Genomic DNA, 144,179 nt, shown 5'->3' with positions numbered 1-144,179 from the left:
ACCCAATATGGAGTCAGATTTGTTCTTCCTTATTACAATAATAAGAAATATATATCTTGATCCTTGTCCTTGACTCCTGGCCAGACCTCCTAAAACCCTTGTAATTTCCTAAATAATAAGAGCAAAAGGAGCATCTTTAGTTACATTCCTTTTTTGTCCCTAGTTCCTGAAAATGGCTTTGGAGCTATAAATGTGAAATTTGCATCTTTTCTTATTCATAACAGGTTCATTTCAACCTTTATTATGTTAATAAAGTGACTTTTGGAAAGCCTCTCAGGATGGGGGTGCTGGTTGCCAGGAGAAACAACCACATGACTAAAGAGGGTTAATCACCAATGACCAAAAAAATGGGCAGATGACCTGAATAGACATTTTTCAAGAGAAGACATATAAATGGCCAATGGGTGCATGAAAAAGTGTTCAATGTCACCAATCATCAAGGAAATGAAAATCAAAACCACAGTGAGATATCACTTCACACCTGTTAAGATGGGTATTATCAAAAAGACAAGAGATAAGTACTAGCAAGGGTATGAAAAAAATGGAAACCTTGTGCACTGTTGGTGGGAATGTAAACTGATGCAGCCACTATGGAAGACAGTATGGAGGTTCTTCAAAAAATTAAAAATAAACTACCATATTATCCAGCAATCTCACTTCTGGGAATATATCCAAAGTAAATGAAATAATTATCTTGAAGAGATAGCTGTACTCCCATGTTCATTGCTGCATTATCCATAATAGCCAAGTTGTGGATGTAAGCTAAGTGATCATCAATGGATAAATGGAAAAAGAAAATTATATAATTTAGTATATATATATGTATTATATATATCTCCAATGGAATATTATTCAGCCTTAAAAAAGAAGGAAATCTTGTCATTTGTGACAACATGGAAGAAGCTGGAGGACGTTATGCTTAGTGAAATAAGCCAGACTGAGAAAGACAGATACTACACAGCATCCCTTACATGTGGAACCTAAATCCCCCAAAAGTGAAACTCATTGCAATAGAGAGTAGAAAAGTGGTTGTCAGGGCTTGAGGGTGGGGGAAGTAGGGAGAGGTTAGTAGAAGGCTACAAACTTTCAGTTATAAGATGAATAAGGTCTGAGGGTCTAATGTATAACCTGGTGACTACAGTTGATAACACTGTATTGCGTAATTGAAATTTGCTAAAACAGTAGAATTTAAATGTTCTCACCAAAAATAATAATTATAATAATAATAAGGTAAATATGTGGGGTGATGGATAGGTTAATCAACTCATTGAGGGAAATCCTTTCATAATATATACAAATATCAAGTTGTATACCTTAAATATCTTACCATTTTATTTGTCAATTACACCTCAATAAAGCTGGGAGGAAAAAAACCACTAATGTCCAATGATGTAATCAACGATGCCCATGTAATGAAGCCTTTATAAAAACCCCAACTAATGGGATTCGGAAAGCTTCTGGGTTGGTGAACACATCAAAGTCACGGGGGCGGGGTGACACATTCAGAGAGAATATGGGAGCCCTGGGCTCCTTCCGCCCATGCCTTGCCCCATTCATCTCTTCCATTTGGCTGTTCCTAAGTTGTATCCTTTAAAATAGACAGGTAATAATAAGGGAAGGTCTTTCCTGAGTTCCGTGAGCCATTCCAAGCATTTTTTTGAACCTGAGGAGTTGTTTAACCCTTTTCTATTTATAGCTGGTTGGTCAAAAGTATTTGAGGCCTGGACTCGTGATTGGCATCTGAATTTGGAGCAATCTTGTGGGACTGAGCCCTAACCTGTGGGATTTGAAGCTAACTCCAGGTAGATACTGTCAGAATCGAATTGAATTGTAGGGCAACCAGCCGGTGTCAGAAAATTGGTCAGTGTCGGGGAAAAAATCCACATGTGTGTGTTAGAAGTATTGAGTGATGGAGAAACATTTTTTTCCCCTTTCCTTACGTATGTCTACCAAAATGAGATGTTAAAAGAGTTTTTTCAATTATTGAAAACACAGAGTACATTGTCTTTTCTCAGCAACAGAGAGGATCACCAAATAAAAGTTGTTTTATCAGCCAACTCTGAGTCATGTATTTATTTATCACTTAGTGACCAGTTATTTGATATACTTTGCAGTAAAGAGTAGAAATAGAGTTGAATACACAGGATTGAGTTTCTGTGATACGGCCTATGGTAAATTAAACTTTAAGGACTGGAATAATCAAAGAAGACACTTTGTTAAATTAAGTATTGATGATATATGACAAACTGGAGTTTAGAAAATGTTCACCAAAGTGCCTGAAAAATGGTTTAATATCCTATTCAAGAGTCAGTAATTTGTCCTTAGACCCAAAACACCGGTGCCAATCATTACACCGGTCTTAAAGACAGCAAGATGGCAATCAACACAAGTTTTATATTAAGTATTTTGTTCTTGTTTTGATAGTATCTTAACATGTGCCTAATTTGTAGACTGTCTTTAGCTTTCCACGGTGCAATAAAGTCTATCTTTTCCTCTACTATCTGTGGGACAGGGAAATAATATATTATTTTCTTTTTCTTTTTTTTTTTCTTTTTTTTTTGGTTGTGTTGGGTCTTCGTTTCTGTGGGAGGGCTTTCTCTAGTTGCGGCGAGCGGGGGCCACTCTTCATTGTGGTGCGCGGGCCTCTCACTGTCGCGGCCTCTCCCGTTGCGGAGCACAGGCTCCAGACACGCAGGCTCAGTAATTGTGGCTCACGGGCCCAGTTGCTCCGCGGCATGTGGGATCTTCCCAGACCAGGGCTCGAACCCGTGTCCCCTGCATTGGCAGGCAGATTCTCAACCACTGCGTCACCAGGGAAGCCCGAAATAATATATTATTATCCCCTGTTTACTAAGAAGAAAGGACACTAGAGACTGGAAGTGATTTGTTGAAATCACCCAGCAAGTCAGTGGTAATTCCTGGGTCAAAATATTGGTAGCTTGACTTCTCAGCTGCTGCTTACTTCCCCTCCACCCATCCCTTCCACACATACCAGCAGAATCACAGCACAAGCTCGCCCTTGTGCTCAGTTCTCTTACTGCTCCTTATGACATTGTACACTTTAAGCACATTTCTCACAGTTCAGTTTAAAGGTTATATTTGAATCTTTTGATTGGTGCTGTTTAACATTAAATACTGTATATAGGACACATTTAAGATTTTCTCCTAATGTATGATTATATCTCATAAAGTTTCTACATTTTAATACTATTCTCTTCTTAATTTGATTTTTCTTCATTTTTCCTTTTTTATGTCATGAATTATGTTCTGAACAGCAAAAGGGGAGAGGGGCCAGGCACAGGCAGAGAAAAACTTGCATTTATACCATATGTTAGGAATAAGTTGTAATAAAAGGAAGGTTTGTTTTCGTTTGTTTGTTTGCTTGTTTTTGCGTGATGTGATTTTCTAAATACATATTTGGTTTTTGATAGAAGTTTAATTTTGTTTTTGATCTTAAGCTGGTGACAGCTGACAGAGTAGTAGTTATAACATCAAAGATCAGCAAGTGAACTCTCTTCTTAGTTACCTGTATTAACCAGTAATTTACTGTGTCATTTGTTTATTATCCTTTTGCACAGGTCTATGTATTCTAGCCAAGGTCAAGGTATATACAGTTAAATGTTGTCATATCTGACATGTTGACTATAACTTGACTTTGATGAGAGACAGCCATTCACCTTGAGGCTGAGCCTCACAAAGGATTGCTTCTTTTGCAATAAAAATCAGGTTTTAAAAAGGCACAAATGCATTAATCCTTCTTAGGTCCAATGATTCATATACATTGTAAATCAACAAATACGCATTCATTATCCACACTGTGATAATCTCTGGGACATAACGTAAGCTCTTCAAGAGTGTTCAGTCTAATATACTACTACTGCTATCACTGCTATGATGGCATCTGCCAAGCGCTATGTGCCAGACACTATTCTAAGAGTTTGACATACATTAACTTGTTGAATTTTCACAATAACCTAGTGAGACAGGTAACATATTACATCTAAGAGGAAACTGAGACAAAGAGAAGTGATATCACTCTAACTAGTATGTGGTGGAGCTGAAATAAGACACATACATGGAAAGATCATTGATGTTAAAAAAGAAAAAGAATTGCACTAACTGCCAAATGAGTGTTAGAGGCCGTAAGTATCATACAATAGTTGTTCATTAAAGCAAGAAATCAGTGTGGGCTGTGTATGGTCAGGGAATGTGTCTTGGTAAGTACAGGATCTTGATAGATAAAACAATCTCTTTCAAGTATACTGTGAGCTTACTGGAGCATAGTTGATTAAGATATTGTCAAGCTCCATGATTTTTACCTAACCATATATTTGCAGTGAGAGTTCAAAGATGGGGGCAGAGATGGCACTTGGTCACTGCCTGTACTTCTTAACTATTCTTCTTTTTTATAGGCAATCCTCTGTTTTGTGGGTTTAGTGATTTCAAAGAAAACAAACCATTTAAAGCAGAAATCAAGGTGAAATAGATTAGGTTTGAACATGAGAAAATGGTTTGTAAGACTCTACTGAGTTTTGTTTCCCTTCATTCTCTTTAAGGCTCTAAATAAATCTGAAATAGCTTTAGCCATGTCTTTAATGATTACCTGAGATCTTTTCTCAAAGTGACTAAGTCGACTTTGGAATACACACAATAGGTGCCAAATAAATACTTGTTGTCTAGTAGACTAAACTGTAATATTAGCTCTTGATGTTGTAGACATTTGTTGTTGATTGGATAGTGTTAAGGCAATACTTGAATCTTCCTAAATCTTTCTCCTCAAGGTGCTAGTAAACTTTTCTTGTTAAGACAGCTTATTTTTTTTTTCTTTTATTGTAATGTAATTGACATATAGCATAATATTAGTTTCAGACACACAACAAAATGATTCAATATATGCATATATTGGGAAGTGATCATCACAATAAGTTTAGTTACCATCTATCACCACACATTGTTACAATTTTTTTTCTTGTGATGAGAAATTTTAAGATCTACTCTCGGCAATTTTCAGATATACAATACAGTATTATAGTCGCCATGCTGGGTATTATTTATTTTTTAACTGAAAGTTTATACCTTTTGATCCCCTTCACTCATTTCACCCACCCCTGATCCCAGCCTCTGGCAACCAACAATCTGTTCTCTCTACCTATGAGTTTGGCTTTTCTTAATACATGTTTACATATAAGTGAGATCATACAGTTTTTGTCTTTCTCTGTCTGACTTATTTCACTTAGCATAATGCCACAAGAGCCAACCAAGTTGTAGCAAATGTCAAGCCTTCCTTCTTTTTTTAAGGCTGAATAATATTCCAGTGTGTGTGTGTGTGTGTGTGTGTGTGTATCACATTTTCTTGATCTAGTCACCCTTGGATGGACACTTAGGCTGTTTTCATGTCTTGACTATTGTAAATAATGCTGCAATGAACATGGAGGTACAGATATCTTTTCAAGTTAGTGTTTTCTTTTCCTTTGGATAAATACCCAGAAATGGAATTGCTGGATCATATGGTAGTTCTTTTTTTTTTTTTTTTTTTTTTGAGGACCCCCCTGCCGCATACTGTTTTCCATAGTGGCTGCACCAATTTACATTCCTCCCAACAGTGCCCAAAGTTTCCTTTTGTCCACATCCTCACCAACACCTGTTTTTTTCTTGTCTTTTTGCTATGGCCATTCTAACAGCTGTGAAATGCATATCATTGATATATGATATATATCACTGTGGTTCTGATATATCATTGTGATTCTGATTTGCATTTCCCTAGTAATTAGTGATGTTGAGCACATTTTCATGCACTGGTTGGCCCTCTGTATGTCTTCCTTGGAAAGATGCCTATTCAGATCCTCTGCCCATTTTTTAATAAGATTGTTTGTTTTACTATTGAGTTGTATAAATTTTTACATGTTTTGGATATTAACCCCTTATAAACTTATGATTTGCAAATGATTTCTTCCATTCAGTAGGTTGCTTTTTCTTTTTTTTTTAAATGGGTTCCTTTGTTGTGTTGATGCTTTTTAGTTTGATGTGGTCTCACTTGTTTATTTTTGCTTTTGTTGTCTTTGCTTTGGTGTGAAATCTAAAAAAATTCATTGCCAAGACCTATGTCAGGGAGCTTCCTGCCTATGTTTTCTTCTAGGAGTTTTATGGTCTCAGGTCTTAACAAGTCTTTAACAGCTTGTTCTTTGTCTACTTTAAATCTGACATTTTAAAATTTCAATTTTCAATTTCCAGTGGATGTGTTTCTTAGACAAACTTAAAGAATAGACTTTTACTTTATTTCAAGATACATCAAAAATTAGTCACTTCCTATTATAAAACGCTTCAGCAATACTTAGGAAAGGAGTCACAATAATAAAATAGGGACATGAGAACAATTTATTCATGGAGAAGGGAATTTTTACAAAGGGAAGTAATGAGCTAAGACAACCATCCAACCTCTTTACCCAGATATTTTAACGAAGCAGATTTATGGACCAAAAGGCTGAGATTAGTGGTTCTTAAGCCTGGCTGAGCATTACAGTCATCTGGGGAGCTTTTAACAAACATCAAAGTCTGGGTCTCACTCCTGGAGTATCTGATTTAATTGGCTTTGGTGATGTCTGGGCATTGGTGCTTCTTAATAGCTCTCCAGGTGATTCTAATGTACAGCCAGTGTTGAGAACCACTGGTCTAGAAACTGTCTCTACTGCCCCTATGAAATATACAGATAATATAATCAGAAGTATGTTTCATTGGTTTTTCTACTCTACCTGTGGAACTTAATCATCTTAAAATCCTTTCAGTTTCAGGAAATATTGTAGTTAGACATTATACACACACAGGCACAACAGAACACCCGACTGGCTCAGATCTTTAGAGCAACAAAGAGGTTCAGACTTTATCATGGTCTTTAAATGCTATTGCTCAAAATCTTCAAGTGGCAATACCTGTCACAGTAATAATCACTGGTCTTTAATAAAAATAGAATTTCACAGTTTGTGCCTCTAAGATTAAACATTGAATAAAGCTCTTAACTCTAGTAGTATAGACATGAATTGACAAATTCTTTGGGAGAGGCTGTCCAGCGATCTTTCATTCATTCCCTCTTGGAGGTGAAAGTGACGACACGTGGAGAGTGAAAGTAGGGATGTGGATGGGGGCGCAGTCCTCATCAAAATTTTCTTCCACATTGAGAAACTGCTATAATTCAAAGTAGTTGGGCTGAATGTAGTCAAAGACCCCTGGGAATATGCCCATAAGCTTCACAATTGAAGAGCAAATAGATAGGTAGGAAGAGAGTGGCAGGATTCAGCATGATGAGGAAGGAGGTAGGGTCTCCCTACTAGAAACATGCAAATATTTTTTTAATAACCATTTATTATTTACTTTTATTAGATTATACTAGTAATTTAACATACTTTCAGAGATTAGTTGGAAGTCAGTGCTGGACAAGAATGAAACATTGACTAGGTAGCAGAGTTGAGGCGAAACATTTTCCACCAATATATTGGAAGCCTATATCCAAGTGTTTTTGCATAGATTTCTCTTCCTCAAAGATTAACATGAGTGGACTTCCCAGTCCCCTACTCCCCAGATTCTGTTATTGCGACCTAGGCTTGCATCCTTTCCTTCTGTACTACCTGAATCCTTCTCGGCCATTGGCAGGGTACCTATTGGAGATCCCATTAAAATTCTGGCTCATAATACTTACGTGACATTTGTCAACCTCAGTGTGTAAAATGGAAATGATATGACTTGTCCTATGATTTTTATTAGAGCAAAAATTAGATTAACGTATGGGAAAGTATACTGTAAACTTTTGCTACTCAACCTTAACCAAAGGCTCAACCTAGGAAAATTCACGTTGCTTACTTTCTTTGTTTTTTACTGCCAAAGATCAATGTGGGAAGTATTGCAAATATGCTGATCCTATTAACATATTCAGTGTCAGTCTGTACCTCACTGCCGTCCTATAATTCTTTTCTTTAACTTTTGTGGCCTCTCTGTTGCATTATCTAAAATGGTTGTTTCATACATTTTTCACTTGCCTCAAATCTCTACTTCTGCCTCATTTCAGCTCCTGTGAGTAGATGGCCTTGGCTCTATTATCAAGAATGACTGGGTCCATCCAATGTGAGGTCCCTTTAATGATTTTGCATTTTATCTGGATGTATTTTCCTGGATTGTCATCTTTCCTACCTCTCTTTGCTCCTGCCCAAAATCTCTCCTAAAGATTAGTTTGACTGAAGCCCATCTTCTCCTGCTCCTATGAAGCCTAAGTCATTATCCTCTCTCCGCTCAGCCTCTTCCCTCACTCCCTACTCATTGACTTGTTGCCTTCAGACATGTTCAGGTCTCACTACCTCCATATAAACTCTCCTTCACCCCGGTTCTATTTTATATTACCATGACATCTCCCTCTTTCCTGGATCCCAAGTCTCTTATGTGAGTAGTTTTTCCTCATCCCCCTTTCAATATTTAACCCTCGTTATTTCTCACACCCTGTTTCCTGTGACTTTTCAGTTGTCCTTCCCATCTTTGTGGCACTAGCATCTTCTTTGGTCTCTGTGACAATGGCTGTCCTCATTTTTGTCTTACATCTCACACTCTTTCACTGACTCCCTTTTCTTTCTTGTCTTCCAAATAGTTTTACACTAAATCCATTCCACAGCCATCTTTTCATTTTAGAATTTCTCCCTTAAGATTATTAACCATTCTCACAAATTCTAATATGTACATAACTCTCAAATTTGGTCAATGCCAGTCTTTTGAGTTCTATTCTTGTATTTCCAATTGCTTGATGATTACCCCCACCAAACTCATATTTAAAATTGAATTTCTTGTATTTCCCTCAAGCACATTTTCTCCAGTCTTCTTATTTCTATTAATGACATTATCAACTGTATAATATTGGCATTTCAATCTCACTCAACCACTGACTCAATCATATTAGTCTAAATGTCTAAACGTATTAGATTCATATTTAAAATCATGTAATCAGTCTAGTGCATGCAGTGAAAAAACCTCCTAAATACACACACACATTTTTCCTCTTTATCATTTATTTTTGTGAATAACATGTAAATATTATGAGTATGAAATTGGTTACTAAGGATAATCTGATTTGATGGCATTGTATTTATTGGAAGAAAGGAATGTATTTATAGTAATTGGACATGCAACTATTGTCCAGGAACTAACCAAATCAAATACATATTGTAGCATGAATGTCTTTTACAGTAACAAATGCATTCTGCCTTTAGTGTATTTTAAAATTTGTCTTATTTTATATCTTAGGTTGAAATGTTAAGTGATAGCAGAAATTGTATTCCATTCATCTCTGTTTTATCTGTGGCCCCTAGAACTTGCTCTTGTAAATAGGTAATCAGTAAACATTCACTAAATTTACAAAGGCATTCACAAAGTTCTTGAGGTATAATGCAAAAAGCCACCCCAAATGTTGAATGGCTAGTGGAACAATTGCTGACAACAGAGTAGAAAGGTTGCAAAGAGAAATCTTTACTTATTTATGTATTTCTTCCTAGGCCCAGACATTACTGTGGCATCTTCAGTAAGAAACAAGGACATTAATACAAGAAATGCATACATTTCTACCCATATTAACACTTTGTGTTTTTTAATTTTTATATTATTTATTTACTTATTTTTAAACTTCTTTATTGGAGTATAATTGGTTTACAATGGTGTGTTAGTTTCTGCTTTATAACAAAGTGAATCAGTTAGGTTTACAATGGTGTGTTAGTTTCTGCTTTATAACAAAGTGAATCAGTTATACATATACGTATGTTCCCATATCTCTTCCCTTTTGCATTTCCCTCCCTCCCTCCCACCCTCCCTATCCCACCCCTCTAGGTGATCACAAAGCACCGAGCTGATCTCCCTGTGCTATGCGGCTGCTTCCCACTAGCTATCTATTTTACATTTGGTAGTGTATATATGTCCATGCCACTCTCTCACTTTGTCCCAGCTTACCCTTCCCCCTCCCCATATCCTCAAGGCCATTCTCTAGTAGGTCTGCACTCTGTGTTTTTTATATCCCATCTTTTTCTTTGTGATTGGCAAGCCCTACATATTTAGCTTAATGTTCATTCTGGGTGTCCTTCTAGAAATATGAGATTAGCTCACTTATGAAACTTGAGCAATTGTACTACATGATTATTACTTGTAATAATGATAATGAGTTAATAAAGAGAAACATGGATTCAACAATTCTCAAGACCAACAGAGCTCTATGGAACCATTTGAAGTCCAATTGGAGGCAGTGCTTAAAGAGACAGTGAGCAAAATTTAGACATTTTATAAAAGCAGTCTGTGCCAAGAATTATGAAAACATAAACCTTAGGGAAACTAACTTCCAACTTTATAAATTTCCTCTTTAAGTTTCAAAGTTATTTGTTTAAAAAAAATTATAAAATTCCAGTACTTTCCATTTTATTTTGGAACTGGATTGTCTCAGAATCAAGCCACTGTTCTTATCTGACTTTTGGTTGGTTTCATACTGCCTTTTTATTAGTTTGGCTGGTGTTGGTTCTAAGCACCATGCCTAAAATTGTGGGCATGTCAACAAAATCCAGTTTTTTATTTTCGTTGCCAGCATGTTATATATACCCTCATAGAATACTTAGTGGGTAAGTGGAATAGTCTCCATTCTTTGTGGCAATAGGAATTATTTTCAAATGAGTCATCTGCTGTAAATGAATGTGCTGGTGTGGGCTACCGCTTATACCAGCAGTGTGTAAAGTTAGAAACATATTCTAAGAAACCTTAGAATATGAAGACATGATTTAAATCTTGGAAAGTTTTTTTTTTTTTTTTTAATTAATTTATTAATTTATTTATTTATTTTTGGCTGTGCTGGGTCTTTGGTTCGTGCGAGGGCTTTCTCCAGTTGCGGCAAGTGGGGGCCACTCTTCATCGCGGTGCGGGGACCGCTCTTCATCGCGGTGCGCGGGCCTTTCACTATCGCGGCCCCTCCCGTCGCGGGGCACAGGCTCCAGACGCGCAGGCTCAGCAGCCGTGGCTCATGGGCCCAGCCGCTCCGCGGCATGTGGGATCTTCCCAGACCAGGGCTCGAACCCGTGTCTCCTGCATTAGCAGGCAGATTCTCAACCACTGCGCCACCAGGGAAGCCCTCTTGGAAAGTTTTTAAATTGATAGTTTGATATTTGATTTCTTAGACTCACACATGAGGTATGGAATATTTACCAGGGAAGAAATAAGGGGAAAAAAAGGAAAAGAAAGGAAAAAAAAAACCCCACAAATACCTTTTCTTTGACTTTTATTTTTTCTTTTAGCCTACACAGATAAAACAAAGTTCAGAATTTACTGCCAAACACTTATTCATGAGTGTAAGTCAAATTAAATAAAGACAAGTTAATAACAGCACTTTGTAAAATGATAAATAGCTAAATAAAAGGGAGGCATTATTATATTGCAAATCATTTAAAGCAATATTGGACAATATGGAGTTTAGGAAAGATATGAATTTATGACGGATTGTAAGCTCCTCAATGTCAGGAAAGAAGTTCTGCTTCATCTTTGTATCTATTCAGAAAAGCGGTATATTTTAAGTGAAGATATAGATGTAAATGTATTAATATAAAATTTTATATTTATATATAAAATATATTAACATATAATTTGCATATATTATATATAAATGTTATATATATATGAAATTTTCAAAGAAGTAGTGCAACCTTAACAAGGTTTTTTTTTAAATTACCTTAAGAGTCACCAGTATATGTTTCTATTGTTTTATGGAAACATAAAGAGTTAAATTCAGAAAAGTAAGAGAAAGCAGGGGCCAGAATTCTCCAGTGTGACACACTAGAAATATTCCTACAAAACAGAAATATCTATGGATTGATGTGTCATATCTCAAAATATGGCCCTACAAATATAATAGGATGAAGAAAACATCTTGCTGACTCATCTATTTTCAATAGATGCTCTAATGCAGTATTGTAGATGGGAGGTATTCCTGTCCCAAAATAACACACCCAAACCTGTTAAATAAATTCAACTTCATATGTCTGTTTCTTTACAGGAAATTTTAAAGCCAGTTGTTAACACACTTTGGAGACTTAATAAAGGTTCACCAAAAACACAGAATAGACTTCCTCCCCTGTTCATTAATCCTACCAAACCCTCCAAATCCAGGTCTCACTTTCTCCTGGACACATCCACACTGCAGAAAGGAAAATTAAAAATCATCTTATCTGGCTGTTATTTCACAGGTGAGAGGATTGAGCTGTCGAGAGGTTATGTGAGTGGCCTAAAGTCACACAGTTGTTCTGAGGCCAGAACCCAGATCTTCAAGTCCAAGTCTAGTTCACTTTCACCACTTCCTCACCATCCCTAGTGAATTTCTCAGGCTTTGAAGATGACCAATAAATGCAATTTAGGGAGGTAGTGTTCTAGGAAATGGGTGAAATGTTCCGGGACCACCTCCCTAGTAGGGTCTTTCTGACAAAGAAAATAGGTGTAAGAGGCTTCTTAGAGGTGAAACCTCACTCTTTAGTTTGAGGGGGTGATGTTGGCAGTTACAACAGAGTGGGAACAACCTCCTTGCCAACATTATTATAGCTTACCTTTGATATCAGGAATGAGTGTACGTTCTAGAACACTGGTTTTGAAAACAAATCAATAAATGGACTTCTCAGGTTCAGTACTTCTCATGAAAATCTATGCAGAATTTTGTTAATTTTTTTTTTTTGCATTTATTGGCCAAGTCCAAAGATTTCCTCAAATTATCTAAGGGTTTTATGAGCCAAAGAAGACATAAAAATCACAGATCTAGACTGTCAAAGGAAGTAAATCCTGCTCTAAAACTGCAAAGTTGATGCTTTTATGTTTAGTATTTCCAGCCTCTCCTTTCTGTAATATTTTGTCTTCATTAACAATATTCTGTTCCAGTCATTCCCTCCCATATCAATACTCTGTTCTGATGGTCTTTTTCTCCCTCTTCAAAGCCTGTCTTCAAGAAAAAAAATATTCAAAACTCTTTCCTCCCCACTGAGATGGATGTGACCCATAAAGCGGTCATTCATCCACTCTCTTCTGTTTAGTTGAGCTGGAGGTCTGAAGGTGTCCAGCCACTTCCCGCTTTGGTAATGAGAGGATGTCCTCAACATTCCTTGGCTATTTGCCATCCTCTCTTTCAGACCAACTTTAATGATTCCAAATGGGATATAATTCTTTTCCTGTGTTTATCAACTTCATGTTCTAGAGAACATGCAGTTTTTTTTTGTGAAATGATTACCACAATCATACTAATTAACTTATCCATCACCTCCCATAGTTATCATTTTGTGTGTGTGTGTGTGTGTGTGTGAGAGAGAGAGAGAGAGAGAGAGAGAGAGAGAGAGAGACCTACTATCTTGGCAAATCTAAAGTATACATCATTATTAACTCTGGTCACCATGTTTAACATGAGGGCTCCAGAATGTATTCATTTTATAACTGACACTTTGTCCCCTTTGATCAGTATCTCCCCTTTTCCCTTACACCCCCATTCTCTGGTTACTATCATTCTACTCTCTGCTACTCTGCGTTTGACTTTTTTTTTTTTTTTTAAGATTCCACATATACATGAGAAAAGGACTGCTGGACTAGCCTGAAGAGAAGGGATCTGCTTTGGGAATTATAGGAAGTAAGGCTGAGCACCTACGGGAAGATAAGTTATGTAGGGCCTTCTATTCCATGGTGAATTTGAACAGTGTTATCTTTACAGATTTAGGTACAGAACATGGTCTCCTTGCGGGGACTTTTGGAAAAAAAAGGCTGCTCAAGAAAGTGACTTGCCTGCAAGGGGGACTCTAGAGGTGCAGATGGGTAAAGGGGACAGAAGACGATTTGGTAAAGAATTCAGGTGGCCAGTGAATCAGGTATTCAGAGCAAAATAGTAGGGAATTTAGGCAAAGGTTAGTTTTCAGATTTCGGCGGGAAGGTAAGGAAGTAGTTGTTATTTGTGAAAATTCTTCCTGGATGGCAAGATTCTTCGTACTGACTTAGGTCTAGGGCAGCGCTTGAGTCTTGAGGTGGGACTAAGACAGGTGTTGGGTTATCTCTCTGCACAAATACACACGTGCACGCTCGCACATACATTATCCCAAATCAAAGACACAGGACAGCAGGCTAGGCCACCATTTGGTTAGGCTGGCAGAGGAGTTATATCAGTTGTCCAACTTGTATCCAGAACTCTTTTCTGGAAATACAAAGCTCTGGGTTAGCAAGGGACTCAGAGAATAAAGTAGCAACCCAACCGGTATGACTGGACCACCCCTCCCCCCTTTTTTGGTAGAAACAATCCTTAATATCTAAAAAATTCCAGTGTATCACAGAGAGTATTAAAAAAACTAGAAAAGCTCTCTGTTTCTACTTGATGTTTTAGACTGTTGCTGAAACATCTCACTAGGGGCTAAATTTATGCTTTTAGGTGCATTGCTATCTTTCTAATTTTGCCAAAAGAGATTCTGTGCAACTGAATAAAAGCTTTTGCTCCAAGTCATCCAATGTCCTTTCTGGACCAGTAAAGATCTTCATTTCAAGAATGGGCTAGACAATGAAAAAGAATGAAATAATGCCATTTGCAGTAACATGGATGGACCTAGAGATTATCATACTAAGTGAAGTAAGTCAGACAGGGAAAGACAATTATCATATGATATCACTTATATGTGGAATGTAAAAGAATGATATAAATGAACTTATTTACAAAACAGAAACAGATTCACAGACTTAGAAAATAAACTTATGGTTACCAAAGGGGAAAGGTGTGGGGGAAGGATAAATTAGGAGGTTGGGATGAACACGCACACACTACTACATATAAAATAGAAATCAGCAAGGACCTACTGTAGAGCACAGGGACCTCTATTCAATACTCTGTAATAACCTATATGGGAAAAGAATCTGAAAAAGAATAGATATATGTGTTTGTATAACTGAATCACTTTGCTGGACACTTGAAACTAACACAACATTGTAAATCAACTATACTCCAATAAAATTTTTAAAAAGATGTGCTAGACAGAACTCAGGGGTGACACCCCAGTTTATTAGGCTGGAATGGAATAAAACTCAGGTTTCTGGGTAACTTGAGCTCAAATTACCTACCCGATACCTCCTGAGTGCCTCATTCTGATCTACAAGATCATGTTTGCTCAAAATGCCATCTGAAGTTTCCCTGAAGTAAACATTGACAGGCCAAAACGAAGCTAGAGTGACAGTAAGAGCATAGAACCATGGTTAATATGCACGTAGGGCTTTTGGAGAAGACCTGAGTGCTACACCATTTACGCCGGGATCAAGCATTAATGAGATGTGATAAAGAGAAGCAGAAAGTAATCATGACTCACTTTGTCATCTGGTACAAACCACACCCTCTGGTGTGCAAACATGTCCCTCTTTCCCATCCAGAAATGGTGGGAACAGATGGCTTTGGAAAAACTTGTTTTGTAAGATGAGCCTCTGAAGGGTCTAGTGTGTTTTTTACATGACCCTTATCTCCAAACACAAGGCCCTCAAATCCTGTATTTTTTCTCACACTGTGTGTGTAGGGGGCTGGGGGAGGGAATGCAAATTCTCTCAGTCCATGCGAATAAATCTCTTGCCCTGGCCCTGGTCCATTTCTGCCTAAATGAACTCATAAGAAATACTATAATTGGAGCCAAGGTTTGCAGCAAAAAAAAAAAAAAAAAAAAAAAAGGAAATTTTTTTTGACTGAGAGAGAGAACTGACTTTATTTCCTCCTGGGACTTTTTAAAAAGATAACTTAGCCTTGTTGACTCCAGCTTTCTTATCAGGAAAATAAGTAGGTTTGGCTAGAAGGCCCACCTAACTAGTTATTCTGTAACTCAGATCCCTGATACATTCAGCAGCATTTCTGTTGGGGTTAATAATGGTGTATTGTGCAAAGCAAGCTTGATTTTCACAGCTCAGTCTTTCCTTTGCTTGGTTCTGTCTTCTCCCTCTCCTCCAAATTATCTTCTCGCCACGCACATTATCAGTTCACTTCACGTCACATAGCATCACCGGCCTTCCTGTCCCTTCTACCTTTCATTAGTTCTAAATTCTAAATGTCCTCTCTTCATTTCCTCAATGGTTCCTCTCTCTCAGCCTTCAATCTTGTACCCAAGTCATGAGCAATCATTACAACTGTTCCCTTTATGTCTTCAGCCTGCTTCTTCCTCTCTAAGTCTTGTTTATTCTTTTTTTTTAAATTGGGGTATAGTTGCTTTACAATATTGTGTTAGTTTATACTGTACAGTAAAGTGAATCAGCTATTCATATACATTTATCCCTTCTTTTTTGGATTTCCTTCTCATTTAGGTCACCACAGAGCATTGAGTTTCCCTGTGCTATACAGTAGGTCCTCATTAGTTATCTATTTTATACATAGTATCAATAGTGTATATATGTCAATCCCAATCTCCCAATTCATCTCAACCCCCCCTTTCCCCCTTTGTATCCATACATTTGTTCTCTACATCTGTGTCTCTATTTCTGTTTGTAAATAAGATCGTCTATACCAACTTTTTCAGATTCCACATATATGTGTTAATATACGATATTTGTTTTTCTCTTTCTGACTTACTTCACCCTGTATGACAGTCTCTAGGTCCATTCATGTCTCTACAAATGACCCAATTTTGTTCCTAAGCCTAGTTTATTCTTATAAGAAGTTTTCTTGCCTGGACAGAAAGAATCAATAAAACACGACCAATGAAAATATTGCCTCTCTCCTGCCATCTTCTCCCATACGTAGTGTGTTATTTAATCATTGATTTTATGATATTCAGGTCACCGGTTCTTGATGATAAATTCTCAGAGAAGAAAAACGTTCTCTACTTGAGCAGTGGGCATGGGAGAACCCAATTCTAGTGCTTATTTTGTTACTTGTTTTGTGATCTTTGGCAAAGGACTGCTGTATGATGTATGCAAATTCATGTTAGTACCTGTCGCATGATCTCAGAGTGTCATCATGGTGTAAATGAGTTGCTTTCTTCCCTTGCTCTATTTTTTTCAAAAATGCTCAGATTAGGAGCTTATGTGAGCCTCTTGAAGGTAGTTTCTTTAGTGTCTGCTCTGTGTGTGTGTGTGTGTGTGTGTGTGTGTGTGTGTGTGTATGAGAGGGAGAGGGAGAGAGAGAGGGAATGTGAGAATATAAAGAAGGTAATGAGTAATCACTTATGGAGTGAATGAATGAAACTGGTTAAAAGATATGAAAATCAATGGGGTGTCATTTTCTATTACTAATTAGAACAGAGAAACACATTCACCTACTAATTTATTTGTACTTAAGTAAGAAAAGCCAAAGTTTTGAAAAATTCAATGAGATTTTTTTTGTAGCTCCCACTTTTCAGATTTATTTCAGAATTTTCCAAACCCCACATCTTCTTAGAAGGTGTATTTAAGGTTTTTAAATGTAAGTAAAATAAATCATGCTTTCAGGAAAATGTCACCATGCTAAGAATTAGTTGATTTCAAATTCTCAGATGACTATGCCTATTAATTCTCAGTTGATAGGGACTTTGTGAGCACACTATACTCAATAGCGTGAGATCTGCCAACAACAGGTATATTTTTGTTTCCAGTGAAAGGTGTTACCTCTTCTGGCAAGAGTAGAACTAATTTATAAATCACTAATTTACACTGTTGTTGTGTGTATACACACACACACACACTTAAACACATGTATATTTATATATGCATACACTCTCCCAGCAAACAGCCCAGCTATCCAAGACTGCATTCCAATTTGCCAGTATCAGTAAAATTGGCTACAATACCAAAAGATGTTCTAATAAAATTGCGTGTCTATCCCCAAATGGTGAGAATATTCACAGGCTTCTGCACGAGTATTTTCTGTAACGTTGTGATCATGAAACGTTGGAAGCAATCCCAGCAAAAGTGCATTAGTTAAATTGTTGTACATCCATCCAGTGGAGCACTGGGCAGCAATACAAATGCTTCAGAACTGTACCTATTAAGTTAAAAGATCTTCACAATACATTTTTTTTTTTTTAAAGGATTTTCTTATTTATTTATTTATTTATTTATTTATTTATTTTTGGCTGTGTTGGGTCTTCGGTTCGTGCGAGGGCTTTCTCCAGTTGCGGCAAGCGGGGACCGCTCTTCATCGCGGTGCGCGGGCCTTTCTCTATCACGGCCCCTCCCGTCGCGGGGCACAGGCTCCAGACGCGCAGGCTCAGCAATTGTGGCTCACGGGCCCAGCTGCTCCGTGGCATGTGGGATCTTCCCAGACCAGGGCTCGAACCCGTGTCCCCTGCATTAGCAGGCAGATTCTCAACCACTGCGCCACCAGGGAAGCCCCCACAATACATTTTTAAATGTAAAGGAAAACTATAGAACTTAATATCATGGTCTCATTTTGGAAAAAGTAACACACATATAGATGTGTTGAAAATTTTCTACATGAATATACCCTGGTGAGAACTTGTCTCTGGTGTGGAGAAGTTAGAGCCTTTAAAAGCCTTTTTCTCTTTTTTTGCTTGTTGGTACTTTCTGTTCTTCTGTACTCAACATGAGTTAATATGATAATAAGGAAAAACACTTTCAGGATGGTTATTTGGCCATATATGTTAAAGCCCAAGAATCATCATGCCCTCAGCATAAGAAAAAATTTACACTTTGGAATAAGACCCAAGAAAATGATTAGAATGTATACAACGTCTCCAAAATATTGGACTAATTTCCCCTTCCTTCAGCAGTGATATCCTTGACAATATTAAGCACTATCATTTTAAAAATCTGTGCCAATTTGATGGGTGAAGAATATGTTTATTTATATTTATATTTTATATATTAATCTTTAATTAATGTGGAATTAGTATATCAGACAGGAATTCTAAGTCGATGTTTTTCTTTTCTATATAGTTAATTAGTTGGACTCATTAATTAGTAAACCTACTAATTAATACCATTTATTGAGGACCATAAGCTGGTATGAAAATTTAACCTTATTATACACTAAATTTATAGATATATTATGGTCCATTTCTGGGCTATCTAGTCGATCTCATTTATCTGTCTGTTACTCTGCCTGGACAAGACTTTTAAATAGTGTAGCTTCATGATTTAACTCTGGTGAAAATTTGCCCCTCCTTGTCCTCACTTTAATGAAGGGGTGTTTACTAAAATGAATAGAGAATTATTAATCAAGGAACTCAAGAGCATGAATAGGACTGTTTGGGGACCCCTGACAAAGTTTTTTTTTTTTTTTTTTGATTTATTTATTTATTTTAGCTGTGTTGGGTCTTCATTTCTGTGCAAGGGCTTTCTCTGGTTGCGGCAAGCGGGGGTCACTCTTCATCGCGGTGCGCAGGCCCCTCTTGTTGCGGAGCACAGGCTCCAGACGCGCAGGCTCAGTAGTTGTGGCTCACGGGCCCAGTTGCTCCCCGGCATGTGGGATCTTCCTAGACCAGGGATCGAACCCATGTCCCCTGCATTGGCAGGCAGATTCTCAACCACTGTGCCACCAGGGAAGCCCCCTGACAAAGTTTTGACAGGTAAACCTGTGATGTATTTCTCTAGGTATCTGGGTCAGTGATATCACTACGACTTGTTTGCACGTATAGACAGTGTTCACCTGCAGATCAGTATTTCTCCTAATCAGCTTTTCTACTATAAAGGTTCTTACTCCTTGCCACCCAGCTTCTTTCCTTGGAACAAGAAATAACAATGTAGAAACTTCAGACAACTCCTTGGGTTCTGTGGGTCATGTTTCATTCTGTTCATCCTGACCCCATTCACAAGGTTGTTCCTGATAAATACCTTTCCTATATATAGTAAGACATGTGCTAAGGTTTGCACCTAACAACTCTGGTAAGTCAAGCAAACTTGGCAGTGATTCATTAGAGGACTGCATACTGGAGACATCTGAGATTGCTTCTGCAAGTCTCTGTGATCTATGAAGATAGTTCAAGACAATATTTGTACATGATGCTCTCATCTCCCATTCTGCATTCTTCTTATTCTTCCAAGTATGTTCTCCTAGAGCTGTACCTTTTTCTTTTTTTAATTTAATTTTTATTTTATATTGGAGTACAGTTGATTTACAATGTTGTGTTAGTTTCAGGTGCACAGCAAAGTGATTCAGTTTTATATATATATATACATATATATATATATACATATATATATATATATATATATATATATATATATGTATATATATATATATATCTCCATTCCTTTCCAGATTATTTTCCCATATAGGCTATTACAGAGTATTGAGTAGAGTTCCCTGTGCTATATATTAGGCCCTTGTTGACTATCGAACGGTACCTTTTTCTTTCAAGTCCTGCCATTCGTGGTCATCTTCCAGGTGAAAAAGACTTTGGTTAATTTTTTTCTATATTCTTGTCTTGAAATTTCTCTGTGCTTCTTGTGCCACCTTGTCACCACACCACTGCTCTCTTTTCAGGCTTTCCATTGTGCCTTCCAGAATGACTGTGGCATTGTTTACAAAACCTGTGTTACTTTTGACATCGCTTCACTTCATTCATCTCTAGCAAGGATAATGTACATCTGTAGCTTTTTAGTAGACAGTCCTCATTCTATTACCTCCTAGGTATGCAGGAAGCAGTGTTCAGTTTTCCTAAGTTTCCCAGCTATTGGTATCTTTCCTCTTCTACATGTGTGCAAATCTTTTTTCCTTTGAAGCTGGGCAGCACTCTATATTTGTTTAGCCTCCGAGCTACTTCTGCGTATTCATCTACAAGTTAGCACACTTTTCACAGATTTTCCTCTTTCAAACCCTAGTTTGTACCATCATCGAAGTGAGTACAATGTTCATGTCATCTGATAAAAAAAGCTGAGCTTATCGCTCAGTTCCTTGACATTCTGTTGCATTTATCTTCCCTTTACGTCATTCTCAGAAACAGCTTCATCCTCAACCTGTTCATCACTCTAAAATTCTCCAGTCTTGGAACATTAAAAAAAGTTTTTGATTTCTAATTTATTATATAAATTAATAATGTTCACTTTAGAAAAATTTTAAGAGAATTTAAGTATATACAGAACATACAACTCACCAGTAAGCCCAGGATATTGATAATTTGTAAGTTATATATCAATCGACCTCTATATCGATCGATCTATCTATCTCTCCATCCATCCATCCATCCATTTATTGTCTATAATATGCATGTTATCTAGCTAGCTATTTACCTATAATTCTCCCTCTCAAAACCCTCAGCCACACACTAACACACACGTACTAATATATAGGTATACATACATCACTTTTTCTACATCTGCATGAAGTGGCAATTGAAACTCATTCTGGCCCAAACTGCTAGGCATAAACACGTGCCCTGGAACTATGGCTGTGTAGATGAATTCTCAAAGTTGTAATGTTGAGATCCAAGCAGATTTGAGCAAGAAACACACAGTTTCAGCCTTATTGACTCTCAGAGTCTAAACAGAACACTTCTTTAACTGCCTATTGCTCTTGAATAATCATGAATAGTGTGACCAACAGCAGTGCAGCAACTATCCTGCAAGACACCCAAGTTCCATCATGTTCTGTGTACCTCCAGGGGACTTGTAGTGTCTGGAGCAGGAAGATTAACTCCCTAGGCTCACATGGCCATCTGACACAGGTGTTCTTGTGCATGTTTTTTTCATTACAGGTAGCTCTCTTTGCACATGTAAGTGTGTTTCCTTCTCATGGCTTTCTTCACCTGTTATACAGAGATTTAAAATATATGTACTTTGCATGGGGCAACGTATGACTCCTAAATTGTTTTATATACCTTTTAAAAAATTATTTTAACAAGCATGCTTTTTTTTTTTTTTTTTTGGAAACTTGAGAGCAATACTTCATTGCCTCATTTCTGCATATATTTTTATAGACTTCAAGTTGGTTATTTTATCTATATTCAGTTTGAATGGAAAGATATCATTCTAGTTCTAGTGTTTCCTAATATACACGCTGGTGGGATTGCAACAACAGATTTATGAATCCTAATGTCCAACATGCTCCCCCAGTCCCTCACCTAGCCCCTACCCCTTACTTTTAACACATGACTTTGCTCTTATTTTATGGAGAAAGTACTTTTCACAGTGTGTATACTTCCTCACCAACCTTCAGTAATACTTTTTAGATGTTCCTTTATCTTAACAATTTATAACCAGAACCTTAGTTTAATCCATTTATAAACCCTCACATAAATGATCAATTAATATTTGACAAAGGAGCCAAGAATACTCAATGGAGAAAAGATAGCCTCTGCAATAAATGGTTTTGAGAAAACTGGATAATAACACACAGAAGAATGCAGTTGGACCCCTATCTTATACCGTACACAAAAAATAACTCAAAATGGATTAAAGACTTAACCATAAGACCTGAAATCACAAAACTCCTAGAATAAAACATAGGAAAAAATATTCTTGACAATGGTTCTGGCAATGAGTGTTTGGATTTGATGCCAAAAGCAAAAGCAACAAAAACAAAAATAAACAAGACTACATCAAACTAAAAAAATAAAAAATAATAAAACAACAAAAAAACAAAACTGCACAACAGGTAAACAATTGACAAAATGAAAAGGCAACCTACAGAATGAGAGAAAATATTTGCAAATTATATATCTGGTAAGGGGTTAATAACCAAAGTATATAGGAACTTATACAACTCAATAACAAAAAAAAAATACAATCCAATTTAAAAATGGGCAAAGACCTGAAAAAACATTTTTCCAAAGAAGACGTACAGATGGTCAACAGGTACATGAAATGATGTTCAACATAACTAATCATCAGGGAAATGCAGAACAAAACTACAATGAGATATCACCTCACGCCTGTTAGAATGGCCATCATCAAAAAAACAATCGATAGAAAGTGCTGGTGAGAATGTGGAGAAAAGGCAACCCTTGTGCACTATTGGTGAGAATGTTAATTGGTGCAGCAACTAAAGAAAACAGTATGATGATCCCTCAAGAAATTAAAAATAGAGCTACCATATGATCCAGAAATCCGACTTGTAGGTTTTTATCAAAAACAATTGAAATCAAGATCTCGAAGAGATGTCTGTACTCCCCTGTTCAGTGCAGCATTATTCACAATAGCCAAGATATGGAAACAATGTAATGTCCATTGATGGATGAGTGGATTAAAAAATTTATATATGCATACAATGGAATATTATTCAAGCTTAAAAAAGAAGAAAATCCTACCATTTATGATAACATAGATGGACCAGGAGAAGGTTATGCTAAATGAAATAATCTAGACATGGAAAGACAAATACAGAATGATCTCATTTATATGTGGAATCTAAAATCATCAAATTCATAGAAGCAGAGAGTAGAATGGTGGTTACCAGGGGCTAGGGGGGAAGGGAAATGGGGAGTTTATGGATAAAGGGTACAAAGTTTCAGTTTTGTGTGGTAAATAAGTTCTAGAAATCTACTGTACAGAACAGTGCCTAGATCTAACAATACTGTATTGTATACTTAAAATTTACTAAGAGGGTAGATCTTATGTTAAGTGTTTTTACCACACAAAATAATAATAATAGTAGTAATAAACAATAATTTACAAAGGAGGTGGGAGGAAACTTTAGGAGGACTTGGATATATCTATGGCCTTGATAGTGGTGACGGCTTCACAGGTGTATACTTATCCCCAGACACATCAACTTGTATACTTTGAATATGTACAGCCTTTTACATGTCAATTATACCTCAATAAAGTGGTTTAAAAAAAAGTCTGCTGACTTAAATGTTAATCTCATCAAAAAACCTTCATAGAAAGATCCAGAATAATATTTGAACAAATATCTGGGTATCATGGCTCAGCCAAGTTGCCACATAATATTAACCATCACATATTTATAAGTTAAGTTCTAAATCTTAATTTCTTCAAATTCTTCTCAGTTCCTTGGCATTCCGTTGCATTTATCTTTTCTTAAGCCACTCTCAGAAATGGTTTTATTCTTTTTTTTTTTTTTAAGGAAAGTTTTATTCTTTTTTTTTTTAAATTTTATTTATTTTTGGCTGCGTTGGGTCTTCATTGCTGCATGCAGGCTTTCTCTAGTTGCGGCGAGTGGGGGGCTACTCTTCGTTGCGGTGCACGGGCTTCTCACTGCAGTGGCTTCTCTTGTTGTGGAGCATGAGCTCTAGGTGTGCGGGCTTCAGTAGTTGTGGCACGTGGGCTCCATAGTTGTGGCTCACGGGCTCTAGAGTGCAGGTTCAGTAGTTGTGGCACATGGGCTTAGTTGCTCCGCGGCATGTGGGGTCTTCCCGGACCAGGGCTCGAACCCGTGACCCCTGCATTGGCAGGCAGATTCTTAACCACTGCGCCATCAGGGAAGTCCATGGCTCTATTCTTGACCTATTAAGAAGATCTGTTCAACACAAAATTAATTTAATTTATGAATAATTGAATGGTTTTCATTCATACATATAGTGCATAAGTGATCACACATTAATAAGAGCACGGGTTAGCAGCTTTGCTTGGTTAAGTCCAGGGAGAAATCAGAAAGGATCACCCAGTCCTATATTCTTATTCTATCAAGCTTACAGAGCACTTCTTATCAACCCAGAGCATGTGACACAGAAGTAGAGTTTGTAGAATGACTAAGTTACAAATAAATAAATTTGTTGAATGTGACTCCTGGAACAATGTTCTTCTATACAGTTTGTATAAGAGTAGGGACAGTGCCTTCAGCCTCAAGGTTTTTGTTGGTCCTGGTATTCATGATCCAACCAGGTCAAAAGATGAACAATTGGGTCTGAGAACCTACTCAAAAAACATTTACTCAGAACTTGCAATCAGCATCTTGCTTTCACTTCCTGTTGTGAAAGTTCAGGTGTTTAAAGTTCATTTTAATTAACCTGTCACAGCTTTGGGCATTATTACTCATGTGGGTATCCCTTCCTTTGTACAGTGGGCCCAAGATTTCTAATCCTGAGTTGATCCTCTTTGTCTGGCAAAGGATCTCTTGGAGAGCCCTCTTTGATATGCAAATGTAGGGCTAGCAGGAACACATTTTTCTAGGATTAGAGAATTAGTGTATAACCAGTTCTTTTTTTTTCTTTTTTCAATGATGAAATAGCTGCAATGTGGAGTACATCTCTGTGGAGGGAGTGACAATTTAAATAAAAAGCCCTGGGCTTTCTGGAAGGAAAGAGTCAAATCCCAATCTATATGCCCAGTGTATGATTAATTTTCTATGTTAACTTGGCTAGACCACAGTACTAAGATATTTGGTCAAACAATATCCTGTTCCTGTTAAGATATTTTTGCAGATGACATTAGCATTTAAATCAGTAGACTTCAGCAAAGGAGATTACCCACCTTAATATGTATAGGCCTCATCCAATTAGTTGAAGGCTTTAATAGAAAAAAGAATGACCTCCCCTGAGAAAGAGGGCATTCTGCCAGTAGCTTGCCTTCAGACTTGAGCTGCAATCCTAACTCTTCTGGGTTTCCAGCCTGCTAGCATACTCTGCAGATTTTGGACTCGCCAGCCTCCACAATTGTGTGAGGCAACTCAGGGAATACCTCAGGATATGAGGACCAAAGACAGAGACCTCTGAATTAAATAGCATGTGGGAAAAGGGAATTTAAGCTGGAGAACAGGCTTTAGACAAGGGCTTAAGTTTGATTGAGAAGAGTTGATTTGAAGCAATACGCAGCTGCCACTTCCTTTAAATCTAGCTATCCTTCCATGAACAAGCAATGTGAACAATAGCTAATGAAGTCAATGTGAACTAAGAACCTTAGTGCCTTATTTGGAGCACCATCACTATCCAGGGAGGGTTCAGAGACTGTAAAAACACTTCTATATTATGGACCAGTTTTTCCATCCAGTGACAAAAGAGTTGCAATAATAGACCAATCAGAATCCAGTTCTCTGTCTCTGCTTAATATCTTGAAAAGGCATGACGTACTTTCAACCATGTAAATCTGTAAGAGTTTTGAATGATTTGGGGAATGGAAGGGTGTATACAGAGAATTATAATGGGTTTCCTGTTAAGTGTGTAATGGGGGCTGAAGTAGGTTACTAAAAACTTTTCTAAAGTTAAAATATATATCAAAATTTTATGTTAATAGATAAAAGAATTTTTGCTCCAATTTTTTAATGTTTAATTTAAATTCATCCATTTAAAAAACATTAACAAATATTTATTGGGCACTTTTTCTAAAACATGCACAGTTCTAAGTGTTGGAGCTAACTTATTGAACCATTACTTGCTTCATGGAATTTACATTCAAGGGGATGAGAGAAAGGCTTTCAAAATGAATAAATAAACACACAAATACATAATGTAGAATGTTGGTGTGTAATAAGTGCAATGGAGAAAAATAAAACAGAAAGGGTATGAGTTGTGCTAGAGAAAAGAAAAATGGAAATTTCTGATTAAGTTACATCTCATTGAGAAGGCAATCTTTGACCAAATACTTGAACTAATCATTCAGGTACATATCTGAGGGAAGAGTATTTCAGGCAGAAGGAAGAGTCAAAGCGAATGCTGAGGCAAGCCTGTGCCTGATTATTCAAGGAATATGGAGTAATCCAGTGTGGCTTGATTAGAGTGAGCAAGAAGATGAGCTCAGACCAGAAGGGACTGAGGGGCGAGTGCCGAGTGTCAGAGTACAGGTCCTGTACAGCCTTGAAAGTCATTGTAATGGATGGAGTTGAGTTTAATTAGGATGGTGAAGATTTTTCAGTCAGTCTGGATTTTCAAGTGTAGGAAGACCATGAGGGGACGACCATAAGAAAACTTTCTCTACCTTTGATTGTAAATAAGAGGAATGAGATTTCCCTATGGGAGTTTAAATGTGAAATCAACACATAATGAATCAAAACAGATATAAGCAGAATGCCTCCCTGGTCCCTTTGGAAAGGATTACTGTTTGATTAGGGAACCTTATCCATAAAAATAGAGTAGGGAGGGGAATTTGTAGTTAGGCCAATCCAGGCCCTCTTTTTTTTTTTTTTTGCCATATCAAAGCACACATATTACTGGATCTTAATTTTAGTTTTTATACCAGATGAAGGGTAGGGGAGAGTGTAGGTCAGCAATGGAGCACAGAAAAACTAGAAGAATCACAGATATAAAGATGGACAATGTTTATTCTCATTCCACCTGGAAGACAGAGTGTTCTGACAGCTCTATCTGCTTGTTAAGTACATCAGATTACACAAATGATGCATCAGTTTGATTGGACTCAGTAAATCTCTGTGATTAGATACTGCTTTTTAATTTAGATACTGTATGATGAGAGGAAAGGTCACTTCATGTTACAAAGAGCCTAATGCAATGTAATTCAGTGTGAGAGGAGTTATTGGCTGATTATAACAGTAAAACTTAAGCAAGAAAGTAAAATCTTATGTAAATATAGTACCTGAAAGGAGATAACAAAAACCTCTTGGCTTTCGTATGTAAAAATGTATTTACAGAGCTTAAAAGCCAATAGCTTTCTTTCTTTGTGTTACGCTATCTACTTACCACAGGTGGGAACATAATAAGTTAGAAGAGGAAACCTTAAGGCTTTACCTTTGTTCTGGTTTTAAAAGACTAACAGCGCTTTTCTCTCTTTTCTTCTAAGACTCAGCTGCTCATGGCTTGTAGATCAGGGGCTCTACTTGTTTTTTGAGTGATTCTCCTTCAAATCATTAAATCAGTGTGAAAACATATATTCATTAGCTACTATTTTCTAAGCACTATGTTGGGTCTTGAGGGTGCAATGATGACTAATATGTATCCTCAAGGAGAGCTCAGTTTAGGGGAGAATAGGTCTGTCTATAGTTTTGGAAAATATTTTGATTTTTGTGTTTACTTTATGTAATTTTTAAATTATAAAAATAATAGCAACCACTACTTAAAAATTAAGAAATACAGAAAGAAAAGAGGTAAAAACACTCATCTTGCCAGCACATACAGAAGCACCTCCCTAAATATTTGGGAATTTTTTTGCTTTTTTTTTACTCCAAATAGGTTTTTGAAATTTTTATATAGTTGTGATCATTTTGTATATAAATTTGTGGCTTCAGTTTTATTCCAATATTATAATGTTAAGATTTCCCATAATATTAAATTTCATTGTAGGTGGCTTAATATTTCATTGAGTAGGTATGTAGTTGACTATATGCCCATCTTTTTATTTTTGGATATTTAGTTTTAGTTTTATTCCTTATAGATAATGTAATTAACATCTTGTTGCATAAAACCCATTTTATATTTCAGACAATTTTCTTAGAGTGATTCTCAGTGGTTGAATTACTTGTTTAAAATAGAAAATATTTTAAAATCTTGAATTTGATGACCACTCTGTCTTCCTTTAAACTCTAAGTTTGTATTTTTGTTTGTTCTGTTATAGAGATGTGATCCAATAAATTTTCAACATGTGTACAGTATGTGTATAGAGCAGGCAGAAGGAATGCATTCAGCCGTGTTAACGCCTGAGTTCCTTATGCTCTACAACACATCCTTTAATATTGTCTCTGGAAGCTATTTAATTTACTCAGTGTGAGCTCTGTGTAGTTCATTTCTGGGCACAGGGAAAAACAAAGGTGGTGCCTCAGTATTCACTGACCCTGTAGTGTGTCTTTGGGTTGAAGGAATGGTACCTCTCTGTTCCAGAAGCAATTTGTAAGAGCATAGCAGTGTAGGAATGTTTTAATTAAATAAAAACATATTGAAGAAAGATCCTACACCCAGTGGTCCCAAGATTTGTCACACATGCTCAGAAAAGATCAATACTGGGACTTCTCTGGGGGTCCAGTGGTTAAGACTCCACACTTCTGCTGCAGGAGGTGCAGGTTCGATCCCTGATCAGGGAACTATGATCCCGCAAGCCGAGCGGCCAAAAAAAAAAAAAAAAAAAGAAAAGATCAATATCAAGTCTTTGATAATTCAATGACACTTCCTTCTCTAGGTTCTAGGTTGTGGTGAAGATGATTCATGTTAATACAAAGCAACTGGCACATTCTAATCACACAGTAAGCATTTGCTCCTTTCTCTCTTCCTGCTAAGACTTTGCATCCCCTTGGTCTGAGTGGCATCAGGTAGGTGGTGACTGAATCATCCTTTTCTCCCAGTTCCAATACTAACACCATTTGGTCTTTTTTCTATGTGATGTCCTTTGAACTAATCCAAATGGAAAGCAGAAAGAATAGTGAGAATTCTGGGCTGAAAAGAGATTTTTGTGAAGTTCTTTTGAGGAAAAATACAGTCTTCCATGTGTGCTATTCCTCTTTGCCCTTAGTGAATAGGGACAGAGCTATAATGGTCCTGGGAGGTGAAACAGTGACAGTAAGATCTTCCTGGAGCTTCAGTGAGAACCCATCTTGGGCAGAGTTCAAGACTTGATCTCTCATTCATATGATTTGATGATTCTAAATAATTACTGTTGAAGAAATTTTGAAAGCCTTGAATGACATAAACATACAGAGAACACAGCAGAACGATTATATTTATTAAATCTGATACAATCTATGAGTCTTAGTAACCTACCCATAATTGGGTCCTTTTTTTCCCATGATCCCACTCTCGGTTTTAGGTCCATCTACTCCTAAGAGGTAAAGATAAGGTGTTTTAAACCTTGATCACCTCCCCTACCCATTTATCTATGTCTGTTTCTCCAGAAGTTTCTTTTTTGAGGCGTGCAGCAGGGAGGAAAATAAGAAGGGAGGGTATCCTATTGTGGTACAGATACTCTGCTCCAAGAAACACTTCCCAAAGCATCAATGAAAAGGCAGAGCTCAAGACCAGATCCTCCCGGATACATTGATCCTCATTGTCTGTCTCCTGCTTGGTGCTGTGGGGTCCTTTCACTATCAATCTTTCCCAGCCAGCATCCCTAAAGGATTTTCTTTTTCTGGTAATCATCTCCCAGTGAACTGTGGCCCTGAAGGATGGAGTAGGATCTGAGTAACTCCAACGCTACCAGAAAACAATCCTTCATAAGCTACACACTGCTGGAGTCCCTGCAAAAACTCCCTTAATACATCTGGACCTCAGTTTCTGCATATGTAACTTGGAGTTGTTGATACCTAATTTTAATAGGAACTAGCAACACCACATACAATGCACTTCAAATGGCATCAGGCATATATTAAAGGGAAGGGGCTTTACAAGTGTCTTATACATTACAATGCATAGGAACTACACAATCTGGAACACCAGTTCAAAGTAGTAATGTTCTTACCTGTATCCAGATCAGATTTCATTCCTATTTTTAATCAAATGATTCAAATGGATCATCTTGTTAGAATCCTCTTTTTAGGTGACATTTAACTAAGAGAAATTTGTGTAGAATAGAGGATAAAGTGAACATTTTACAAACGCTTTTCAAATGTATATTATCATCTGATCCTTTTAAAGTCCAGTGAAGTAGGATTTTCCAGTAGAATATTCCAGTAGAATAGCTGGAAGTTATTTGCTACATGACTTTGGAACTTAACTTTGCCCGTAATCAAGATTTAAGAGAAAGTTATATTCCCAGTGTAATAAAGCAAGTGGCAGAGTAAGAACTTGAACCTGTATTTTCCCACTCAAGGTCCTGTGCTGATATCACAACAACATCTTCCCATTCCCCCAGGCACTCTTTGCTCCAAAAACACCAAAACATTACCAGCCATAAACTAATGTGTTATGAGGCATCCTCCTCACTTCTTCTCACAGTTGGTTCTTCATTGATCTCATTGTTCTTGCCTCCAGGAAGCCTTCCTTGCCCTGCTAGGATTTTGGCATAGAGGTCACCTCTGACCTCTGACCTCTATGCCTAAATCTATCATAGCACTAAACACAAGGTACTGTGATATACGGACAGTACTCATTTTGCACAACTTCATGGTAACCGTTCTTGCCTATCTGCCTCACCAGACTGTAAGCATCTCAAAGGAAATGATTGTGTTTTCAGCCATGACCTCAGTGTCCTACACATAAGATACTAATGAATGTGTACAGAATTAATGGAGAAAAACCATGTAATCATTTAAAAACAGATGTATTCTTTCTGTTCCCTGAAAGAAACAAACCAGTAGAACTTGGATGGAAGAGACAAGACACCTGTGAGATTCCCAGTCCTGATGGCTGAAATGTTCAATAACTAGATTAAAAAATTCCCTTATGCTTGTTGGCCAATATGTGTATTATCATTTAGAGATATCCCTTTTCATTGCAATCACTAGTATAAGAATGTGCTTCAGAATCCATAAAATGATGCATAATTTTAGTGGACCAGGAATGGGTTTTGTAATAATACTTCAGGGTTTTTTAGTAGGAATTGTATATTTATTTCTCAACAGAAATATAACTGGGTGTATAAATCAGCTCCATAAGTAGGAAGCATTAGAGCCTGTGAGTAGGAGATCAGACGACACCAGGTCCAAATTCCACTCCTACCACTTACTAGCTAGGTAACTTTGGGCAAGCTGCTTACTCTTTTTATTCTATAAAATGAGGAGAACTGAGTCTTAATCTTCTGAATTTTTAATCTTTTTAAACCCCCGTTTTTTTCATATACAAAATACGGGTAAGATGATATTTATCACACAGGAGTATCATAAGAATCAGTATGATAATAAGTATAAAGGACCTGGAAATTAGTAAGCAGCTCTAATTAATATTAGCTATTTAATTAGCTATACTGTGTGATATCTGGGCATGCCAACTTAGACTCACTACCACCTGTGGCAACTCCTGAAATTTTCCTGGAAATTACATTTTTTGAGTCTTAAAGGCTTCCCCCAACCCCCTTCTCTTGGTTGTTATTGATGATACGAATACCCTTGGGGAGCTGAAAAACCTTGAGCTTATAGAGTCCTACGTTCTTATTTCATGATAGTTCAAGCTCCCTGAGATCACCATTGTGGAAGAACAGGCTAAGGATACAAAATAATTGGAAAAGAGAATTTTATATAATAATGGGATTGGATCAGAAATTGCTTCACTGAACCACATGTATATGTGAGAGGATAACCTTCTCAATACATTTTTGCCAACATAGCAAATACATATATAAATACATATACATGTATTTATTTATTTTGCTTTTTATTTTTAAAAGTTTTATTTATTCATTTTTTTATTGAAGTATAGTTGATTTACAGTGTTGTGTTAGTTTCAGGGGTCCACAAAGTGATTCAGCTACATATATATATATACTTTTATATATACATGTATATATGTGTATATATATATATATTTACAAATATATATATACATTTTCAGATTCTTTTCCCTTAGAGGTCATTAAAAAATACTGAGTATAGTTCCCTGTGCTATACAGTAGGTCCTTGCTGGTTATCTATTTTATATATAGTAGTGTGTACATACACATATATTTATTATACACATAATAAACACACACATTTATCAAGCTACATTGAAGCCACTATTGCAGTGGCTTATTGGAACATAGTATTTTATTGGAAATGTACTACTTCTGAGTGGGGAATATGGGGAAGAAAGAAAGAGAAACAATAGCGTAGGATCAAGGGACCTTAGAGCCAGACTGCGGCCGGAACTTCCGCCTGCTGTGCCACTGTCACAGGCCCAGAGCTCTGAGGTTGTGCAACACCTTTAGTAAACACTTCCTGAAGCAGAGACAAGAATGAGCCCTGAGGTTTCATTCTGTCTCACTTGAGAGGAAGGTTCAGACCCAGCAGCGCACGTCTGCTTGAGACAGAAGGACAGACACCAGGCTCCTGGGATCCCCCAGCATGTGGCGAGGGCTTCTTTTGACGACCACTTTCCTCCTTTCTCCACCTCCAGGTAGGTGTTTAACTCCTTTTCAGGTTCTGTTAAATACCCAGGGAACTGCCTGCTTTTCATCTTCTCCCAGTATTTTTTTTTAACCAATTTTACTACCCAGTTGAGCTGGTTTAATTTGTTGTTTTGGGGGGCTCTGACTGATTTAAACACTCAGTGTAAAGGAGAGGCAAGCAGACTTCTTGAATCAATATTTACACATCTGATCTGAGAACACTTAGAAATCAAAGGGGAAATTTCATTCAGCATCATTTAAACAATGAATGTGATCTTTGCATCAAAGAATGGAAGGCACCAAAATCAACCCTGTCAGTTTTTAGAGCAGTTAAGATGAGGCAGATTTGACTGGTTATTGTGGTACAGAAGGCTTCAGAAAGTATCTGTTATTATTATTGAGGCCAGTTTGATTTGTCCTATTCCTTTCGATCACATTTTTATATTTAGTCCTTTCATTATTGGTGATGATAAATATGACGAATTAGAAATAAGTAGTGGACCCATTTCATGTTTATAAAGCACTGTGATATTACTTGACCAAAACAATGTTGCCGTTGAACTTATGTTGATCATTCACTTCCATTTTGCTGGTTAGATCAAACATTTGTCGACTGAAAAAAAAAAAAAAAAGCACAATGTGAGAGTTGTGAGTGAAGTTTTATTTGGGGCAAAATGAGGACTATAGGCTGGGAGACAACCTCTCAGATAACTCTGAGGAACTGTTCAGAAGAAGTAGGGCAGGGAGATCGGTATTATGTGTTTTGTTGAAGGGGGAATCCATGGAATCAAGCATACATTTTGGCAGGAGGTTGCTGCTAGTCACGGTGAGCGGATGTCTCCATTAATAATTTTAGAGCTTTTCTAGATATGAGAAAGTGCAAGAAATTGGGTTCATAACATCTTCTCCTAAAAGTATCTAATTATCTGAAGGTCTGTTCTGCCGGTTTTCCCCAGAGTACAGAGTGTCTCATTTCTGATCTTTGCCGGCCCTGAACTCCTGTTTCAGGCTGTGTGCTGAAGGTCAACTACTGCAGTGGCCAGTGACTTCATTCTTGAAGTGCCATATGGCGAGCAGCAATTTTTAGTTTCAGAATTCCAAAGTAGAGTAATATTACTTCCTAATAATCAATTATCTCTAGCATGTCTCTCCATCTCTGATGAATTCTCCAATTAGATTTTGGTTAAATTAGATTGGCTAACACATTTCCTTTGTTTATTTCTACTTCGGGAGCTTATTGAAGTCAGCACGTTAGCTTCAGTGCGTGAGACTCCTTCCCTGCTAAACCTTCTCCTGGGCTTTAAGAATGTTTGCCGGGACCTAGAAATGGGAACAAATTATCAACAAGAAGGATGGGGTTAGGTAGGGAAATATTCTTCTACCCCTTTTGCCCACACAGTACACTTTGTCACTAAAAGCGACTTTCCTTTTATGCTGGTTTCTGATTTGTTTTTCAGACTTGGGAAAGTTTTACTTAATCTCTTTTGGTATAGAACTGTGCTAGGAATTTAAATTATTGACTTTAAAATTCCTATTTTTTGAGTCAAAGTTATTAGAAATCTTCTTTCCCTACATTCTCCAAAAGTAGGATCACTGAACACTCTCTGGGACACTTTGCTTGGTTGAAACATAAGAATTGTTTGTGTACTAGACTTACCCAAGAGCATAAAGATCAAGCTGGATCTGTTAACAGAATAACATAGCTGCCAGTGCGGTCCACCCACATTATAGCCTTTTCAGTGAATTTGGGCATACCAACTGATTCTGTTCTCCTGTCTTTGCATTCACATCATTTGCCCCAAGAGACAAAACATTTTTAGAGGTTGGGTCTCAAAGTGTGACATCTCTGAATACTTGGTGAGAAGGGGACAGAGGTTCTGAAGTGGCTTTTGAGAGGACGGGGAGACGAACAGAAAGCTGCCTTCCCTTATCTTCCATCTGGAACAGAAAGCTGCCCCCTCTTTTTTATTTTCCATCGTGTATTTTCAAGAATGTCTCCATGAATCCGCCTGCCAATTCAGGGGACACGGGTTCGAGCCCTGGTCCGGTAGATTCCACATGCCGCAGAGCAACTAAGCCCGTGAGCCACAACTACTGAGCCCACGTGCCACAACTACTGAGACCACGTGCCGCAACTACTGAAGCCCATGCACTGAGAGCCCGTGCTCCACAACAAGAGAAGCCACAGCAATAAGAAGGCCACGCACCGCAAAGAAGAGTAGCCCCTGCTCACCGCAACTAGAGAAAGCCCGCGTGCAGCAACCAAGACACAATGCAGCCAAAAGAAAAAAAAAAGGAATGTCTCCATGGTCACTGAAATAACTCTGAAATGAAATACCCACTGAAATGTAAGGCATAAAGCAATTTCCATTTTCCCATCTCCTCCTTTTTTTGTTTCTCTGCCCCCATCATCCAGAGAATAAGTATGTGCCCCTCCAACCATGACTTCTGCCCAGTTCTTACATACGCAAAATTTAAAAATGAGGTCAAATCAGGCCAACTGTTTGTAATGAGCTTTACAATCCCCTGAGAAAAATAACTGATAAGATTTCATTGTAGGAAAGGGAAAAAAATTTAAAGAATGTGACAGGTGTTTGGGGGTGAAGAAGTAAGGAGAAATTTCTTTACTTCAGCAGAATATCCAGGAGGTACAGTACTTTTTGAAATTATTTTATTTCAAATTGCAATTTCTTCCTGTCTTCATAAGCTGACTGGAAGACCCCAAAGAGTATACGTAATTTAATCTTTATAGCCAAAGTGATAGACGTAATTAGGATGTGTTTTTTCCCTTAGTGTTTGTACTCACTTTTACTGCATGAAGTTTAAAATCACCAGATAGTTTGATGGGGTACAGAGAATCCCAGAACTTAAAAGTCCATGTCATTGCATAAACCCTGATTCAGGGCTTAACATCATGTGTTTAGTTTGAAAAGACATTGCTTTCAACAGTTTGGAACAGATTTGAAGAAAAATGGAAATATCAGTATTATGTACAAAGAGGCTAAACTCTAAAATGGCTCCAAACACATTAAAATATAAAGTAGCCATCCAGACTAATGTCTGGTATATTAATCTTGTCAACAAGATTTAACTTTTCTAAAGACAGAGGGAGGAAGGCAGAGAGAGAAAGAGAGATAGAGGAAGGAAGAAAGAGAAAGAAAGAAAGAAAACGGTTGGAAGGAAGGATGAAGGGAGGGAGGAAGGAAGGAGAGAAGTTTCCAGATTAAAAGAGAGTAAAGAGACATGAAAACTAGATAAAATACCTGACCCTAGAGTGGACCCTGCACTGGAATGGGGAAAATGCTATAAAGGATATTATTTGGTCAATTGACAAAACTGGAATACAGATGGTAGATTAGATAAAAGTACTGGCTCAGTGTTAAATTTCTTAAATTTGAGAGCTGTGCTATGGTTGTGTAAGAGAATATTCTTATACTTAGGAAATACTCAAGTTTGTAGGGGTAAAGAACCATGATGTATGTAGTGTAACTCATCCTCAAATGGTTAGAAAAAATTGTGTGTATGTGTATGTATATTTATATACATATGTATGTGTATATACACATATGTATATATGTGAGGGACTGAGAATATTCAAAATCTCAGTGACAACAACCTCAAAATATTGGTGGCTTACAAGAATACTTTATTTGTCACTCATGAACATGTTGGCAAAAGGGTAAATCTGTGAATTAGGTAAATCTGGGTGAAGGATGTAAAGACGTTATTTGTACTACTCCTATGCTTGCAATTCTTGTATACATTTGAAATTACTGCCAAATAAAAAGTGTTTAAAAGTACCCCCCCCCCAAAGATTTAACTTTTCTAAAACTAATAAACAGTGAAAATAATTATCTAACCCAAAGCCAAATAACAGTTTTCTTTTTCTTGATCCGGTTTTGCTAGTCAAAACTAATCCATCCTGTGAGTTCTGTGGGAGGGAGAAAAGCAAGTATTAAAATGAATTAGTAGAAACATATTGTGTTTCATCTCAGATTTGTGTAATCCCTGGATGACAGTTAGTTGTGTTTGTTCCACAGGCCTCAAAATAATTAGTCTGCTGTTATTCAGCTGGGAGGAGACTGCACCATCACACTTTAGGATGAATGAGCCAAACAACACTTAGGTCTATTGCCTCTCTTTAACCGCTGTATAGTTTGTTGTATCTCAAATCTCATTCTTTCAGGGCCTTCTTGGTTTCAGAAAAAGAAGGGTCATTAAGGGAAATTCTATCTGTTATCTTTAGAGAATGTACCCTGTTGCAAGAATGTGAAAAGCTGGAAATCTGTTCACTTCAAACTGAAGAAAGTGAGAGGTTGCTGGAGGCCTTTTCAAAAATATTCTGGTTTAGTTTATTCATTGATTTGTTTTGGTTGCCATTTGGAAGTGCTTGGCCATCAAAGAGTTGGAAAGAAATTTCTCCACTGATTTACAAGTTTAGACTCCATATTTCATAGTCAATTGGGAAACATTAGCATTTAGGTACTAACTAGAGGCATGGAGATCAATGTGTATATCAGAGAAAACTTGTGTTGGTTGGATTGGCCTGTCCCCTTCTCACCACTTCTGATGGGGAACATGTGAGTGTTATCCCTTTCTGCTTTTATAAAAAGAATTAGTTGGGTAGTTATTATTTTATGAACTGAGGGCAGCTTGGACTAATATGTCCCATCAGAATAATGTGTGTTTCATGCAGCATTTTTAGAAGAGTTACTCTGGTTGCAATGTTGGTGAATATATGGCTTCATGAGCTCCATATTAATGGGACTAATTGCATTGATTGAACACAGTCCTACAGACAGCATGCGGGTGCCTTATGGTGTACTTAGAGAGCAACAGGAGACTGTACGGAATTGTGTTGCTACCATCAGTTAATTTCTGGCAAGAGTAATTTTCTTACTCTTGGCATCCTATTATTTTGAAATAATTATGATAATTAGGACAATTTTCACTCGATGGAAAGAAAATGACTGATTTACTGTTCCTTTAGGCTTTTGAACCTCACTTATTGTTTTAAAACTAACATTATTTTCCTCTACCAAAAATTAATTAAATAGAAATAAAAGATGCCCAGTGATTAGCTCTATAACAGCAAGAAGTAAGTGACTGAGGGAACTTGTGATGTAATTCTTGAAGTGTGACTGTGTAATGAGACATTTTATCACAAGGTTCTGATTAGAACATTATTGAAATGATCGTCACCTATTCAAAGAGATCACTGGAGATTCTGTATTTATTTGCATAAAATTGTAGACTACTTGAATTGTTCTTCAAGATCATTTAATCTGCCCCCTCTTTTCACAATTAAAAAACCCAAACTAAACCCAGAGTTAATGTAGTCTAGTGTTGATGCCATGGCTTTAAGTGTTTTTGAATTATTTTTAACAGTAAATCTTGAGCCAGTGAAAGAAACGCCATTTCATCACTTTAACACTCCATTTTTGACCCAGTGAGCTTTTAGCAAATTTAATCACTTTTTCTATGATTCAAAGTTAGGTGCAAATGGCTCTTGAATGGTCAGATGAATGAAAGCCATCCTAAAATGATAAAAGAAAATCGATATCACTAGGAATTTTGAAACGTTTCTACTTTAGTTTCTGAAGAAACTTTGAAAAAATAAGCATTTATTCTCTGGGGCATCACTGGGATAAGTGTACATTCATGCAAGGTGACTAATGAAAAATACTGTGTTATTTGCTAAAAGATCAACCCCAGTCACATAAATTTATATTACCATAGAATTTAGGTCTGCCTATTTTAATGAGCTAGAATTACCCTCTAGTCATTTAAAGCCTTTCCAGTTCCAGTTAGGAAACTGCTGGGTTGGGGCCATACTGTGGATCCCTGTTCCCCTGTACCTACATTCTCTGTGGATCTGCAGCCCCTTAACCTCTAAAGAGCTGCTCTGTTGACATTTCCTCAGGCACTTCTTTATACAGAGCAGGGACTGGACCATGTGGGCAAATAAAAAAGAAAATAGAAAATTCAGCGTCAGCTTTGGGAAAACTGAATTTCTCTAAAAAAAGTAACTTCTAGAAACAGCATTGAAATGAGAATTCAAGATGCCAATAGTAGGTTGACTCTTTCCAATTCTCTTTCAATATAACTGCAGGTCCAGAAGTTTTCTTTCCAAGCCAGTCCTAGTGTTCTAATTGTCTGCTCCTCCAAGTTTCATATTTTTCATGTTTTGTATTCAAAAAATGAAGGTATGGCTGTACTGCAAAAGTCAGCCCATTCTATGGAGCTGATATTGGAGCCTTTTCTTACTGATTTCATTTCTTTCATTAGTGTAAAATATTGCTGTTGGAAAACCCAAGAAAAATATATTAGAATCTGAAATGGCATCCATTAGTTATTTCATTTTTATGACACTGTGTAGTTTCAGAGTGCTTCAACTTGATTATTCTGACACTGATTAGCTTCTTAGAGGATTAGTTTGGCTTCTGTTCTCCTGTCCTGGCTTTTGCCTGTACTGTTTGCTACCTTCCCCTAGGGGACACAAAGTGGTAAAGAGAAGCGGGAAAATTCCAAAGAAATATGTTCACTAAGCTGAGAAACACCGGTAAACTTTCAGTGGGAAAATATCTGAAGATATAGATTAAAGATCTGAGAGGAAGAGTGGGCTTCTGATTTTGTTGATCTTTTCTGGTGTCTGCACTTTTATAACTCTCTCACATAACTCAGTTAAAGCCCCTGCGTGTGGCATCATTCATCAGAAACGCAATCAAGATGACCACTACCGAACAGCCTATGTTACTTCTGCTTAGCTGAATCTTCTCTAACTTTTTTTTTTGGCTCAGTAAATTCTATAAAAGAACTCCCTGGAGTGAAAAACTATGAAGTGGTTTATCCCAGAAGACTTCATCCACTACATAAAAGAGAGGTCAAGGATCCAGGTGAACAGGTACAGCTTTTGATTTAATAAAGAATTTTGAATACACGCGCACACACACACACACACACACACACACACACACACACACACACATATATATACACACACACATATGCATATATATAACTATATTTAATATGTAGATATATATACATATTTTTGTATATATACATACACACATTTGTGTATGTTTTTAAACCTATCTTATCTTTATTAATCTTCACGATAACCCAACATTCTATTATTAGCTTTATTTTGATTTTAGAGTTCTGGCAGTTGAAATTAACTGTCCAAGGTCACACAGAGGGTAAATTTTAATTATTTGTGGTAATTTATAACTTATTCTGTTACTTCTAAAGAATTTGATGCAACTTCTTTTATCTATCTCTTTATATATCTCTATCTATCTATCATCTCTACATACACACATACAAACAAAACCGTGAACACTAAAATTGAAGTAAAAAATAAAATATTGTAGGTGAATAAATGCATATATGTATAGTAAATTAGGATTAATTACTGTAATTGAACATAAAATTTACCTGTTTTTTCAAAAAAGTCAGCTATTAAAGTTTGTAGAATTCTTACCACTTGACAAAACACACATTCTCAGTCAAAAGAGGAAAGCTAAAACATGATGATTCATTCCACAGCAATTTTCTAATTACCTACACCTGGAAGTCTTCTGCTGGGAACCAGGAAAATACAAATAAATGAGACATAAATGACAACTTTTACATCTACCTATTGTAAGATGAAACTCCCTGGAAGCTCATATTCCCCAACTGGACAAAGTTCCTCACAAATTATTTTTTCTAAAGCAAACACATGTATAGCAACAGAACCCAGAGTAGACTCTGTTCCCCAAAATAATTGTCTCTCAACAAAATGTTTCTGCTAAATTTATATAGGACCCATATGCACTGGATTCCCTGTCAATATGGCTTTCTTCAAATGCTTTCTGGCAGTCTCTTAAAAATGCCAGCTACATTTTTCACTGAATATTTTGAGGTGAAAGCCAAGTTCCTAGAAATTAACTTTGTGGTTTCTGTGTTGAGACTCTTGGTCTTCCTTGTGCAAATAATTGATTAGCAATTACTTGAAACATTTAGAATTTAGAGTGCATGGGACAGAGGGGATCTCTGTATCTACATAGATCTCAGTCTGGATTGATCACTTCTCAAGGCAGTGAAGAGGAAGACTCTTGTACTTATTATTATACCACTGTGCCCTCTGCTGGACCAGAGAACTAAGGCACCAACGTTACCTGTCAGGTATGCCAAGAACATGGCCCATCTTTCTGACTTCATCACATCCGGCCACATTACTTAATATTTGAGCTAGAATGAAGTAATCCTCTGAAAAATTTTCTGGAGGAGGCACTAACAGCCAAGGCAGAATCTTAAAGATTTGATTCATGATTGTATTCTTGATTGTATTTTACATACATGGCATAAGGAGACCTGAATAAGCGTTTGTTGAATAAGTGAGCAAATGAGTAAGTAAACAAATAGACAAATGAATGAGTGTAAGTGGAATACATTTCCTATAAACCTGCATAGATGTATAGTCAACACATTCTCAGTCAAGGTCCCTGATGTTGAAACTTACATTCTAAAGGTGATCACTATTCTTCCTAGGATTCAGTCTTCAGATCACATGCTTCCTTAGAGGCCAAAATCATCTTGTTGTTGGTCCATGCCTTAAAGCAGAATATCTGGCATCACAATGCCTCCCCTATAGGGAACAATGTCAGGCCTTAGCTAGGTCCACCAGGGCTTTCAGAGACCTCAGATTAGTGTATGTTATCACAATAGTTGGGCTACAGGGTTTCCTTTGTGTACTCACAGACATCATGTTGACTTTACAGTTCTGTTTCCATCTCAGAACCATACAGGAATCTAACCGTCCCAATCCACCCACTAGACCTTACCCAAGGTGTTTCCTGGAGGAAATTTTTATTTATATGTCCCTGTGCCCAGCTAATCTTACTCATTGGGCTCCAGATCATTTCCTTCTAGTGAAAGCTCTCCAAATCAAGGTGCCTATTTCCTCTCCCAACCCATAGCTCAGAACCTAGATAGAATACAAATAAGACACACTTCTTATTGTTCTCCACCATGAGCTTCTACTTGAGAAGCACAGTTATAACATTACCCAGTGCACCCTCTTTCATATAGTCTCTGGTTTTCTTCTTTGCTGTTTTCTTTCATCCATACCCTCTATGATAGTATTGGCTAAAACTCCCATTACCCAATTATCTTTTATGAAACAACCTCCAAATAATATTTTATCTGAAAATCTACTAAAATCCATTGTTGACAGAAAACAGATATCTGGAAGGCTCTTCTGTATGGAAGGTCATATCTGGTATCCTCCTAATATTTTCATTTTATCTGGCCTTTCTTAAGCCTGAACAAGAAGTGGTGACAACAATTCTCCATGACGTTTGTTTTCAACCCTCAGGCTTTTTTCCAGCTCTTGTTATTCATGAAAGTGAACTGAATTAGAGCAGCTTCCCCTCATCTAGACCCACAATGTAGGATATTTATAGTCTGAGATTTTTGACACCAAAGAAGACTTCAATAACTGAAAATTTAAAGGAAATTTTAGCTGAAATAACTGACCTTGGAGATGGCAAATCCCTGCACAATATTCTGACCAGATGGCTCTAACTTTCTTTTTTTTATCAACAATTTTATTTTATTTTTAAAAATTTTTATTGGCGTACAGTTGCTTTATAATATTGTGTTAGTTTATACTGTGCAGCAAAATGAATCAGCTATATGTATACATATATCCCCTCTTATTTGAATTTCCTTCTCATTTGGCTCTAACTTTCTATTGTCCCTGGATGAGCTCAGGTCCTTTTCTCTCCTTCAGGAGAGGGAGGAGACAAGAAAGCTTGACCTTAGGTGTAACACAGCAGCGGAAGCATCACTGAGTCCACAATAACCGGTGCTCTATCACGTTTGTTCTGCCATATTGGATCTCTTTAATAACGACAATGTCCTGGTACTTCCCAGTGAATTGGTACATATTACGTGTCACCGTGGCTAATAACCCTGTTTTATAGAGCAAAGTCAGAATTCAGTACCTGATAACATCTTCTTTAAAATTCTTCTGTATAGACCTCTCTATCACCTCCTGTATATATAAATCTAAACTTAAAATAGTTCTCCTTTTCCACACAGTTTACTAGAAGTGACATTTTTTTCTCTTTCTGAACACCCGAGACTATGTTTTCTTACTGATGACTTCTTCCTGCCCTGGGGTACAGATTCCTGTTATTTTGTCCATATTCTGCCCTCCATGTAGCCTTGAGAAGACCTCTAGACCAAAAACCATCAGTTGAAAGGCTTGCAGGTCTTTGGGTCTGTGTGCATAGTAGTACTTCTTCTCAAATAACTTCCCCACCCTGTGTCACCTGGCTAATTCATATCTCAGCTTACATGTTCCTTCCTCAAGAAAGCCTTTCCCTGCCCTTAAGATGTTAGACATCCTACCCTGCTTCCAGATTCACACCCCTTATCATATAACTCACGTTTATTGTCTGTCTTTCCACAATATTATAAGCTTTCTGACAGTCAGCACCAATTTTTCCTGCTCAGAGGCCAGTTTCCAGAACTTAACAGTGCCTGGCATATAACCCGCACTCACATCGTCTTTGTAGAATGTGAGGCTGGCTGGATGGATAGATGGGTTTGTATAAAGGTCTCAGATAATTTGTCTATTCAGTTGGCAGTTGTTTGACTTGTTAAAAGAGGCAGAAGCACACATTTGGAATTATAGAGACTACTGTTAAAGAAAAGCAGGCATTGCTTTCTAACGATGAGACAGATGGACATAGCCAAATGAATCTGTGTGTGTATGTTTTTAATCACCAGTAAGTGTTTGTGCATTTTTGCAGGAAAAATATGAAACTGAATTGAAGTATGAAATGACAGTTAATGGAAAAATCGCGGTGCTTTACTTGAAGAAAAACAAGTAAGAGTCTTTACTTCTGATACTATCCTCACCAACAGCCAGTTAGCATGTGGCAAGTGTGATAATTGAGTCTGTTACTACTTATGACTCCCACAAACCTTGGCTAATCATCTTTTACTCTCAACTGACCCAAGGGCTTCCGCGAGTATTTGTTCGTACTGAAGTAGTAGAGACACTGAGTAAGGTAACAGTTTACTAGTGTTCTGCTAGTTGAAGTCATAAAACACAATGAATGAGGTGCGAGCAGACGTATATTTTATCAACTTCGATGAAACAGCACATAGATTTTTAAGTCTCCCCCATGCATCACTGCATTTTGTTATTTTAACACTGAAAGATTAGATATTAAAAAAATTTGCAACTATTTTCATCAGAAAAACAAGACATACGTAAGTTAAATAAACTCTAGGGCCAAAAAACAATTCAGTGGTAAAAACTGATTCAGGGTCCCCTGATTGCAACGCCAATGCTGTTTCTACCCAGACAACCACTAACCCTCCATTTTCTTATACATTACATTTTCCTGTATTCCTTCATTCTCTTCATTCAGTTCATTGAAATTCAACATTCTTTTTCAAATTTCACTACCTCAGCTCTCACCCAGATCTTGATCATCCTATATCTAGACTATATCCAAAGTAGTTTTTTCCTAATTCTATGCATTCAAGCTTTTTTAATCCCTACATTGTTCAATATAGGGCAACGAGATTTTTTTTTTCCCCCTCAAATAGACTATCACCTTTTGCAAAAAGTCACAACTGTCGAGAGTTTGGAAACAGTGTGGTACAATGGAAATAGTACAGGCTTTGAATTCAGGCAAATCTGGATAGGATTCTTTGCCACTTGAACTGTTTAATCTCATCTGCAAAATAGGGAGAGTAATATTTATCTGGTAGGATTGTTGAAATGATTAAATGATATGTGTAATAGGTCTATCCCAGCGGCCAGGATAGAGATGGTACAGAATACATATTAGTTACTTCCTTTTTTCCTTGCCCTGCCTCTTTTAAAAATATATTCAGACTCCTATTTGCTGGTGGATAATTGAAAGAACTTTAAGAAGCTCAGTGAGAATGCTGAAAGAGCCCAAACTACCAAGTGCAAGTCAATTTTCAATACACTTTCCACTGCTGCAACTGTTAACAGTTACTGGTAACTGACAACGACTGGGTGAAAAGGCAGTCATCCTTAGCTGTGCGGAAGAACATTGCTCTTTTCAGTCATTTTTATCAACTTTGCCCTACTCAGTTCTATTTCTTCCTCAAATCTCTCCTCAGACAAACATGCAGAGTCTGATGAGGCAAAGACATTGTTCCACACTACTCAGGAATGTCCCTGCCCTTCCCACTCTCTCCAGTTTAAGCATCCCTTTCACGCTTGGATTTGTCCTGAGGGGCTAAGAGGTAAAACTTTCCTCCACACCCAGGGAAAGGTCTCACTTTGATCACTGGACTTTGCAATTAGCATGAGTAAACATGACATTTTCCCCCCACCCCCAGGGGTCTCCTTGCACCAGGCTACACGGAAACATATTATAATTCCACTGGAAAGGAGGTCACCACGAGCCCACAGATCATGGTAAGACAGAGTATCCTAAATTCATTGCTAATTGACATGTGACCCACACACTCAGAGGCAGTGTCATTGCCAATTAGTGAAAGTGAAACGGTGTTATAGCAACGATGTTTTTTTCAGCAGTAGTAATTTCTTTTTTTTAATTTTTATTTTATATTGGAGTATAGTTGATTTACAATATTGTGTCAGTTTCAGGTGTACAGCAAAGTGATTCAGTTATACATATACATATATCTGTTCTTTTCCAGATTCTTTTCCCATATAGCTTATTATGGAATACTGAGTAGAGTTCCCTGTGCTATACAGTAGGTCCTTGTTGATTATCTATTTTATATATAGTAGTATATACAAGATGTGGTACCTATATACTATGGATAATTACTCAGTTATAAAGAAGAATGAAAAAATCCCATTTGCAGCAACATGGATGGATGTAGAGATTATCATACTAAGTGAAGTAAGTCAGACAAAGCAAGACAAATACCATATGATATCACTTACATGTGGAATCTAAAAAAAAATGATACAAATGAACTTATTTACAAAACAGAAACAGTAGTAATTTCTTAATAGATCCTCTAACATTTTTACAGTTTGACAAGAACAAATGTATTCCTTGACCACCATGGTAACCCTTTCCAGCCTTTAAGGACTCCTTATAGGAGAGTGGGCAGAAAGAGCTTCTTATTTTCATTTGAAAAGTAAAGAATTAGGGGCTTCCCTGGTGGCGCAGTGGTTGAGAGTCTGCCTGCCAATGCAGGGGACACGGGTTCGAGCCCTGGTCTGGGAGGATCCCACATGCCGCGGAGCAACTAGGCCCGTGAGCCACAATTACTGAGCCTGCGCGTCTGGAGCCTGTGCTCCGCAACAAGAGAGGCCGCGATAGTGAGAGGCCCGCGCACGGCGATGAAGAGTGGCCCCCGCTCGCCGCAACTAGAGAAAGCCCTCGCACAGAAACGAAGACCCAACACAGCCATAAATAAATAAATAAATAGATAAACCCAAAGTTTAAAAAAAAAAAAAAAAAAAAAGTAAAGAATTAAATGTATCTGGTGTTCTTACTCAGTGCCAATCACCTTTCAGGATCATGTAGTCTCTCAAACTCAAGACTATTTCCTCAGTGGTAGAATTCTGTTTTCCCTAAATAATTTCCACTCTGGACTCTTATTCTGAGAAGAAGACAGGATGAAGTGGTATGAGGAGTGTTTTATCCTTGCCACCTATTCCGAGGAAGTTTTTCAAGCATTTTCTTCCATAGCAATGCACAGAGGTTTATGTGGGCCAATACCTCACCTGTTCCAAAGTAGAAAGGTGAATTTGACTGAAGTACATCCATGTGAAAAAGTGCTAAGACTGAGCATTTTGCTTTGAGTGAATACAGGGATGTTAAACTAATATAGTTAGTCTGGTGGCACTCTTTGGATAAATCAAGAAATAACAACACAAACTGAATAATCCATTCATTGGAAAGAGCTCATCAGTGTTAGGAAAATTTAATGAGCAATTAGCCAAGGGAAAGAATGAATGTCTGGTGTTTTGGGGGCTCAGGTTTTAAACTTATAACTGTGAGTTGGTTTTTTCCAGACTGTATTCATCCCTGTTATCCTTCTTCTGCAACAACAAAATTTACAACAGTGTTTAGTTAATGCCCCCTAAGCATTTGGGATCATTAGCTAAATAGTAAAGATTTTAACCACAAAAGGCTGCTTTAAACAAATTTTTTTTAGGTAGATTTCCCTGGTAGTCCAGTGGTAAAGAATCCACCTTCCAATGCAGGGGATGAGGGTTTGATCCCTGGTCGGGGGACTAAGATCCCACATGCCGTGTGGCAACTAAGCCTGCATGCCACAACTACTGAGCTCGTGTGCCTCAACTAGAGAGCCCACACACCACAACTAGAGAGAAGCCAGCACGCCGCAACGAAAGATCCTTCATGCCTCAGCAATGATCCTGTGTGCTGCAACTAAGACCTGATGCAGCCAAAAAAAAAAAAAGAAAGAAAATAAATTAAAAAAAATTTTTTTACATCTCTAATTGACTGTTGTTCAGCGTAAAATGATTTGAAAACATTATAGATCTTGTTTCAAGATTTCAAATTCAAATTTAGTAGTACACTTTTTACATGCACACTTTTCCTTTGTCAAACCCCTTTTCCCTTTTCTCTAGGATGACTGTTATTACCAAGGACACATCATTAATGAAAAAGTTTCTGATGCTAGTATCAGCACATGTAGGGGTCTAAGGTAAGGCTTCATAATGGTTTGTATGTAACTGTGATGATGGGTGTGTGTGTGTTAATTACCTAAAGAATCTCAAATATAATAAATTATACTATAGTTGAGTATGAATTCTAAGGGCTCAAAATTTTTGAAATTTGAAGGAAACATGGCTTTTCTTGGTAGTAGTTTGTAAATTACCCCTCTGAATTGCTTGCAGAGCTGTTTTTGTTTGCTTGTTTTCAAAATATAGGTTTTCGAGTCCCAGTTTTAGAGTCAGCATCTTTAGGGAATGGGAGTACCTCTCTTCACTCTAAACTCTCTCTAGTGTGCCCAATCCATGCCTATGACATCCATTTCTTTCGGGATGTTAATGACTTGTCATGTATTTGTCTACAGTAAGACATCTCTTCTGATGCCCAGACTTCATTAGCTCACTTCCTCTTCCATATCTCTCCATATCTGGATATCTTAAGGAAATCTCAAACTTAATATACTCCAAATCAAACTAATGATATTCTCCCTAATGTGGTGTTTTTCCAGTGTTTCCTATCTCAATAAAAGATAGAGTCAACCAACCACCTAATCCAGAAACCTAGGTTCCTTGATGACTTCTTGCCTTTCAAATATGCATTTTCAATCCATTTAACAAGCCCTACTGATTATATGTTCTAAATATTCCCTGAGATTATTCACTACATTCTCTCTCTACTGCCACATCCTAGTCCAAACTGCCATGATCCTTTAGGCAGACTATTGCAATAAATCACCTAACTTATTTCCCCAATCCACTCTACTTCCGTGTATGCTTAGTTCAGTCTCCCTGCTATATATTCTCAGACTTTTTCTTCCTAGTAATTATCTGCCATAATTGCATGTATTACGTATACATCATATAATTGTATATATTTGTGGATCAAATGTGATTATTCGATCCACATCCATCTTCCTTATTTGAATATAAGCTCCATGAGATGAGAGACCACGACTCTTTTCATTTTACCTTCTGCCCTTGCTCCAATGTCTAATGAATAATGGTGCTCCCTAATTCATGGTTAAATGAATCTTAGCTCAGGGCTTCAGCAGAGAGAATGGAGAAGAAATTGATAATATTCATTGATTATGTGCCTTACGTATCATCTCCTTCAATCTTTACAACTATCCTATTAGGTAGGTATTATTATTCCCATTTTAGAGGTGGAGAACTGAGGCTATGTGAGTTTAAGTCATTTTCTCATGGTATCATGGATAATAAGTGATAGACCCAGAAGTTTAACCCTATCTATAAGACTTCAAAGTCTCTTTTATTGTCGGTGTATCTTTAGAGCAGACCAGGCATGAGAATCGGAAGGACACTTGACTGAGAGTCAGGAATTTTCCATTCTAGCACCAGTTCTGACACAGGTTAGCTATATGACTGCAGTAGTTACTTCTCCCCAACTAGTCCAATTTCCTCATAGAGAAAATAAGTTTAGGTAATCTCTAAGGGTCTCTTCAGCTATAATGTTATACTATATTTTACTGCCATGAGCTTAGAATGCTTTGGCATTGGTCATTTTTTGAAGTCGACAAGTTGTTAGTGCTCAGAACTGGAATATTTTTAGGAAGCTTAGACTCTTGTGTTTTTCAGGGGTTACTTCAGTCAGGGAGATCAAAAGTACTTCATTGAACCTTTAAGCCCCACAAATCAGGATGAACAGGAACATGCACTCTTCAAGCACGATCCTGATGAACAGAAGACTAACAGCAACTGTGGGATGGATGACATGTTATGGGTACCTGAAATTCATCAGAATGCAGTCCCATCGGCCACCAGACTTGTTGTATGCCTACTTTTATTTTTTATTTGCAGTGCTATCATGTATCTCATCCTGGCTGCTCAGGGCTCCAGTCTTAGTAGCTCCAACTGACTGAAATTTTACAGTCATTGTTGAAACTAGTAGGTTACAGAGACATTAAAACCTTACTGTGCATTGATGATTTATTTAATGAGTGTGTAAGAATCAACTATTATTTACAACATGTTGTGTGCAAGGGTTAAAAAGATGCATAGATATAATGCTGGCTTCCTAGAAGCAGACAACTTTCACGATGCTACAACATACAACAAAGGTGTAAAGTATTATTACTGCTTTGAGATAAAATACCCTGCTGTCTCCATGAATGAATTTATTCAATAAATCTTTCTTAAAGTACTGCCATAGGTGCTGGGGATATAGCACTGAGCAAAATAAATATCAGATCTTCCCACAGGAACTTAGAATATTCTTTCATACCTGGAATTCAGCTTCTGGTCACAGAAGGAAAATGAATATTGCTTGCGTTTGAAACTATAAAATATATACACAAAAACTTTGTCATTATTACCTTCATTTTCTTTAGGATACACTTCACATCCAATCATCTCTTCTACTGATACATGTTCTCAGAATGCATAAGCACTGGACAGAATAGGTTTGAATAAAATAGACTCTCTGTTGGGTTCAATTTGCTATGGGTTTAAATTCTACCAGCAGTATGATATCTAAGGGTCCAGGAATATCACTCTGAGCTATATGTTCCTATGAATGTTGATCTCCTGGTTTAGCTTGGTACAGGCCTCTAGTCTTTCTGTCTCAATTCCTTGGTAACTGTGTGCAAATAACCTCGCTCTCATGACATCTTATTGTTTGGCTTTGCTACTCCTTCTCAGTTCCTCTTACTGTTATCCCGCCTCTGATGGACCACTAAATATTAGAGGCCTCATGTAACTCAGTACTGGGTCCCATTCTTTACTTTATCTACACATTCTTCCTAGGTAATCTCATCCAGTGCTATGTCTTATTTAAATAGGAACTCTGCGCTAATTACCATCAAATGTATATCTCCAGCCTTTGCCTTTAGAGGCCAGACCGTTACAAGTAGCTACCTACTTCATGCTTCTAACCCTTGTCTGAATCTCTCATCTGGCCTCTTATCAATTTGTATTGATTAAAGAGTTCAAGAACCCAGGTCAGTAAAAAATCTACTGTGAAACATGGTTTTTGTTTTTGTTTCATTTTGTGGAGAGGAAGAAACTGAAAATAGGGAGGCTTGGAATGTGGGAAGGAGATCAAGAACTATCTGAGAAGAAAGGACAGACTGGGTGCCCTGGTGGCTCTGGGCTTTGCACCATTGGTAAAGGAAGGTGTATTCACTGGGATAGGAATAAAAGGCAACCAAAACAAAACAAAACCCAGGAGGATGCTGAAGTTAACATGCCTCTATTTCACAGCAGGCTAGTGGAGAAAGTCCACCGTTCAAAAAATATGAAGACTTTGGTTTTAGTTTTAGCACTCAGTTGTGTAATCCTTTACACTCTTTGGTAAAAATGAAGGGGCTAGACTAGAATATCACTAATGTCTCTTCTACCTCTGACATTCTGAGCCTTGTCTATAGATGATTCTGGATGGTTAGCTAGAGTCAAAATGGTAATATGGTCTTCCTTCATTCCCAGACCAACCAACTCTTACAAAATTACACATTTAAAATTTAAGAATGACTCTTGCAGAGAAAGATGTTGTCTTAGTAATCTTCTTTTTTATGCTTATTATAGAAGTCCAAAGACCAGAAGCCTTGGGAACAAAATAAATACATAGAATATTTTTTGGTCCTGGATAATGGTGAGGTAATTATATCAGATAAATGTATCTTTTAAAATGCTATACTATATAAATTTATTATGCAAGATATTAAATAATGGATAAGTTTTCAAAAGTAATGAGTATGAGCTATTCTTTTTTACAAATTGTTTTGAACCTAGGAAATATGACATATAATTAGACTGATATGATCTTACTTTTTAAGGAATGTACACCTAATATGATATGCATAGACTGATTTTTTTGCACTATAATGCTCCTTTCTCATTGTCTTAAGAGCTCCAAACTTATTTTCCAATTAAATTCCTTTGTCACTTTGTCTTCTGTTAAGTAGTTAAATCATTGGTAAATTAAAGTTTATGCTCATCAGGGAGTGGTAAATAAAAAAAACCAAAACTAATGGATAGAATTTTCTGAAAAAGATGAGTTTTTGGTAATATTCATTGTTAATCTTCTTTTATAAGAATGCATTTTATATATTGATTATTCTAAACCTGAAGTCCACATGTGTGCTCTCAAAAGGAAAAATTTTGTGTTATGATAATATGAGTAAGTTAGTTCAGACCCTAAAATTTTGACCTCTCTTATTATACTAAATTCACTTACTGCTCATATTTTTTGAAATAAGTAGACTATTCCTTGCACTAGTGCCCCACAGCTTAGGAAACCATGGTATTTAACTGAAAATATGTCTACAATAGCTCCTTAGAGCTTTACACTGAGCTAGTACTTCAGGGGACAAAACATCATCTCTTCTCCCAAACTGCTTTAAATTAGGTAGAGAAATAAGGAAGTGCTTTGTTTTTAATGTTTAAATGTTAACTTTTATAACTGATCATTAATTATAATAAGTAAAATAAAGTGAAATTGCTTTTTCTTACCTTCCAATTATATTCATTTCTATCAATGTCTATATTTTGTCTGTAGTTTAAAAAGTACAATCAAGATCAAGAGGAAATAAGAAAGAGGGTGTTTGAGATGGTCAATTACATCAACATGGTATGATATATTTTATTAAGTGTAATTTTAACAATTTGCTACGTGGTGTCATTGGGTGTTTCTATGAATGCTCGTGAAGCAGGGAAGAAAAGCCAATAGTCCTAAGACTAATATTGCTTACTGGCTCTTGAAGGGTGACCACAACTTTGGCAACTTAATTGACTATTAATATTACATGATAGAGAAGTAGCTCACGTACTCACCACACTATTCTCAGGTCCATGAAGGTATAGGAGGTGGTTTTGTTTCATGGTTTTTGTTTTTCTAAAACCCAGTAAGAAAATGCTGACATACAAATCCCAATAGAAAACCAATCTAAGGAAGAAAATGGAAAACCAACCAACCAACCAACCAAAAAACAGTAGCAGCTGGTACAGTAGCAGCTTTCAATACCTAATCTTATTTAATCCTTGAACAACACTAACATATTATTAAATGTAATTTATAGCTAAGAAATTAGTTTCTAAGATGCAAAATAACTTGCCTAAAATCACAAAGTTAGGAAATGGTAGAGAGAAGATTTGAACTTAGATTGGTTAGATTTCCAAGCCTATTTCCATTGTACAACTGTTGATTCAGTTCTTTAAACATGATTTTATTATCTAATTTCTAAAAACTTTTAAAAAATGATTTTTATATCCCTTCTATTTAAATCTTGTTAGTTTCCTATTAGTTGAACATATGGTTACTTAGTTGAAATGGCTGAGTCACTTGTGGTCCTGCAAATCCTCTGAGGATAGAAATAAAACGAAGGTGGATACAATGACCAAGGTCATACCTCATCTTCTCACCACAAAGAGTATGCTGACTCTTCTTAAGGAGCCCCAAGAACTGACCATATTTACTGAGCACCTACTTTGTGTCAGGTACTTTTCTAGATTATGGAAATAAAATGGGGGACAAAACTGACAAATATCCCTTTTTTCAAGGAGTTATCCTTCCCTTCAGGAAGTTAGCATCCTTGTTCAAGGAGGCAAACAAACAAGTCAAATAAAGAGTACGTAAGATGGTGATAAGTGCTATAAAGAAAAATAAAGCAGAGTTTTTAAAAAGAGAGAGAGAAAGGGAGAGAGAGAGAGAGAGAGGAGAAAGATTGAGATATCTTGGGTGCTGTGTTAGACAGGGAAGTCATTTCTAGTAGGGTAACATTTGAGTAGAGACTTCAAGGAAGGGAGAGAAGTCTGAGCCTAGGCAGAGCAAATGACCTGAGGGCAGAACCTAGATTGCCTTGTTTGAGGAATAAGGGGAAGGCCATTGTGGCTGTTTGTAATAAGCCAGGGCTAGGGTGGGAGATGACATCTAAAGGTAGCAGTGACCAGAACCTGAAGGCCCTGTGGGTCTGCATAAGGAATTTGTTATTCTTTTTTTTTTTATTGAAGTATAGTTGATTTACAATGTTATGTTAATTTCTGCTGTACAGCAAAGTGATTCAGTTATACACACACACACACACACACACACACACACACACACACACACATATATACACATTCTTTTTCATATTCTTTTCCATTATGGTTTATCACAGGATACTGGGTATAGTTCCCTGTGCTATAAGTAGGACCTTGTTGTTTATCCATCCTATGTATAATAGTTTTCATCTGCTAATCTCAAACTCCAAATCCTTCCCTCTCCCACCCACCTCTCACTTGGCAATCACAAGTCTGTTCTCTATGTGTGTAGTCTGTTTCTGTTTCATGGATAGGTTCATTTATGCCATATTTTAGATTCCACATATAAGTGATATCAGATGGTATTTAGCACTTCGTTATTCTTAATGAATGAGGAAGACATTGGAAAGCCTGAGCTGAGGTGTGACATGTTCAGATCTGTGTTCTTAAAAGATTACGTTGGCCATTCTGTTGAAAATAAACTGAAGGAAAGCAAGGGCAGAAACAAGACCACGTAGGGGAATCGTGTCATAATTCAGGGCAAGAGAAGGTGGTGGCTTGAGAAAAGGCAGTGATGGGGGACCTATTGAGAAGATCTGATGTCTGGATAGAGTCAACTGGGTTTATGAGGTGGGTGGAAGATAAGAAGCATAAGAAAAAGAGTGGAGTCAGGTGACATCAAGGGTTTTGACCTAAGCAACTTCAAGAATGGGGAACAATGGTGGGGGATAATGGAAATCTATCAGGGGAAAGATTAGGATTTCCATTTTGGACACATCAACTTTGAGATATCTCTTTGTATAAAAATTTCTAGGTGGAAGTGCTGGAGATACAAGATTGAAGTTCAGGGCAAGAGATGGCAGGTCCAGGTCCATAGATATAAATCTATGTCTTTACCACATATAGATGGCATAAGACACAGGTTAGCAAACTGTAGCCTGTGGACCGACTCTGGCCTGTTGCCATTTTATTCAAACACAGTCATGCCCATTTGTTTACATTGTTTATGGTTGCTTCCCTGCTACAATACCAAAGGTGGTGAGTAATTGCAACCAAGACCACATGGCCTCAAAGCCTTAAATATTTTCTACCTGGACCTTTGCAGAAAATGTTTGTAAAATCACCAAGGGAATGGGTGTAGATAAGTAGGAAAAGGACACAAAGATGTATACTCGAAGTACTTCTCTAAGGAGGAGTAAGAGGGGAGGAGGTGAGAGTGGAGGTGAGACCAAGGAGTAGACAGTGAGATAGGAGGAAATCCAGGAGGGGTTGTTATTCTGGAAGCTACTTGAAACAAAAATCTATCAAAGGAAGACATGATCAATGATGTGAGATGTTTCTGAGGACCAGGGACTGGCCACTGGATTTAACAAAGTAGAAGTTATTGGTCTCCTGGATGAAGCAAGTTTCTGTGGAGTGTAAAAGCATGATTCCAGGGAGTCCAGGAGACAATGAGAGAAGTGGAATTAGAGGCAGCAAATACAGAAGTTTGGTTATAAATGGAAGCAGAGAAATGGGGCATAAGTCATTGGAGGAAGAATCATAAGGAGAAATTCCGGTCCCGCCATGATGAGGCATCCTTTTTATGCTGAGGAGAACCACTGCGCGAAAGGCTAAACACTGACAATGCAAAAAAGATGGAATAATTGTTGGAGGAATCTCTTTGACCTGGGGAGAGATGGCAGGTCCAGTGCATGCGTGGAGAAGTTGGCCTTGGGCTCACAGTTCATTCATATAGTGAGGAAGGGGAAGCACAGGTTGTTTGAACAGGTGTAGACCAGTCGGTGGTCTGGGTGGGAGCTTGTGGAAATTCTCTTCTGGTTGCATCTATGCTCTTCGATGAATTTGGCAGCAGGGACATCTGCTCAAAGTGAGGATTTAAAAGAAAGTGCCAGAAAAAAAAAAAAAAAAAGAAAGTGCCAGAATTTTTGAGAAACAAGAGCAAGCATGAAAAAATGTATAGAAGGTTGTGAGAGTGAATGGGTTTTGGAAATGCAGCAGGTTTGCTGGAGGGTGGTTCAGACCACTTGAGGTTAGTGGTCATGGCTTCTAAGTGAAAGCAGTCAACATCATTTGTTTGCCCCTGTCTGTGTTCGGGGCTTGATGGAGGAGAGACAGAAGGGAGAGTTTGTTTTAACCGGGATTGGAGTTTTGTCAGGTGAGTAAAATAAAGAAGAGAGGAATAAGGAAGTTGGGAAAAAAATCAAAGGCAAGATTTTAATCTGATTAGATTTTTACTTTGCTTTTGATGATAACTGCATTCCTCAACACTTTTCTTCTTTTCTTGTTTTTTTAAAAAAAACATCTCCTCAGGTTTCTCAGCAGAAAGTTGCCTCAGGAGAAAGCCTGTAACTATGTAGTTTTTTTCCCCAGCTTTATTGAGATATAATTGGCATATTACATTTGACAAGTTTAAGGTGTTCATTGTGTTGATCTGATATACTTATATATTGCAAAATGATTAGGTTCGCTCACCTAATAGGTTGGCTAACACCTCCATCACGTCACATGATGCCACCATTTCCTTTTTGTGATGAGAACATTAAAGATCTACTCTCTTAGCAATTTTGAAGCATAGAATACAGTATTATTAACTTTAATCACCATGTTGTACATTAGATCCCCAGAACTTATTCATCTTATAACTGGAAGCTTGTACTCTTTGACCAACACTGTGCAGTTTTATAAACTATAGTAGTAATTTAAGTTTTTATCTTTAGAGTAAGTGTATTGTCTCATAAGCTTAACTAGTTATTTCTAAAGGTTATTCTATATGCATTGTAGATTATTTGGTTCAGTCCAGTTTCAAGTATCAGAGGCCCTTTACTTTATTGTCACTCACATATGCAAGACTTCTTCATGTAGCCTGTTCCTTTTCTGATGTCCAAATCAGCACTGAGTCAAGCCTGCTAATTCTGAAAAATTATGACTCTGAGGAGGTTACATAACATTTGAGGAAATATATTTATAGTAAAGTCACGGTCATGAACTACTAGCAGGAAATTATAATATTTTTTGAGGTTGCAAGCAGGAAAAGTTTTAGACCCTTTGTCCCAAAAAAGGGAGTTTATAGACCTGAAATATCTAAGGGTGTCTGTCTTGCCTACAAATGGGGACGCTAGTGTCTGCCAAAAGAGATGGTAACTTCCATTTCACAAGTATGTTTGGAAAGAAGGTTTTTACAGCGCTGTTGTAAATAAGTTTCAAAATCTAAAGTACATTGAAAATATTAAAAGATAATAACACCATTATGCGTTGTTACTTTGCCATTTATTCTCTTTCAACAGCTTTATAAAAAGCTCAATACTCATGTTGCCTTAATTGGGATGGAAATCTGGAATGACAAGGATAAGATAAAGATATCCCCCAATGCAAGCCTCACCTTGGAAAATTTTGCTAAATGGAGGGGGGGTGTCCTCCTAAGAAGAAAGCGTCATGATGTTGCTCAGTTTATCACGTATGTATAGATTTTCCCCTTTGTATGTTCTGTGGTATTTGCCATAGACATTTTTCAAAGCCTTGGCAAAGCAAATGGTATCTCAGGTTACAGGTTTACACATAGAGCGTTAAAGTTTAAAAAGTATTCATTTGGATCGTATGTTGCATGTACTCTTACTTTTGTTCCCACTATTTCTTTTTCTTTTTTTCTTTTTTTTTAAGAGAGAGGCTAGTATGTGAGCAATGATTCATAACAAGCTTGTTTGTTTTGATTGTGTAGAACAGAAAGGAAAGGCAGGTTTAGATAATGGCAAGAGGGATTTAGATTCAATGTTTTAAAAGAATGGATTAGCTTTATGCACCAGTCAGGACAAACTTCTAGGACAGAAGGAAAATTGAACATGATATTCTAATCCCATACTTCTACCATCCTGCCAAAATGACTAATTAGTGACTAATTTAAAAAATAGGGGAAATAAATCCAACAGCTATACATGACACAAGACTGCTAAGCATATGCCTCAAGACAGTTCTGCTGGATGGTTTGCAGCTGGAATCAGTTTGCAACAAAGAGTAATTTAAAATTACTTGAGTTTCACTACCTAAGAAAACAGTGGGTGTCATGGGAAATAAGTGGACTAGGTCCTGTCAGAATTAATTGATATTCTGTGCTGGTTATCTATGACTGCATGATGCATCAGCCTGCAACTTCCAGACTTAAAATAAGTATTCTTCTTTTATATGTCTAGTGACTTGCCTGGGGTGCTGGCTGGTCATCTCTTTGCATATACAGCTTTTCATGTGGCCAACTTGGACTTCCTCCAATATGGCAGTCTCAGGTTTCTGGATATCTTAACAAGGTGACTAGCTTTCCCCAGAAGAAGCATTCTAAGAGGCCCAGGAGAAAACTTCAAGGCTTGTTATGACTCAGTCTTAGAAATCACACATCACTTCTGGTGTATTCTGTTGGTCAAGAACAAGTCATAGACCTATCCAGTTTTAGGGAAGGTGCTACACAGGATATAAATATCACAAGGCTGGCTCATTGGGTTATCTTTGGAGGCTAGCTGCCACAGTTCCTTAATTTGGAAAGATGTGTTCCAGACTCAGGGGCCCACCACAAGACATAGCTCATTTTGGGGAGCGGTTTGGTGATTTTCCAGGGTCTCGAAGGTAGTGAGTAGTAAGGGAATTCAACTCTTACCAGACTGGTCCCAGGACAAAGCTAAAATTGTAGTTGAATCCAGTATTGTGAAGTAATAGGGTAGAGAAATATAAATTATAGACAAGATGACAGATGTATAGATAAAAAATAGTAATCCAATATCAAGAGTAGATTTCCTGAATAGACCAGAATAAACAGGATAAAAGAACTAAAAAGATAAGGATGGAAGGAAATAATTGTCCTTTCATGTGTAAATTGAAAGCCTTACCATTTACCTGACAAATTAACAAAATATACCCATACCTGGGCATAACCGGGTATGAATCTTAGAGTCCAAATATACTCTATCTACTGAAAAGAGAAACCAAAATAGTTAATCCCATAATAGAGGAAGATTTTATTTTTTTATAAATGAGCTAGTAGTAAGAATTAAATCCACAAAAATGTAGACTTAAGTATAATTTTACAATATAATTTTAAAAGAGAATATAAATGCCATAAATCTTTAAAATATCATGTATGATACAAAATATCATTTCAGAATAACAGATATTGAAAACTCCATAGGGAATGGAAAGTGGCAGGAAGTTCTCTAATTTCCTCATTTTTCATGGCAAAATGTGTAATTGCCATTCTTTATGTTGTTAAGTGGGAAAATATAGGTTCAACTTTTTATGTAAATGCACCTACTAAGGGAATTTTTAAAATGATGCATACTTGCAAATTTCTAGATGCAAATCAGGGTCAGATTCTTAACAGACAATAATAACAGAATAATAATAACAAAAAAAGCACATGGAATTATTAAAAATTGAAAGAAAAAATGAAACAAAACCAAAATAGAAATTAAAATTACTAAAGACCAAATATATCATCTATGTAAATAAATGCAAGTGGTTCAAATGTCTTTCCAATAGGACAAATATTGCAAATGCATAAATGCTTCAATAACACAAATACTTATAGAATGAGCCCAAACTTAAATCAAGCTACAGCTAAAACAGTGCAAAAATAAAAGTAAACGTATATAAAAATACATGAGAATACAAATTAAAGCGAGACATGTTTCATCTTAATTTATATATTTATATAAATTTATACATACATATGTATATATAAAGCAAAACATTTGTTAGAAAAAAAATCCCCCTTTATTTCCTGACAAGAGATGAATTCCACAATGAAAAATATAAGAATCATGAGTAAGAGATATAAAATATTACAGTGATTACTCCCAGATGCTTGGATTTAGGTGATATGAAAACCATCATATTTTTTAAAATGCCTTCTGCAAACTCAAACGCTGAAGGAAATATTTGAGTGATGATTTGCGATGTGAGTTTCTCTGTTAATTAGTTAGGGTTCTGGATGAATTGTCTATAGAAAATATACTTAGAGTCATAAGCTTTATCAATTTCTCTCTTTTTCGCAGGGCAAGTGAATTTTCTGGAACAACTGTGGGCCTTGCTTTCACGTCTACAATGTGCTCTCCGTATCATTCTGTTGGCATTGTTCAGGTTTGTTTAAACTGTTGGTTCTACAGCTCAAGCCTGTCAAATGCTGTTCTGCTCCATCTATTGAGAAGGTCATGTAGTTTTTCTCCTTTGGTCCTTTGGCATGGTAAAAAACAGTGACTGAATTTCAAATGTTGAATCAATCTTGCATATCCAGTATAAACCCAACATGGTCATAATGTATTATTTGTATATATTGCTGGAGTCAACATGATAACGTATGTTGAGGATTTTTGCATCTATATTCATGAGGGATATTAGTCTGTAGTTATCTTATCCTGTAATGTGTTTTTCAGGTTTTGTTATTAGAGCAAATATCAGGGTAAAGCTGGCCACATAAAATGATGTGCTCCCAACTCTTCGATTTTCTGGAATATTTGAGTAAAATTAGTATTATTGCTTCCTGAAATGTTCGGTATAATTCACCAGTAAAACCATATGGGTCTGGCATTTCTTTGTGGAAAATTTTTAAACTACATTTTCAATTTCTTCAATAGATATTGGGCTTCTCAGGTTATTTATCTCTTCTTGAGTGAGCCTTGGTAGTTTGTGTCTTCAAGGAAAGTTGTCCATTTCATTTAAGTTGGCATATATTTGTTGATGATATTCCTTTACTATCCTTTTAATATCTGTAGGATTTGTAGTGATTTTCCCTCTATCATTCATGATATTCGTAATTTGTGGGGTTTTTTTTCCCCATGATCAGTCTGGCCAAAGGTATATCAATTTTATTGATTTCAAGGAAACAGTTTTTGCTTTACTGAGGCTTTCCTAGTTTCAATTTCATTGATTTCTGCTCTTGTCTTGATTATTGATTTTTTTCTGCATTCTCTGCATTTAATTTGTTACTTTTTCTAGTTACTTAAGGAAGAATTTTAGATTGTGAATTTGAGGGTTTTCTTCTTTTCACATATAATCATTTAGGAGTTAGTAGTTAGGAGTTAGGGCTTCAACATATGAATTAGTGGGCAGGACACAATTAGTTCATAGGAGTCTGGGAATATACTTTGTAGAATTTTGATATTTAAAATTTTTTTGAGGTTTGTTCTCGGTCATTACCCCATATGAACTTCAAAAAGAATGTGTCCTGCTGTTGTTGGAGTGTTCTGTAATTGTCAATTATGTCAAGCTGCCTTATAGTGTTGTTCAGTTCTTTTGAATCATTTATGGAGAGAGTGTTTAAGTACCCAAGCAGAACTGTAGATGTGTCTGTTTCTTCTTTCAATTCTATAAGTTTCACTTCATGTATTTTGAAGCTCTATTGTAAAGTGAATACACAGAGTTGTCATGTCTTGTTGGAGAACTGATCCATTTATCATATTATGTCCATTTCCCTGAAATATTCCTATTCTGAAGTCTACTTTGTTCAAATTCAGTATAATCACTCCAATACTTTGTGGCTATAGTGTACTTGATACAACCTCTTCCTTACTTTTATTTTTAGTATATGTATTTCTTTACATTTAAAGAAGGTTTCTGCTAGACAGTATATACTTGGATTTTATTTTTTATCTAATCTGACAATCTCTGTCTTTTATTTGGTATGTTTAAATAATTTATATGTGATATCATTATTGATATTGTTGGATTAAAATCTTTCATTTTGCTAGATGTTTCCTATGCCATCTCTATTTTTTTCTGCCTTTTTAGGATTGAGTATATAAAAAAATTTTCATTTATCTCCATTATTAGCTTTTTATTGATTTGTTTCTTTTTAATGGTTACCCTGGGGTGTATTATACATCTCTGCTTGTATGTTTTACCTTGAAATGGTATTAACTGGTTCACATATAGTATAAGGACTTTACAAGGGAGCACCTCTAATTACTCCCTTCCATCCTTTGTGCTATTTTTATCAAATGTTTAACTTCGCATGTACTATAAATACAATATACATTGTTACTAATTTTTCTTTAAAAGTCATCTTGCCGTGCAATTTAAAATGAGAAAAAATTAGTTTTCCATTTATCTTATCTTTACTGGTGCTTATTTTGGTTAGATTACCAACATTCTTCATTTCTTTGCAGAGAGAAAATTTCTATCTGACATAATATATTTTTTCTTCCATAAGAATTTTTTAAAAATATTTCTTATAATACTAGTCTCCTGTCCATGAATTCTTTCCATTTTTTTAAGAAGATGACCTTATCTCTCTTTCCTTTTTGTATATATATTTCACTGGGTTTACAATTCTGGGTGGATAGCATTTTTCTTTCAGCACTTTTAGTGATTTCACTGTCTGCTGGAGTTCCTAACGAGAAATCTGCTGTAAACTTTACCTTTGTTCCTCTCTAATGTGTGTGGGTTTCTTATTTTTTTTCTGATTTTAAGATTTTTCCTTTGTCCTTAATTTCTTCAATTTGATTATAATTATAATTATGTTATAACTACGGGGTTTTTGTGGGGAGAGGTAATTATCCTACTTAGTGTTCCTTTGTCCTGGGGCTTGGTATTTGTGATTAATTTTGGAAAATTTTAGGCCATTATGTCTTCAAATATTTCTTCTATTCCATTCTCATCCTTTTTACTTTCTGGGATTTCAATTACATATAAGTAATTGAACATATATGTACGATCATTCTATATTACCCCACAAAACTTGTATCTCCATTGTTTGTTTCATTTTGTTTGGTTTTTCCTTTGTATCATTTTTTTCACTTCGTGTTACCATTTGGGTAATTTCTGTTGAAATATTAAATCCACTGATTCCTTCCTCAGCTATTCCGGATCTACTGTTAAGGCTATGGAAGGCATTATTCATCTCTGTTACTGTCTTTTTCAATTCTAGTGTTTCCATTTGATTCTCTCTTATGGTGTCCAACTCTCTGCTGAAATTTTCCATCCAGTCTTATATGATACTCATCTTTTCCACTGGAGCTTTTAACATATTAATCATAGTTATTTTAAAGTGCCTCTCCGAAAGCACTAATAATCTGAGTCTGGTTCTGTTGATTGGTAGGGTATTGTTTTTTCTTGTTTTTTTTTTTTTTTTTTGGATGCCTTATTATTTTTTGTTGAAAGTTAGGCATCTCGTGAAAGGCAATAGTCTGAGGTAAATAAATTTGGGCCTGGAAATGATCACTTCTTTCCCTCTTCTAGGACTTCAGTGTGAGGATTTGAATCAATCTAGCAGGAGTTGAGCTGGGTTCGGGATTTTTTGGCTGGTATGGCCATCCTCAGTACATCACAGATGTTACATTCCTGTCACATTATTTTGTGTTTAGAATGAAGGATGGTTTGCCAGATTTTTTCTCATTGTGTGTTCCACACTTGTCTTTGGGGCTTTACTGCACCTCACAGGGAGTCTCTTTAAGCTGTTATCCATCTCCCATCAATAGGTTGTTGTTACTTGTTACTGGATGATTGTTGGACTTTTGGTGGGAGGAGGGCGTTCCCTTCTGTTCTCATAAAGCTCAGTCTTAGGCAAGTCCTGCATCTCTTAGTTTCTGGCGTGGGTCCTTCTAGTGATCCTGTCCCACTGCCAGATGGTAGAGACGTCTAGTGATGTAAACCCAGCAGGCATTCCTGTCCCTTCTGCCCCTCCCCTCCAGTGGTAGAGGTTTTTTGGTTTTGGGGGGGGGTTCCCTTTCTTTTTCTTTTTCACAGTTGCATTGAGACTTCACCAGTGCCTTGAGGGTGACAAGATTTGTTGCCCTTCTCTCAGAAGTTTAAGACCTTAGTTAGGGCTAGGACTAGAGTAAGCCAAGTGAGGCACTTAGCTCACCCTGGTGCTGGTCATGTTTGCTCCATTACAGGGATAAGGGAGAAGGATCGTGAAGGGGTTTCATGACTTTGCTACCGCTGTTCTGCTCCCCCAGGTCAATACCATGATGGAGGATTTCCCAGAACTCTCACTTAGTGATGTCATGTGGAGAAAAATCTGTGAATAGGTGGGAATTCCTCTTATGTCTGAATTCCTCACATTTTGCATGTTCTTTTGCTATTCCACAATCAACATTTATCAGTTTTTTGGGGGTTTTTTTGGTGTTTTCACCACACTTTTTTTTTTTAATAGATCTTTATTGGAGTATAACTGCTTCACAATATTGCACTAGCCTCTGTCACAAAACAAAGTGAATCAGCCACATGCACACATACATCCCCATATCCCCTCCCTCTTGAGCCTCCCTCCCACCCTCCCTATCCCACCCCTCTAGGTGATCACAAAGCACCGAGCTGATCTCCCTGTGCTATGCTGCTGCTTCCCACTAGGTGACAATTTTACATTTGGTAGTGTATATATGTCGATGCTACTCTCACTTCGCATCAGTTTTTAATGTTTTGTATGAGTTATTACTGGCATCTGGTAGTGTCTGCCCCAGGTAAACAGAAGTTCATGTCCATCTCTCCCACTAGGTGCCAGCCTGTCTTTCTTTAGATTTCAGCCTTGTTGCCTTGTGACCTCAGCTCTAGGATTGGTTCTAGAAAATTGTGAATCTGACTACAATAAATTTGGGTGTGATGCTCTGTCCAGCTTTCTATTATCTGGTGATGGGAAACAGGGGTCAGGGAATTCTCATCTGACTTTGTCTAATTTCAGTTTTCAGCAGGCCCTGGGTCTCAGCAGTTAGGCTTTCTCAGTGATCCTGCATCCTTTCAATGGCAGCAAAACTCTGCTTTCTGACTTTTGCAGATCATCCCTGGAAGAGAGTTTCCTGGCCCTCCTGCAATGGCAGAAAACCTCAATTGATATCAATATAGGATCCTAGGCTCAGGATTTTTGTCTGCCCCTCTCTCTTAGGAGCAGAGGTTTTTGTAGTTTTGTGTGTGTGGGGTGTGTGTGTGTGTGTGTGTGTGTGTGTGTGTGTGTTAAACTCGTGCCCTATCTGTAACAGGTCTTCAGTTCTGCTATAGGCTGTTGCTACTTCTCCCGTCAGTGAATATGTATATATCTCTCCAATATATCTTACGAGTCTGGGTTTATGATAGGCTTCCTATGACAAACAGAGGAAGTAAAGTATGTATTTTAAAACTTGGAAGTGCCTACCATAAAATTGGAAGAGAAACTAACCTACTTAAAGCAATAGTTAATAATATATGATAGTAACATCCATAAGATGTTATGGAAAAAACCTGAACAAACTTTTTGGCCAACCCAATATACTTAAAACTGCAGTAGGAATCCAGAGGAGAGGATTGTTGATGAAGAGTAATGTGGTCAGGAAAAGTTGCATTAAGATGAACCTCAAAGCATGGATTGGATTTAAGGGGAAGAGAGGATGGAGGTAATTCCGTAGAAAAAACCATTTAAGTTTTGAAAATAATTATTTAAAGGAAGGTACCCTAAATTTGAAGGAACCTCAAATAAGGCAATCTGGAAAGTGTCTATTTAAACACATTTCTTTTTTTCTTAAATTGGTTGGTTTGTTTTTGTCCCCACTGAAGACACTCAATCTTAATAGATAGTAAGTTTACCAGGTTCATCTCAACAGGATGAAACAATATTGTGAGTGGTAGGTATTAACTTCCTGTCTCACATAAGTGTTCCTTGTTTGCCAGCCTTGTACTGTGCCTGATGGACTTCTCTATTTTGTTCTTTGAAATGAAGTACATAAGGGAATCCGTTTTCTGTGGGTGGGTTTTATTGGCAGATTCCTGTATCCCTAATGGGAAATTACAACCAGCAATGATTCTTTAGTGTTGTTTTATTGCTTCTGGATAACTTGGAGGCCCTGGTCCAACACCTTTAATCAGAAACAATCCGGTAATGAAGTTGGCTACTAGCTGAACTTCATGCAATAAGGCAAGTCTGGAGTTGACTGATGTCTAGTCTTGGCAGTAGTAGATTTGAAAAAGATACCAGTGGTTCTAAAGTTCTAGGTTCATGAGCACTTCTAGATCCCTATGAACTAAATACATTAAAGACCTCCAATTATTGATAAATTGGAAAGAATTTGAAAAACAATCCGAATGTGAGGGGGGAGGTAAATCAGTTTTAAAAAATTCTAACTTCTTATTATTGTTGAAAAAAAGGTTGTCATTATCCGTCATGGCAGGAAATAACAAAAATTTTCATTATAGGGACCCATTGACAAGAACAGAGAGTAGGCTGTATGCCTTGTGATGGGGATTCAGTACCAAAGGGGTGTGTGTGTGGGGGGAGGGGAGAGACAGCAAGTGATACAGAGACAAAGAGACAAAAGGGCAGAGAAAGTCAGGGTGAGAGGCAGGAGAGAAGGGAAGAGAAGGAGAGAGGGGAAGAGATGGGTAAGGTGAGGAGACTGAAGCTAAAATCAGACTCTCTACTCCACTTGACTACAGTGAAAATACTTATTATGTTCTGAGTGATAAGTCAATTTGCAAACCAGAGGATCTGTCTCCCTATTCTCATCCTCAGGACCACAGTCACAACATGCTTAGCGTTGCAGGGACCATGGCCCATGAAATGGGCCATAACTTCGGAATGTTTCATGACACCTATGCTTGCAAGTGCCCTTCTACAGTATGTGTGATGGACAGAGCACTAAGGTGAGCCTTTCTGGGAAGATGCTATTTATCCGTGTTTTGGGTTCACTCTGGGCTGTCATCTTCAGTGACATGTTAAACTTTCAAGTTATTAAATGGCAGTATCAGGACAAAATCATGGATGTGTATCTATACCAAACTACCTTGTACCTCATCTATGTGTAATGTTTTTCATTAACTGAGACATAGTTTAAACATACTGTCTCTTTGCTGTTGGGGTGATGTGTCACTTTATCCTCATCTTAGCTACACAAGATCTGGGTTCAGAAAATCATTAGCATTTATCACATTTTCAGTGAATTCAGATTGGGTGGTGGTAATGGAGAAGTTTTAGAAGAAAAATGTAATTAAAGAAGAATGAAATTAGAACACTTCCTAACACCATACACAAAAGTAAACTCAAAATGGATTAAAGACCTAAAGGTAAGGCTGGATACTATAAAACTCTTAGAGGAAAACATAGGCAGAACACTCCTTGACATAAATCACAGAAAGATCTTTTTCAATCCACCTCCTAGAGTAATGAAAATAAAAACAAAATAAACAAATGGGACCAAATTAAACTTAAAAGGTTTTGCACAGCAAAGGAAACCATAAACAAAACAAAAATACAACCCTCAGAATGGGAGAATATATTTGCAAACGAAGCAACCAACAAGGGATTAATCTCCAAAAATATACAAACAGCTCATGCAGCTCAATATCAAAAAAACAAACAAACCAATCAAAAAATGAGAAGATCTAATTAGACATTTTTCCAAAGAAGACATACAGATGACTAAAAAGCACATGAAAAGATGCTAAACATCATTAATTATTAGAGAAATGAAAATCAAAACTACAATGAGGTATCAACTCACATGGGTCAGAATGGCCATCATTACAAAACCTACAAACAATAAATGCTGGAGAGGGTGTGGAGAAAAGGGAACCCGCCTACACTGTTGGTGGGAATGTAAATTGGTACAGCCACTATGGAGAACAGTATGGAGGTTCCTTAAAGCACTAAAAATAGAGTTACCATATAATCCCACTCCTGGACATATATCCAGAGAAAACCATAATTCGAAAAGATACATGCACCCCAATGTTTATTGCAGCATTACTTACAATAGCCAGGACATGGAAGCAACCTAAATGTCCATCAACAGAGGAATGGATAAAGAAGATGTGGTACATATATACAAAGGAATATTACTCAGCCATAAGAAAGAATGAAATAATGCCATTTGCAGAAACATGGATGGACCTAGAGATTGTCATACAGAGTGAACTAAATCAGACAGAGAAAGACAAATATATGATACCACTTACATGTGGAATCTAAAAAAAGGGTACAAATGAACTTAGCTACAAAACAGAAATAGAGTTACAGATGTAGAAAACAAGCTAATGGTTACCAGGGGGTAAAGGGGGGGGCAGATAAATTGGGAGACTGGGATTGACATATACACACTACTAGATATAAAATAGATAACTAATAAGGACCTACTGTATCACGCAAGGAGCTCTATTAAATACTCTGTAATGGCCTATATGGGAAAATAATGTAAAAAAGAGTGGATTTATGTATAGGTATAACTGATTCACTTTGCTGTATATGTGAAACTAACACAACATTGTAAAGCAACTATACTCTAATAAAAATTTTTTTAAAAAAAGAAGAATGTTCTCACAGGAAGATGATGAGAGTCTTTGAAAAGAGATTACACATTCCTGCCACACCTTAGGCAAAACTGCCCTGGAATCTTATTTTTAAGAACCCCACAATCCCTTTTATGTGTTCATTTCCTCTCCCAGCTCATTCAAGCTAGGGTTAGTCTCCCATGCCCTTCCACAAAATAGCATATGGCTGCATGCCAGTTACATATCTTATGCTATCTCTCACAGATATTACTGCATTTAAAAAATTTTTTTTTAATTTTATTTAAGTATAGTTGATTTACAATGTTGTGTTAATTTCTTCTGTACAGCAAAGTGACTCAGATAGATAGACATATATATTTTTTTCATATTCTTTTCCATTATGGTTTATCACAGGATATTGAATATAGTTCCCTGTGCTATACAGTATGACCTTGCTGTTTATCCATCCTATGTATAATAGTTTGCCTCTGCTAATCCCAACTCCCGTTCCTTCCCTCCCCCCACCCCCCTTGGCTACTGCTTTTTTAACCTCATTGTTATTTGTGGAATGAAGAGAGGCTGTCAATAGAAATCCCTCTGAAGGAAAATGAATTCTTAAACATGTAAATAAATATAATTTTAGTGCCTTTAGGACTTCAAAACCAAAATGACCGAAGGCTGAATGAGATTATCTGGATAAATTAGAAGGGTTTTTAGTTTATTAAACAGCAGCCTGGATGCTCTATTTTGAGATGTGACCGTACTTGCCTTGCTCATTAAGCCGTAGGCGTTTATACCTGCCCGGGTGGGCTAATTCAGGCGCAAAAATAAGAGCTCATGATTTAGCAGTTGGTGAGTGTATTCCCTTTGATCTTTTGGGTCATGTTTTGAGCGTATCACACACAATGTCTGATATTTCTCCTTATCTGCTCAGCGTGACTGTATTCCATTTTCTTTTTCCTTCCCTTTACAGCTTCTACATACCTACGGATTTCAGTTCCTGCAGCCGTGTCAGCTATGAAAAATTCTTGGAAGATAAATTATCCAATTGCCTCTTTAACGTTCCGCTGCCTACAGATATCATATCCACCCCGATCTGTGGGAACCAGTTGATAGAAATGGGAGAAGACTGTGACTGTGGGACCCCCGAGGTACCACCAAGTTCTCTCTAAAATGATCTACTTTGTTTTTCAATTGCTGAGAGATAAACTACCAAAGAATGTGCGGTTCACTAAAAAAATCACACTTCTTGTAATTTTGTAAATGTTTGTTTGTAGACATTTGTCAGGCCAACTTTGGGACTCAGGACTTGTTACCATTCGAAGTGCCTGGCTTGGTCCCATCCTCTTGACAGGGCAGCCAGGATTCTGAATGGGACCTTTGCCCCCATCGTATTAACACCTAATGCGAGTACCAGGCCAAGCTCTCAGGGGGGTCGGCTTTTCAGTAACTTCAAAATAGGATTACACATTTATCCCTTCTGTGAGAAAAAGGAATCTTTCCCAGATGATGTTTGTTTGAATAAGGGCAAGAGTTTTAACCCTAAAAATTGGTAACTGAAAATATCTCACTCTGAGGTTCCCAAAGTAGGAGTTTCTCCAAAGCCTTGTGCAGATGCCTGATTTCTCAGAAGCAAGGTGGGGAGAACAAGACAAAGTATACTGCTTTACAGAGAGCTGAATTAAATGTCAAACTTGAATAAAGAACTATATTTTTAGATTTTCAGTACATGCTCTAGAGATTAAGTTTACTGCTAGATAGATACAAAATTGATGAGCTGAACTAATTATGTTCTATAACTATTCAGAGGAATTTGATTTTCAAAAACTGTCCCTTTCTTTTGTTTTCTCTCATATTTCACCAAAAATAGACCATGTTCAGTATTACTATGGGAGATTGGGGGAACTAGAAAAGATATTCAAATAAAAAAATGATATAAGTAGAATTCAGATAAACTCAGTATTTCTAATGCTAAACTTTGTTGTTGTTTCTTTTTAATTTCCCCCCAAATCATTTTCAGACTGTATCAAAGAAAGGTCTGTGTGATGAATAAATTGTATTATGAATTGTGCCGAAATGAGACCAAAAGGTAATCTTGCATTTGCATTTGTTTCTGGTATTTCTTAGGAATGTACCAACGTTTGCTGTGATACAAAAACATGTAAAATCAAAGCAAATTTTCAATGTGCAGTAGGGAAATGCTGTGAAAAATGCCGGGTAAGATTATTATTTTATTCTATCTTAATAATTATGATTACTCTTTGTTTTTTTCTGTATTAAAATCTTAGGGATTATGTTAAATGAAATAGGCAAAGTAATATTTTTCTGTCTATAAAATAATGTTACCTACCATCTATCAAGTCCTCACTGAGTACTTTGCGAAGATGGGCTCTTTAATCTTCCAACAGCCCTTTGAAGTGTATATTATTATTTAATTTTGTTTTCGAGGGGACAGAGTCTCAGAACAGATAATGTACAAAATAATACAGCCACTAAATGGCAAAATCCAAGTATGATCAGTTCCAAAGCCAATGCTTTGTTACTCCCACCTGCTATTTCTTCTGATGCCGTGTGACCCTCTTGGACCAAATCCAGTAATTGCTTGCATATCCCTTTTGTCGGCAAAAAATTAATCAGTCGATCTAAGAAAGAAATGGAAAATTTTATTCTAGCCAAATTGAGGATTATAACCGGGGAAGAGCATCTCAGAAAGCTCCAAAAACTGTTGAGCCAGTTAGAAGTCAAAGCACAGTTGTGTAAGTTTTTTGAGACAGAGGGCTGTACGTTAAATAGCATATTATTGATAATTTACACAATCCATATCTAAGCGTCACCATGGCCCCTTACAAGATCAAGAAGGAATGTTATCTTTTAAGGAGTTATCTTGTTGGTGCTGGGAGTATGTTGGTCTTTATGGTTGAGCAGGTATTTCTGCTGATGGGGAGGTCTGGTCAATGCCTAATGCAGATACGCAGTGCACGGTGTGGGGAGAGAGGAGGCCAGAGGGCAGAGACAATTTCTTATGTTTAAGTTTTCCGTGTCTTGCCATAAAATATGAATTTTATTTCACACTTTAATATGGTGTAGTGGAAAAGCTTTTAATTTTAATAATATAGGGGTTCCTCTGTCTTCAACCTTTGAAGTCACTTCCGGGTGAAATTCTTAGAAAAAAGACATAAGATGAGTATGCCATGTCATTTTCTCTGTGGGGCTTTTTTGACTTTCTCTTCCAGCTAGAGTTCAGCATGTTACATTCTACTGTTGCAGAGAATTCTCTGTTATGATTATTTGTTTATATGTCTTCTTAGTTAGACTGATTCTTAATGTCTGGAGTCTGATTCATGCTCACCTAACACAGAATTGCATTCATTTTAAAAGCCCAATAACCATCTGTAAAAGGAATGTGCAGATGGCATGCCAGGTTATAGGCAGTGTTTGAGATAGGGGTTTTTTTGTTTGTTTCTTTTTTCTTTTTTTTCTTTTTAATGTTGGAGGGAGAGGAAAGAAATAAAGGAGGCCAAAATGAAGAAAATTTGAGAACTTAAACAGTATTCAACAAGTGTTTATTAAGTCTTGTTTGTTAGAGATTATGGGTGATAAAGAAAACTAGTATTCGACTTCAGAAATCTTGCTATTTCTTTAGGGTGATGATATACATAACTAAAACAGATGAAAATATGTTACATGATTAAATGCTCGGGTAGATATTATAATGACAGATGGCCATTATATGGGTAACAGTTTCCACATATATTTTCACTTAATGTTCATAATGACCTTATAAAGTTAATATTGGATCGGGAAATGGATTTTCAGAGAGATTAAATCCATTTGCTAAGGGTACACATCTAGCCACTGGCAGAGCCAAGATTCAAACCTGTATCTTTCAAATCCAAATTCAGGGCTCTTTTCCTACCACATGTAGAAAAGATGAACAGTGATTTGCATTGAAGAGGTCAGAGGAGACTTCATGGAAAATGAGGCTCTCAATTAGTCTGGAAAGTAGTGAGTAGATTTTAGATAAATAGAAAGAAAAAATTCCAAGTGAGCAGGCAAGGAGAAAGAAGAAAGAAGATATATGCATGGTTTGTGTGACATCTGGTAAGAAAGCTAGTCTGACTGGAGTAGGGGGGGCTTGAATTTGGAGGGTCTCATATGCTCTGATGAAAATTTGGATTTTTTAAAAAGTATTTATTTATTTATTTGGCTGTGCCGGATCTTAGTTTTGGCACATTCTTTCACCAGCATAAAGATATGGAAAGCCTTTTGATGGTATGAGAGCATGCCTTCTCACTTCAACTAGAGAAGGGTATGCTTCCAATATCCACACAGGCCTCTTCAGATTTGTACGAACGGCAGAATTTCTTTTCCTAAGGTTTCTCTCAGCTCATAAGAGCAAGACTCGCAATAATAGATTGCAATGGAATTAATTAACACATGAAATGAATATTTGGTTGTTTCCTCCTTCTGATAAATCATTCCATAGAAAGACGTGAGTTGAAAAGAAATATCTGAACATACAATAAAAGGAATTAAGGATTAGGAAACTCTATGCCTGGGAAAGTCTCAGAGCATGCTGATCTGGGCTTTTAAACTTATCTTCCTTACTATGGAAGATTTACTTCACCAATAAATCTCTGAAGCTGCAGATTTAAATCTCCTTGAAAAGCTTGTCAAAGATGCATTCAACAAAGGGAGAAATAACTTCCTACTTTCCATCTAAGATATTGCTCAGTTTTCTTCTGTATTTTTTCATTGTTATTTCTATAATGTTTGCTCTACAAATTCAGAAATATTGATTGCTTAAAGACTCAGGGCTTGGCCAAAGTCAATAGAAGTGACATTATAGGAGATGGCTTTAGCTTATACAATGAAAACGGGAACTAAAATAGAACGATGCCTTTAACTACGTTGCCAATAAAAGGCCACAGGGAAAATATTATTTGAATCAATTTGAGATATTAGGGTTAAGTCAGGTGGAAAAAAAGCCTTCTCTCCAATTTTATTTCCCTACAGTTTAAAAAGGCTGGTGAGGTGTGCAGACCAGCAAAAGATGAGTGTGACCTGCTCGAAATGTGTGATGGCAAATCCGGTCTTTGCCCCGATGATCGATTCCAAGTCAATGGCTTCCCTTGCCAAAATGGGAAGGGCTACTGCTTGATGGGGATATGCCCCACCCTGGAGGAGCAGTGCACCGAGCTATGGGGATCAGGTAGGAGGACAAACCCCAGTGATGCTGGCACTGCCTTTGTACATACAAAGGAAAATCGTATCACTCCAAGTGACAGTGTTTAATCATGGCCAAAGTAGCATTCTGTCCCTTTCTTCCATCTTAGAAACTGTGCCACTGCTCAAAATCCTGGATAAGTGGAGAATTTTGGTGCTGCTAGATTTAGCAAATAAAAATAAGGACAGTCCAGTTAAATGTGAATTTCAGATTAACAATTTTTTGTGCGTGTGTCAGTATGTCTCATGCAATATTTGAGTTAGACTTATGCTGAAAAAAAGTCTTTGTTTATCTGGAATTTAAATTTAACAGGATGTCCTGTACTTTATCTGGCAACTCTAACCAAAATCCTTCCCAGTTAAGCAGACCCTTGGAATTGTGTGTGTGTGTGTGTGTGTGTGTGTGTGTGTGTGTATAGGGGTGGAATGCAAAGGAGCAGTGAGGAAAATTGAAAGTTCTTAAAATGTTTATTTTGTCCATAATACCAGAATTTTAGAGGTCATATTCTCTGATTACACCATAAAAAAGAAATTAAAAGTAAAAGCATAACTTAAGAATCTTCAAAAACTTTAAACCCAAATTTAAATTATGCTAAATAACTTGATTAGAAGAGCAATTTTTAAAATATCAATTCTTTGGACTTCCTGGATATGATGTATATTGTGTACATATATTTAATTTTCATACCATTTTCTGCTACATTTCCAGATTCCTACTTAAATGGCTGAAGGACTATTTTTTTTTTTTAATTTATTTATTTATTTATTTTTATTTATTTATGGCTGTGTTGGGTCTTCGTTTCTGTGCGAGGGCTTTCTCTAATTGCGGCAAGTGGGGACCACTCTTCATCGCGGTGCGCGGGCCTCTCACTATCGCGGCCTCTCTTGTTGCGGAGCACAGGCTCCAGACGCGCAGGCTCAGTAGTTGTGGCTCACGGGCCCAATTGCTCCGCGGCATGTGGGATCCTCCCAGACCAGGGCTCGAACCCGTGTCCCCTGCATCGGCAGGCAGACTCCCAACCACTGCACCACCAGGGAAGCCCCTGAAGGACTATTTTTAATAGGGAAAATACATATTCCTAAAAATATTTGAAGAAGGTTATCATTTGCTGGAAACTTTCCGTAATTCCTGAAAAATATACGTAAGACAAGATGAAAGAAAGCAACAAAAATCACTGATTGACAGTACACCCAGAAAAAAAGAAACCTGGGAAATAAATGAACAGGAACCTAGAAAAAACCCTGAATGAAAGCCTCTGTATCAGACTAGGGTGAGCTGAGACACAATTTGAGGAGAAAGCTTGATACCATTGGTGCATCAGGAAGGTCTGGATGGTCTGGAATTCGGTTCTGGCTCTCCTCCAGTTTATAGGTAATGCAGATGGACGTGCTAAGTTACAGGTGCAAGCAAAGATGGCTTTGCTGGTTAAAGAACTTGTACTTCCTTGGCTAACTTCAGTACATGGCAGAAACCTGGGGAAAGGAAATCTTCAGCACAGAGATGAAGCTCTGAACATCTCCTTTGTTACTTGGCTATAAATCACTGCGATAAAAACTATTACTTTTCTTCTTTTTGCCTGACCCTTCAATGTCGCCTCCCTTACAAATCTGTAACTTTTCACTGTAGACACTTTTCACCTAGACACTGTTTTGTTCATAGTTGTTATTCCCAGTGTATCCTAGCACAGGGCCTGACTTTAGTAAATGTTCCAAGTGATCTACTGAATTAATGTTGAATATATTTATCCGATATTGGAAGAGAGAAGAACTTTTAAATCATATATTTAAAGGTGGCCTTTATAAAGGACCAGAAAAATAGATTTGCCTAAATAAAATTTCAAATTTTACAGTTCACAAGGATCACACATTTATTTTAAATTAGTCTTCAAAGTTTGAAAAGTCTTATAACACATATAAGGGGGAAAAATCACTGTCTTTAACCTCCTATAAATCATTTGGAATTCCAAATATTGAAAATGTGACCAAGGAATAAACAGGCAATTCATCATAAAGAAGTACAAGTGTTTAATAAACATTAAAATCATTTTAACTCACAAGCAAGTATGAAATACTATTAATACATCAGCACATGCAATATATGGTAAGAAATATAAATGAAGACAAGTTAATCTTCTACACTTGTTAAATTGCAAAGCTTTGTTACAGTTAATACTTAGTGTTGGTGAGGATGTGACAAAACACTTAGTTTAATATGCTCTGATAAGAGTATGAATTAGTACAATCTTTTCACAGAGAATTTGGAAAAATGTATGTGCAACCTAAAAAGAAAATGTGCTCCTTTCCTTAGCAATAGTACCCAGGAATATTGATTTACAAAGGATTTTCAGTCAGCATTTTCTTTCTGAACCATGTGCTACAGACCAGGCACTCTTCTCAGTGGCTCACATATATTAACTCATTTAATTCTCATAATAACGCTATGGGGGAGGTACTATTATAGAATCCTCATTTTTACACAGAGCAAACCAAGAGGTTAAGGCACTTGCCAAAGATCACACAGCTCTTACTTAACGCCTGAGCTCTTAACCACTGTGTTCTGTTGCCCCAGTTGATGGGGATCTGAGGAAGATTACATGAGAAATTAAACATGCGATGCTCATCTCTGTGCCTGGCAGAGTAGAAGTTTGACTAAGCACAGCATGTACTTGTCACAGCTGCACCCTCCAGCAGGATAACATTCCAGTATCTGCCTGTGGGCTGCTACTACGATAACTACAGCTCTTCCAGCTAAGTCTTCAATCATCCAGATGTTTCCAAATATTTAGATAGCCATTATTCAAAAATAGGCTATCTAAAAGATTGTTTTAACTCCAGCCATCTCTCTTGATATCAAACCAGTGCAACCTATATTTCCAAGAAGGGTCAAGGGGATGATGCTAAAATTGTATTCCTCATGCTGGTTTTCTGTTTCATGAATCCTTTATGGCATTGAACTATTTATCTCTTTTCTTTTCAACTGTGTGCCTACTGACTATGCCTGGTCCCAGGAACCCAGGTTGCAGATAAGTCATGTTTTAGCAGGAATGAAGGTGGGTCAAGTTACGGGTACTGTCGAAAAGTGGATGACACACGCATTCCCTGTAAAGCAAAGTAAGTGGCCTTGTTATTTGAACCTTCCTGCTCATTTTGACACATTCTGATTTATCCCATTTAAAGAGAAAGTGAATTTGGACATCATTCATTTGATAAACATTCATTGAGTGACTATTATATGCTATACTTTAGGCTAGGCACTGAGTTAAAAAGACAAATAGGGAATGATCCCCTTTTTCCAGTCTCTCATAATGGATGCTTCAAAGGACACCAAGTACAGCTGTTGTTAAATAGAATGAATGTTTGAGACCGAGCATGCAATAGTTAAATGGGCCTGCTTGGAAATTTGCACACTGATTCTCCAGTATACTTTAGATGCTTTTCCATCTAGTGTCTTTCATTATGATTCTAGGGTATAAATATGTATCTACTCAGAGGAATAAGCAATACGATGATTGTACAGTTTTATTTAAACTTGCCATGGCATTCCATAAAGAAAAAATACAGTAAGGGAAAGACTGAAAATTTACCTAAAGAATTTGTTTTCCTTTTTGTATTGATAGTCTGAAAAAAATGATAGAACACCATAAGCAATGAACTTGAGATTTTTCTATATATTTTCCTTCAATTCTGCAATTTTAAGATGACATTTAAAATTCAAATGATAATAGATTAAACTTTATACCTGCTCCAAATTTTACACATACAAACTAACGTGTAGCCAGAGATTGAATGAAAAATATCAGCATTTCTCAAAGTTTTTCTATTAAAATAACACTAATTTTTCTCAATGATAGATATTACCAAACAAACTATATTTTGGACAGAAGATCATCTCTTGGGTAGTCTGAGCCTCAAAGATAATCATACCCTGTGGGCTCTTCTTTACAGGAAATCAGGGAAAATTATGTAAAAGGCAATATGTGTGGGAGAGTGGGGTGGGAGTACAGCAATATTTAGTCTGAGAGGTCGTGACGGGAAAAGAGACTAGGGTAACTCCATCTTTCCTCTGTAGAGTGTATACACCCTTGTCCTGTATAACTTTGTGTGAACACTGGGTAATTTCTGCAACCAGAGGCACAAGCATTTCATTTCTTCCCACAGGCTGACCTCCTGGTCACTTCTTGATAGTCTTTGGCTGTAGTGGGAAGTAAGCCTGAAAGTCCCTGTGTCCTAGAGCCTTCCTCATAAAGCTCTCCTAAATGATTCAAGAAAAACCCCCTCTCAAGTCTGGAGAGAATGCATGCCTTTCTCCACTCCTCAATGGTATTTTCTAAAAGCCTCAGAGACATCAGAAGAATCTGATTCTACCACTCTCAGAAGAGGTTTTCAGAGCATTCCTCTAAATTCTGCATACAGCAATTGTTTCCAATTTTGTTGGTGATGACTTTTTTCCCCTTGCTAGTGAAGGCAAGGCTTTAGTGAGCACTGAGCAGTTTCATCTGAATTTGCAGGGGTTCTTTCAGCAACACACACGATGCTTTGGAGTGACAACCAAGGCTCAGCCTTATACTGATACAACGATAGTCGAGGGAATTATTCTGCTGCCCTTCATGGCAATAAATAACCTTAGCTGAAACAAGACAGAAACTGATTTCCTAGGTGCCCTCCATGATGTCAGACATCCATCCTCCTTATAGCTTCTTTCTCCATCATACGTATGACCTCCTCTCCCAAATGTTTCTCTCGGTCTGTGATGGCTTCTCCAATTCCAACCGTCATATTCCAATAAGCAAAAAGGAGAAAATATTGAGGAGAGGACATATACCCTCACGTAAGGCCACCCTCAAGAATCTGCAGTTAAGATTCTGCTTCCTTCCCATTGGCTAGGATTAGGCAACTGGCCAAAATTTGGGAATATGGGAGACATGGGATTTTTCTCTTGAGCAACATTGTGCCTTGCTAATATTCAATGGTTCTATTACTGAAGAATAAGGGGGAAATTGGTATAAAGGAGAACTAGAAGTCTCTGCCATAGGGGGAAACACCATTAGTTAAATATCGATAGGGAGCTGATTTACATTTGTATAAAACTGCATTTTTGATCCTGCTATTTCAAAGGCAGCAAATTTTGGCTTTTCTTCAGTGATGCCATGTGTGGGAAGTTGTTCTGTAATGGTGGGTCAGATCATCTGCTCTGGAAAGGACGTATAATAACGTTCCTGACATGTAAAACATTTGAACCTGAAGACAGCAGTCAAGAAATCAGCATAGTAGCCAATGGAACCAAGTGTGGAGAGAATAAGGTACGTCGAAATGGTGGCTTTTACTCAAAATGTTCTGGTTGTTTGTTCGTTTTGTTTGCTTGCTTCTCAAGGCCTCCTTGTGTTTCATGGAGCACAGTTTTCAAAGCAATGTTTATGCCATTCATGTATACATGACTGCATTCTTCCCTTCAATGTTATTTAATAAGTACCTATCATGTGCTTAGCACTAGGTTGTTAAATTTAGGTAAATTTTATTTCCCCCAAATTGGTAGGTTCTCAATAAATGATAGCCATTCTGATGATAATAATGAAAAAAATCATAACAATACTATTTATTTTTACATAAATGATAATTATCTTAATATTGGAGATGATGTGACATTACCATGTTTTCCATAGTATTTTTGTTTAGGATGGGTACCTTGTATCATGTGCAATGCTTAACTCAGTGCTCTCAGTCTTCAGAGTTGGACTAAAGAGGTGCATTAAAGATGACCCATGAGGAATGACGTGAAGTAAGGAAATCTTCTTTAAAGAGGACTTCCTAAGTGTTTTATTATAAAAATTATCTAGATTCCATATTCCTATTTTCAAAAGGATTTGGTGATTTCCCTAATAAAAAGGCAAGTTTGATAACAATAAGAGTAGCTAAAAATAAAAGGCTAAATACCAAAGAGTCGACAGTTTGCAGAACTGAAACCACTGGACATTCATGTCTACTTTGTGTTTTTCATATCACTTTCAGGTTTGCATTAATGCAGAATGTATGGATGTCGAAAGAGCTTACCAATCGGCCAATTGCTCCTCTAAGTGCAAAGGACATGCTGTAAGTCTTGACAACGTTTCCCCAAGCTTGCTGAATCTTGCGTCATTTTAGGTCAGACAGTTTGGATGATGTTAAAATAATGTTTCAGCATTGAATGATTAAAATTATTATCTAACTCCTCACTAGTTTGATTCAATGAAAAATTCCTTCAAAGAACCTGGTACTGAAATTCCTATTACTGATTCATACGTTATGTAGACAGAGCAGAGGTTATTCTTTTTTTGAAATGGACTTAATTATGGATGAATCGGCCCTCGGGTTGGGGATTAGTCCAGTGAGAAAACTAACAGGATCATTGCTCCTCTAGGTGTGTGACCACGAGCTCCAATGTCAGTGTAAAGAAGGATGGGCCCCTCCTGATTGCGACGGTTCTTCCATGGTCTTCAGTAAGTAATATTGCACATCTAATGTGAGAAAATTACTCTCCTCTTCCAAGCTTTTATTTCCTGTTATGTAAGATTTCATTGCCTTTTTTCCATTCCTCTTGGAATTCCTATTCTGTAGATATTGAATCCACAATATTAATCCCCTAAGTCTCTCCAGCAACTTTTTAATCATATTTTCCACATTCTTATGTTTTTATGCTACATACAAAAAGATTTCTTGAAATTTTATATTTGTTATTTTATTTTAATTTTCCAAATTTTCTTGCTTTATGATTGTTCCATTTTCATAGCAGACTTGACTGAATGTATACTAGATATAATATCCTCATAAAACTCTAAGAATATGACATTATTTTTGTAGGTTCACTTTGTTCTCGAGATTATCTCTATTTCTTTTGAGTTGAGTTGTTTTGTTTTTTCACCCTGTCTCTTGTATTTCACTGCGCTGTTTTTCTTCAGGATGTATGATCCTTCTCTGAATGTGGGATTAGGTTGACTTGCTCTTTATAACTAATAATAATAATAATAATAATAATAATAATAAAATATTTTCTTATATTTTTGGCCATTTGGATCTTGTCTTTTGCAAAACATTTGTTCAAGCCATTTTGTTTATTCTTCTATTGGGTGTCTCCCCTGACCCCTTAATAACTTGTGTAAGTTTTAATATATTCTTGATATAAGCTATTTTTTCAGTTATATATGCTGCAAATAACTCCCTTCTGTCTTTTCTCACTCTCTTCGTGATGTCATGTGATTAAAGAAGCTTATTTTATTATTATTATTATTTTTAATCTATTTTTGGCTGCGTTGGGTCTTTGTTGCTGCTCACGGACTTTCTCTAGTTGCAGCGAGCGGGGGCTACTCCTCGTTGTGGTGCACGGGCTTCTCATTGCGGTGGCTTCTCTTGTTGCGGAGCACGGGCTCTAGGCGTGCGGGCTTCAGTAGTTGTGGCTCATGGGCTCTAGAGCGCAGGCTCAGTAGTTGTGGCGCACGGGCTCAGCTGCTCCGCGGCATGTGGGAATCTTCCCAGACCAGGGCTTGAACCTGTGTCCCCTGCATTGGCAGGCGGATTCTTAACCACTGCACCACCAGGGAAGCCCTAAAGAAGCTTTTAATTGTAATGTAGTCAATTTGTTAATCATTTCCTTGATGATTAGTTTTTTTTTTCTTTTTGTGTCCTTTTTAAGGAAATTTTTCCTATCCTGAAGTTATGAATGTATACCCATATATTATCTTCTAAAAAGGATTTTTGTATTGCCTTTTCAAATTTAAGTCTATAACGTATCTGGAATTATTGTGTGTGTGATGCAAGTGTTCAATTTCGTTTTTATCTCGGATAGATGCCCAGTTGTCACACCATTATTCATATAATAGATCATCCTTCCTTAATGCTCTGTAGTGCCAGTTTTCTAATAAAGCACGTGTGTCCATGCACGTGGGTTGTTCTGGGATATCTATTCTTTTCCGGTGGTCCTATTTGGCTATCCTTATGCCAGTATAACACTCTTTTATTATTGTATCTTTAAAATAATTTTGTTATCGTATAGGAGGCCCTTTAACTTTGTTCTTCAAGAATGTTTTGGCTATTAGGTTTTGTATTTCCACATATATTTTATAATCAGATTCTCAAGTTACACACACAATTCCTGTTGGGATTTTAATTTAGTGTAAACTACATCTATAGATTTACTTGCAGAAAACGAGCATATTTAAAATATTGAATTCCAAACCTATTGACATGAAATATCTATCCATTTACTTAGTCCTCTTTAATTTTGCCCAATAATAGTTAATGGTTTTCACCATAGAAATTTTACATACATTTTGTTTGATTTGTTTTATAAGAAATTAATTTTTATTGTATTTTTAAATGGTATTTTTTGAAAAAATATTTTTCAACTATTACTAGAATATAGAAGGTCAACTAATTTTTGTATATTTATTTTTATATCAAGCACCTCTGCTAATCTCTCTTAATAATTTTAGTAATTTATTTGTAGATTCCGTTAGATTTTCTACATATTCAATCATTCTGTTTCAGAAAAATGACGGTTTTGTTTCTTCTCTAATCTTCACAATTTTAATTTCTCGTACTTGTTTCCCTTCACTGAGTAGTACTCTTGTGCAATGCTGAATAGAAATAGAGATAGCAAGCCTCTTTATTTCTTTCCCAATCTTAGGAAAGATTTTCAGTATTTTGCCCAGTTATCTGAAGGTATTCTGTACATACTGGATCCTCTTCATTTGATTAAGAAAATTCACTTCTATTTCTAGTTTGCTAAGAATTTTATCAAATACTTTTTATTTATTGGTTAAGATTTTTACCTCTTTACTCTGTTGGTATTGCAAAATAAATTGATTGATATTTGAACATTTATCTAACTGTGTGTACTTTGGATAAACCCAACATGGAAATAGCTCTTACGGATACTGATGGATGATGTTTGCTATTATTTTATGTTCATGAGTGATGCCTGTACTTGCTAAATTTGAGTATCATGGTTATGCTAGACATATTAAATGAAGTGGAGCATTTTCATTCATTTAAGTTCTCTGGAAGAGTTTGTATAAGAATGGAAGACTCTTTCCTTAAATATCTGGTAGAACTTGTCAGTAAGCCATGTAGGTCTAGAATTCTGGACAATATTTTAGTTAAAGATTCAGTGTCTTTAGTAGCTATAAGACCCTTCAGGTATTTAATTTCTTCTTATGCAAGTTTTAGTATGTTATATTTTTCCTAGACATTTTTCCACTTCACCTAAATTTCAATGTTTTGGTTTAAGATTGCTCATAATACTCACTTATCTTTTCAATATCAGTAGTATCTGTAGCATTGTTTTTTCTCTTTTTTTATATTATCCTAACAAAATTTTAAAACTTATTATTGTTTATGATTTATTTTTTTTAACATTTTTTTTGCTATTTCAATTTCTACTTTATACAATTCCATTTCCTTAAGTTTATTTCATCTTTAAAAAAAATCTTGAAAGGAATCTTTGGCTTATTAATTTTCAGTTTGTAGACCATATCATAATTGGTATTTTCATTATCATTTGGTTCAAATTATTTTCTATTTTCCATTTGCTTTCTTCTTTGGCCCTTGAACTGTTTAGACATATATTTCTCAACATACATGCATATGTAGATTTTCTAGCTTTTGTTAAATTAATACTTAGCATAATTCCATAGGGATCAGAAAACCTACTGTGTTGAGAATATGCTGAAATTTGTTGACACTTGCTTTATGACCCAGCATATGCCCATATTGTAAGTGTTCTGTCTATGCACACAAAAATGTGTGTTCTGCACTTATGTGCAGTGTTTCCCATATGTTTTTAATGCCATGTTTGTTAATTGTGTGTATATATTAATCCTTACTGATATCTTGTTTGTTGCACCAGTTACTGAGTCAAGAGTGTTAAAATCCCCCACTATAACTGTGAATTTAGCTATTACTTCTGGTTCTATCAATACCTATATATTTTGAGACCATGCTGTTATCTACAATAAAGTTTAGAATTGTATGTCTTCCCAGTGAATTAACACTTTTGTCATTATGAAATGCTTTTGTGTATCTCTAGTCTTCTTGCCTTTTAAAGTCCACAGTTCCTGGAGAAAAATATAGCTGTACCATATTTCTCTTGGTCTCTTTTGCTTTGGTATAACTTTTTCTTCATACTTTTACTTTCATCCTTTCTGAATCCTCATGTTTTATATCTGTCTCTCATTAAAAAAATACAGATATATTTTAAAATTTTAGTCTCAATCGTTTTTTAAAAACTTAGTCCGTTCAAATTAAATGTAATTACTGATATAGTTGGGTGTAATCTATAATCTTATTATATGCTTTTTATTTGTCCTGCCTGGTTCCTCTTCCTTTTGCTCTCCTTTCTTGTTTTCTTATGGACTTATGGAGGATTTTAATCACTTCATTTTTATTTTTATTAATTTGGAGATTATACATTTATTTTATATTCATTTAGTGGCCAGCATAAAAATTTCCATTTTATTATTTTTAATAGAGACTTTACTTTTTAGAGCAGTCTTAGGTTCACAGCAAAACTGAGCAGAAAGTACAGAGATTTCGCCTATATCCCTGCCCGACACGTGCACAGTCTCCCACGGCTAACATCCCCCAACCAGAGTGGAAAGTTTGTTACAATTAATGAACCTACATTGACATGTGATTATCATCCAAAGTCCACAGTTTACATTAAGGTTCACTATTGGTTTATTTACTTTTCATTCCTTTCTGCATTTCTGAGCTTCCTTTTATGATCGTTTTCCTTCCTGTGTTTCTGAGTTCCTGCTTTCTCACTCCAAAGTAATTTTCTCTCACTCCAAAATAATTTCCCCCTATTTCTTCAGCACTTCTGTGCTTTTAGGAAGATTCTTTTTTTAATTCATTAGTTGTTTTTAGTGAGAGAGCTAGTCCAAATTTCCTAGACCACCATTTCCAGAAACAGAAAGGGCTGTATTTTTTGTTCAATCACTGACATCTTCAGCTGTAAACCTGCTTCCTGTTATAATGCTCTCCATCTGCCTTATGCCCCGGCTTTACCTCTAGACCACATCCTTTCAAACTATGGGTGTCTGTGAAGTACTGCCAAGTTCCTCTTTATTTCCTCTGGACCATGTCACTCTTTTGAAAATAGCTACGATTCTATTGTTAGTGCAAGTACACTTTTAAAATTCTGAACACATCTATACTGTTTCTAACACAGATGCCTCAGAACTTTATTTCCTTTGACTTTTTGCGTAGGAATTTTTATGGAGGGTAGAGAGTATTAGGTATTTGAATTGTTATTATCTTACCTAGAATTCTACTTCTGAGGTCTCTATCTCTCTGCATGTATGTGTGCTCACACTTGTGAACTTTATGCAAAAATCATTCTTATTATTGATTTACTGATCTCCGCCATCTCTGTAATAAGAGAGCAGTAGCTGTTTGCATTGCTCTTCAAACTTGTACCTCCTGGTCTTTGTGCTTTCAGATTATTATAAGAGAAATGAATACATGAGATAGCAAAAGATTGAAGTTGCATTCATTAATTAGATTAGTAGGTAAAAAACACCCTATAAACCAAAAAACTTTGTTAAAACCATTCCCCAATTCACAAGGTCACATAATTTTTTTGTCCATAATAATTCCAGTATAGAGCAAACATCAGCAGGACACTCACTTGTGTCCTATCTATCACTTATCAGTTATCCATCAATTCTCTTTTTCACGTCTCAGCTTCTTACTTGCTACTAAGAGGAATATGATTTCAAGTCTTCAGATTCTTTTCACTGGTTTTATTCCAAGGCTGAATTTTAACGTTTCCCTCTTCTTCTGCGTCCTCCTTACTTCACATTCTTTCTGATCTCCCAGCCTTTTGTTTTCAATTTATTACAAACATCACCCCTTCTAAGAATTCCCAGTAGTATGATGCTTTACCTATCTCATGTAAAATATTTTCCCTAGACATCTTCTTAATTTCTTCTATCTAAATAATATTATAATAATCATTATCAAAATATATTTTCATTTTACTGGCTATGAGAGATTTTCCAGGGACTGCATGTTCTTTGGGGAAAAGGTAGGTGGAGTTTGTGATAAATAAAGAAATAAGCACCAGTGTGATGTATGTTTGTGAATTTCCCATATTCTCACGAGGCCCTCGTTCTCTTGGTTGCAGATTTCTCCATTGTGGTTGGGGTGCTGTTCCCTGTGGCCGTCATATTTGTGGTGGTTGCTATAGTAACCCGATACCAAAGCACCAGAGGAAAGCAGAAGGAAGTCCAGAGGTAGGCATTATCTTGCCTTGGGGACTTTTTTGGCCTCTAACTCACTTTAAATGTAAGGACCCAAATTATCCAATTTAATTTTAGTTTACTTCAAATACACAGAAATAAGTACAGATACATTTTTCTTGGACCAGAGGCTGGTTATTCTTTTTATTGGGAAATTCTTCACAGTAAGATCTCCTTTTTTTCTTCTGTTAATCACCATTTATAATTAATAATAACTCTCATTATTAAAGATTTTTACGCTCATTATCCAAATACAGTATCTAAAATGTATTGATCATAGCTTTATGACAAGCACTCTGCTTAGCCCTTTTACATACATCATGTCATTTAATCTTCATAAGGAAATAATAGTTACTATTATTTCCATTTTATAGATGAAAAGGTGTTATAGATTGATCCTCACAACAATCCTGCAAGGTCAGGCACTTCACTTTTTTACTGATGTGAAAACAGAAGCTCAGGGAGATAAACTAACATGTTCAAAGTCTTACAAAGTAAGTAACGGAGTCTAGGTTTGCACATAGATCAGTCAGTCTTTCAAAGATAATCTTGACATTACAGTCTCTTTCTAGCATTTTTAAAAATTGATTTATTCACCCAGGATGGGCTTTTTTTTTTTTTTTTACTTTGGGTCAAGGGAGGGTGATTTTTTTTTTTTTTTTTTTTTTTTTAATGAGGATCTTGAATCAGATGCGTATGTTTGATTGATTGATTGATTGATTGATTTTGGCTGTGTTGGGTCTTCGTTTCTGTGCGAGGGCTTTCTCCAGTTGCGGCAAGCGGGGGCCACTCCTCATCGCGATGCGCGGGCCTCTCTCGTTGCGGAGCACAGGCTCCAGACGCGCAGGCTCAGCAGTTGTGGCTCACGGGCCCAGCCGCTCCGCGGCATGTGGGATCTTCCCAGGCTAGGGCTCGAACCCGTGTCCCCTGCATTAGCAGGCAGACTCTCAACCACTGCGCCACCAGGGAAGCCCCCAGGATGGGCTTTTAATAAATATTGAATGAATAAAATAAATCTTTAATTAAATGACATAATTTAGATAAAAGTTGGATTCAGCACCATCATTATTAGGTTTCAGGAATTGGTAGAGAATGGAAAAGAAAATTAGTGGTAATGATTATTAATTACAGGACAAGAAAACCTGCAGGATGTCCTAGGGAGCAGCTGAAAACCCAGTCAATTACCAAGTATGAAACAATGGGCAAAGGAAACTAGCAGACTTCCTTGAATCTCCCTCTCATGGGGAAGGAATTTCTAAGTCAGTTTATATGATATGCTTTCCCATACAGGCCACTGTCTACCACTGACACCAGGCCACACAAGCAGAAGAGGAAACCACAGACGGCGAAGGCTGTTCAACCCCAAGAGGTGAACCATAGTCTGTACTGTGTTTGCCCTGGGTCCCAGTTTGTGATTCTCTCACTCTCTTGTCCTGACCAGCTGGCTGTCATTTCTACCCAGCAGTGTTTTACAAATCTATCTCACTAGTTAGTATGTAGCAAGGACTGTGGGCTCTGTAACTACACATTCAGAAAATTCACCTTTGCCTTTTGTTCAATGCAAAAGAGTCTCTCTACAATTCAGAGGCTGCTTTGCTGGGGTTCACAAAATGCAAAGAGAATAAAGAAAAAGGAGAGGGCAGATGCCAGCTCTCTCTTTCTCTCTCTCTCTGTGATTCTAGGTTGATTCCTTATTCCTTTTGCAATATCCCAATAATGGCAATAACATGTATACTTGTACGGCAATACCTGTAATATGTATAATCCTTAATGCCCTAGTTGTGTCCTGCAAGTTTAAAAATTTAAGTGGCAGTTACCTAATGACAGTGACATTGGTAATAATGTTTTTGATGGAAACTTACCCATCTCTGATAGCTCTGTACACAGCAGAATGCAGCAGCGGGGCCACTGTGATTTTCCATCCAATCTCTTAGTGTCATCTTAGTTCTGAGCTCCCACGATCAGAAAGGGGTGCTTATTTGGAAGCTGAAATTAGGATACCAATCGTTTCATTTTTTTAAATTTATTTTTATTGAATGAAACATTCTTTAAATTCTATAGTGCTTTACAATTTTCAAAATTTTCACACACATGATTTCATACAAACCCATTTTAAAATTTTACTTTGTTCTTTTTAGATGAAGCTCGACACACCTGACCTTCCGGCAGAGGAGGATGTGCCCCCAGCTTCTGTTGTGAGTTGGTAACTTCTCTTCAAACTCCCTGCCGATCTAACCTCAAGGGAATACTAGTGAAAGACATAAACCACAATGCCCAAGTATTTCTTCAGGAGAATGTTCAGATCTGTGTGAATATTCATAGAAAATATGGATTCTTCTGCAAAACTTTTTGAAAAGACGAAATACGAGCTTGCCTTTCCATTATACTACTAAATTTAACCCTTCAACCTGAATTACCGGGTCTGAAAAGCTAATTCATTAAAGAAGAGAACCGATCTGCTTCAGAGAATGCTATCTTCATCATATGTCTGTTGGCATTGAGCTTATTTCTGAACTGCATGTGTGCACCTAAGTGAAAGCAATTAAATGTACAGGTTTAGAAGATTCCTAGTCTTCCATTTCTGAAAGTGATTTAAGCCTTTCCGTTAAGCACACCTGTTTTCGAGGCCCCGTTTTTTAAATTTTTTTTTTTACCTTCTTACTAGCTAATTATGAAGCCAGATTTTTCTCCACTGCCGATTCCTACATCTGTGTCATTCTCTTTCCTTGTAAGTATCAGATGGTCACTGGAGGTGTTTTAAAAGTCTCTTGTGCCCAATGTGAAGGGTGTCTTCAGATTTCTGGGTTCCCTTTCAGGGTATGCTAAGGTAACCTGAGATATCATAGCCCATAGGAATATCTGAGAAAGAAGGCCTACTCACTATCTACAAATTAGAATGGCTATTAATTTTTTACTGTTAAAAATAGTTCTACTGTTACATAATTGTTAAGAAATGATAAATGGTTCTGCTGTAGAAGTTGAATTGTCTCCTTCACAGGTTAGTTTCTAGATGCTTGTTTTGGAGGATACAAAATTGTATTATAAATTAGACTGTACTTGTTTATTCTAGATAGAATAAGGCCTATATTATTCACAGTTTTCTAGAGGAGGAAGGGTATGAAAAATGGAGCACATGAAGGCAAACCCAGAATAAAAGCCAAGCACTCATGAAGTAACAGGTAGAGTCATTAGCTCAAGTGAATCCGGAACATATTCCCCTCATACTTGGTACTTTGTTGTGAGTAAATGAGAAGGAATTAAAACTTAAGGTCATTTTTTTCAATAATTTTTGGTGGGAAAACAAGTCATATGCATATGGAGCACTTAACTCCTCATATATTACATGTGCCAAAGCAGGCAATACTACTGAGTGAGAGAAGTATGGTGAGGGGACAATGAATGGGGTAGGAATGGGAAGTAAGAGGAAGGTCCATTGACTAAGTGGTTGGAATTTGTACTGGACCCTGAGAGTTGGGTAGAATTTAAAATAAGTGACAAGGAGGTAAGGAAGGATTTAAATAAGGAAATAAGTACAGCAAAGATGGGAATTGCACAGCATTCCTAATGCCCTACCATTATTTTTGTCCCTAATATAGCATAAAGACACAAAAAGACTTTCCTCTACTGTTTTCAAGGATAAGCCAATGTCTACACTTAAGGTAAGAGATGTATAACCAAACTATTCTAATCTTGTAGCCCTCCTAGAATCAAGGACAGAAGTTCTAACCATGTCTTCCTAGAAGATGTTCACTAAGGACAGTGTCTATATGAGTATATTTTGGGTTCTAGTATATGTCTTCCTTCTGAGCTTGGACAAAAACCAAGAGAAAGAAGATGTAAGGGTCTTTGCTAGAAAGTGATGATGACCCCAATATTCTTTGTTTTCTCAGAAAAATTACCCAGGGATAGTGAGATGGAGAAAATTCTCCACAGAAAAATTACTCAGCATGGCATAATTCTTCTCCCGATGCCCCACCTTCTACATTTGATAAGTGGCCAGGTGGATAGTTGAATCCCAGTGTGATGTTTTTCTCTCCTTTCTCTACCCTCTTATGTTTCCACTCCTTCACTGTGAAGTATCAAATAAGCTACAGAATAGGAAGTGTGACTACAGAGAAATCATTTTAATTTCTTAATAGTTCAAAGTTATGTAATATCTAAATTTTTAGAAAAGTTCATTATTTAAGAGCTCTGTCTTTTTTTAGGGCTCCAATCCAAAAGTCTGAAGTAACAGCTAAGCAAGGATTGGTGGGTAAATGATCAACTTAGAAGACTGGACAATCTGGATGGAAGAGAAATGTACTAATGTTGCTGTTGACACTCAAGGAGGTTACTATTTCTTGATTATACTTTGAAGACATAAAACTTTCAAGAGAGACATACTCTTGAGAATCTTTGTATGAATTAAAATTTTCTGTTCTCTATACTCATGGGAAAGAGGATGGCTCTAAAGAAAGAGCTATAAAGCTGAAATATCTAATTAGGTGAATTTCCTAACCTTTCCCACACACCCCCCCCTTTTTTACTGTGATGTTGACTAATATTTGTTAAAGGGTTTTGAGCACCTTGATCTTCTCATTCAGTAGGAATTAATTCACCCTCTAATGAAAACAAAAAACAAGAAATCACAGGAAACTGGGAAGGATGGGAGAAAATTGTATACTCCTCATTTGATGACTAGCAATAGCTTAATTGTTTTAACCCTGAAACTGTCAAATTAGAACCCTCAGTTACAAAGAAAATTATACAAACATTCTCTGGTTTTTATCATGTCTTTTTCCTACCCTACATTATCTTCTGGAATTCTTATTAGCTGTGTCATTGGAAGTTCACTACAATTGATTAAGACTTTATTAAATTGTTTTTTCATAGAAATTTGTATAATTCAGTTACTGGCAAGCTTAAAGTGAACATTACTTTCTAAGTAGAAAAAGTTTTAGTTAAATAAATTAATAACGTAAACCAGAGGTTGTAAACTGCTGGCCAGCAGGATGTGTCTGGACTGCAGATTTATTTTATTTGGCCTCAATGATTTTGGCCAAAAAGTATTTTTTAATGTTTTGAATGTATTGCCAATATTTAAAACTTGGGAGATCTTGCGTAAACATCCAGATCTCCAGCATTTTAAAAGTAATCAAATGGTTTGTCAACACTGGAATCACATTGCCCACAGCAACCATCAGCTTAGTTGACTGGTGATGAAACAAACATTGTAGGTTACCTACCAAAAACTCCTTTCTTGCTTTTCAGAACCCAAATTTTGTTCAGTTTTCCATATGCATTTCCATTTTCATGCATGCATGAAAAGATAATCTCTGTAATAACCTATATGGGAAAAGAATCTGAAAAAGAATAGATAAATGAATATGCATAACTAAATCACTTTGCTGTACACCTGAAACTAACACAACATTGTAAATCAACTATACTCCAATATAAAATAAAAAATTAAACAAAAAAGATAATCCTAACTAACTCCATCTCCTGGATACATTTCTATCACTCTAAGTCAATCATAATAATCTCATTTCCCTTACCAGTGGTTGATTGATTTGGAGGTAAGTGTATTAACCCACCCTACCCCCATCCCCCACCTTTTTTGCCAATGGGACAAGACAGGAGATATGCTGGGGAATTTCTAGGAAAGATATCCTTGTCCCTTCTGGCTATTTGGATATCCTATCTGGTATTGTTGCAGCCATGTTGTGATTATGAGGGCATGGCTGATATACTGAATAAGATAGATAGAGCAGAAAAAGGAAAAGCCTAAAACCTGGTCTTTTAATGATGTCATGAACTAGTAGATTAATAACTGCCTGAGTCACCGTGTACTTTCTTGGGACTTCTGTTGCATGACCAATAAAATTTTCTTATTGTTTAAGCCATTTCAAGTTAAATTTGCTCTTTTTTGTGACAGAAGCCATCCTGACTAATAAAGTAGCTGCTCCTATTATTAGGGCACATGCTTTCCACTTCATCATCACCGCTATATATTGCTTCCAGAAAAAGACCTTCCCTTGCCAATGACAACTTTAGACATTGCTTAGCAATGAGTCCTGGACAGTCTGCTATTCTGCTCAACACTAATACAATATTACTATTCTTAATCTGCTAAATAAGTAATATTGTTATGGAAACTAAATCCCTAAGCAGAAGAAAATTATGGTATGCAGTTTACTATGAAAGTATCTCCTTGTTAAAATTTAATTCTTTTCTCTCTCACACCTGGTGTTGAAGTCCATACTCTTTTTTATAAAATAAATTTTTAAAAATGTATTGTGGTAAGAACATTTGACATGACATCTGTCCTCTTAACAACAGATACTTAAATGTACATCAAAGTATTGTTACCTGTAAGTACAATATTAGACAGCAGCTCTCCCGTTCTTATTCATCTTGCATAACTGAAATTTTATACGCATTGACTGGCAACTCCCCATTTTCCCCTCCCAGCCTCTGGCAACCACAATTCTGTTTTTTGCTTCCAAGAGTTTGCTTATTTCAGAGATCTCATGTAAATGGAATCATGCAGTATTTGTCCTTCTGTAATTCACTTATTTCATTTAGCATAATGTCCTGCAGGTTCACCCATGTTGTTGCATATGACAGGATTTCCTTCCTTTTTTAAGGCCAAATAATATTCCTTTTTACGTATATAACACATTTTAAAAACCCATTCATTCATTGATGTTACATTGCTTCCACATTTGGGGTATTATGAAGAGTGCTGCAATGAACATGGGATTGCAGATAACTCTCTGAGACCCTGATTTTAATTAGTTTATATAAATACCCAGAGGTAGAACTGTTGAATCATATGGTAGTTCCATTTTAAATTTTTTGGAGGAAACTTCATACTGTTTTCCATAGCAGCTGTACCAATTAACACTCACACGAACAGTGCACAAAGTTTCCCTTTTCTCCACACCCTCGCCAACTCTTCTGATCTCTGGCCTCTTTGATACTAGCCATCCTAACAAGTGTGAGGTGATATTTCATTGTGGTTTTGATTTGCATTTCCCTGATGATCAATAAGGTTGAGCACTTTTTTATATACCTGTTGTCTGTTAGGCTCTTTTGCCCATTTTTTTAAACCTGGTTGTTTTTTTGAAAATATATATAAAAATTTTACCATTTTAACCAATTTTAAGTTTACAGTTCAGTGGCATAAGTACATTCACAATGCTGTGTACCCATCACCACTATCCATTTTCAGAACTTGTTCATCATCCCAAACAGAAATTCTGTACCCATTAAATACTTCCCATTACTACTTTCCCCAGGCCTGATAACCTTTCTTCACCTTCTGTCCATATGAATTTGCCGATTCTAGGTACCCTAATAAGTGGGATTATACAGTATTTTTTTCTTTCACAGAACTGGTTTATTTCACTTAGCACAATGTTTTCAAGGTTCATCCATGTTGTAGAATATATCAGAATGTCATTCCTTTAAAAGGCTTAAGGGCCTAATATCATTTTAATATATTTATTTTCTCCTTAAAACAGCTGGAGGCAATTTGTGGGGTTCCACATCCTCACGCACATTACCACAGTTTTCAGCCTTGCTCATTTCCTAACCCACTAATTCTTTTTATATGTTGCTTCTTGGTGAACATATTTTTGAGTTGATCATTTTACTCACTTTATTCTTAGTATTTTAGAACCTTGTTTTAAAGCAAGGGTCTTGCTAGCCACTTCTTAGCAAGAAACATGTCTTAGGTTGCTTTCCTAGCCTTACCAAGCATCTGCATGAGCTGAGTGTTGAAATCCTTAGTGTACAACCCTGATGGGGACCTAAAGGAAGCTGGTAAGTTTGTCTAAGTGAAAAACAGGGCGATAACAATCTGACTATAGATAATGGTCTCCTCCTGATGTCCCAGTAACTTCTGATGAAGGTGATTGCAGCCTCTGACTGCACAAATTGTTGCATTTGAGAAAGCCCCTGATTCAGAGGCCAAGTACATAATGACTCAGTATATAACATTTTCCCTCCTAAGTCAATGTGTGTCACCCGTTTGGCTTTCTAAACTCCAACTGCTGTGAAGTAGCCTGCTGAGGTTTGTGTGTCTTTGGGGACATCTTATAACTATAATTAGAATGGAGTCTACAGCAGCCAGTTGTAGGCAGACTCCTTTAGTCCTACTTGCCAATAGCAGGCCGAGCAGACCCAGCGAAAAGCTGAAGTGTCAGATGGGGACCCGGAGAGAGTCAAGAGCAAATTTAATGGAAATGTTCAGAAAAGAATCAGGAAAAGTTTTAAAAAAATGTTATGTGTGGGGGATATACAATACATAGGGATAAAAGCAGAGACAGTTCTCCCAGCTCTTCCATTAACTAGCCTTTTAGACTTAGTAAATAATTTGAACTCTGTGGGCATCTTTAAATTTCCTATGAAATGCAATTAACAATTCACAAATTGCCAATATCTAAAGAGGGTTTTCTAAGAAATGTGTAAAGGTAGTATGAAAAACATAAAAAGAAAAAGAGAAAAAAAGAGAGATGTCCATAGTCTAGAAGGGCAGATAATGTCCATCTGTCAAGGATCTACCCATAAGATGCTTCCATTCTTGGATTTGTCAAAGGTGGAGCCCTTCTCTGTACAGGCTACTGTTTCACGCATCTTTGAGCAGGAAGTAGCGCAAAGTTACTTATTATGTGTAGATACTTCATTGGTGAGCCTCTATTTTTTTTAGTGTTTTGTTGCGTCTATGAAGTGCTTTTAGAATTTGTCTCCATACCCTTATTCCTCCTCTTCCATTAAGTCTAAATCTCAGCCAGAACTTCTGGGTTAAATCAAACACTGTCCTAGATTTGGGGCTGCCATGTAAAATGACCTGGAATTGATATCTGAGGGAAATCAACAAGCACTGGATCCATAAAACTATTAGAAAAAATGAAATCACAAATGATTGTAAATTTGGTGATTTTTTAAAAAGTTAGAATATCATAGGGTAATGATAAAAGTTTACAACTGTAGAGTACAATATGATTTATACAAGCCTGTGTGTATGTGTGTGCATGTATGTCTTCGCTTAATCCTTACAACATTGTCCTCATTTTACAGATGAGAAAACAGAGATAAAAATGAGAGTAGGTTATTTTTCTCTAGATTACTCAGCTAGGACGTGTTGAAATAGGGTCTCAAACCCAACTATTCTGACTCCAAGTTTTTAGTCCCTTCTACACAACCATACTGTCTGCAGCAAAACTATTTTGAACAGAAAGGCTCATTTAACGTTATAGTACTAAGTAGAGAAATTCCCCTTTATCTCCAGCTATAATTTCCTTTCTACAGTGTTACCAGTGAAAATTTATCTATTGCTGGAGTCAAATTTTATGCCCCTTGGCTGTCCACTCCTTCTGAAAATAACTTTTAATTTTTCTCCCCATTCTTCCCGCTATTGATAGCACAGAGCCTGGAAAATGGTAAGTACTCAAAAAGTCCTTAACAAAAGTCTTCGGTCAAGACTCTGGATTTAGCATTATGCAACTTACACTTACCTGGTTGTTTTCTTTTGTTCTTTAATGCAAACATTTACAAAAATGTCAATTTACTATGTTGACTTTTGGGATAGAAAGATTAACCTCTTTCCCTGCTGTCCTGGGACACACAGCCTCGTTCTAAAGACTGATGTAAATAAATATAGAAATAAATTTATTGCTAAAATAACAGCACCAGGGAACACGGGGGAAATATTTATCAAAGCAGGGCATGAGAAATTTCTCAGGGAGGTGCCGTTTAAACTTAAAATAGCAGGTTTGTCAGGCCTATAAAGGAAACGAGAAGAAAGGGGCATTCTAGGGAGATAATGAGATTCAACAATAGCATGTATGAAGTTATGGTTCATCAGGTTTATCGAGGTTAGCCTGAAATAAAGCGTTTTATTTATTTATTTTTTAAGGAGTCTCTTTATATATTTACATACACCACCCTTCATTAAACATACGCACACATTGTGCACACACAAATTGTGGAGGTTTCAAAAAGTATAACAAAAGGAAGAGAAACAGTTAAGAGAATTAGAAACTAAGAAAGCAAGAAAGTTCCAGAAACCATAAAGCCATGGGTAAGATGAGACCAGTGAAATATAAAACATACAGCCCTACAAGTTTAAGTATGAGCTCTAAGTTTTACTCCAAACTATCTGAAGACAAAAAAGTAAACAAACAAGAGAAGTAAACAGGATTGATAGGAGATGGATAGCACCCATAAAATAAAAACAAACGTAGTATCAACAAGGATAATAAAACTACATAAACAGAGCAAAGCCAACCAAACATACATAAAAATTAGAAGGAGCACAGCTCTTCCTGTTTCTGAGAGTTTTCATGGTGGTATCGTTATTGGATCAAACTTGAAAACCTGACTTTGCCTTTTTCCTGAGCTCTCACACTGGTATCCCCCAGGTATTTCACAGATACAGATTCTCGACTACTTGCCCTAACCCATGCTATACTCACACCCAGTAGGAAAAGAACCTCAAAAGGGAGGAATGTGTAGGCTCAATTCAGCTCATTGGCCCAACCTTTTCACCAGTGACTTTAATCCATTACTTGTCACAGTAATGGAGTAATTATTTCTAACTAAGCTGTAAACAATGAATTGAGAAACCAGATAATTGACCTTTCTCATGCTAATATCTCATATCATCGCTGAACAAATGAAATAGGTATTTTAACCTGTTTTAAGAGTACTTGCAGCAATATGGATGGACCTAGAGATTATCATATTAGGTGAAGTAAGTCAGACAGAGAAAGACAAATATCATATGATATCACTTATATGTGGAATCTAAAAAAATGATACAAATGAATTTATTTACAAAATAGAAGCAGACTCACAGACCTAGAAAACAAAGGGTTTTCCAAAGTGGAAAATCAGGGAGAGGGATAAATTAAGAGTTGGGGATTAAAATATACATATTATATTATATATATATAATATATATATATATATACACACACACACACACACACACACACACATATTGTTACATATAAAATAGATAACCAACAAGGTCCTACTGTGTAGCACAGGGAACTATACTCAATATCTTGCAATAACCTATAATGGAAAAGAATATATATATATATATGTATACACATATGAAACTGAATCACTTTGTTGTACACCTGAAACTACCACAACATTGTAAATCAACTATATTTCAATAAAAAATTTTTAAAAATTAAAGAGTACTCAAATTTTTTAAAATGTGCCTTCATAGCATATTTAAATTTGCCACTGAGAAAATTTAATATCTGAAAACTGGATGGCTTTACACCAAATGACACTGGTTACATTTTATATCATTTTACAATCATTAGTTATAAATGTTTCTATTTCAATTGATTATTTGGAAACCTGAATCTATTGTTTTTCTATAAAATCATTTCTAGCCTCATTGGATTGATAGTTTTTGGTCACTAAAATATTTAGAGAGAGTATTACAATATTCTCTCTCCTGCAATAATGAGTCTTGATGAAAGGTGAGCACTGAAATCATCTATATTACTTTAAAATAATAAGGGCCCCACTTTATACCAACAGAATTTGAACAGAGGAGGAAGGAATCAAAACATCAGATTTTTAATAAATTCTAGAGGTGATCCCGATGTGTACTCTTCACTAAGAACCAAAGATTTAATGGGAATATATCAGCCATCATTTGCTACCTATATCCCATTCCTATATCTTAATTGATCTTGTTTGTTCATGGAAATTAGCATCAGGAACAGGAAAAGTTATTTGATTACAAAAATATTTTAAAATATATATGTTTTTCAGCAGTCACAACCTCTTATCCAATACATTGTAATTAAATTATAAACATAGGATATTTTATTGGTATTGATATTTCATTCCAACTGATAAAAAACTTTGGGGCTTTAACTGAAGTAAAAGGAAGCCAAAGTTAAGTATTAGAAACAAAGGCTACAGACAATATTGAAAATTTAACTTGTAAAGAATCAAGAATGAGCAATATTTATATTTGAAGCTATCATTTTCTCTCTTGGTGGTCGCTGAATAAGAAAGTTGTATAAGGATATCAAGTGTAAACAACAAAATATATTCAACTGTAGCAGAACCCAAAGCAATTGGGATAATCTGATTAGTTGCCACACACATTCATGGTTCACTAAATTTTTGAGGTTCATTCCCATGATTGAAGAGAAAAGAGAAAGCTTTTATTTTCTAGAGCAGTTTTGGGTTCACAGTAAAATTGAGTGGAAGGTACAGAGAGTTCCCAAGTACCTCCTGCCCCCCCCTCACATGCACACAGCCTCCCCCACTATCAACATTGCCCACCAGATGGTACATTTGTCATAATCGATGAAACTACATTGACACATTGTTATCATTCAAAGTACATAGTTTACGTTAGTGTCCACTTTTAGTGTTGTCTATTCTAGGGGTTGGACAAACATATAATGCCATATATCCACCATTATAGTACCATATAAAGTATCTTCTTTACTCTGCACATTTCTTCCCACCCACCCAGCCCCTGACAATCACTGATCCTTTTATTGTCTCCAAAGTTTTCCCTTTTCCAGAATGTCATAGAGTTGGAATCATAAAGTATGTAACTTTTTTCAGATTGGCTTCTGTCATGTGGCAATATGCATTTAAGTTTCTTCCATGTCTTTTCATTCTTGATAGTTCATTTCTTTTCAGTGTTGAATAAAATTGCATTTCTGGATGTACTACAGTCTGTTTATCCATTCACTTGCTAAAGGATATCTTAGTTGCTTCCAATTTCTGGCAATTATGAAAAAGCTTCTATAATTATCCATATTCAGGTATTTGTGTGAACATAAGTTTCATGCATTTGGCTAAATACCAAGGAAAGAGATTGCTGGATTGTATGGTTACTCCAAATTGTCTTTCAAAGTGGCTGAAACATTTTGCTTTCCCACCAGCAAAGAATGAGAGTTCCTGTTGCTCCGCATCCTCCCCAGCATTTGATACTGTCAGTGCTCTGGATTTTGGCCTTTCTAATAGGTGTGTAGTGGTATCTTATTGTTGTCTTAATTTGCAGTTCCTCATGATATATGATGTTGAGTGTTTTCATATGCTTATTTGCCAAACATAGCCTTTTGAACTGATCCAGGCACCTTTTATTTTGTTGCAACTGAAGATAATGTCATAATAAAATTTATATTTGAGTCCTTCTAATATCTCTTGAGATGGTAAATCTTCCATGCAGTGACTCAGGTGACCTCAAATGACACCTCCATTAGCAATAGGTGGGTCTTACAACTAAAGATACATGAGCTGTTTGGTTTAGACTTCTGCTTTCTTCTTAGAACACAAAATGGAGAAGTAAAGAGGGAAAAAGGAAGCTAGGCTGATACAAATAGGTTTTGTAATTAGAAAGGGATTTTAAAGGACACATTCAGCTGAATGATCTAATTCTAGGTAAATTTATTTAGGAAAGAAAACATGCATATCTTGTTTACATTTAAAAATCATCCAGTCATTTCAAGGAAATAAGCTGATGTGGCACATCTGGCTATTTCTTTAGTCCCAGGAGAACTTAAGGAAGCTGGAAGACTTCCCCAGATAATGTGGGAGTGGGGGTGGATTTGTTTTTAGATTTCTGTGTGTGGCTTTGGCTTGGAACAGGAGGCAGCTTGGAGATCTGTGAGAGGGTAAAAGAGGAACAGAAGGTATTGAGCTTCTCTGGCTGTTTGCCAGCTTTGCCTTGAATACACAGTGTGGTGTATTATATCTGCTCCAACTGGGATTAGTCCTGGTGGACTCAGGGATAAAATCAGGGCAATAGAGAAACGCTGAGCAGTATGATTCCAGAGGAAATGAGACTAACTAATCCTTGACAGTTGCTTTCTCACCTCACCCGCTCTAAACTGACAAAGGAAGTAACATCTAAGGAGTTTATCTTACTAATGCTATTTCTCTAGGGGCAAACGGATGAAGGTCTGAGAGCTGTGTGTGGGTGGGGAGTAACTGACTTGTTTCCTTGTATTTGAGGTTTTCCACCCTGTGGGAGATGCATCAACTTCCCACTTTCTAGCTTTTCTAGCTGACAATATCTGAGGCTGTCCTTCTCTATATACATTTCTTAGTAGAATAAGCAATAGTGTTGTGTAAAAATGAGGCAGCTGACCCAAAAATAACACATTAGGGAAACAAATATTTCCAAAGACAAGCAATATGTTGGATTACAGATTCCAACCTAGGCAGAAATATTAGAAGAGAGGAGACAAAAATAATAATAAACATACTAATAGGAGTAAAGGAAGATAGTTCAAATATGAAACTAGGACAAGAAAACATAAAGGAAGGAACCAAGGGAAAATATGAGACATAAGAAAACATAATAGTTGAAATATATAGAATAAAATAGATAGAATAAATAATAGAATGGATAGAACTGAGGAACAAATCAGTAAACTTCAGAGACCAAATAAAAAGTTTTTTCCAGAAAGAACCAAAAACTAACGAAGAATTTTTTTTTTAAAAAAAAGGAGAGCCAAAAATTATGGAGGGTAGAAGTAAAAATGCTGAAGTCCAAATAATAGAAATCCCAGAAAAATGATATCTCAACAAAGGGGAGATAAGTAAATACTTGAATAATGTAGATGAATTTTCCAGACTTAAAAAAGAGAAAAGAGCACCGTATGAGAAAAGCCATGGAGAGTCAAAGGGGGAAGGGAAACAAAACATAAAAAAAAATCTTGCCCCTAGCAAATGTATGGCAAATTTAGGAATATCAAAACAAAGAAAAAAATCCAATGATTCCAAGAGAAATAGCATATCAAATAGAAAAAAACCCAAGATTTTCATTGACCTCACATTTTCCAACAGCTGTAATAGATTCATGAAGGAAATACAATAGCAATTTTAAAGTTTTGAAGGAAAAAACTTAGAACTAGGATTTTATACCCAACCAAACTCTATTTAATTGTAAGGGTTTGTTCAACAATATTCTAAAGCATCAGGGGTTACAGAAATTAACTACACAAAGACCCACTTGAAAAGCCTTTTGGATAAATTAATAAATAAGACAAAAAAAATCCAGAGTACACCACAAGAAATATATGAAGCAGAGATGATTAAACACCTTGATAAAATGTATGTATCCTAAAACAAAATAGTTATAGCTCCCTCCCCCAAAGTATATCCATAATTTCCCTGATTTGAAAGTCTGGATCAATTCTATTCAAGAAAACTTTCTGTTATGATGGAAGTATTCTACATCTTCACCCTGTAAATGGTAGCCACTAGCCACATAACTATTGAATGTTTGAGATATGGCTTCTATGACTTAGGGACTGAATGTTTAAATTGTATTTAATTTTAATTAACGTTAATCTTAATAGCCACATGTGGCTAGTGACTACTTTTTGGACAGTATAAGTCTAGATGATATCAATAAAATGTAAGACTTGGGAAAGAGCAAGGAATATGAAAGCCAGGTGAATTCTCATCTTATTTGGGGGGAGAAATAGTTATCAATTATTTAAAAAGTAAGAAAGAATGTGAAAAGATGAAAACAAGGACAAAAAATACCAATAGTAACAATAAATATAATTAAACTAAACTTACAAGTTAAGAGACAAAGATTGATGAACTAAATAAAAATAAAATACAGATATGCATAGTTTACAAGTGAAACATCTAAAATATAATTTCATGTAAAGTGAAAAGATAGGAATAGAAATATCAGGCAAATATAAATAAAAAGAAACTTGGGGTATCCAATTATCAGAGAATATATACTTTACGGTAAAAAAGCATTATTAGGGATGGAGAGGGTAGGGAACAAAGAGAGTTATTGTATAATTTTAAAAGGTACAAAATAGGGCTTCCCTGGTGGCGCAGTGGTTGAGAATCTGCCTGCTAATGCAGGGGACACGGGTTCGAGCCCTGGCCTGGGAAGATCCCACATGCCGCAGAGCGTCTGGGCCCGTGAGCCACAACTGCTGAGCCTGCGCGTCTGGAGCCTGTGCTCCGCAACGAGAGAGGCCCGCGCATCGCGATGAAGAGTGGCCCCCGCTTGCCACAACTGGAGAAAGCCCTCGCACAGAAACGAAGACCCAACACAGCCAAAATCAATCAATCAATCAATCAATCAAACATACGCATCTGATTCAAGATCCTCATTATAAAAAAAAAAAAAAAAAAAAAAAAAATGGTCCACATCAAAAAAAAAAAATCTTTAAAAGGTACAAAATAAAATGTAGTATTTTATGCATCTGTACACCTAATAAATTTCTAGAACCACAAGAGGAAAGTGATAAACTTGCCTTCATTGTAAGAGATCTCAACATCTTCCTTTTGATTATGAACAGTTCAAACAGACAAAAAATTAGGAAGAATATATAGGTAATGTGGACAATATAATTAGCAAGCTAGGACTAATGTAATTATATAGAGGTCTGCATCAAACAACAAGAAAAAAATCTAAAAAAAGTATTACAAAGAGATATAGCCAAAAATCCAAATACAGGGATTAAAATGCGACACTAAAAAAATATTTGAATACCCAAAAGAAGGCAAGAAAGGAAAAACAAGAGAATAAAAAGCAAACGCATGCAGACTCTGAAGGGGCTCATGCCAGGGAGTGCTTCCTGGGGCTTCTGCTGCCGGTGTCCTTGTCCTCACGGTGGAACAGGGCCACCCCCTGCCTCTGCAGGAGGCCCTCCAACACTAGCAGGCTTTTAAAAGGCTACTGCCAAAAGTTGTTTACATAAAAACTCAAAAGAGAAGAGGAACCAAGATGGTGGAGTAGAAGGACGTGCTCTCACTCCCTCTTGTGAGAACACCAGAATCACAACTAGCTGCTGGACAATCATCGACAGGAAGACACTGGAACTCACCAAAAAAGATACCCCACATCCAAAGACAAAGGAGAAGCCACAATGAGATGGTAGGAGGGGCGCAATCACAGTAAAACCAAATCCCATAACTGCTGGGTGGGTGACTCACAGACTGGAGAACACTTATACCACAGAAGTCCACCCACTGTAGTGAAGGTTCTGAGCCCCATGTCGGGCTTCCCAACCTGGGGGTCTGGCAATGGGAGGAGGAATTCCTAGAGAATCAGACATTGAAGCCTAGTGGGATTTGATTGCAGGACTTCAACAGGACTGGGGGAAACAGAGACTCCACTCTTGGAGGGCACACACAAAGTAGTGTGCACATCAGGACCCAGGGGAAGGAGCAGTGATCCCGGGGGAGACTGAACCAGACCTACCTGCTGGTGTTGGAGGGTCTCCTGTGGAGGTGGGGGGTGGCTGTGGCTCACCGTGGGGATGGGGACAGTGGCGGCAGAGGTTCTGGGAAGTGCTCCTTGGCGTGAGCCCTCCCAGAGTCTGTCATTAGCCCCACCGAAGAGCCCAGGTAGGCTCCAGTGTAGGGTTACCTCAGGGCAAACAACCAACAGGGAGGGAACCCAGCCCCACCCATCAGCAGTCAATCGGATTACAGTTTTACTGAGCTCTGCCCACCAGAGCAACTGTCAGCTCTACCCACAACCAGTCCCTCCCATCAGGAAACTTACACAAGCCTTAGATAGCCTCATCCATCAGAGGGCAGACAGCAGAAGCAAGAACTACAATCCTGCAGGCTGTGGAACAAAAACCACATTCACAGAAAGATAGACAGTATGAAAAGGCAGAGGGCTATGTGCCAGATGAAGGAACAAGATAAAACTCCAGAAAAACAACTAAATGAAGTGAAAATAGGCAACCTTCCAGAAAAAGAATTCAGAAAAATGATAGTGAAGATGATCCAGGATTTCGGAAAAAGAATGGAGGCAAAGATCGAGAAGATGCAAGAAATGTTTAACCAAGACCTAGAAGAATTAAAGAACAAACAAACAGAGATGAACAATACAATAACTGAAATGAAAACTACACTAGAAGGAATCAATAGCAGAATAACTGAGGCAGAAGAACGGATAAGGGAACTGGAAGACAGAATGCTGGAATTCACTGCTGCGGAACAGAATAAAGAAAAAAGAATGGAAAGAAATGAAGACAACATTCATTTCTGGGACAACATTAAACGCAGGAACATTCACATTATAGGGGTCCCAGAAGGAGAAGAGAGAGAGAAAGGACCAGAGAAAATATTTGAGCAGATTATAGTCAAAAACTTCCCTAACATGGGAAAGGAAATAGCCACCCAAGTCCAGGAAGTGCAGTGAGTCCCATACAGGATAAACCCAAGGAGAAACATGCAGAGACACATAGTAATCAAATTGGCAAAAAATAAAGACAAAGAAAAATTATTGAAAGCAGCAAGGGAAAAACGACAAATAACATACAAGGGAACTCCCATAAGGTTAACAGCTGATTTCTCAGCAGAAACTCTACAAACCAGAAAGGAGTGGCATGATATACTTAAAGTAATGAAAGGGAAGAACCTACAACGAAGATTACTCTACCCGGCAAGGATCTCATTCAGATTCGATGGAGAAATCAAAAGCTTTACAGACAAGCAAAAGCTAAGAGAATTCAGCACCACCAAACCAGCTCTACAACAAATGCTAAAGGAAATTCTCTAAGTGGGAAACACAAAAGAAGAAAACGACCTACAAAAACAAACCCAAAACAATTAAGAAAATGGTCATAGGAACATACATATCGATAATTACCTTAAATGTGAATGGATTAAATGCTCCAACCAAAAGACACAGCCTTGCTGAATGGATACAAAAACAAGACGCATATATATGCTGTCTACAAGAGACCCACTTCACACCTAGGGACACATACAGACCGAAAGTGAGGGGATGGAAAAAGATATTCCATGCAAATGGAAATCAAAAGAAAGCTGGAGTAGCAATACTCATATCAGATAAAATAGACTTTAAAATAAAGAATGTTACAAGAGACAAGGAAGGACACTACATAATGATCAAGGGATCAATCCAAGAAGAAGATATAACAATTAAAAATATATATGAACCCAACATAGGAGCATCTCAATACATAAGGCAACTGCTAACAGCTATAAAAGAGGAAATCTACAGTAACACAATAGTAGTGGGGGACTTTAACACCTCACTTACACCAATGGACAGATCATCCAAAATGAAAATAAGTAAGTAAACAGAAGTTTTAAATGACAGAATAGACAGATTTCACTGATATTTACAGGACATTCCATCCAAAAACAGCAGATTACACTTTCTTCTCAAGTGTGCACGGAACATTCTCCAGGAGACATCACACCTTGGGTCACAAATCTAGCCTCAGTAAATTTAAGAAAACTGAAGTCATATCAAGCATCTTTTCTAACCACAACGCTATGAGATTTGAAATGAATTACAGGGAAAAAAACGTAAAAAACCAAAAACACATGGAGGCTAAACACTATGTTACTAAATAACCAAGAGATCACTGAAGAAATCAAAGAGGAAATCAAAAAATACCTAGAGACAAATGACAATGAAAACACGCCGATCCAAAACCAATGGGATGCAGCAAAAGCAGTTCTAAGAGGGAAGTTTATAGCTATACAAGCCTACCTCAAGAAACAAGAATAATCTCAAATAAACAATCTAACCTTACACTTAAAGGAACCAGAGAAAGAAAAGCAAACAAAACCCAAAGTTACCAGAAGGAAAGAAATCATAAAGATCAGAGCAGAAATAAGTGAAATAGAAACAAAGAAAACAATAGCAAAGATCAATAAAACTAAACGCTGGTTCTTTGAGAAGATAAACAAATTTGATAAACCATTAGCCAAACTCATCAAGAAAAAGAGGGAAAGGACTCAAATCAATGAAATTAGAAATGAAAAAGGAGAAGTTACAACAGACACCGCAGAAATACAAAGCATCCTAAGAGACTACTACAAGCAACTCTATACCAATAAAAAGGACAACCTGGAAGAAATGGACAAATTCTTAGAAAGGTATAACCTTCCAAGACTGAACCAAGAAGAAATAGAAAATATGAACAGACCAATCACAAGTAATGAAATTGAAACTGTGATTAAAAATCTTCCAACAAACAAAAGTCCAGGAGCAGATGGCTTCACAGGTGAATTCTATCAAACATTTAGGGAAGAGCTAACACGCATCCTTCTCAAGCTCTTCCAAAAATTTGCAGGGGAAGGAACACTCCCAACCTCATTCTATGAGGCCACCATCACCCTGATACCAAAACCAGACAAAGATACTACAAAAAAAAGAAAATTACAGACCAATATCACTGATGAATATAGATGCAAAAATCCTCAACAAAATACTAGCAAACAGAATCCAACAGCACATTAAAAGGATCATACACCATGATCAAGTGGGATTTATCCCAGGGATGCAAGAATTCTTAAATATATGCAAATCAATCAATGTGATACACCATATTAACAAATTGAAGAATAAAAACCATATGATGATCTCAATAGATGCAGAAAAAGCTTTTGACAAAATTCAACACCCATTTATGATAAAAACTCTCCAGAAAGTGGGCATAGAGGGAACCTACCTCAACATGATACAGGCCATATACGACAAACCCACAGCAAACATCATTCTCAATGGTGAAAAACTGAATGCATTTCCTCTAAGATCAGGAACAAGATAAGGATGTCCACTCTCACCACTATTATTCAACATAGTTTTGGAAGTCTTAGCCATGGCAATCAGAGAAGAAAAATAAATAAAAGGAATACAAATTGGAAAAGAAGAAGTAAAACTGTCACTGTTTGCAGATGACATGATACTATACATAGAGGATCCTAAAAATGACACCAGTAAACTACTACAGCTAATCAATGAATTTGGTTAAGTTGCAGGATACAAAATTAATGCACAGAAATCTCTTGCATTCCTATACACTAATGATGAAAAATCTGAAAGAGAAATTAAGGAAACACTCCCATTTACCATTGCAACAGAAAGAATAAGATACCTAGGAATAAACCTACCTAAGGAGACAAAAGACCTGTATGCAGAAAAGTATGAGACACTGATGAAAGAAATTAAAGATGATAGCAACAGATGGAGAGATATACCATGTTCTTGGATTGGAAGAATCAATATTGTGAAAATGACTACACTACCCAAAGCAACCTACAGATTCAATGCAATCCCTATCAAATTACCAATGGCATTTTTTACAGAACTAGAACAAATCATCTTAAAATTTGTATGGAGACACAAAAGACCCCGAATAGCCAAAGCAGTCTTGAGGGAAAAAACGGAGCTGGAGGAATCAGACTCCCTGACTTCAGACTGTACTACAAAGCTACAGTAATCAAGACAATATGGTACTGGCACAAAAACAGAAACATAGATCAATGGAAAAAGATAGAAAGCCTAGAGATAAACCCACGCATCCATGGTCAACTAATCTATGACAAACGAGGCAAAGATATACAATGGAGAAAATACAGTCTCTTCAATAAGTGATGCTGGGAAAACTGGACAGCTACATGTAAAAGAATGAAATTAGAACACTCCCTAACACCATACACAAAAATAAACTCAAAATGGATTCGAGACCTAAATGTAAGACTGGACACTATAAAACTCTTAGAGGAAAAAATAGGAAGAACACTCTTTGACATAAATCACAGCAAGATCTTTTTTGATCCACCTCCTAGAGTAATGGAAATAAAAACAAAAACAAGCAAATGGGACCTAATGAAACGTAAAAGCTTTTGCATAGCAAAGGAAACCATAAACAAGACGAAAGACAACCATCAGAATGGCAGAAAATATTTGCAAACGAATCAACGGACAAAGGATTAATCTCCAAAATATATAAACAGCTCATGCAGCTCAATATTAAAGAAACAAACAACCCAATCCAAAAATGGGCAGAAGACCTAAATAGACATTTCTCCAAAGAAGACATACAGATGGCCAAGAAGCACATGAAAAGCTGCTCAACATCACTAATTATTAGAGAAATGCAAATCTAAACTACAAGGAGGTATCACCTCACACCAGTTAGAATGGTCATCATAAGAAAATCTACAAACGACAAATGCTGGAGAGGGTGTGGAGAAAAGGGAACCCTCTTGCACTGTTGGTGGGAATATAAATTGATACAGCCACTATGGAGAACAGTATGGTGGTTCCTTAAAAAACTAAAAATAGAATTTCCATATGATCCAGCAATCCCACTACTGGGCACATACCCAGAGAAAACCATAATTCAAAAAGACACATGCACCCCAATGTTCATTGCAGCACTATTTACAATAGCCAGGTCCTGGAAGCAACCTAAATGCCCATCAACAGATGAATGGATAAAGAAGATGTGGTGCATATATATGATGGAATATTACTCAGCCATAAAAAGAACAATATTGGGTCATTTGTTGAGACGTGGATGGATCTAGAGACTGTCATACAGAGTGAAGTAAGTCAGAAAGAGAAAAACAAATATCATATATTAACACATGTATGTGGAACCTAGAAAAATGGTACAGATGAACCGGTTTGCAGGGCAGAAGCTGAGACACAGATGTAGAGAACAAACGTATGGACACCAAGGGGGTAAAGCTGTGGCGGGGGTGGGGGGATGGTGGTGTGATGAATTGGGTGATTGGGATTGACATGGATACAGTGATGTGTATAAAATTGATGACTAATAAGAACCTGCTGTATAAAAAAATGAATAAAATAAAATTCAAAAATTAAAAAAAAAGCAAATGCAAAAAAGAGAAAGAAAACAGCAAAATAGCATATTCTCCCCACCATAATAAAAATATCTAAAATGAAAATGGGCAAAACACCTAAAATAAAACAGCCTAAGCAGATATATTAGAAGAGAGGGTCCAAAAATAACAATAAACTTATTAATAGGCATAAGAGAAGTTACTCCAAATATAAAACAAGAAAACATTAAAAAATATAAGGAAAAATATTAGGCATGAAAAACTTAACAGTTGAAATACAGAATAAAATAGAATAAATTGTGGAATGTACGGAATTGAAGAACAAATCAGTAAATTAAAGAAATCAAGTAGAGAAAATATTTCCAGAAAAAAGTTTAAAGTTTGATTTACATCCATAGAGACATATACTCAATAGTACTGTAAAATAGAATTGACCATAAAAACACATATCATGTAAACACTCTTTAAGAAAGCTAGTGTGGGGCTTCCCTGGTGGCGCAGTGGTTGAGAATCTGCCTGCTAATGCAGGAGACACGGGTTCGAGCCCTGGTCTGGGAGGATCCCACATGCCGCGGAGCGGCTGGGCCCGTGAGCCACGGCTGCTGAGCCTGCGCTTCTGGAGCCTGTGCCCCGCGACGGGAGGGGCCGCGATAGTGAAAGGCCCGCGCACCGCGATGAAGAGCGGTCCCCGCACCGCGATGAAGAGTGGCCCCCACTTGCCGCAACTGGAGAAAGCCCTCGCACGAACCAAAGACCCAGCACAGCCAAAAATAAATAAATAAATAAATAAATAAATAAATAAATAAATAAAAATAAATAAATAAAAAAATAAAAATAAAAAAGAAAGCTAGTGTGGTTACATAAATATAAGAAAAAATAGATTTTATACAAGAAATACAGCTGGAAACAAAAAGGGACAATCATCATGAACATATAATAATGTCAAATGTTGTGCACCAAGTAATAAAGCTTAAAAATACATGAAACACAAACTAAAAAGCATTAAGGGAGAAATAGGTAAATCCACAATTATGGTAGGTGATTTAAAATACCTCTTTCAGGCATTGATGGAACAACCTGGAAAATTTTAACAGTACAGTTATAGAAGACTTGAACAACACTACCAACTAGGCAACTAGTATGACCTAATTAATAATGAGTACAGTATTATATTCATAACCACAGAAAATATATGATTTTTAAGAGAACATGGATTTTTCACTAATATGTTGATGAATGTCTCATATATTTCAAAAGACTGTAATGTTACAAAAATTTTCTCAGAACACAACAGAAATATATTAGAATTTCATTTAAGTGAGATATATTGGAAAGCTCCAAATATTTTGCAATTAGGCAGTATGCTCCAAAATCTCATAAATTAATAACAAAAATAAAATTAGGAGATATTTTTAACTGATATTTTTATCTCTTTTAAATAAAAGAAATAGTGGATAGTGCTGAGAAATATATAGCTTCCCAATGTTTATGTTAGAAATTTAAAATCAATGATTCAAATAATAAAAAATTAAAAAGAAAATAAATTAATTAAAATTAAACTTATAAAAAATAAGAAAAAATGAGGGACTTCCCTGGTGGTCCAATGGTTAAGACTTCACCTTCCAATGTAGGGGGTGCGGGTTCAATCCCTGGTTGGGGAGCTAAGATCCCACATGCCTCGTGGCCAAAAAATCAAAACATAGAACAGAAGCAATATTGTAACAAATTCAATAAAGACTTTAAAAATAGTCCACATCAAAAATATCTTTAAAAAAATAAGAAAAAATGAAATGGCACACAAAAAATAATAAAGGAATGAACAAAGTAATAATTTGATTTGAAAAGAGAAATTTGGTAAAGGTTTGATAAACTTTTACCAAACATATCAAGTATAAAGAGAAAGCAGAAATTACTAATATCAAGAATCAGAGTGATGCCATCACAACAGACCCTTTAGACATTAAAAGGATAATAACAAAGTAGTGTGAAAACTTTACAGTAAAAATTCAGCAGCTTAGATAAAACAGAAAAATTCCTTTAAAAACAATTTAACCAGGAAGACAGAGTAGGTGTACTTTTCCTTATTTCTCACATGAAGTACAACTAAAAACCGTACATGGAATATATATAAAATAAACATAATAAGACTCAAAGGTGGAGAGAAGACAGAACATCTAGGACCTTGGGCTGCAAGGAAGGACATAATGGTGAGTTCCCTGGGTTTTCTTTCACCCAGACTGTATCTGAAGAAGCCATCAACTTGGAAATGTCAATGGACACAGACAAGAAAATCCTCAACAGAAGTCTGTTCATTTTAGTCAAAGAACCAGGAACAAGACAGGTTAGCAACACAGAAAACTTCAAATGCTCTACTCCAGCCAAACACTACACAAATATTTATGGCTACACTCCAACTATATCAGCAAAAGCCTTTGACCCCCATACTGGGGTGATGTCAGACAAGGCTAAGTGGAGGCCTGAGCTTTTTTCATTCTCACCAGGCGGTAATGATCATGACAGCCCCCTCTCCTTGGTCTCAGTGGAAAAGAGGTAGAGAGCCTCGACTTCTACTCCTACCTGGGGATAATGAAGAGCTCCCTCCCCACTCACTGCTGCAGGGTTGTCAGAGGAAGCTTAATGGAGAGTCAAGATTTTCATCACCTCCCGGGTGTAACAAGGCCACTTTCCCTAACCGAGGTGTCAATGGAGACTATGTGGGGAGCAGTAACAAGGTGCTCCTACCTCTCCAGAGAGGGAAGTGTCAGTGGAAACCTAGTGGGGAGCCAGAACCTCCACTCCTACCCAGGAGTGATAAGAAGCATTCCCACCTTTAGGTGTCAGTTGAGTTAGAGAGGAGAATGTGGATTTCTACCTGCAGTAGGAAGTAATGAGGCAGTGTCCCCCTTCTCCTGCCAGAGAGGTGTTAGAAGAAGCCAGCTAAAACAGAAAGTTTAAGTAATATTTAGTGTTTCAAAGCATAATATCTCCAAAGCCCAAGTTTTAATAAGAAATTACTCACTATACCAAGAACAGTGGGTATCTCATACTAAATGATAAAAAAACAAAAACAAGAAAACACCCAGTACAGATGACAACACTGAGATGACAGAGATTATAGAATCATCTGACAAAGATTTTAAACCAGTCTTTATAAAGATGCATGAAAGAGCAACTATTAGCATGCTAGAAACAAAAGTCAGTATTTAAAAATCAATCACATTAATAGACTAAAGAAGAAACATCAAATGATCATATCAATCAATGAAGAAAAAATTTAACAAAATTCAACTGTAGTGCATGATTAAACCCTCAGAAAAAAGGAATAGAAGGGAATTTCCTTAATTTGTTACAGAACTTCTAATAATTTTTTATATTTAATTATATAATATTATATTTAATGATGAAAAACTCAGTGTTTTCTCCTAAAACTGGGAACAAGGTGAGGATATCTCCTCTCGTCACTCTTATTCATCAGTGTAATAGAAGTGCTAGCCAGTGCTACAAGCAAGTAAGGGGGAAAAAATCAGATCAGAAAAGGTAAAATAAAACTTTATTTGCAGATGACATGATGGTCTATATAGAAAATCTCAAGGAATCTACAAAATAATCCTAGAATAAGTAAGTTCCACAAGGTTGCAGGATACAAGATAAACATATAAAAATAAGTTTTATTTCTCTATATTACTAATGAAAACAAGGAAGCTTAAACTAAAACTACAATCCCATTTGCAGTTTTTTTAAAAATTAAACATGCGTGTAAATCTAACAAACATATATAGGATTTATATGCTGAACAATAAAAAATGCTGATGAAGTATATCAAAGAAGATTTAAATAAATGGGGAGACCTACCATATTCATGGTTAGGGAGACTTAGTATAGTAACATGTCAATTCTTTGCAAACTGATACATGGGTTCAACACAATTCCTATCAAAATCTCATGAGGATTTTTTCTACATACAGACAAGATAACTCTAAAATTTATAGGGAAAGGCATAGAAATTAGTATAGCTAAAACAATATTGAAAAGGAAGAAGTGAAAAGATCAATTTACCTAATTCCAAGACATATTATATAGCTATTCTCAAACTCATTTTAATAGGTTTTATACATTTTTTTTTCTCTAGCTCATGAACATATTACTAGTGGAGGACTGGTCTGATACAACCTAGTCCACAATAGCTGGGAGTTTTCTTTGGTTGATACCCAAAATACTCTTCTCTTACCCAATTCTGTATTTTCTTTTCCCTCATGCACCGTTCCACTTACTGTTCAGTGTAATTTCCTCACAGTTATACTATTGAATCTCACCTCCCAAAACCCGTATACAAAGCCTGGAACATAAGCAATTCTAAATATTTGTTGAATGAATGAGCAAACCCAACTGAACCCTCTCTCATTCCTTTTACTTTATTCACCTGAAAATATACTTACCCCTCATCTTCAATCTCTTTACCATCTGTCATAACTGAAATCCCATTCTCCATTCAATGACCTTGTTACCTTGCATGCATTTTAGGGATATTTCCAACATACTCCACTTATTTCCCACATTAATTGGGAAAACTGCTAGTTCACCAAAGATGGCTTTAAAACTATTGCATTTTCACTTTTACTTCCATTAAGTCTCAAGTTGCTCAGCTATCACCTTCTATTTTTACTTATCTTTGATATCTAACAACTTGATGATAGCTAACAAATACACATTAAAGCTGTGTGATGTAGCTGTTCACCAAACCCATTTCCCTTTCCTCTGGAATCATGTAGCTGGACTATTGTCCCAGCCTCCCTTACAATTAAAATGTGACCCTGTAAGTTCTGGCCAATGGAGTTCCAAAGATGTGATGTTATTTCCAATCCTAGCTCCATAAATGCTCCACTCTTTCTCTTCCTCCATCTTTCAGATGGATGTTGATGTCCATGGTAACACTGAAAGTTACGTGTTGAAAATGGTGGGGCCTCCATCATCTGGTGTCTCCGAATGACTGTGTGGAACAGAGCCCCTTGCTGCTGATTGGATTTTAAGTGAACTATATGTTGTGTACAGCCACTGAGATTTAAGATTTACATGTTACTACCCTTAGAATTCCCTTTAATAGTGCACCGTGGTACTTCTCCGTATCAATAAAGTCTTCTATAACTTTAGAACTTTTAATATTTAAAGACCCGGAAGCATACTAACATTATAGTTCTTGGATCTTACTGCAAGACAAAACTTTAACTCTAGTGGTATCAAGCCTTACTATCATTTCAGATAACTTAGGTACCTAATCTATTGTCTAATATGAAACTCTTGTACATCTACCTCTTTCTGTGATTTATAACCTTAGTTGTTTCAGTAATACTAACTAAACAATCTTTTTACCTTTCCTTAGTCAGCTCCCCTTCCATTGTTTTGAATAATTATTCTGAGTACTTATTTATTTTCTTATTAAAGTATAGTTGATTTACAATGTTGTGTTAATTTCTGTTGTACAGCAAAGTGATTCCTTTATACATATATATACATTTAATTATTCTAAACCCTCTCTTCTCATCTCAAACCTCTCACCCAACCCACTAATTCCTATCCTCTCATATTCTTAAAATAGGCTTCTTCTTTGAAGGAATTGAAGCCATCATGGATCTCTCCCATAATAAGATATTTGAAATACTTTAGTTCTCGTATCAAGCAACTCTTCTCCTATGTCAGTGACTTAGGAGACATATATTACAGACCTTCTGGATGATTTGAAGTCTCTTTGAGTCATCTATAAAATTGGAATCATAATCTTTGAACTGACTACTTAGATCTATTATGATTACCAAATAAAAGAATGTATGTAAAATATTCACATTTTAAGGGATTATTGTAATTTTTATCCATGTTGCTGTTCTATTTTCATTTCTAGTTAGACACTGTTTAAACATCTTTCCCAGTCATCAAGTATACTTTATTATGAAACATTTCAGAATGTTAAGTTTTATAGGAACAAAATTCTCTATGGTCAAGACGTTGGTCATGATTTCTTAGTTTTATGATCATAAATTAAGTCCTATGTTTAGTAAATACTTGGATAATGTGTTCATAAGGATACATGTATATGTCATTCCTCATTCCCTCCAGATGCATCAAGTAAACAATCTCTTCACTATTATTTCCACAGTTTTAATTTATAGACTGATACTCAACCATTTAACAAACAGCATTAGTATCTCAGGAAGACAGTTCAGTTTACAAACTTCTTTCATTGAATATGAGTATTTTTGAACATCTATTATCTTCAAGGTGCTGTGCTCTTGAAAGACACACCAGGAGATATATATCCAGCCTTTAATGGTTATAACTAAACAGTCTGATCAACTGACCAAATGGGAAGATGTCATCTATAAGATTCATACAGTTGCTCAAGCTGCACCTTAGAACTCATTCCAGATTTTTCTATCTTCCTTAGTTGTTACATCCAATCAATTAGCAAGTGTGACAATTTTATGAGCTAAATATTTCTCAGATAGGTACCATTTTCTTTAAGCCCTTTAGCATTTGTCTCTCCATAACTTGGCTCCCTGCATATCTCAAAAGCTTTATGCCATATACCTATTACCTTTTCTGTTATGTTCAATCATGGAGAATATATTGTAGTTCTACACACATATTATGATTTTCTACATATCCATGGCTTTTCTCACATAGTTTTCTCTCACAGAATACTCATTCCCCTATTTCCTTTCCAGCTAATATTATCTGACTCTCTCTGCCCACCAAATGATGTATTCTAAAATCTACCTGAATGTAGTGCACAAGCCTCAATCATAATGTTTACCATTTGTATAAACTGACCTATTTGTAAATTAATCTCTAATCTTATTAGACTTTGTTATGGGACTATCACAATACTAAGGGTAGTATCAGGGTCATCTTGAAATGCCCAGAAATGTAGTATTAATTTAATATAAACTCAAATTTAACATGATCTCAATAAATATTTAACTTATCTTGAAATACTAGCTGTATAAGTAACCAAAAATTAATGTGGTGTTTAATAGTCTGAAAGCAGACTTTTCAACAGCAACACTAGTTGTCAAAAAAAAAAAACAAAACCCAGTAAAATAGCTCACAAATGCTGAGACATTGTCATTCTAAAACTGTATTCCCAGCTAAACCACCATTGAAGAATAGGGTGAAATAAATACTCTCAGAAAAAAAATTTTTAAAAAAAGTAGTGTTTACTCTAAGAAATGATTTGTCAGAGAATATGTTTTATAAAGACTTTAAAAAAATAAAATACTAATGCTAAAAGGATCTGTAAGCAAAGAAGGTGGTATGATTGTGAGTAATTTCAAATAGTATTATCTGTATAAAACACAAACTAATGATAATGACTAACTTAGGGGTGAAAATCATGGTAGAACTAAAATACCTGACAACAACATGTAAGATGGCAAGGGGTGGGATGTTGATAAGAGTTACACCATTCTAAGGTCTTGTATTATTTGATGTATTATTTGATGGTAGATGTTAATTAAGATTATATTTTGTGAAATTTTAATGGTAACTACTATAGGATATATGTAGACTGTTGATCTTCTGGACCAGCAAAAAAAAAAAAATATATATATATATATAAAATGTAATATATATATTAATAATATATATAAAATATATTATATATATAATTATATATATAATATATTATATATATATATATATAAAGTTATAGAGAAAGCTTAAATGACTCAACAGAATGTAGAAGAACAGAAAGAAGCATAAACATGGAGAGGTAACTATAAAACTTACAGTCCGATGCTAGCAAACTCCCAAATATATCAGTAAAAACTAAGGTCAGTAGTTAAAGAGCATAGATTTTTAGACTGGAAAAACTCTGCAAATGGGAGTGTAATTTGGAGCTAATTCTCTAAGAATTACCAGGTCAATGTATACCAAGAATCTCAAATTGTTCTACCTTTTTAACTAAATAATACCATTTCTAGTAATTTATCGAAAAGAACTAATCAGAAATTCAATCATAGAAATATACACATATAGCGACATATAAAACATTACACGCAAGGCAATATTCTTAAGTCATTAAAATAACACATTAATATACAATAGGATGACAATGTTTATGTTATAATGCTATGCAAAAAATAACAGGTTCCCCAAACCTTTTCTACAGTAAGAACTATAGTTTATAAAGTTTAATTTTCTTTTCTTTTCTTTTCTTTTCCTTTCCTTTCTTTTACTAGTGCATGGAAGAGAGATGAAAATAAGTTGTCAAAATGTTAACAGAAGTCACTTCTTGATGTTGGGCTGTTGGGTGACCAATTTCTTTGCCTCAATATACTGTTTTGATGCCTATGACCATGAAAATGTGTTATTTTTGTAATCAGAAAAATAGTTATTTTCCTTCAGTAGAACTCATAGTGCGTTTCAAAAATACTTTATATGCAGTATAATTTGAGGCTAACACTGTCAAGAGAATTTACATTTGCACATTTCCTTATAGTTTTGCGTGTGTGTGTGCATGCATGTGTGTGTGTTACCTTGTATGAACTTTATAAGAAACTTAGGGTAGGTATCATTATCATCATCCCCTTTTCACAGATAAGGAAAGTGAGGGTCAGAGAAATTATAATATCCTAGCTTATAAAACTTTGTCTGGTGCTTGTTTTACAGATTGTTTTCTCTGTGCCAATTTTTCAAAATATGTACAGGCTACTGAAATATTTTCTAAATGTATGGATCAATTTCTATAACATTACCAAACAGTATGAGCAATGGCTGAACTTAATGAATATGCAAATATATGCACACACATCTCAGTCTCAGTTGGTACTTTCCCACTACTATAGGAGCACCAGGGCCAAGCAGCTGTCCAGATGTGACTCCTTAAGCTGTAACCACAGACATAAACACTTCTCATAAATGAAGAACATTCTCACGATCTTGACACTGCAATCTCTTAGCAACTTCCCAGTGTCATTAGGAAACATTCCTCAATCTCCCAAAGAAGGCCTGAGGTTTTTAACTTTATTATTTTTTTCAGTTTGTAAAGAGAAGTAGGGGAAGATAAAACTGGACAGCTTGGGGGGACAAAATCTTCATGTTGTGTGGGACGTCTCAGCTACCTACAGTAGCCAGCATGTCTTTGGTCCTGCTTTCCACCCTCTGGCTCATCGTTCAAGCTCAAGGTAAGTACTAATATATTGACAGTTCCAAAGAATTGTTTCATCATTGTCACATCTTTCCAGAATAGGGAGAGAAAACTAAAGAAAAGTTTTTGTTATCAAAGCTGAACTGGAGGAGTAACTTGTTCTTCTCAATATTTCCCTTCTCAGTGGAAACTGTCTTCCACTCAGTTTCAAGAAACCAGCCAACAAAAACCTTAATTTTGTCAGTATTACCTCTCTTTCTCTAGCAATAGCCATAAAGCCGACTCCTGAACTAGAGCCCTATGAAGTAGTTCGTCCTAAAAAACTACACATTTTACACAAAAGAGAGATGCAGAACAACCAGACAGAGAAGCATGGCAAAGAGGTAAGCAATGGGATGACCGTGGGATTTTGCTGTCATCTAAAGAGACAGTAAAGGACCTTTTTACTAGTAGAAGTCATGTCACAGTCAACATCTAGTAGTTTAGTCTTGAAGCCCATTTACACAAATGCTCCCCTTTGCCCAGGAGAGGGCATAGGATTTCTCTAAATGCTTTTACAATTAAGCAGCAGGAAGGGAGTTAACTCCCACACTGGCTCAGAAAAAATAAAAGTTTGGGTGTTTCTCCAAGTCTGTGGGGGGAACAAAAAAAAAAGGAGGACAGAACGGCAGTATATCTAGGAGGAGACGTTCCTTGCCAAGCCCACCAAACCCATGTCTCTTCCCTACCCTCACCCCCTGGCCCCACTGAATTGCCTTTTGTCTATAATAGAGAAATCATATTATCTCATTAATTAACAAGATTTTAAAAATGTATTATAGATATTAACTTTCTGACTATTACATTTGTAATTATTATTCTATACAGCTACCTATATCATTATATTATAATTATTTTAGATAGACTCATAAATATAAATTATCATTATATTATTAAATATTTTTAGGAAAGATATGAACCTGAACTTCAGTATCAGATGATATTAAATGGAGAAGAAGTCATTCTTTGCCTACAAAAAGCCAAGTAAGTTGTATTTCCTGCAAGTCTAACCACTGGATTATACCTAAGAGAATGTGGAAAAATAAATCTTCTTGAGACTCTACACTGTAATTTGACATAGAAGACATGAAGCATATTGAGCATTAGATTCTAATAGTTGGTGTTAATATTATCTAAGAAGTTTGATGTTTCCCTAGGAAATTGTATGCAAAGAGTAAAACAAACAAAGCTGCATGAATGACTTTCTTCCCTGCTGCTTTTGGAATTTACTGAAAATATTTTCCACCCAGATAAACTGAAACCTTTGATGTGACTTTCCATTACTTTTTGTTGCTGTTGTTGTTCTGTAAAGCATTTTTATTTTTTTAAACATCTTTATTGGAGTATAACTGCTTTACAATGGTGTGTTAGTTCCTGCTTTATAACAAAGTGAATCAGCTATACATATACATATATCCCCATATCTCTTCCCTCTTGCTTCTCCCTCCCACCCTCCCTATCCCACCCCTCTAGGTGGTCACAAAGCACCGAGCTGATCTCCCTGTGCTATGCAGCTGCTTCCCACTAGCTATCTATTTTACATTTGGTAGAATATATATGTCAATACCACTCTCTCACTTCGTCCCATCTTACCCTTCCCCCTCCCCGTGTCCTCAAGTCCATTCTCTACGTCTGCGTCTTTGTTCCTGTCCTGCCCCTAGGATCCTCAGAACTATTATTTATTTATTTATTTATTTAGATTCCATATACATGTGTTAGCATACGGTATCTGTTTTTCTCTTTCTGACTTACTTCACTCTGTATGACAGACTCTATGTCCATCCACCTCAGTACAAATAACTCAATTTCATTTCTTCTTAAGGCTGAGTAATATTCCATTGTATATATGTGCCACATCTTCTTTATCCATAGGTTGCTTCCGTGTCCTGGCTATTGTAAATAGTGCTGCAATGAATATTGTGGTACATGATACTTTCTGAATTATGGTCTTCTAGGGTATATGCCCAGTAGTGGGATTGCGGGGTCGTATGGTAGTACTATTTTTAGTTTTTTAAGGAACCTCCACACTGTTCTCCATAGTGGCTGTACCAATTTACATTCCCACCAACAGTGCAAGAGGGTTCCCTTTTCTCCACACCCTCTCCAGCATTTATTGTTTGTAGATTTTTTGATGATGGCCATTCAGACCGGTGTGAGGTGATACCTCATTGTACTTTTGATTTGCATTCCTCTAATCATTAGTGATGTTGAGCATCCTTTCATGTGTTGTTGGCAATCTGTATATCTTCATTGGAGAAATGTCTTTTTAGGTCTTCTGCCCATTTTTGGATTGGGTTGTTTGTTTTTTTGATATTGAGCTGCATGAGCTGCTTGTATATTTTGGAGATTAACGCTTTGTCAGTTGCTTCGTTTGTAAATATTTTCTCCCATTCTGAGGGTTGTCTTTTCGTCTTGTTTATGGTTTCCTTTGGTGTGCAAAAGCCTTTAAGTTTCATTAGGTCCCATTTATTTATTTTTGTTTTTATTTCCATTTATCTAGGAGGTGGGTCAAAAAGGATCTTGCTGTGATTTATGTCAGAGGGTTCTGCCTATGTTTTCCTCTAAGAGTTTGATAGTGTCTGGCCTTAGATTTAGGTCTTTAATCCATTTTGAGTTTATTTTTGTGTATGGTGTTAGGGAGTGTTCTAATTTCATTCTTTTACATGTAGCTGTCCAGTTTTCCCAGCACCACTTATTGAACAGGCTGTCTTTTCTCCATTGTATATTCTTGCCTCCTTTACCAAAGATAAGGTGACCATATATGCATGGGTTTATCTCTGGGCTTTCTATCCTGTTCCATTGATCTATATTTCTGTTTTTGTGCCAGTCCCATACTGCCTTGATTATTGTAGATTTGTAGTATAGTCTGAAGATAGGGAGCCTGATTCCTCCAGCTCCGCTTTTGTTTCTCAAGATTGCTTTGGCTACTCAGGGACTTTTGTGTTTCCACACTAATTGTGAAATTTTTTGTTCTAGTTCTGTGAAAAATGCCATTGGTAATTTGATAGGGATTGCATTGAATCTGTAGATTGCTTTGGGTAGTAGAGTCATTTTCACAATATTGATTCTTCCAATCCAAGAACATGGTATATCTCTCCATCTGTTGCTATCATCTTTAATTTCTTTCATCAGTGTCTTATACTTTTCTGCATACAGGTCTTTTGTCTCCTTAGGTAGGTTTATTCCTAGGTATTTTATTCTTTTTGTTGCAGTGGTAAATGGGAGTGTTTCCTTAATTTCTCTTTCAGATTTGTCATCATTAGTGTATAGGAATGCAAGAGATTTCTGTGCATTAATTTTGTATCCTGCAACTTTACCAAATTCATTGATTAGCTCTAGTAGATTTCTGGTGGCATCTTTAGGATTCTCGTTGTATAGTACCATGTCATCTGCAAAGAGTGACAGTTTTTCTTCTTCTTTTCTGATTTGGATTCCTTTTATTTCTTTGTCTTCTCTGATTGCTGTGGCTAAAACTTCCAAAACTATGTTGAATAATAGCAGTGGGAGTGGGCAACCTTGTCTTGTTCCTGATCTTAGTGGAAATGGTTTCAGTTTTTCACCATTGAGAACGATGTTGGCTGTGGGTTTGTCATATATGGCCTTTATTAGGTTGAGGTAAGTTCCCTATATGCCTACTTTCTGGAGGGTTCTTTTCATAAATAGGTGTTGAATTTTGTTGAAAGCTGTTTCCACATCTATTGAGAATATCATATGGTTTTTATCCTTCAATTTTTTAATGTGGTGGATCACATTGATTGATTTGCGTATATTGAAGAACCCTTGCATTCCTGGGGTAAACCCCACTTGATCATGGTGTATGATCCTTTTAATGTGCTGTTGGATTCTGTTTGCTAGTATTTTCTTGAGGATTTTTGCATCTATGTTCATCAGTGATATTGGCCTCTAGTTTTCTTTTTTTGTGACATCTTTGTCTGGTTCTGGTATCAGGGTGATGGTGGCCTCGTAGAATGAGTTTGGGAGTGTTCCTTCCTCTGCAATTTTTTGGAAAAGTTTGAGAAGGATGGGAGTTAGCTCTTCTCTAAATGTTTGATAGAATTCACCTGTGAAGCCATCTGGTCCTTGGCTTTTGTTTTTGGAAGATTTTTAATCACAGTCTCAATTTCTATGCTTGTGATTGGTGTTTATTTTTTCTATTTCTTCCTGGTTCAGTCTCGGAAGGTTGTGCCTTTCTAAGAATTTGTCCATTTCTTCCAAGTTGTCCATTTTATTGGCATAGAGTTGCTTATAATAATCCTTCATGATTCTTTGTATTTCTGCAGGGTCAGTTGTTACTTCTCCTTTTTCATTTCTAATTCTGTTGATTTGAGTCTTCTCCCTTTTTTTCTTGATGAGTCTGGCTAGTGGTTTATCTATTTTGTTTATCTTCTCAAAGAACCAGCTTTTAGTTTTATTGAACTTTGCTGTTGTTTCCTTCTTTCTTTTTCATTTATTTCTCACCTGATCTTTATGATTTCTTTCCTTCTGCTAACTTTGGGGTTTTTTGTTCTTCTTTCTCTAATTGCTTTAGGTGTAACGTTACGTTGTTTGAGATTTTTCTTGTTTCTTGAAGTAGGATTGTATTGCTATAAATTTCCCTCTTAGAACTGCTTCTGCCAAATCCCATAGGTTTTGGGTGGTCGTCTCTTTACTGTCATTTGTTTCTAGGTATTTTTTGATTTCCTCTTTGATTTCTTCAGTGATCTGTTGGATATTTAGTAGTGCATTGCTTACCTCCATGTGTTTGTACTTTTTACAGTTTGTTTTCCTGTAATTGGTATCTAGTCTCATAGCATTGTGGTTGGAAAACATACTTGATACGATTTCAATTTTCTTAAATTTACCAAGGCTTGATTTGTGACCCAAGATACGATCTATCCTGGAGAATGTTCCATGAGCACTTGAGAAGAATGTGTATTCTGTTGTTTTTGGATGGAATGTCCTATAAATATCAATTAAATCTATCTGGTCTATTGTGTCATTTAAAGCTTGTGTTTCCTTATTTATTTTCATTTTGGATGATCTGTCCATTGGTGAAAGTGGGGTGTTAAATTCCCCTACTGTGATTGTGTTACTGTCTATTTCCTCTTTTATGGCTGTTAGCATCTGCCTTATGTTGAGTTGCTCCTATGTTGCGTGCAAAAATATATACAACTGTTAGGTCTTCTTTCTTGGATTGATCCCTTGATTATTATGTAGTGTCCTTCTTTGTCTCTTGTAATAGTCTTTATTTTAAAGTCTATTTTGTCTCATATGAGAATTGCTACTCCAGCTTTCTTTTGATTTCCATTTACATGGAATATCTTTTTCCATCCCCTCACTTTCAGTCTGTATGTGTCCCTAGGTCTGAAGTGGGTCTCTGGTAGACAGCATATATACGGGTCTTGTTTTTGTATCCGTTCAGCCAGTTGATGTCTTTTGGTTGTAGCATTTAATCCATTTACATTTAAGGTAATTATCGATATGTATATTCCTTTTACCATATTCTTAATTGTTTTGGGTTTGTTTTCGTAGGTCTTTTCATTCTCTTGTGTTTCCTGCCTAGAGAAGTTCCTTTAGCATTTGCTGTAAAGCTGGTTTGGTGGTGCTGAATTCTCTTAGCTTCTGCTTGCTTGTAAAGATTTTAATTTCTCCATCGAATCTGAATGAGATCCTTTCTGGGTAGAGTAATCTTGGTTATAGGCTTTTCCCTTTCATCACTTCAAATATCTCCTGCCATTCCCTTCTGGCTTGCAGAGTTTCTGTTGAAAGATTAGCTGTTAACCTTATGGGGATTCCCATCTATGTTATTTATTGCTTCTCCCTTGCTGCTTTTAACATTTTTTCTTTGTATTTAATTTTTGATAGTTTGATTAATATGTGTCTTGGCGTGTTTCTCCTTGCATTTATCCTGTATGGGTCTCTGCGCTTCCTGGACTTGATTAACTATTTCCTTTCCCATATTAGGGAAGTTTTCAACTATAATCTCTTCAAATATTTTCTCAGTCTCTTTCTTTTTCTCTTTTTCTTCTGGGATCCCTATAATTTGAATGTTGTGTTTAATGTTGTCCCAGAAGTCTCTGAGACTGTCCTCAATTCTTTTCATTCTTTTTTCTTTATTCAGCTCTGTGGCAGTTATTTCCACTATTTTACTTCCAGCTCACTTATTCGTTCTTCTGCCTTAGTTATTCTGCTATTGATTCCTTCTAGAGAATTTTTAATTCCATTTATTCTGTTGCTCATCATTGTTTGTTTGCTCTTTAGTTCTTCTAGGTCCTTGTTAAACGTTTCTTGTATTTCTCCATTCTATTTCTAATATTTTGGATCATCTTTACTATCATTACTCTGAATTCTTTTCCAGGTAGACTGCCTATTTTCTCTTCATTTGTTTGGTGTGGTGGGTTTTTACTTTGCTCCTTCATCTGCTGTGTATTTCTCTGTCTTCTCATTTTGCTTAACTTACTGTGTTTGGGGTCTCCTCTTCACAGTCTACAGGTTTGTAGTTCCCGTTGTTTTTGGTGTCTGCCCCCAGTGGTTAAGATTGTTTCAGTGGCTTGTGTAGGCTCCTGGTGGAGGGGACTGGTGCCTGTGCTCTGGTGTATAAGGCTGGATCTTGTCTTTCTGGTGGGCAGGACCGCATCCAGTGGTGTGTGTTTGGGGTGTCTGTGAACTTATTATTGTTTTAGGCAGCCTCTCTGCTAATGGGTGGGGTTGTGTTCCTGTCTTGCCAGTTGTTTGGCATGGGGTGTCCAGTGCTGGAGCTTGCTGGTTGTTGAGTGGAGCTGGGTCCTAGTGTTGAGACAGAGATCTTGCGAGAGCTCTCACCAATTAATATTATGAGGGGCCGGGAGGTCTCTGGTGGTCCAATGTCTTGAACTTGTGTCTCCCAACTCAAGTCTGAGACCCAACTGGAGCACCAAGACCCTCTCAGCCACATAACTCAGAAGAAAAGGGAGAAAAGAAAGAAAGAAAGAAAAGAATAAATAAAATAAAGTTATTAAAAAAAATAAAGATATTATTAAATTTTAAAAATTTTTAATTAAAAAAAAAAAAGACGAGAGCAACCAAACCAATAAACAAATCCACCAATGATAAGAAGCACTAAAAATAATACTAAGATAAACATAAAAATCAGAAACTAGTCAGTCGCATACAGCAAACCCCAAGTCTATAGTTGCTCCTAAAGACCACCACCTCAATTTTGGAATGATCTGTTGTGTATTCAGGTATTCCACAGATGCAGGGTACATCAATTTGATTGCAGAGATTTAATACGCTGCCCCTGAGGCTGCACAGAGAAATTTCCCTTTCTCTTCTTTGTTCACACAGCTCCTGGGGTTCAGCTTTGGATTTGGTCCTGCCTCTGCATGTAGGTCACCCTCTGGCAACTCTTCTTCGTCCAGACAGGAGGGGGTTAAAGAGCTGCTGATTAGGGGGCTCTGGCTCACTTAGGCCAGGGGGAGGGAGAGGTATGGAATGCAGGGCGAGCCTACAGCAGCAGAGGCCGGTGTGATGTTGTACCAGCCTGAGGTGCACCATATGTTCTCCTGGGGAAATTGTCTCTGGATCACAGGACCCTGGCAGGGGCGGGCTGCACAGGCTCCCAGGAGGGGAGGTGTGGATAGTGACCTGTGCTTGCACACAGGCTTCTTGGTGGCAGCAGCAGCAGCCTTAGCATCTCATGCCCATCTCTGGGGTCTGCGCTGATAGCTGCGGCTTGTGCCCATCTCTGAAGGTCATTTAGGTGGTGTTCTGAATCTCTTCTCCACGTGCACCCCGAAACAGTGGTCTCTTGACTCTTAGGCAGCTCCAGACTTTTTCCCGGACTCCCTCCCGGCTAGTGTGGCGCACTAGCCCCCTTCCGGCTGTGTTCACGAAGCCAACCCCAGTCCTCTCCCTGGGATCTGACCTCCAAAGGTGGAGCCTCAGCTCCCAGCCCCCACCCACCCCAGCGGGTGAGCAGAGAAGCATCTCAGGCTGGTGAATGCTGGTTGGCGCTGGTCCTCTGTGCGGGAATCTCTCCACTTTACCCTCTGCACCCTTGTTCCTGCACTGTTCTCCGTGGTTCTGAAGCTTCCCACCTCTGCCACCCACAATCTCCGCCCGCAAAGGGACTTCCTAGTGTGTGGAAACTTTTCCTCCTTCACAGCTCCCTCCCAGAAGTGCAGGTCCTGTCCCTATTCTTTTGTCTCAGTTTTTTCTTTTTTCTTTTGCTCTACCCAGGTACGTGGGGAGTTTCTTGCCTTTTGGGAAGTCTGAGGTCTTCTGCCCGCGTTCAGTAGGTGTTCTGTAGGAGCTGTTCCACATGTAGATGTATTTTTGATGTATTTTTGGGGAGGAAGGTGATCTCCCCATCTTACTCCTCTGCCATCTTGAAGGTCCTCTCCTCCATTACTTTTATAATAACATATATCTAATGCTTATTCAGGGCACACAAGTTTGAGATAGATCCCAGGGGATGGGGCTCCACCAAGTTCTATAATAGTCAGTAAACTTCTCCCTGAATGCAATGGTCTTTCATGTGTATTTATGACCCAACACCCTACAGAGATCCTTTGGAGGCTATATCCTTGGTTCAAAGAATCCCAAAATAATCCATTTGAAGGTAGAAAAATTCCTATGTAATTTTTCTATCAGTAAAGTATTTCAGGGTATTTCTTTCCTCAGATCTAAGAGGTATAACTAATGCTTTGATTTGCTTCAGGAGCAGACTTCTGATGTTGGAAAAGGACCAGTGGGTCAGAATGCCAGCTCTTTCTCACTGTAGACATTATCATTCCTTTAGTACTGATGATCATACAGGAATATTAGCCTTTATTACCACCATGAGAGTATCATGCAACTTTCTGCTCTCTACAGGCATCTCCTGGGGCCAGACTACACTGAAACATATTACTCACCCAGAGGAGAGAAAATCACAACAAGCCCTCAGAACATGGTAGGTTCCAAATGCTTTCTGGGACTCTTACTTGGATCTGCTCTTACTTGGATCATCATAAGATTCATAGGTTCAAGGAAAACTTTAAAAAAATTAAAGGACTTGAAAACAGGGTGCTCATCTAAGACCAATGAGATAACAGATGAAAAAATTTGTATCTTTTTTAAGAGATAGAAGTAGTAGGAGGCTTCCAAGTGTTGCATTTTTAGAAGCAACCAAAAGTCTGCTTTCCCCTAAACCATCTTATCAATAGGTTAGAAATATTCTCCCCTAGGTACTTGAAAGGTCATGTCACTGTTTACTGTTTTCTAATGATATATGCATTTATCCTGAGATCAGCAAAGGTATATCAATTATTTAATTAATATAATTTTTTATCTGGTTAAACCACCATCATATGAATAATGCCAAGGTATAGATATCAGACATAGAGAATCAAGGCCAAGGAAAAACAGGAAGAGAATATAAAAAGACTCATTTGTAGAGTATTACCAAGCTAAGCGAGTTTCTCAGAGCCACCCTCCACGGTGCCCCAAACATCTATGTTTCTATAAAAAAACAGACAAGACTTATGCCACAGAACGACTGTCCATTCCTTTCTCAAATCAAGACTCTCATTTCATGGACGTCTGGATTGTTGCTAACATTGACCTCTGGGGAAAATATCTGATAAATTAATTCATGCTCAAGTGTGAATGGCCAGTGATATCTTAATGTGGTACCTTTTCCAAGTCGTCTATAAGAAAATGTTTATGATGACAAGGTTTCTTACAAAGGAAAGAAAGACACAGATGGATTTTCAGACCCTGAGGCAAGTCAGTTTATTTTGAGCAAGAGTTTATTCATTAGCTTTCTTGGACCATTCTACATAAGTGAGCCACTACTTTGCTTCTACAAAGCGCCAACCATGTGTGAATCTCTAGTTGTAGATACATTCTCTGGGCTTTGGATGCTGGTAAAGGGTTGCCACTAACACACTAGTTAAAATAATGAGTTGGACCCGTTAGTCTGAGGAGCTCAGGAGTGGTGGTGTGGCCCCTTGAGGACTCTAGAATCTGGAAAAATGAATACCTCATTTTATTGATATGTGATGCACAATGGAGCTTGCACAAGGGAACTAAATTCTCAAAAGTTGGCACTCAAACCTGAGAGCTCTTGGGGAGTGCTGTAGATCCCATGGGGGAACTGGCTACTTCTCAAATGCAGCATCCACTCTTGCCATGAGTCTATTTAGATTCAAATTCCCTGGACTTTTCTTTAGTGTGAATTAGTATCAGAAAGACAGCTCAGCCACCAAATATGGAGAGTTTCCAGGGTCAGTGGTGGAGTAGTTCATGAAACCACTGAGGTTCTCAATGTTTTTGTTTCTGGGAACTGGTCTGGCCACAGCCACTACTTGAAGAACTTTCCTACATATTCAAGATAAGAGCTTTCAACACAACTGTGATATGTTTATTTTTGTAGTTAAAAAAAAAAACAAACACATTTTTTCCAACCTTAGGAACACTGCTACTATAAAGGACACGTCCTAAATGAAAAGGATTCTGTTGCCAGTATTTGTACTTGTGATGGGTTGAGGTGAGTGTCACTTGCAAAAATGTTAAACATCAAGCACCATTTTGTTACACAAAATTGAGTCTTTCTGAACACCATATCTTCTTGCTATCTTGGTAAAATTGTCTCCAATAATAAAATGTTGAATATATGTGGTTAAAATGAAGAATAATGTATCATCCTTGCACTCATTTCATTATCTGTGGTTCTAGTAAAAGTTAAAGTTAGCAATTTTTAAACAAGTACTACATTCTGGAGCATGATGATATCTGGATCCATTTTCATGTTTATCACCCACTCTACCACTCACTCCCCAAAACTACCTGTTTCATTTTCTTAAAGATTCTACCCTGCAATTGTCATGGTTGAACATAATTTTTAGAAGTTTGTGTGTATGGGTGTGTGTGTGTCTGTGCGGTATTTCTGTTTACTAAAGTAATTCTTGCCAATTAGGGAAAATTTGTAAAGTGTGAGAAAGCACAAATACAAAATTATCCACCATAAAATTTTACCTCTGTGTATCGCTATTATTAATATTTTGTCATGGTTGCTGCCTTTTATGCATATAGACAAATATATCTTTTACATGATTGAAATATGAAATAAAATATACATGATTCTTCTGCCAACCTGGGACATACCACATGACATCATAAGCCTTTTCCCAGATCATAAAATACCTTCATAGATGTAATTTTTAACAGCTGTGTTGGCTTCTAATATTCCATCATATGGATTTACTTTGTATTTCTGAACTAATTTTCCTTCTAAGAAGAGAAAATCTTTAAGTTAATACTAATTACAAACTGTTCCTCTGGCTGATCTGCTCATCATTCTTTCTCTCTTCTGGGGTTCTTGGTATCTAAACATGCCTTTACTGCATTTTCCATTATACGTCTGGGACCTGCCAAGAAATATTTGCTAAATGTGAAAATAAACTATGGTGTAAATTCCAAATTCTTTGGGATAGCTTCATCTTAGTACTTCTTATTCAGAATTCTCTGGGTAATTAAAATAGGCTCTATTTTAGTATTGACAAATACTGGGTATAACTTAAGTTAGCAAAAGTTAGCTGCAAGGCCTACGAATGAAAACTCTGTGTGTGAGCTTGGGATTGAGGGAGAGGTATCCCTCCACTCTGGTCAGTGGATGTGACTCTGGCAGACGATCTTGAAATATGAGCCTCTGTATCTCACAGGGGATACTTCACACATCACAATCAGAGATACATGATAAAGCCTCTGAAAATCACAGACCAAGAAGAACATGCTGTCCTCATATACAACCAGGAGGAGCTAGACCCAGCTAATCACACCTGTGGTGTAAGAAATGTTGGCAGGAAACAGGGCCTTATTCGAACCTCAAGGTCACTCAAAAGGCCAGAGGTGAGTGCAGCTTTCCGACCAACATTCGTTTCAACTATCTCAGTAATGATATATGAAATACTGGTGCACCCAGCAATGACTCGTATGAGTAAAGCCCAACCCTTATTTACTTATTTAAATCTCTTTGTAAGCTTTTTAATCTCTTAGGTTGAAGACATTATTAACAATGTTCTTTCACTCTTTGTAAAGAAAGACTTTCTTCAGGCTGAGAAATACATCGATCTCTTTTTGGTGCTGGATAATGCCTTTGTGAGTATGAAATATAAGTACTTCTTGGCCAGTTAAGTCAATTTTTAAGTTTTCTTATCAAGCGGACACAAGCAATAAACTATTCTAGCTGAAAATACAAAGCCTGTCCACCTGATTGTCTTGTCTGTTCTACCTGCTTTGTCAGAAATAGTTTTCATTCATCCCCCCTTTTAAAATCTTCTACCAAAATATTCAGATATTGGAAATATACTTAATGCCAGATAGCAACAGTAAAACAACCACAATAACTAGAAACATAAAAGAATGGGTTATTAATATCTTTTTAAAGTTCTCACTATAATACGTAAATATAGACATAAAACTATATACACTTTACAAATTATATTCATATGGTCAAAAATACTAGAATCTGTGCTTCTAACTCTCAAATACTGCTTTATAACCAAATTTTAATAATATTAAATTGGTTTAAAAACATTGAAATTAATTTGATTTATTCAACTTAATTTGAATTGAAATTTTATATGAATGCCAAATTGTTCTCCTGCCAAAAACTTCTTACATTTGAATTAGAATTTGTTGAAACAGATTCTTATGTAAGATAGACGTGGAATGAATAGACATTTATTTACATTGAAATGTGTAATTTTTCTTAGAATGTAAAATCCTGTACCCCATCAGCTTTCTCACTTTAATTTGTCGTTTTAATTACTCTTTGCATTTTGTGTTTTACAGTATAACATGTATAATAGGAATATAACTTTGATAAGAAGCTTTGTGTTTGATGTGATAAACCTACTCAATGTGGTAAGATATTTGTTCTCTAAACATGTATTTCCACACAGGAGCTTAGGGCTTCCCTATGTGTTCACCAAATAAGGAGCTGGGAGAGTCACAATGGCTTATGGCCAGCAGTTTTGGGAAATTTAGCAGATAATGATCAACATCAAGGTAAAATCACATATACTGTAGCAAAGGCAACTTCTAGGTTTTCTATTTTCAAAATTCGGATACATTTATCCATCACTTGTGGTCAGTAAAATATCTAAAATACTAAAGAAATCTCTTCTACTATATAGCACAGGACACTATATTCAATATCCTGGGATAAACCATAATGGAAAAGAATATGAAAAAGAATATATATATATATATATAACTGAGTAAGTTTGCTGTACAGCAGAAATTAACACATTGTAAATCAACTATACTTCAATCAAAATTTTTAAAATAAGAAATCTCAAACATTTTCATGAGGAAAAATGTTCTTTCCACAGATTTATAATACCATAGACATTCAAGTGGTCTTGATAGGTATGGAAATCTGGTCTGATGGTGATAAGATAAAGGTGGTACCCAACACAGGTGTCACCTTTAACAACTTTCTGAATTGGCATCGTTCTAACCTGGGGAAGATGAAGATCCATGACCACGCTCAGCTACTCAGGTGAGCACACGCTGGACAGGGCCAGGCCTATTTTGGCAGAGAAGATAGTTATCCCAAAGGTTTCTTGGCAGAGATTCCTGTTCAATTCTACCTCCCTGATCAGATGTCAGAGAGCCTAAAGTTCTACTAATAGCAGTTCACCTGTGAGATTATTGGAGACCCATGTCAGATCACTAAAATCGACTCTTGGATGTGGGATAGCCATCTGTGGTCATTATAATGCTATAGAACAGCAGAAGCTTTTCTGGGGCCTCATGAATATGAAAAGGGTAGGGGAGATAGGGAAATCTCAAACATAGTTGAAAAAAGCTGATGGTTCCAAAGATTCAAATTGTGACAATGTACCTGTAACTTTCACACAGTGGAGTTGGCTTCAGAAATCGAATTACAGGACTGGCAGCCTCGAATTCCTTGTGCTCCCCATCATCTGTTGCCGTTATTGAGGTTTGTAAAAATATAGCTCCATGAGGTTCTATAACCTCCAGGAGGACAAGCACAATGTCTTATTCAGAGTTAGCACAATGTACATTTGCTGAGTCAGTAAATAAAAGTAGAAATGAACCTCCTGCTAGATCACTACACTGAAGATTCCTTGGATTATGAAACAGAATATCTCTTTACATTGACCATCTCAGAGGTTTCACTCTTTAGTTTGTGTTAGGGAATAAGAACAGGAAGATTGGGACATAAAGGGAATCCAGGTACCCTCTGGGGCCCAAGGCAACTTCACATTAATCATCCTTAGTATCTATGGCCAGGAAGGTCAGACAAAGTGCATGCTGGTGTCATATGGCCAAACACTACCAATGTCATAGGCATCACGGCAATAGTTTTTGGAGGTTTTGAGTACATACTATGGTGTATTTTAGTACTTCTTATGAAGAATGGAATTACCATAATTTAACCATGGTTTACCAAGAATTCATCATTAATTCAGCAAATATTGATTGAACACTGGCTCAATGGTTAGATTCCCAGGAGGCAATCATTTCAAATGTTTATGCAACAATTTACAATAACCAATGACAGGGGAAGAAGCTCAATGATTCAGTAATTTTCATCTGTCAAACTATTTTTTTGTAACACTGAACATTGGCAAAAATTAACAAATAACTGAATAAAATCAGAAGTAATAGATATTTCTATTTGTTTTCCAGGGTAAGAGAAAGAATAGTGTCTCTCTTGTAGGAGTGATGGCACATGAGTTGGGTCATGTCCTCGGTATGCCTGATGTTCCATATAACACCAACTGTCCCTCTGGGAGTTGTGTGATGAATGAATATCTGAGGTGAGCCCTTGTCACCCTAGAGAAAAAGATATTTCTTAAATCTTAAAGAATTCAGATGCAGCCTATATAGTTGGATGGACATTTTTTTTACGTAGGGCTTTGCTTCCTGCTAATTCACCCTCCAGCTTCTTTTTTCTTTTCTTTTTTTTTTTTTTTTTGGCTGCACCACACAGCATGTGGGATCTTAGTTCCCCAACCAGGGATCAAACCCGTGCCCCCTGCATTGGAAGCACAGACCCTTAACCACTGGACTGCCAGGGAAATCCCCACCCTCCAGCTTCTTGATGTATAGGATTTACCAGCTAGCAGAGTTCATTATTAAAGATCTCCAAATATGCCAAGATAGAGTTTATAAGTATAGTGACCATGTTATTTTAACTTAAAATAATATATTTTCTAAAAATATTTATCTAATTAAGATGATGACAACATCCTTATAAATCCCCATCACCAATCAATTCATTTTTATGTTATTAATAGTTGCCTTTTAATTCCAGGCACTTTGCAAGGACTTGGGATAGAAAAATGAATAAACATACCTTGCTTTTGAAGTGTTCATAAATAGAAAGATAAATATGTCCATAGAACCTCTAATTCTGCAATTATTTCCTTTCACTATTCATTGTTATTATCGCTTACCTCTTAGCCCTTGGCGAGATGAGTGAATGAAAACAAATGGCGAGGCTCATCACTGCTGCCCTTTAGGACAGAAGTGAATCCACACGGAAATTTGAATTCTTCCAACTCTACAACTGGGTGTCTAGGAAAAGAATTTTCCAACCAGCATAGTATGCATGCTCTATCACGCTCCACATATAACATGGTCCATTTATACTAAAATTGGAATTTTCATTGAACTACGTAATATAGTTAGACAAGTCAGATTCTCATGTTGACTTATCACTGTGTGTCATGGTATTTCTCATTTTTCTTCTGGTTACAGTTCAAAATTCCCAAAGGATTTCAGTACAGTCAGTCGCTCACATTTTAAAAAATATATTTTATCTCAAAAACCAAGATGCTTGCTGCAAACATTGGTTCCTAAAAATATGATGATAAAACCAGTGTGTGGGAACCAACTTCTGGAAGTAGGAGAAGTCTGTGATTGTGGCTCTCCTGAGGTATGAAAATATCCACGGTTTAAAACATTTACTAAAGAGTTATTGTTGCATAAGAATTATACTGTTTTCTTTTTTTTTTTTTTCCTTCAAAATGTTCTTTTGGAAATTCTTTTTAAAGACAAACTTGGCATCTTAGTAAAAAGTAGGCTTGTGCTTGTTTTCAGTACTGCTTTTAGTAATCTTTTGAAAAGCACTTCAAAGCCAGGATACACTTATGACATGATTTTATGAAGTTCAGTGTAAAGAAGTAAATCATTAACTATAGCATGTCACTTATGATCTTTCCTAGATATATTAGTCAGAAATTCCTAAATCACATAAAGTCACAGCTGATCATTTGTTGAGCAATAACAATTAAAAGTCTAGAAGTAAGTTCTCTCCATAGAAAAAGCTGGCCTTCTCTCATCAAACCAGTGTGTAAAGGAGGAGAAATTAAAACAGAAGGAGAAAAAAGAAAAATCACACAAACCTGTAGGAAATGGGTTAACATAGAACGTCTAAGATAATTACTATACTTCTGCTAATCTTCATAAAAATCTGACCCCTTCAAAGCATCAGTGTACTCTAAAGAATGTCTCTGATAGAATGTTTACTAGCAATCCCAGACTAGGTTTCTAAAAGAAAGCATTCTATTTTCTTAGCAATCTTCTTTTACTTTGAAGACTAAGAAAATGAGTTACTATTTGAAGAGAATTTTTATGTGTCAATCGCAAAATGCTTTTATAATCACAATCTCATTACTCACAACAAATCTACAAAATAGGTTTGTTATTTTCCCAATTTAGAAAAGAAGTGAGACTCAGAAAATTTAAGTAACTAGATCCAAGGATACAAAGCTAGTAATTGGTGAAGCCTGTTGCAACCCAAGACTTATCCATTACTTTAAGAGGCTCTATGACAATGGGGAAGGCATGTAATTTCCCTATGCCTGAGTTTATTTATTCAGAAATTTTAAGCTATTGAATTATATTAAAAGTTTACATGGTGCAACTTAATCATTTGCAAAGAATATTGCAAATATTCTCTTAATTATAATGAGATATGAAATTTACAAATGATGTGATACTTTGCAATAGGTTAGACTTATTCTTACTTCCTTACATTCCCATGTGGTTTCTTGGGTGGAGGATCATTGAAGTTGTTCACAATCCTTGGTATTTCTAATTTCAGCAGGTAAATTACATGTATTCAGTACATACAGACACACATACAAAAAAAGAGGGAGGGAAGGGAGGAGGAGAGGAGAGAGAGAAACTACTATATATATGATGTATAATATCTAATAGTCTTTAAGTATATCATCCAACTGCTATACTGTTTCCATATCTTGTTGATTTTCTTCTTCTGTAGTTGAATAAACTCAGACAGTTAGAGAGTTCGAGCTTATGAACAACTGAATTTTTAAACAACTGTTTTCTTATCTAAAAAGTAGTGTATATATACTTTATATAGTATCCTTTAGTGAAAAATCCAGTTTTCCATGATCTTATATGCTACTTTATTATTTTTCTGTACGTATTTAGGTATTTTTCTAGATTTAAAAAATAATCATTCTATCTGTCTAGATATTATCACACAACCGGAATGCTATTTTAATGACTGTAACTATGTAACACACTTTAATATCTTTAATAGAAAATTTCTTCACTGGCTTTTTTTTTTTTTTGAGTGTTTACATAGCAATTATTCAGTGTTCATTCTTCCATAAAACTCGCGGTATTTTTTTTTTTTTTGTCAACTTGCCCACAAATACAATTGAGATTCTGGTTGAAATGTGTTAAATTCATAATTCACTCTGAAGGCCACTGGCATTTTCACAATGTTAAGTATTGTTTTAAAAGACAAGTTGCCTTTGAAGTTTTTCAGGGAAGTTATATAAAATGTTCTTCATGCAGTTCTTGCACATTTTGAAAGTTTATTTTGAAGTATTTTCAATTTTTTCTTTTTGCTATTAATATGTGTAATGTTTTCTTTTTTATTTAGGTTCTAATTTATTAGTGTTCTTGACATTATTTTATTGTTATCTTAAACAGCTATCTTAGTGACTCATTCAAAGTTTTTAGAGTTGATCCTCTCTTTTTTTCCTAGGTCAAGAATTGTATCACATATGAATAATGAAAGTGTGATTTTATGTTCCAATTATTATACTTTCATGTATTTTTTCACTCATAGCATTTGTCAGAATTTACATTAAAATATAGCCTATGAGTAAGTTTTAAAAATTAATTTTTATTGGAGTATAGTTGCTTTACATAGCTTATAAATAATTCTTGTCTTATAGTTTACATTATTGAATATATTTTTGCTATTCATCAGATAGATTTTATCATAATGATGCATAACTCTGTTCATAGTTTACTAATATATGCTTAAATAAATAATGGCTACCTAATTTGTACTAATTTTTGCCATCTATCACAATAATATTAGTTGTTTTCTCCCCTCAGCCTTTTAATATGATGGATTATATTACTTTATTCTGTACAGTTGAGTCACTCTTGCATTATTGGTGACAAAAAAACCCTGCATAGTTTGTAGTAGAGAGTTGTTATATTAATAAGCTAGTGTTTTACTAATATTTTATTCAAGTTTTTGCATTTATATTCATAAATGAGAATAGTATGTATGTGTATATTCATTACCAAATCTCATTATTGAAATTATGCAGGTTTGGTAAAATGAATTGAGAACTAAGAAAATTTTTTTCTCTATCTTCAAGCTGTTTGAATAGTATAGAAATATTGTCCTTTGAACTTTTAAATTAACTTACATGTAATATCATGTGGGCAAAGTTATTTGGGATAATTCTTGGATAATTCTATTTTTGTCCTTTTAGGAGGTAGTTTTCATTACTCAGCATTTTTTCTATTATTAAATTTCCTTGGTCATTTCCATTGGAATTTGTATAGCAGAGTAATTTAGTTTAAAAAGTGAAATTTCACTGTCATCTTGTACCAGAATTCTGTGCACCTAGTCTACAGGAAAAAAAAATACTTGAACCTACTTTCCCATTGTTTGTGTGCTTTAAAGGAATGTGCCAATCCTTGCTGTGAGGCCATGACCTGTATGTTAAAACCTGAAGCTGATTGTGGAAAAAACAGTAAACCATAACACGTAAGACTTTTTTTTCTTTGTTTCCAAATATTTTCATACTTCTATGTGATTTAAGAAAGATGTGACACTGAGTTCTACAATACACTAAAACACAATTTATTTTACATTTTTTAAACGACAGTTTCAGAAATGAAAAAAGCCATCAATATGAACGTAAATAGATCAGAGTTGTGTGTATACTAATATAGTAATGAGAAAAGTGGCTACTTTATCATCTACTAGATCAGGACTGCTGAAATCTGTGCTAAAATTTGTATAAATTTCTATTAGATAGTTATAACTTTAATACAACGTAGTATGACAGACAGAAAATTTTATTTAAAAAGGTCTCAATTAAAGAGCAAATTTTGTTCTTAAATGCTGGTCATTGAAACTTGCAGCATAGTCAGAAAATAACATTTAAGAACACACTACAAGGGGCTTCCCTGGTGGCACAGTGGTTGGGAGTCTGCCTGCCAATGCAGGGGACACGGGTTCGAGCCCTTGTCTGGGAGGATCCCACATGCCGCGGAGCGGCTGCGCCCGTGAGCCACAATTGCTGAGCCTGCGCGTCTGGAGCCTGTGCTCCGCAACAAGAGAGGCCGCGATAGTGAGAGGCCCACGCACCGCGATGAAGAGTGGCCTCCGCTTGCCACAACTGGAGAAAGCCCTCGCACAGAAACTAAGACCCAACACAGCCATAAAAATAAAATTAAAAAAAAAAAAAAAGAACACACTACAAGATTTAGCAATTTTATTCCTTTCAAAATGCCTCAATAATTCATAATTCACTTATTATTTTTGTGTTTCACACACTCCTACATGAGTTAGACTAGGAAACCTAATTGTTCTGAATATATTCCTTCCAGTGAAAAACAGTCTCCAAATCTAAAAATGGCAACAACAACAAAAAGTTATAAATAGGGGAAAGGTTCAGGATAAATTATATTAAAGGAGCTATTCTTACAAATCCCCACCCTTTCCTGAATTTCCTGAATCTTTTCTGGGATGGAACCTGCAGAGAGATTATAAAGGGAATAATTGACTCAAAGACCATTGACTATAACTTCCTCAAGGAAAGGCTCAGAAAGGTCATAAGATGAGGAGTATCATTCATTCTCTCACCAAGCATCATTGCACTCAGCTGAACCCCTGGTGTGATCCACTCTGCAGTGAATGCTAGACATTAGGCCCATTTTCTTCCTCTGTCACAGAGACCAGAAGCATAGCATCACAAAAAATATCCATTCAACTCTTTAGGGGCTTGGAATGATAGGTGGGCATGCCCCATTACCGGGCAAGATTGGCAATTTAGTATCATGGAAAGAAAATTGGACTTGGACTAAGGAAGCTTCAATTCTTTTCTTAGTTCTTCCCAAAACTAGGGACTTTAAGCCAAGTTCTTTAATTAGTTTTCTCACCTGTAAAATGAAGCTAATGATATTGTCTTTCAGCAGGGTTGTTAGCATTTTTAAAATTCTGTAAATATTTATTATCATTACATAATATTTTATAATTTATAATAACCATGGCTTCCAAACTTTTTTCTTTTGATCAGAGAATGAATCCAAAAATCCACTTCATTGAGATGCTACTTGCCAGGACAAGAATCAAGAAATCTAAACATGCCAAGAATCTTGCATATTCTCACTGTTGTCCTGAGATATATTTTGCTTTTCACTTGTCATTATGCTTCCTATATTTTTACCACTCCAGCCAACAGGTCAATAAATGTATTTAGAGAAGCTGCATGTTTTCTAAGCCTGATCTTTAATGTATTTTTAAGGACCCTGAAGCTGTTGTTTAGCTCTGCTCTTTGGAGAACAAAAGAAATTAGCCTTTGACTAAAACACCTCAAAATGTTCTGCTGAATTATGCAGGCTCAATTCAGAATTGTAAAGTGACAAGTGTCTTGTGTTTTAACCCCACTTTTATTTTAGTATAGTCCATGAAAATATAAGGCCATTTGAAGAGTGAAGTCTTCGGTGGAAGAAAGGAAAGCAGAGTTCCCGTGTCATTTCTTGCTCTTCAGTGTTCTGCTTACCTTGCTCTTAGAAATGTGGTATTTTTCTATATCATATCAAGACTAATTAAGCATTTTTAATTTTGTCATGTGTAATCCTCTCACCATCACACTTAATATTAATTTGGAGAAGTCTGCATTGCTCACACTGGAATTTAGCCACCAAGGAATGCTTCATTCATCTCTTGGCGTAATGAACCACAATGTCAATGAATAAAAGCACAACTTTTTGAGGATTTTCTGTGTGGTCATTTTCAAAAATGAATATTTTCTAGCTTCGCTATAGGTCTGTGTTAGACGTTAAAGCCTCACATAATTAGACAATTTTCCCTCTGGTCATTTGATGGCATTGCCATGGAGAGCTGGGCATCGTGATGGAGATGGAAAAGGTTACATCATATTTTAATGCCCAAAATGAAACGACTTGAGGCCAGTTGCACAAGACTAGACTTCTTTTTGAAGTTTCTCTAAACCCTTTTTAACAATTAAAATAATTGCCCACATTTCCACTGATGCCTGGGCTGGGAGAACAGGAACTTAAACATACTTCTAAAGATTAGCTTTTGAAACAAGCAACCTTCCAGAAAGCCCTGCTTGCTGGTGTCGGCTGTCTTCCCCTTCCTTGCTTCCATGTTATTGGTGGGTTTGTAACTACAAGTGTTACAGTGAAGCTGCACATCTGAGGTTGCTGGTAGCCCTGCTGCGGCCAGGACTTGTCAATATCCCCCACTGTCCACTGGTCTGATACAAACTCCCACCCAAATCTTCCAAAGAAAAAGGGTTTCTTTAGGTTTATTTCTCCCCTACCTCATACTCAGATAGAGGCTTCTTATAGTAAAACTGCTTGACCTGCAAGGATTATAGCCAGTGGCATGCTGGAGACAGCTAGTATTGGTTGTAAAACACAGCCATTACTAAAAAACCAGCCTGTAAAAAATTTATAATTAAATACATTATATTAAAACCTATATTAGAGCTCCCCAGAGAAACACCATACATACTATATTTACATTTATTCACTCTATATGATAAATAGATATCATATACATATGATATCTATTTATCATATACATATGACAGATAAATACATATCTACATCTATATCTATATCTATCTGTCTGTCTGTCTATCTACCTACCTATGTAAGAGAGAGAGAGATTGAATTTTGCTGTGAGGAATTCGCTCACACAATTATGAAGGCTGAGAAGTCCCCAGATCTACCATCTGGAGAACCAGGAGAGCTGGTGGTGTAATTCAGTCCAAGGGCAGGAGAAGTTGAGATGAGGTGCCCCAGCTCGAGCAGGCAGGCAGGAAGAGAAAACAGGAAAATTCTTTTTTCTCCACCCTTTGTTCTGTTTAGATCCTCAACAGATTGGATGATGCCCACTAACCTTGAGGAAGAATCTGCTTTACTGAGCCCTACGACCCCCCGTGGTGCAGTCAAGTTGACCCATAAGATTAGCAGTCACAAAAGCAAAGGACATACTGAAAACTTATCACTTCCTATTATACTACATTTTACTAACCTGTGCTCTTCTTGTTGTCTAGGTCTACCATAATCATGTGATAGAAATCTCATACAGATCTTCCTTGATTTATGATGGGATTATGTCCCAACAAACCCATCATTAAGTTGAAAATGCAGTTAATACACCTAACATCATAGCTTAGCCTCGCCTACTTTAAATGCGCTCAGAACACTTCCATTAGCCTACAGTTAGGCAAAATCATCTAACAAAAAGTCTGTTTTACACCAAAGTGTTCAATCTTGCAAGTAGTTTATTGAATACTGTACTGAAAGTGAAAAACAGAATGACTGTCTGGGTACAGAATGGTTATACGTGTATGGGTTGTTTCCCATCATGATTGCATGGCTGGCCGGAGGCTTTGCTTCCCTGCCACTGCCCAGCATCTTGAGAGAGGATCATACCGCATATCACTAGCCCGCGAAAAGATCAAATTTCAAAATTCGAAGGACAGTTTCTACTGAATGGGTATCGCTTTTGCACCATCATAAAGTCAAAAAATTGTAAGTTGAACCATCATAAGTCTGGGACTGTCTGTATACCCGTGTGCTACTCTGTGTAGTGGGTACACCTCTACTCTGTGTTCAGTGACGTCACATTAGTAGCTTTGAAATGGACCCTGGCGGGAGAATTTTATTACAGAAACAGGCAAGTGCTATAAATCACTGATTGTTTTGTGTATTGTCTATACTTCAGAAACTGATGGAGTAGTTTCTTATAATGCAGATTCAACTTAAAAATGAGTCTTTATAGCAATTACAATGTGAATAGCACAAAAAAATTGAGAGACTATTCTGTCAGTATTGGAAAACTATTATCCACTTAAACAAAGTCACTCACATCTTTGACAAATGAGAGAAATTCCAATATATATTTTTGTTGTTTCATTTTTGTTCATTTGCATAAACAAAGATACAAGTTCTGATATTCATATCAGAATTACCCTCATTCATCACTTGCAGCAGCTAGTTTGGCTACAGACACAATTGTTCAACAGAAATCGAAGAAAGCATCCTGTGAGAATCCAAAGGCTGTATGGAATTTACAATAAAGAATATTGTGTTTTATTATTATTTAAAAATTATATGACACACATCCTTTATATCAATAAAGTTTATAATAAGCATATGTACTTATGTGCAAACATGCCTTTTTTCCCCCCTGAGAGCCAGTTGTTAAAATTTTACCAATGTACCACTGATTAGAGCATTTTATATCTAAAATTTTTAAGTCATACTCATGTGACTTAAAATCACTTTGTCCGGGGTATATCAGTGTTATCAGAATGCTCAGGTCATGGGAATGGATTCTAATAGCCCAGAAATATGATCTCCATCCCTTTTCCACTCTCTTCTCACCTACTAAGTCCAGATACATAGTCTGGTCCTTTCCTCTTCCTTTCAGTGTTTTTTTTTTTTTTTTTTTTCCCTAAAAGATCCCTAGTGTTTTTCTGAAACCTGCGTTGATTAGGGCTGCTCCAGTCTATCCAACTTGGGCTTATATCTATAAACCTCAAAGGCAAGAGTCAGGATTTTGATTTTTTTCCACCTTAAAACAGTATATAAATACACGGACTAGAGTTGAAGTAGGGAGGACCCCTTCCAATTCTACTTAATAGCATCTAAGCTCCAAAAGCTGATGTATATTGAGGGGGAGGGGCGACACCTAACTCCAAGTGGCTTCAGGCTGTTAAGTCCCAAGCCCTTGCCTAGCTAAAATGTCCTATTACATAATTTTAAATTTCTAAACAACTTCTCATTTTGTAACCAAAAGTGGGGTCTAGCTGCTTGCTGCTCAAAAGCCAATAAAGAGGCAAGGTTGGTGGAAAGGAAAGTTTGCTTTATTTTGGATGCCAGCAACCAGGGCGGACACCTGTCCAAAGGCTGACTCCCCAACTCGGACAATTGGGGGCAGAGCTTTTATAGGCTGAGGGAGGAGACTACATGCGGAAACAGCACAGTCAGCTCTTGACAGTCATCTTGAAATTGCTCATGAGGTGGTCTGACCACTGCCATCTTGATTGTTTTAAGTACAGTTAATCTTCAGTTCTAGGGTTGGTTTGTTCCCATTTCCTTGAGGCCAATTCTTGGAACTGTGGCAGCTTATGTCATGGCTACAGTCTGATCATCATGTAGTTAACTTCTTCCACCTGGTGGGGGTTTCAGTATCTATAAGAGACCTCACAGGATATGGCTCATAGTATTATCTATAGCCCTTGAGAAGGAACTAAGGGTCCTTGACTATGCTTAATGACTAAACTATTATTATTTGGTCTCCTTTGACCATTTTCCTTTGTTTCTGCATTTTCTCACTTCTCTGATTAAACTTATTCTTTGGCTAAAGTTTTTCCACAGATGAAAGACAGGCAGAGGACATGGGGGACAAGGACCATAGGGTCCTGTTCTGTTTCTATCTGTCATGAAAAGATAGCATCTTCAGAAAAGTGGCTTAGAGATTTGGACAATTTTTAAAGGCTGGGTATAACTGGCATATTACCAAATAACCAATTTATATAAAAGTCTTCCCATTGAATTTATCAGGAGTCATCAAACTATTTGGGGAAAAAATTGCTGTGATAAAGACTTAAATACTGTTTTTGGAAACTTTCAGATGATTGGCATGTTGGTAGACCAAACATCTGGATAGTTTGCTTTTGATGTTTGGTAATATGCAGACAGTCTAACAGTTAAATGTGATGTGTTTTTAACATCTAGAAATTACTTTTCAAAGGCATAATTTTGTTTCCAACCAAAGCAAAATCAAAACACCACCATACATCTGTTCGACGCTGTAAGTTTTTCAAACTATTTTTATATCTTTTACTTAGTTTGATTCTTAATGAAATCAATAAGAGATATGCATGAAAAATATTATTATTTTTATTTCATAAGGAAAGAATTTGTGGCCAGAGAGGTTGTTTAGTGATTTATCTAGACTTCTATAGTAAAGTTTGACAGAACTCAGACTCAAGTGCCCTGAGTCCCAACGTCAGATCACTTACAAATAATTTAGATTTTTACCATTTTATCCTCCCTTCTGATGGGATTATCTCTGGAAATGGATGAACCTCACATCTTAAAGCATTCAGATGGCATTTATATATTAAACCTTAGAGTGTGTCATAAATCCTAAGAGAACCTAGGATGTTGGAAAATTAATATGAGCTCAAAGGCCTAATGTCTACAGATAGTGCTCAGTAATCTGCTTTCTAAAGACACTGCAGATGTTACTTCTGTTTCCTCTAAAGAGCTTCCTTTTCAAATACATGTTTCAGGAAGTCTTGAAATGTTGGAATCAGTTTTTACATTGCCTTTCTCCATCTTCCTTGTGATCACATAGTCAACAAATTCTAAGAGAAAAATGGAGGCATAGAAACAGAGGGTCAGTAAAAGCTCACCAGGGACTTCCTGGGTGGTCCAGTGGTTAAAACTCCACGCTCCCAATGCAAGGGGCCCGGGTTCGATCCCTGGTCAGGGAACTAAATCCCGCATGCCGCAATAAAGGTCCCACATACCGCAACTAAGACCCGGCACAGCCAAATAAATAAATTATTAAAAAATAGAAGAAGCTCACCAGAAGAGAAAAGGTAAGAGAGAGGGGAAAGAGAGGAAGTAGAAGGAAAAGAAATCTACTCTCCTCAATGGATATATTAGAAAATACCCTTTCTAGGTGGCTACCGCTCTGTACCAGGTGACTAGAAAAATCATTCTTCATCTTGACCATCAAATATCAACACATCAGAATATTAGATAGTTACTCACAGCTATTCAGCTTTGCCTATCCCCGAGTCTACCACCACCTAGGGACAGCCCAAAATTGACAGAGCTTTTAATTTCTGAAATCAAATTCATCAGGATTTTTGGCAACTTCATAGACAAATGACAATAATCAAGAAAAGATAAACCTGTAAGAGGGAGAGAGTGCCCCTACACATCTTAGGGGTAAAAAGAGAAGTGCTGTTTTCTCAGGTATAATAAGGTCCATGGGATACAAGAAAGCAGTGAGAAATCAGGGTCAAGGGTAGGTAATAATGTTTCTGTGGACCGATAGGAAGAAGCTGAGAGGGAGAATCAAGGTTTGAAAGGTCAGTGCTGTGTAATCAAATTAGAACTACACAGTTAGATCAGCTATATAGAGATTGCTTATAAGGAATCTAACCCATCATACAGGAAACATGTATAACTCTTCAAATATCCTGGAGCCCCTGACTGTCCTCCTAGACTGGGCTCACTCATTTTCCTTCTGCTGATGCACCACGAAAACTCCTGATATAGCTTTTCCTCACCTGTTATCAACACAAGCCAATCTTAAATAATGAAAAATAATGACTTCTTTCTTGTTTCTCTTAGCAGAGCTAACTAAAGTGCTTTTTGAAAAAAACTCACTTTACTATAGACTTAATAATAGGAAAAAATAAATAACAGCATAAAAAGGAAACATAAAAGATAGCCGTCTTCCCACAGTGTGGCTTTTCTGACAAGCGCCAGTCCAAAGGACTGTACATCTTCATGTACTTTGCCCAGAGCCCTTCCTCCTCCTCTTTATTTCCACGGGAGGGATTCCATTTTATTATCTATTAACTTTTCGTCCTGAATTTCTGATCCTTATTCATCCCTAAAAAATCCCACTTAAGAACCATCTGCAAGGCCCTCCCTGTAAGTTTCCAGGAAAGCC

General features: G+C 36.6%; 2 protein-coding genes across 3 annotated transcripts; both read left to right on the top strand.

Annotated features, from left to right (window-relative positions):
• Nucleotides 1-32,621: 32,621 nt before the first annotated feature.
• On the top strand, nt 32,622-91,004 carry ADAM28 (ADAM metallopeptidase domain 28). 2 transcript variants are annotated; one of them, XM_057548541.1, is made up of 24 exons: nt 32,622-32,768; nt 39,561-39,664; nt 43,569-43,645; nt 45,145-45,223; nt 47,387-47,463; nt 49,067-49,259; nt 51,011-51,082; nt 51,984-52,055; nt 56,734-56,903; nt 59,482-59,566; nt 65,901-66,031; nt 68,628-68,805; nt 69,782-69,871; nt 72,671-72,866; nt 75,889-75,991; nt 78,021-78,180; nt 78,887-78,967; nt 79,275-79,353; nt 85,038-85,146; nt 86,443-86,521; nt 87,291-87,347; nt 87,818-87,880; nt 88,749-88,811; nt 89,358-91,004. In XM_057548541.1, the coding sequence occupies exons 1-24, from the start codon at nt 32,717-32,719 to the stop codon at nt 89,376-89,378; spliced, it is 2,391 nt and encodes a 796-aa protein (XP_057404524.1). In that variant the 5' UTR covers nt 32,622-32,716; the 3' UTR covers nt 89,379-91,004. The 2 variants fall into 2 exon arrangements, with proteins under 2 accessions (XP_057404524.1, XP_057404525.1); XM_057548542.1 differs by lacking the exons at nt 32,622-32,768; nt 39,561-39,664; nt 45,145-45,223 and having other exon boundaries at nt 43,611-43,645.
• A 25,772-nt stretch (nt 91,005-116,776) lies between these two features.
• On the top strand, nt 116,777-138,193 carry ADAMDEC1 (ADAM like decysin 1). The gene is made up of 14 exons (XM_007192769.3): nt 116,777-116,942; nt 117,170-117,288; nt 117,852-117,928; nt 125,780-125,858; nt 127,360-127,436; nt 128,611-128,797; nt 128,987-129,046; nt 129,743-129,814; nt 130,285-130,454; nt 130,817-130,898; nt 131,612-131,742; nt 132,686-132,863; nt 135,894-135,977; nt 137,515-138,193. The coding sequence occupies exons 1-13, from the start codon at nt 116,855-116,857 to the stop codon at nt 135,972-135,974; spliced, it is 1,401 nt and encodes a 466-aa protein (XP_007192831.1). The 5' UTR covers nt 116,777-116,854; the 3' UTR covers nt 135,975-135,977; nt 137,515-138,193.
• Nucleotides 138,194-144,179: the final 5,986 nt, after the last annotated feature.

This window comes from Balaenoptera acutorostrata, chromosome 6, assembly GCF_949987535.1.
Source record: "Balaenoptera acutorostrata chromosome 6, mBalAcu1.1, whole genome shotgun sequence".
In the NCBI taxonomy this organism is placed as follows: domain Eukaryota; kingdom Metazoa; phylum Chordata; class Mammalia; order Artiodactyla; family Balaenopteridae; genus Balaenoptera; species Balaenoptera acutorostrata.
Note: the sequence above shows the minus strand (reverse complement) of the source record. Positions and strands in the feature narration are given on the sequence as shown.

Bases quoted from the DNA above. Each gene is read 5' to 3' on its own strand.
- ADAMDEC1 (XM_007192769.3), top strand. From the start codon at position 116,855: ATGTTGTGTGGGACGTCTCAGCTACCTACAGTAGCCAGCATGTCTTTG. The intron at 117,289-117,851 runs GTAAGCAATGGG...AAATATTTTTAG, and splicing joins CAGAGAAGCATGGCAAAGAG to GAAAGATATGAACCTGAACT. The intron at 129,047-129,742 runs GTGAGTATGAAA...TGTGTTTTACAG, and splicing joins TGGTGCTGGATAATGCCTTT to TATAACATGTATAATAGGAA.
- ADAM28 (XM_057548541.1), top strand. From the start codon at position 32,717: ATGTGGCGAGGGCTTCTTTTGACGACCACTTTCCTCCTTTCTCCACCT. The intron at 68,806-69,781 runs GTACCACCAAGT...GGTATTTCTTAG, and splicing joins GTGACTGTGGGACCCCCGAG to GAATGTACCAACGTTTGCTG. The intron at 87,881-88,748 runs GTAAGTATCAGA...TCCCTAATATAG, and splicing joins CTGTGTCATTCTCTTTCCTT to CATAAAGACACAAAAAGACT.